The following is a 140,478-nucleotide window of genomic DNA, read 5'->3' as shown; positions in this document are numbered from 1 at the left end:
TCAAAGCCAATCAAAAATCCTGTTTTACAAAAAACAGTGGATGGCACCTGAAGAATGACATCCAAGGTTGTCCTCTGGTCTCCACACACAAGCTCACATGTGCAGGGCCACAGGACCAAACAAGCCTGTAAAAGGATTTTCATCGCTGCAGTAAGATAGCTCAATGGGTAAAGGTTCTTGCAGCCAAGTCTGATATAACCAGTTCAATACCTGGGGCCTCCATTGTTGCGGTTTGGTCTGTTGTATGTATTGTCCCAGAGACAAGAAAGTGCACAGGTAGATCCAAGTGAGGCTATGTGACCCTGTCTCCAAATTATTTCTGATTGGTGACTAGAGATGACAACAGTCAACAGCTGGGCAGAAGAAACCCATGCAGGCAGGGTTTAGCATTCCAGGACTTCCAGCATCAGAGAAGAAGCACAAGGGGGAAGACACCATGGGTTAGGTGAGTCGTAAAATAAAGACCATGAGGGTTGGCTACCTGTAAATAAGAGCTGTCCAAATGAAACATGGCACATTCTATCGTGGGAGGTCACATCTAGCTGATGCTTCTGATCCAACCCCATAGAGCACCCACCACCCCAGCACCCACTGCTCAGCTGCATGTCCCTCCCCATTGTGGGCAGTGATCCTGTGCTCACCATGTCTGGATTTCAGAGCTTCCCTGAGGCCCCTTCACAGCACACAACAGCAGAGCTCAGAGCAGGACAGAGAGAACCATTCAAGCTGCACAGCCACAGGGAACACCTCAGAAGGAGAAGGTGAGGGTGAGCGTGAAAGAGATCAATCAGCATAAATGTCTAGAAAACATTTCCAATAAAATCATAAATGAACCTTTCCTAAACTAAAGAAGGTGCCTGTTAGTTTAAAAGAAGCATCCAAAATACCAAACAGATTGGGGAAAAGTCCCTTTGCTGCACAATAATCAAACACTAAACATCTAAAGTAAAGCAATATAAAAAACTACAACAGAAAAAATTAACCAAACCAAAGGAAGAAAACCAATTTAGCCTGGGACCAGCTCCAACTTGATGATTTATGTTCCTTGGGAAAGCCCCAGCCCAGAGCTCTGTAAACTCTACCAGGTCGTTGTGGTTTCACAGCCTGGCCTGTGTTGTTAAGGAACAGGATTCAGTTTATTGGCCTGTGAATTCCCTACTTGTCTCAGCAGCTCACACGCAGAAGCGAGGGCCGGGCACACATCCCAGAGATCCATGGCGGCCAGGATCGGCTTCCCTTCCCACAGGAGGGTCGTGTCAGGAGGCCACTGTCCCCGCCCAGAGGAGCACAGAGAGGGTTTGCACTCCGCCCCGCTGCAAACTTTCCAGAGCAGGAAGCCCGTGCCTTGCCCGGCCTCTCCAAACTCCGGACCACATCTGTAGAGACAACAGGATAGCACAGAGTCACTCCAGAGCTCACAGACACCTGCAGCATGGAGCACTAGCTTCATCCGAATGCGCATGCGAATTCGGTCCTGTCCCTCCATTCCCTGCCAGGCCATTCCGTGCACGCCTGGGGAAGCTTGGTAATCCCAGCAGTCCCTAAAAAGTGCGCGCTCACCTTCCTCCCGCCTCTGCCCCTCCCCTGTCCCCACTTCCTGCCCGTCCAGTTCCAGACCTGACTCCAGGTCCAGGCCAACCAGAAAGCCTCGGGGCAGGGCTGAAAATTAACTGACAGGCCAGGGTGTAGCAAGTTAGTGATCCTGTCCACACTGAGGATTGACTGAGGCTCCCGCGATGGGTGTGACTTCACTTAGACCCAAACCCTTGACAAGGACACCCTATTGCTACCACGCGCCCCTCCGTTGCAGCACAGAGACCCTGCCCCTGTAAATAACATTATCCAGCCAATCAATTACACGCAGGCCACGCCTGTTTTGCACGCGACCCGGCGGCTCATTACCTTATGATGCCTCATTAGCATAGCAGTCCTTCCTGTTTGCGGACGCCCCGCCCCATCATTAGCATAGCAGTCTGCCCTGGAAAGCACACGCCCCGCCCCATCATTAGCATAGCAGCCATCCTGGATGTTCATGCCCCGCCCCGTCATTAGCATGAAATCAGCAACCAGGTTCCTCATTAGCATGTCCCCACCCTCCCCCCCCACCCCCAGCTTTCTGAATTACTGGCATTCAGAGTCCCTTCCTTGCTTGGCCCTTTTTCATTAGACAATGTTCTCCCTTTTTCGTTCCTTTGTCCCATTTTATTTTATTCTTATTTTCATATATTTTATTTCGTTCCATATCATTATTACTTCAGATGCCATTTCATCGGACATAGGTCCGATGAAAACAGAAATTCTTGTAAATCATACCTGAAAGCAAGGCTGTTAAATCATTTGATAACATACACAGGAACTTTAATGTTTTCTTTTTCATTCATCTGGTGGCCATTGTGTTTCTAGAAAATGATTTCTACATACACGATGGCATCTTCAACAACTTCATGGGATACATGCCAAGTATGGTGTCATCCCTCATTTCATAGAGCATTTTATATTATAAAAGCAATTAATATTGTTCTTTGGACATGGATATCAACTGGATTGGAATGGGGATGCAGTTCCATTCCCCTCTCATTATTGAGAGCCCATTTTTAATAGAACCACACACGTCCTGTGCATGCTGCCACAGTCTCTGTAATTTCACATGTGCATCTTTCTTTCTTGTTTTAGAAGTCCTGATTCCCATTCAGATCTTAGCCTGTGAGTCTTTCAAGAAGGAATTTATAATATTTTTAATAGTTTAGTATTAGACTGAGCCACATAAAATTAATGTTTTTCATGTGAAAGATCTGTATGACAAGAACTTCAAGACTATGAAGAAGGAAGTGGAAGAAGACCTCTAAATGGAAAAACCTCCCATACTCATGGATCGGCAGGATTAATATAGTTAAAATGGCCATTTTGCCAAAAGCAATATACAGATTCAACGCAATACCCATCAAAATCCCAACTCAATTCTTCACAGAGTTAGAAAGAGCAATCCTCAAATTCATCTGGAATACCAAAAAACCCAGGATAGCTAAAACTATTCTCAACAATAAAAGAAATTCTGGAGGTATCAGTATCCCTAACCTCAAGCAATACTACCGAGCAATAGTGTTAAAAACTGCATGGTATTGGTACAGTGACAGGCAGGCGGATCAATGGAACAGGATTGAAGATCCAGAAATGAACCCACACACCTATGGCCAATTGATCCTCAACAAAGGGGCGGAAAACATTCAATGGAAAAAAGATAGCCTTTTCAACAAACGGTGCTGGTTCAACTGGAGGTCAGCATGCAGAAGAATGGGAATTGATCCATCCTTGTCTACTTGTATTAAGCTCAACTCCAAATGGATCAAGGACCTCCACATAAAGCCAGACACTCTGAAGCTAATAGAAGAGAAACTGGGAAGACCCTTGAGGACATCGGTACAGGGAGAAAGTTTCTGAACAGAACACCAATAGCATATGCTCTAAGATCAAGAATTGACAAATGGGACCTCATAAAATTATAAAGTTTCTATAAGGCAAAGGACACCATCAAAAGGGCAAATCGGCAACCAATAAATTGGGAAAAGATCTTCACCAACCCTACATCAGATAGAGGGCTAATATCCAAGATATATAAAGAACTCAAGAAGTTACACTCCAGAAAACCAAATAACCCTATTAAAAAATGGAGTGCAGAGTTAAACAAAGAATTTTCACCTGAAGAACTTCGGATGGTGGAGAAGCATCTTAAAAAATGGTCAACTTCATTAGTCATTAGGGAAATGCAAATCAAAACAACCCTGAGATTTCACCTTACACCAGTCAGAATGGCTAAGATTAAAAATTCAGGAGACAGCAGATGTTGGTGAGGATGTGGAGAAAGAGGAACACTCCTCCACTGCTGGTGGGGTTGCAAATTGGTACAACCACTCTGGAGATCAATCTGGCAGTTCCTCAGAAAACTGGGCACCTCACTTCCAGAAGATCCTGCTATACCACTCCTGGGCATATACCCAGAAGATTCCCCAGCATGTAATAAGGATACATGTTCCACTATGTTCATAGCAGCCCTATTTATAATTGCCAGAAGCTGGAAAGAACCCAGGTATCCCTCAACAGAAGAGTGGATGCAAAAAATGTGGTATATATACATAATGGAGTACTATTCAGCCATTAGAAATAATGAATTCATGAAATTCTTAGGCAAATGGATGGAGCTGGAGAACATCATACTAAGTGAGGTAACCCAGACTCAAAAGATCAATCATGGTATGCACTCACTAATAAGTGGATATTAACCTAGAAAACTGGAATACCAAAAACATAATCCACACATCAAATGAGGTACAAGAAGAACAGAGGAGTGGCCCCTGGTTCTGGAAAGACTTAGTGAAGCAGTATAGGGCAAAACCAGAACCAGGAAGTGGGAAGGGTTGGGTGGAAAAACAGGGGGAGGGAAGGGGGCTGATGGGACTTTCGGGGAGTGGGGGTCTAGAAAAGGGGAAATCATTTGAAATGTAAATAGAAATATATTGAATAAAAAAATAATGTTTTTGAGACTTAATATGTGTAATGTATGGTTAATGCTATTACCAAAGTACAGGTAACATGATCTACATTGAACAGTTATTGCACACACAATGTTCTGTATAAAACTAAAGATGATCTCTCTCTCTCTCTCTGTCTTAGAGGAAGATTGGTCAATTAATTTACAAAAAGTGTGTTTTCAGATTATATTCTAGAAGAATATAAGTGATATAAAAATTTAAAAATAATATATACATACATGCATGCATACATACCTGACAGGAAAAGCCACACATAAAAAGACATTAGGAACTAACCTGGGGTAGCTTGTTACTACCCCATAGGTACTGAAAGCACACAGTTAGGTGAAGATGTTTTAAAATAACACAATTCACAACAGGAGTATAAAGGAACAGAAGAAGTATTCATTTGAAAAAAAGCTCTTTTTTCCCTCTCTTCTCTCAGCATACATACCCACCTCTCTCTCTCTCTCTCTCTCTCTCTCTCTCTCTCTCTCTCTCTCTCCCCACCCCACCCCCTTTCCCCATGGCAATTTCCTTGGCCTTGGTCCTTGGGGCCAGTGAACTAGCTCACCAGAAAGTATCTTCCTAATAAATCTGCCTTAAAAGAAAAAAAAATATATATATGTATTTGAAGAAGCAATTGCTGATAAATTTTAAAAATTAAGATTGATGCCAGCTATATAACTTAACATTCATAAAATATTAAAAAGATAAATGGATCTGGAAATTAAAAAATATAAAGCCCTACAAATCATAAATCCAACCAGCAATATCTGTAACCAAAATAATAAAGCTGTCAAAAACCTATACACATAGCTGTGCCATATTTGAATTTCTGAGAAGAAAACATTTTGAAGGCAACCAGAAAAATAATAGCAACATTAATGCAGAAAGTGAAAATAAGAATTATAGTCATTGTCATATCAGAACTTATAGTAGCTTGAAGGTATCTTTAACATGCCCACAGGAAGAAAGAAACTACTACTCCATAGTTGTACATACAAAATAAAGTAAGGAAAATAAAGACTTGGGCAGGCAAACAAATATTGAGTACATATCATCTGTGTACTCAATTCAATCAATGGATCTATTTCATGAAAAAAAAAATACTTTTCAGGCAGGAAAGACTATGACACCAGAGAGAAAGCTGGATCTATACTGAACAAACAAAACAAAACAAAAACTAAGAATCAAATAAATGAAAGTTTAAATAATTCTTTTAACTTTCTCTAAAAGTAAATTGGCAGTGGTAAAAATAGTATCAATAGTTTATATGTTTACAGAACATACAGAAGTGAAATATGTGCTAATGCTAATAACAGGACCACAAAGTTAGGAAGGAAAATTGAGAATTTATTATGCTAAGGTCTTCAAAATGCATAAAAGTATCCACTGTAAACACCAGAATAAACTACTAGTATTAAATATAATTGTGGGGCTCTTTCATATTGAATAAGATATGCCCTCCAGGTCAAGGAAAACCTGGCATTTTAGAATCATGTGGTCCTTTACTGCATGGACAAGCACTGGAGTCCCCTGGGAAGTCAGAGTAGAGTTGGCTGCATTACCTCAGGATCAAGTTTAGCAAATGTCACGTCATTTACTTTGAGCAAGTTAGTATAAGATAGATGTGGATAAATCAAGGAATTCATTAGGCAGGCAGACATGAGTAAATGCTGCAAAAATCAAGTCTGTTTCTGTTCCCATTTAATGTGGTGTAATCAGATGACTACACAGTTCTGAAAGAAAAAATTTCTCAGATGCACTATTATCATGAAGGACCACTGTTTTACACAGAGCTAAAGAAAGATTAAACTGGGTGTGAGGGTTTGATTGGCCCCAGGGAAGTGACACTATTAGGAGCAGTAGCCTTGTAAGGGTGGGTATGGCCTTGTTGGAGGAAGTATGTCACTGTAGAGGTAGGCCTTGATGTCTTGTGCTTAAGGTCCACCCAGTGATGAAGAAAGCCCTTCCTAGCTGTCTGCAGAAGACAGTCCTTTCCTGGTTGCCTTAGGATCAAGTTGTAGAACTCTCAGCTCTTTCTCCAGCACCATGTATGTCCGCAGACTGCCATGCTTCCTGCTAAGATGATCATGGACTGAACATTATATGGAACTGCAAGCCAGCCCCAATTAAATGTTTACCTTTATAAGAATTGCTTTGGTCATGGTATCTCCTCACAGCAATGAAACCCTAAGACAGTGGGTCTTGGTGGCTTGAAGACTAATGTAGGGAAATTCATTGAATGTTAACAAATGCTTTTCAAAGAGAATAACAAGGAATGTGTAATAATTCGACAGTAATTATGAAGTAAATAATAAAAATGTTCAATTTATAACTAGAAATGCCACATATTTTAATATTAAACACATAAAAAGTACATTAAACATGAATGGTTTAAACACACCAGTGAAAAGACAGAGAGTATTTAACTGGTTTTAAAAAAGCGATATTAAACTTTGTACTATCTACAAGAATATTTATGGTGCATACCTTAAGCAATAGAATTCTGAAATTGTTATACTAATGTTGGACCAAGTAGAACTCAGAAAAAAAATTATGAAGAATGATGTTGCTTAGGAGGAAAAGACTAATTACTAAGAATATATAGCAATCCAAAAAGTATATGCATGGAGTATGCGTCTCAAAAAGAGTCCAGGTGGTTGTGGTCTGTGTCTTTAATTCCAGAACTTGGGAGGCAGAATTCCAGGCAAGCCTGGTCTACAGAGAGAGTTCCAGGATAGCCAAGACTACATAGATAAACCCTATCTCAACAAACAAACAAATAAGCTCAACAAAGAAAACCAGAAGAAAAGGTGCAAAACCACAAATATATATTCAGGAGTCCATTTTTGAACTGTGTATGGTGGTTTTCATGACTGTAATCCCAGCATTCAGGAGTCAGAGGCAAAATGATTAGATGCTTGACCTGAGGAAACCCTCACCCCCAACTGTACAACCCCAGGCTTGTATGCAGCTGAGCCTTTCTGTTCTGACTAAGGTAGAAAATGGACACTTTTGGGTCTAAATGTTGATGGCCTGATACTACCAGGTGTTTGCTGAGATATTTATCCAAATTGAGTTTGTCTCAGACTTTGCACAGACAACTTCAGTCTGAGCTCGTGAGTCCAGGTATTTTGGAAACTGAACTCTCATTCCCACTTCTAAACAGCTTCAGTGGCTGAGCACATGTGGCCCCAGGTGCTGCCTAGCCCCACACTCCCTAATCCCCCTCCATCCCATCCACGCATCCACCAGTAGTGGGAACAGTGGCAGGGAGGGAGCAGCCTGGTTCTTTTAAATCACCCACTGCACCTGCTTCACTACACCCGGGCAGGTAGGAGGAATGGCATAAACAACACATGGCTGGCTGCTGTCTTGACTATGGGATAAAGAAGGAGGAGTCATAGCCTCCCCACTGTTTTAATTAAGGGCAGTCACATGGCTAGAAGCCACCTCTGTTATGTGTTGGAAAAAACAAAAATGAAAACAATGTTCCTTGCTTATTGACCCTAACAGCAAAACCTTGTAACATGATAGAAACCCACTTGATATTAATTTTGAAGGTTTTACATTGGTTTCACTTGTTAGAACTTAGTTTTTGTCTTCCAAAATTTATGGTTGTGCTCTATGTCTTTACTCTTTAAACGGCACTTTATTTTAAAATGCAGGTGCAGTTTAGAGCAGGTAACTAAAAACAGGCAAAGAATGTTTAACTCAGATATGCTTGGTGGGAACCAACCCTCAAACCTGTCAGAGAACCTGCTGAATATGGCATTTAAGATGCTTTAACTCACCATGACAGAGACTCCCAAATCCACCAGTGATCCCTTCAAGGTCTCCAAGAAGATGTGGGCATAACAACAAAGGACTCCACCTGGATCGTGGTACACTGATGACTGCTCATAACTGCCCCACTGCCAGGACCCTGTCCAAACTATGGACAAATTGCACACAGGACATGTAATGCTTAAAACAAAGCCACCACCTTATTTCTATTCTCTGGCCTTTTTAAAGACAGAAATTCTTAGAAAATCACCTCATAGATAAAGTGTTAGATAAAGGGGGAGTTACAAAAGGATACTGATATTAAGTTCAAATCAGTGTTCATTATGAGTTCAAAAGTTTCATTGCATTCCTTATAATCCAGCCTTTAGTACTATTTTGTGAGGAGTCTGTACATTCTATTCTTGATTCTAAATTTATTAGATCTTTCTGGCAAAACAATTAAAACCATTTCTTAAAACTTTCCTCCTAAAATTATTTGAATCAAGTCAGGAATTCTATAAGATAATTAATTCATCTGAACAGTATAAATTCATGACAGTTCATCTTTATGTTAATTTGCAGGAAGTCTGGTCAATGGGGTGAGCCAATGTCCAGGAACCCTTAGGCGATATAATAGTGTCAGGGAAGGTATATTGGCAGCAAGAAGCCATCCTGGGATGAACTCTCTCGGGACCTGGCCTCCCAAGTGACCTTGGGAATGCAGATATGTATGACAGTTCACCTATGTTACGCCATGCAAAAAGGCAGGTCACCTTCAGCAAAATCACCGCTGGCCGTAGCCTCTCCTACATGGCTCCTGACAGACACCTAGGCTCATTCTTTAGCCTAAAATCTTTTTCAAATAGGAATGCTTAGTAGTGACAATTTGATCATAATATGTGTCAATCTCTTTGGTTAATCTCTAAGCTATTTTATTGTCTGAATGTAATGTGTTACTAGTATAAAGTTTCAGGAACTATTTTTCTTTTATTTATTATTATTTTAAACAGTAGGAGTGTAGTGATGCATGCAATGGTGCAGATGAATACGTGCTTTTCTTCCCCTTTTGCATGGGTTCTAGGATTGAAACCTGACCATCAAGCTTGTACCTTCTGACAATGGCAGTTTCTACCTTTTGAGCCATTTCGCAGGCCGTTTCAGTGAATCAACAACAACTCTTAGAGATTAAATCTTTACTTTGTGAAGCTCAGAAGCGAGTCTGGTCTTGTTGTTGTTTTTATTTGTTTGTTTTGTTTTGTTTTTGAGTGTGTGCAGCTTTGGCTTTTGAGAAGATGACATTGTAGAAGCGGGGCCTCTTGAGGGTTACTAGACCTTAAATAAAATTCTCATCAGTGTGTGATGACAACACTCAGTAACAATCAATTCTTGAAGGAAATTTGTCATGTGAAGCTCTTCCAGAGGCACAGATGCAAGGCAGCGCTTCCCCTCCCGCCCCCCCCCCCCCCCCCCCCGCAGGGGACACTTTGACAATATCTAGAGAAGATTCTTACTTTCTCTCATGTGCATGTGTGATGTACGTGCATGTGTATTGGAGGCTCAAGGTTGGTGTTATGTGTCTTCTTTTCTTACCTTATTTGTTGAAGCAGTCTTTAAGTTGAATTCATAGCCTTCAGGTATGGCTAGTCTAGCTAGCCAGCTTTCCCAGGCAAGCCTTATCTGCCTTCCCTGCATTAGAAACATAGGCAGGCTGCCACACCTACCTGGCATTTATGTGGGTGATGGAGGTATGAACTATGGTTCTCATGCTTCTGTGTGTGGCAAGATCTTTAGCCATCAACCTGTTTTTCCAACCACAAGATACAGTTTTTGATTGTGTGGCAAAGGAGGGGGAAGTTGCTGACTCCAGTGGCTGGAGTCGTAGAAATGGGTTATGTTCTGCTCTTCCATTCCTGGCCCCATCCAGTGAAAAATCACTTGGTTCACAATGTCCTTAGTGCTGCTACTGAAATACTGGCACAAGACACAAGATGGCAGAAGACTACTGTTTTCCTCAGAGATTACACAGAACTTTTGTGTCAGGTTGGACACAGCCTCTTGAGGAAACATAAAAACTAGGACATAACTGAACAAGGGCTGAGTGTGAAGCATGGCCTTTCTAGTTCTTTCTCTAATGCAAGCCTCACTATAATTATTCTGAGCTTGAGTTTCATTAAAACTCAACTGTTTTCAGGTTCCTTCTAAAGGTGTGCGTGTGTGTGTGTGTGTGTGTGTGTGTGTGTGCGTGTGCGTGTGCGTGCGCGTGCGTGTGTGTGTGTGTGTGTGTGTGTGTGTGTGTGTGTGCGTGCGTGTGTTTGAAGCATTTGGGCTTCACATTTTTCCCTTTGGGCTGTCTACAAAACTTCCTTGTTTTCCCTTTTCAAAAACTGCTCCTGTAGTTTGACATTTGTGTATAGCAATGAAGAAAGAAAGTAGACTGAATGGTAGATCATTTCCAGGAAATCATTAACCAGAATAACTCATCAAAGAAAGCAACAACCGTTTAACAATTTGTATCCTAAAGAGCAAAGAGACCTGTGAAAATACTGCACTGTGTAAAGTGTTTCAGATCCTTATTTGCTAAGGAAACCATGTGCAACATCTTTTTTGCTGCACCAAGGCTTCTCTAAGTAGGAGCACACCAGATCCTCTCTGCCACATCCCCAGAGCTTCCTTTCTTCAATGGATGGCTTCACTGAAGGAACTCTACTTTCAGCCAGGAATTTCCTGACTTTGCCTCTTGCATTGACACCCTGCTAATGGCCTGTCCCAACTCCAGTTACTTTTTACAGAAGTCTCCTGTTCTCCTAGCAGGTCGATACCATGGGAAGGGCTGCCCTTCAGTTACTCTGATCTCTGAAGTCCTTTTCTTCCTACTTCTACGATGATCTACCACCATTTACAGTGCTGATAGAAATCCCAGGATAACTATTTTTGGAAATTACAAATAGATTTATAAAGTGTGTCAAAATAGTGAAGGGATTCTGATTTGATGAAGTCTGAGAAATAATACAGGTTCAAAAGATGATTTTGCCACCTGTTTAATTTAAAGAAAGAGGATTTCACAGCTTGCTTGAGGTCTAGCTAAAGTAGCTGTGCTGACCTGCCTGGCATCACCACTGGAAAAAGAGAATTCCTACTCTCAAGCTGACATATGCAAATTAAGACTCTACCTGATCTGAATAGAGAAAAGTATTCTTTTCTGAACTAACTTGCAAAACTCTCTGGGCCCCACAGTTCCCTTTTAGCCACACTGTTATCCCCACCCCGCCCCCACCCTTCATGTTTGTTGTGATTTCTCTTACCTGTAGATTGCTAATTAAGGACAAAGCTCCTTGCCTCTGTCCTGACTCTTAGCACAGTATATGAGACAGAGAAACCTCTTCAAGTGTTTTAGTCCTCTGTCTTGCCCTGTGTCCCCCTTGGGTGCAGCGGGTGAGAAGGCCTGGAGCTCAGACTCTGGGAGCAAGTGAGAATGGTGCGGCAAGCTCGTTTATTCTCGGGGAGCGCCCTTTTTGCCCTCCACTGGTGTTCCATCGGTCCCAAGCAACCATGTCCTCCAAGCGTAGCTCCCGACTGGTTGTCACTGTCTGTGGCACCAATCCCTAAGCTCTCAAGCAGGCTTCAGTTGGTCCCTCATATGGAAGTTACCTCCACAGCAGCGCGGCCCCACTCACTGTTTATGTGGAAGTGGCCACAGCCTTGTCAGTGAAGCCTGCTGTTTCTCCGACATTCAGGAGTGCTGGCCGGATGCCTGTTTTCTTCATAGGGTGGCTCAGATTATTTTGAAAAGCACGCATGTTTTTCCAGTTTGAAACTTAGGCATGTTGACATGCTTCCTCAGTGTAAAGCAAGAGCTCTGCATACCCACGTTAGTGAATTCAGGAGAAGAAACTGTGAATGATTTTTCTAAGAAATGCTGTTTGCAGCTTGCCATTACATATCAAACTTTCATCCAGCCTACACCCAAGTTAGTAATGTGCTTTGAGATCTTTATGATTGTTCTGCTTACTTACAGTGTAGTCAACCTATTCAGAATTAATTGTCCTTTAAGAAAAACAATGTATTCAATCTTACTATGCTTTGTCCTCCCTAATGTGTGATTTACTCTATTTCTCCTTAATGATTCATTGATTCCTCACTCAGAGCAATGTATTTGTGCAAAAGATGTAGGGGCTAGAACTATGACCATTTGCTGGAAGCAGAAAGGTTTGAACATTTCTCTCCAATGTTGAAAGCAGTATGTGGGCATACACTAATAATAATACCTGGTTTTTGTCCTTGGGTGGTATTCTGAGTCAATAGGGTCAGAGAAACAACTCTTTAAAAGGAAGTAAGTTTTATTCTGGCTGGTAGTTTTAGAGATTCAGCCTGTGGTGGGGTGTAGCATCATGGCTGAAGGCTGAGGCAGAATAAGGTCCCTGAAGGTCAGGAAGCAGAAAGTCAGCAAGCCCTAGAGACAGAATATACTTCCCAAAAGCCAGTCCGCAGTGAACTGCTTTCTCCTAGCAGCCCCACTTTCTGATATGCCCTGTGGGCTGTGTTGTTATCAATTACTCATTGATGAAGTCAGGGGTTTCATGAATCAATTATAAAAGCCCCTAAACAGGCATCCAAGATTTCAGCAAGTGGAAATTTGGAGACATTTCATATCTAAGCCGCAACAGTGGACTGGACTCATTTTCCTGTCTTCTGGTTTTTGTACTCCTGATGAGAAGACTATGTTCAATTTTGTTGCAATTTCCGGTGACCGGATGCCTTTTCTCTGGCTCTCTTGAGAAGCTCTCCTGTGTCCATTTCTTTTCATATTCACTCACTAGGTCTTTGTATATTTTTTACTAATTGTTATATAAATCCTACCTACTCTATAATCATAGTTAGTTTGAGAGTCTATTTAATGGTATCTTTTTCCAGACCAAAACAAATCTCATTTGCTTTTTTGGACAGTGCACTACTTAGTATGGTGGTAGACTGAGGTGATTGCAGCTTGCTCCCATGATGGGGTCCTCCCATTTCTGGCACTGCTGAGTTGTAGCTCTTCTGAGGTCTAAAATGGAAACATGACTATTTTCTAGATTTTTGATGATGGAAAATGGCTTCTGTTGTTTCCTTTCAGTCCCCTGGACTCTTGTGGTGCTATGCATTCTTTTCTGCTGCCACTGTTCACTCTGGCATGTGCTTCTCAGGGTCTGTGGTCTCATTGGCAAATATCTTCTGAAAAGAAATAAGATCAAATGGTGGGAACACTCCTGAGCCTCCCAATTCTTACAGCTATTTACTTAATATATATTTTATGTTTGTCTGGCATCTCTAGTTACATACAGTGAGAAAACTTACCTGAGGCAGTTTACAACACTGTCCAAGGTGAGCATCACACTGTTGGGCTGATGTGAATGAAGAACAGCTTTTCATATGTAGGCACAGCTGTTCTCTGAACTATGCACATGAGAAGACACAGAATCTCCCCAAGCTTCCTGCCATCCTAGTTTAGTACACTGTGTCCCTTTGAGAGGCTGGGCTAGCTGGACACAGGATGTTCTCACCCAGAATTACTGGGTTCCTCATGCACAGCAATAATCCCAGGAAACAGCTTCATCCAAAATCACAAGTACAGGTTTTTTGGCTGTTGCTTTTAATAATTTTATAAGCTTGAAACATTAGTCAGACCGACTGTTGAAATCAGAGGACAATTTTGTACTTTTATTTGCTTATTAGTACCAAGCCTTGAATCACAGAAAAAGATAAGATTTAAATTTCCTAATTTCAATTTCCTTTGTGGGTAACACAATCCTAAATAATAAATTATTACTCAGTTTAATTTATTCATAAAAAATAGAGACCAGTTGTTTCAAAGATGATGCATGATATATAGGCATAGTATGCTGCAATTTCTAAGAAATAAATTGGGGAATTTTGGATAATAGTAATCAAAAGAGATGGGAGATGTCTGGGCATATTTAATAGTAAAGTAAAATAGTAATGTTTACAAAAATAGAACCATGTAAAAAAAAAAGTACAGTTGGTCCCAGAGTGGCTGTGGCCCTGGGAGGTTTCTCAGAAAGGAGATAGATAGATGAATAGATAGACAGACAGACAGCAGACCCTGGCAAAGACAGAAAGCTACAGAAATGCAGCAGTATACTATATTCAAACAGTCATTTTAAGAGAAACAAGGTGTAGGAGGGAGGAGGCTAAAAGTGCACACAGCAGTGATGGGTATGGGAGAAGTTGAGGCCTCTCCTCTCAGGGACTGAGCATCAGCAAGACATCATTTTAAAAAGATCACTGATATGACAATAGTTCTCTCTCCCTCCCTCCCTCCCTTTCCTCCCATCCTCCTTCTCTCTCCCTCCCTCCCTGTCCTCTCCTTCCCTCTCTCCTTCCCTCCCTCCCTCCCTCCCTTCCTTCCTGCTTCTCTCTCTGTCTCTGTCTGTCTCTCTCTCTCTCTCCCTGCTCTCTCTCTCCTGTTATTCTCTCTTGCTCTCCTTCTCCCAATCACCCTGACATGCCAAATGCTTCATGAAGAGACAGGAGCAAGTATGAAGGCACTTCATGCTGGAGACTGGCCAGCAAGAGCCTCTAGAGCAGGGGTTCTCAAGCAGGGGTCATGACCCCTTTGTGCAGAGGTTCTCAATCTTCCTAACTTTGTGGCCCTTTAATACAGTTCCTCATGTTGCAGTGACCATGAACCATACAATGTATTTTGTTGCTAATTCATAAGTATAATTTTGCTACTCTTATGGAGCGTAATGTAAAACCTCTGTTTTCCAATGATCTTAGGGAACTCCTATGAAGAGATCATTGGACCCACAAAAGGGTCACAGCCACTGCCTTTGGGGTGTCCCCAGAGTCAAACTGGTCACCTATCTTTATCTTTCTCTGGCAAATCTTAAACGTCCATCAGGAAGAGATTCGTTTAAAATACCATTCTCTAGGTGAACAGAACCCAGACACCTCCAACAGCCTGATCGGTGAACGTTTGTGATTTCCTACAACCAGAACTATTTCCCTTTTCTTGATTCCTTTTCTTCCAATGAATATTTTTTCTGAGTGTTTGAAGTCTGAGAAAACAAGACATTGTTTTACATATTTGAAAGAAACATGAAAAAACAAAACCACACTGTATGTCGACAGACGCCATAGAGCTGCATGAAATAATTCTAAGACATTTCTTCTCTCTTGTTTCATATTAAATGTTTCAAACTTCTGTGCATATTTGCATTTATTGTAGGTTTAACATACTTTACAAATGTTTATCTTCTTAAATCATTTGCTTTTCCCAAGTAAGGCCATCTCTTCTTCTAATGAATTGATAGAGTAGTGTATATTAAGCCCTCTGGGTGTCTTAATTTCTGGTAACATCTTTCCTTGCCATTTTCTGAAACCTGTCTGCTATCATTCTGCTCTGTCCTTTGTGGTTTTCTTTAACCCAGTCAATACCACAGAAATAATGAAGTTTCATTAGTTCTGGTCTCCAGTCCACCCTCAGAGTACCAAGTACCAAAGTACCAAACTGGCAATGAAGTTCTGTTATTTTAATCTTTCCTTGGTGACAAAAAAACAAATTCCTGAATCAACCTCAATGCTAAGGAAGAGAACCTCACCTTCCAGAGTGGAACGTTTGAAGTTAGGGCCTCACTCTAATTATTTATTTCACTGTCACAGAGTAGAACTTGTAATACAGACAGCTCATGTGCATGTACAACATGGTCCCAGTGAGTAGTTTGAAATAAAATTGAGTAATTGTTGTGCCTGATAGTTGGTGTCCATCAGACAGAAAGTTTTTTTGGGGGGGGGTTGGTTTTGTTTTTGTCTGTCCTCCCACCTTTTAAAAATTCTTTGCACCAATGCTGAACTGTTTTTGCAAAACAGATTTGGTCTTCTTGAAAGTTTCTGTCTCTATTGCTGATTGATTTAGTTGTTTCCCTGTGCAATAGGTATCTATGGCTTTATTCATCGATTATTATCCCCAAATCTTTATTATCAACTGCTTCTCCTCTTTCTTAGAAGCAACTGAATTCATATAATCGTGTCTGTAGCTGTTTGGCCCACTGAATAGAATTGTCTTCTACTGCTTGTGGTCTTAAGCCCATCTAAGATATACTATTAAAAATAATATATTGTCTTTCCCCTTGAGAGGTGATTCATGAGAATGAAAATCCTGTAACCATGTAAAATTTAAAAATTAGTTAAGCTTAATTTATGTAAATGTGGTAAAAATCCTACAGGATACTTTTAAGAAATCATTTTCTTTCATTTATATATATAATTAAGATAGTAATGAGTTAAGGGTAATTTCCTCTGCTTTTAGGCAATGTATGTCATGTGTTGGAAGAGATCCCTGTGCATCCTTGTCTGCTGTGCCACACAGAGACTCCAGCCCACAGCACCCCAGGCTTGTCCATGCTCCGCATGGCCCACCCCAGCCAATGACCTCCTCAAGCTTAAGTGAAGAAAGTAGTGCATAACAAGTATAACAAGTGTGCTTTCAAGAACGATGAGTAGACTTCTTACATAATAACAGTATAGAAAAGTAATGATAAAGACCTCTATAGGATTTACAGTTGAATGAAAGGAGCTAATATGCTTTCTATGTAAATAACATCATAAGCCAAATACAATGACATGAAAATTGGATCTTAAACATGTACCTAATCCTCATACACCAAAGAGCTATGGTTTCCATGATTAAAAAATAGAATCATGTGACTTTAAGAATAGTGTATGACTTTAAAGGAAAGTCTTGCATCACTAGCTGAGTGGCTCTTCTGGCTTTTCTGTCTTTGGTGCTCTTATTTAAATATTTCAGAAATCTGTATAAGCTTGCATTTTTAAGTATAAGTTGTATTTACAAATTTTTTATTTTTAATATTTTTTATTTATTTTATTTTTTACAGTACTTATTTATTTTTTACAGTAATTATTATTACAGTTCACTGTAGCTGTCTTCAGACACACCAGAAGGGGGCATCGGATCACATTACAGATGGTTGTGAACCACCATATGGCTGCTGGGAATTGAACTCAGGACCTCTGGAAGCTCAATCAGTGCTCTTAAGTGCTCCAGCCTCGTATTTACAAATTTTTATCTTCTTGAATTCATGGGCTTTTTTATAAGACCATGTGCTCCTTACTTATCCATGAGGTTGTGTCTTCTGAGGCCTCTGGGCACCTAAATTTCATATTACAAGCTGAAAATGTCCTTTATCATTTGCTGAATCTTGCTGACCATTGTCCTGTTTCCATGCTGGTAAATAGCAGGTTGTGAGCTGCATTGAGACACTGATGTAGGGAAGGACTCCAGCCCTCTTTCAAAGCACTGACCTGCCTGTCCTTAACATGTGTCTCTTTCTGGAGAACACAGATTCATTTAATGACATTAGTATTCATACAGTAGCATTTTACTTATTTTATTGTACTGTGGAAAACCAGTAATGGTCATTATCTCATGTGGACATTAGATCATGTTATAATCTAACTTGGTGCAGATAGTCTACATAGATGCAAGACACTGTCATGAGGTGTAATCTAAAGTACAATTTAGACTTTGTTGTGTCTGCCAGTTGGTATCCCTTAAAAAAGATGGTCTTGTTTGTTTCTCTTCCCTTTTTAAAAGTGATTTGTTCCTACCCTGAGCTTTTTATTAGGCTATTTTCTTTCCAATTCTGTCTCCATGGTCATCTAACTTACAGCTTTCTATGTGGTCGTTTTCAGTGGCCGTTTTCCTCAACCATTTTCCAAGATTACTGCTGTTTCTTTTAGAAGAAGCAGAATCATTTTTATAGTTTATAGTTTGTTAATATCATTTAGCATTATGCCATATAATTATAAACTGCCCTATATAATGTGAAGTAAAATTAAGCATTTTTTTCTATTTGATCATGTTTAATAATTAAGTTTAATAATTAAGGTTCTCAATAATTTAGGTTTGCCTACTAGCTATTTACTGACAAACAAAACAAAAAAGGGCTTAAATGTAGTGTTTGGGCTAAAAATTTTTAGGTAGGGTAAGGTAATTTCTTTTGCATGAGGCATCCTTTCTGATGGACTTTTTATTATTATTTTTATTAATATGGGTACACTGCAACTGTCATCAGACACACCAGAAGAGGGTGTCATTACGGATGGCACCTTTACAGGTGAGCTACCATGTGCTTGCTGGGAATTGAACTCAGGACCTCTAGAAGAGCAATCAGTGCTCTTAACCACTGAGCCATCTCTCCAGCTCCATCCTTTGTAATATTAAAAGTCACATAATTCTCTCTCTTTTTTTTTAATTTAACAAATATATGGTGGTTGTAATCAGCACTGTAGCCAATACTAAGTTAAGGATGTTGGTTCACAATCTTCTACTCTAGACAAAAGTAAAATCTTTTCATTTCTTATCTACAGCTAATAATGGTGTAAGTAGCAGAGTATACATGAAGATATGTATTATTTTAATTGACAAATATTAAGTAGTTGTTCCTTTTTCTTCATCTGTATGTTGGAATATGTAAAGACAGAGTCAATTTGCAAACAAGCATTCCAAACATGAAACATTCCACATTCTCATCTTCAAAAATATCTAAAGAACAAAACTAAAGAAAAAGTATGACAGAAGTTCCTATACCCGGAGCAGCCTGCTGCCAAGACAGCGAAGGAAGTAGACCATGGACACAGTGGACCCAGAGCATGCTGTCTTAAGGAAATCATTAAAGATCACAAAGTGAGAATTTGTATAGTTCTTAGAAAACATGAAAACAATGTTAGTCCCAAGGAAGAACGACTACCTCATATCTCTAAGGGAAAATAAAGATTGAATGTAACTCCATTTTACAAAACAGTGTATTTTCTTTGAGAGCAAAGATGTGCTAGCCTATGTCTGCAGTGCTGTAGAGTGCCCAGATAAGGAGATCTTATCAGGACAGCTTTGTTCGTGTCCTGGGCCTCATACACAACCTCAGTCCAAACTGCATCCTTCTCTACTGACCATTAAAGATGTAAGTGAAAATAAACTACACTATGAATATAACAAACCAGAAATTAATAAGCCTTGTAAACAAATGAAAATTCTTATAAAATAAACAATAATTATAATAATAAAATGGGATCATGTTAAAAGACTAGCTACAGCTGAAATGAAAGGAACTAACTGCTTGTTATGCAAATGAGTACAACATAAAACACAACATAATTAACTATACATTTGATATTAGATGTGTGCCAATGTGTGGTAAATCATAAACGCAGTGGCTCCCATATACAAAGAAATCCTGTGACTATAAAACACCTTGTGATCATACTTGCCAGCATTGGATCCATGGGTCTTCTGCCTCTGATGTTTAAAATGAAATATCTCAGAATTGTGTAGGTTTGCATTTTAAAGTATGCCTGCAAAAATGTTCATATTCTTGAATCCATGTACTTTTCCTGGTAAGCCCACCTCCGACTACTCTATTTATTTTGGTCTGTCTTTCAAGTCCTGTAAATCCTCAGATTTCATATGAGAAACTGAAGAAAATGTCCTGACATGTGTCTGGCTATTATTTCACTCTGTCAGGAGTGGGGGACTAATTTTAGGAAAGATTCCTGCTATTTATATGTTTTTCCTGTTATCATTAAGCATTTATAATAATCAATAACTAATAGCACACCCCTTTGGAGCAGATCTCTGCAGATCCACGAAGTCTTATAATGATGCTATGTAGACAAATAGATGACTTTAGTTTTAATGATGATCCTATAAGAGTTCCTAAAATTATATCTGTGATTATTAAGCTCTTTAATAGTGGAACTTCTATTAGGTCCTTTTCTGATAGTTACAACTAAAATGAGAACTCTGCCAGTCTCCCAAGTGTCACCAGTTAATTGCTCTTAGATGGCAATCAGACTTTCTCCTACTCAGCACATTCCAAGAGGTTGTAAAACAGTAAACTTGCCTGCTGGTGATGGCGCACACATGCCTGAAATCCCAGCACTTGGGAGGCAGAGGCAGGCAGATTTCTGAGTTCGAGGCCAGCCTGGTCTACAGAGTGAGTCCAGTACAGCCAGGTATACACAGAGAAACCCTGTCTCGAAAAAACAAACAAAACAAAACAAAACAGTTAACCAAAGGTCATGAAAAGGGAAGTAGGGTATATAATAGGTGTTAGAAGATAAAATATTGAGTGGGTTTATCTATACAAAACTTCACTTATAATGTAGAGAAGACAAATAATAGATGTCTAGCTAGATAATTACTCCTAATGGATATGCATGTAAATATTCTCTGTTGTCAACTTCTATTTCAATTTATGACGGTATTTTGTGTGAACTTGTGATGAACTTTGTAACATGTGATCATGTATTCTGAAAGATGTTTAAGGGCTGAGGACAAGAGAAGTCAGGGCAGAAGAGTTGAGGAGAGGAACAGAGTTGAGAGAAGAACTGAACTAAGGAGAAGTTTTTAGTCAGAAGAGAACAAGATTAGGCGAATGCAGAGTGGAATAACTTAGAAACTATAGGTAACGTAAATAACTAAGAGAACAATGTATAGGATGCAGAGGGAAAGAGGAAAAAAGAAGATGTTGCAGAAAGCAGAAGGAACAGGCAGTCTTCTTACCGTGGGACAGGGCAGGTCCCATTAAGAGAAACAAAGCCTTTTTCTTACAAATATGGATTTGATTCATTTAGCATCGAAAGGTGGAAACTTTTTCTTTCTCGATGCAATAAATACTGGAGTCCATTTTTCATCCAGAATGAGTGAGTTCTTTCTGCACTGGTGCTGGTCTTTTGCTCCATATGCATATGTAAGTATGGATGTGTATGTAAGTATGTAATTGTGAGAATGTATGCACGTATGTGTATAAGTATGAATTGTGAGAATGCATGCAAGCTGGGCCCAGATTACTTCATGAAAATATGTATGAATTTATATGAGAATATGCATATTCACATATGTAGAAGTTTTTCTTTCTGCAAGTGTTATTCTCTTCTCCTGGTCCAAGGAAATTAATTGCTCCTAACTTCACCCTAGACTGACAAGCAAGAGGCATCTGGACAATGGCGAAAAGGCTCTAGCCACTAATCTTTTAATCTCCTGCTGTTTTTGGGTGAAGTGCTAAGTTCCTGAGACTGCAGTCTCTGGCTTCAGAGGAACACAAAAGGCAGATCTACATTAGCATAGTAACTTAGACTTAGATCAGTAAACTTTTTATTATACAGCAACTCTAAATTTTTGATGCTCTTCCCCCTTCCACTACCTCAAGAAAAACCAAGAAGAAAAAAACACCTCTGCTGGGACTGACTCCAGGCTCTCTCTCTCTCTCTCTCTCTCTCTCTCTCTCTCTCTCCTTACCTTCCAGATGCTTGATTGTTTGATCCCCTGTCTTGAGAGCCTGAGAAACCAAAATGACACTGGGTGGTGAGCAGGTGAGCAGAGAACCAGAGCCCTCCCCACTAGAGTAGCACACTCTCTCACAAACTCTAAGCTATTTGTTTATCTGACACTTCTAGACCCTTGCAATCATTTCAGGATCTCTCCTCCTCTTATTACTGCTCCCCTGCACATTGATCTCTCCAAGCCAGGAACAAAGGGTCTACAAGGGCAGAAAGAATGTATGTACTCCCATCACCAACAACATCCCAACTGTTCCTTTCACACCACTAGACTGTCTACCTGTTTGCTTTATTCCAAGGGGCCAGAGAGGCCTCAGTTGAGAATCTCCATGAGATTCCCAATTTTCTCTCTGACTGCATCTGATGCCTGGCTGACCCTTGGGAGGACCAAAGGAAGAAGGCTGGCTTGTGGATGATGGCATGAGCCTTTGAAGGCAGAGAAGACAAGGTCAGTCCCTCTAACCACTCTGATTATCATCATCACTTCTCTCTAGCTCCCTCTGCCCCCTTCCTCTCCCTCTCTCTCTCCAAGCCAGGCTACCCAGTATTGCCTTACCTTGTTTCTTTACTTGTTTCCTTAATTCAAGGTTAATTATATCTATTTATTTTTCTCGTCATTTCATTAGTTGAGGGTGCTTAGCCCTTGAGACCAGTACCTAGATCAGGCCTGCCTCCAGGTCATAGAGCTCTGCCTGTCTCCATCTACTGTGTCATGTGATTAAAGACACACAGCACCACACTTTCTTTCATTGTACACGTAGTTTAATTTCAAATTTTATTCATGAGAGAGAGAGAGAGAGAGAGAGAGAGAGAGAGAGAGAGAGAGAATGAGAATTATAGGTTACAGTTCAATTCTTCAGTAACTGTGTGACCACAGGCCATGTTTAACTTTCTGTAAGATAAAGCACAATGGTACTGATTATATAACACTGCGGACTTCCACTGAGCAAGCTGATTTTCACAACTCCTCTCTGTCCTTTAAAAATTCGACTTGACGACAACACCAGGGCTCCAAAGAGGTTTGTTTCTTTCATTTTCTTCTTCTTGATGTTCTCTTTTTGTTAGATGTCAGAGTCAAGGTAAAACAGGAAAAAAATGACACAAAGTGATTAATGTGTCACCCTCTGAGTTCTTTGTCCTTTCTTTTTTGTCTTTGCTGTTCTCTGTGCTTGCTATCCTCTAGATGATAGGGATGTAAATCCAATTTACATGTGGTGACTTGTAAGGAGGCTCTACTGATCTAGAGAGTAACCTTGAAATAAAATGAGAATCAAAACAAGAACTTGTAATAAAATATATAGACAAAATACAATTTCTATTATTAACCCCCCCCAAAAAAAACCAGCAACACTTTACTGACTAGACAAGTTCCTTTTCTGCATATCAATTATCTCCCCAATAGCTAGGTAGTGTGCAAGTCTGTCCTAGTTTGACTATCAAGGTTAAGAAAACTAGTTAGTCTTACATACATTAAAGGACAATGAGTTGTAAAACATTCACACTAAAATTGTGACTGATTTCATGTAGAAAACTGTCCACTGGAAAGACATAGCTCAGAATTTAAGAGCACTGGCTGCTCTTCCATTCCCAGGCCAACTGACACCCTTCTCATAGCCACTGTAGTCACCAAGATTTCTCAAATAGTTTGCAGACCAACAGACATGCAACCCCCCTCACACATACAGGGAGATGTAGTTAGGTGTGTGTGGCAGGTATAGGTGTTGAGGGAGACCTTAACTAGCTTGAACAAATATATAACTGGAAAGTTCATTCTTTAATTTACTTAATTTTATTGAGTGTACAATGCAAGAAGGAAAATGGGCTGCACCATATTTAGGGTACTACCTGTAGATCAGGAGGAAGGACCATCTTCTCTGAGATTGATCCATCCCTTGGGAAGAAGGATAGTCAGCCCAGATGTGCTGGTATGTATTCCTGGTTCTTTATCAAAAAGACTTGGACTCTGACCTTGCTTCTGATTCCCCAGAGCAGGTTAGGAATCGAGCACAAATAGAAAGGGAAACCACACCAAGGAAGCCAGCATGCAGGAAAAAACAAACCAGAAAACATGTTATGTTGGATGCAACAAAGCAAGCTCACATTCACAAATCTGTGAGCCTAAGACTCATCCCTGGCTGGAAGGAGAGAACTGAGTATAGCACACACACAGAGTTGGTCATCTCTGAGTCCATACTCACCCAGCCCCGTTGTTCACTTCACTAAGCCACAGGCTCTAACACCTCACTTTATTACAGATAATCATGGTGGCTCAAGCCTTTAATCTCAGCAATCAGATCTCCACTTTCTGGGTCAGCATGATCTCTGGAGTAAAAAAGAAACAGATGGAGAAAAAACTCAATATTTTTTTGTTAGAACAGTTATTATAAGTTTTAAGGAATATAATAGCTTGACATTCTAAGTCTCTGGTTCACTATTACCTTTCTCACATGTCTAAGCCAATGCTTCCTAATGAGTTCTTCCTTCTCCATGACTGCCCCCCATCCCTGGGTGTTGTGTAGTGAATGTCTGTGTGTGTGTGTGTGTGTGTGTGTGTGTGTGTGCGTGTATGCTCACACATGCACACAGGACTACCATCACTGGAGGATTAAACATAAACAAACAAGACAAGAAAGCTGGAGGAACGATAGAAATAGCCGAATATTTTCTTTTTTCTTTTCATAGGAAGAAAAAAGAAAAAGAGAGCTGCCACTGCAGCAACATCTGCCACCATCATCTTCACCACCACCACCAACAAAAGATACTTGTCAATCTCCTTTTATTATAATAATTAAAATTTAAAATTGTGTGTGCTTGTGGGTGATCTATAGCACAACCCTCACAGGAGGATTAAATAAAATTAACCAAGAGATCCAAGTCTACATAATAAAAACACTAAAACATAGCTGATAGACAAGACAGATAGACATATAAACAGAGACAGACAGAGACAGACAGATAAAGAAGAGAGGAAAAGGAGAGAGCATAAGAAGGCTAACAACGACTCATAATGGCCCCTCGAAAACAAGGAAGGCTGGAGAGAGTGGTCAACCTCCTTACGTTTATTAAGGCAAAATCAAAAGAAAAAGTGAAATGAAACAAAACAAACCTAGCCCAATATTTTATTTTTCTTCTGATATTAAAAATCTTTTTAAAAAGCACACAATCATCTAAAACGAAGAGAGAGAGAGACAGAGACAGAGAGACATAGTGAGAGAGAGATGAAAAGATCTATTTTTTTCCACTTTTTATTGTAATAAGAAAGTAACGACTTTAAAAATTAAAGCTGGCCCATCTTACTTTAACACTCATTAATACAATTTATCCTGTTGAGTAAGACAGGGATACCTGGTCAACACCCTCATAATTTAATAAAGAATTAAAAAAAAAAGAAAACAGCCAGTAAACTGCTTGAACTCATTATGGTTTTTATTATTAAATAAAGAAGGAACAAAATAAAGGTTAATGGTTGTATTTTCTAATTGTTAATAAATAATCATTAAATATTAAAAATCGGTCCACTTTTCTAAAAAAAAAAATTGGTCCATCTTATTATTCACTGTTGTATCTTGAGTATTGTACTAGAAACAAATTTTGGTTTTAATAAAAAGGACAACTTGTCAACTAGGAATCAAGGTGACATGGAGAACAGAATACTAACTTCACCATTGCCCTAATGCTAGAGACCAAGAGTGACATAGACAACAACCAGGCAACTAGTTGACAATCCTCTTAGGAAAAGAAAAGTTAAGGAAAATGGCTAACTTAAACCTCATTTAAATTAAGAAAAAAAAAGTCCAGATTTGATATCTGGTAGACCTGGGGTGGAGGAAATTATGATCTAGATGGGCAGAAATCTGATCAACATAGCAACATACAAGACAGAAGGAGGCAGGGGTGGGGGTAGGGAGACCGAGTGCCTCTCACTGCCTTTCCCCTACCCAACATGTCCCATATTGTCATCACGCTTTGAGAGAATATAGAGAGTGGAGAAAGTGCCTGCTGCCAGAGATCCGCACATCCCATCTAGATGGACACCAAGCCTAGGAAGCTAAGGTTCCCACAATTCTCCAGTGCCCCAGGATGAAATACGGAGATGGGTTGGGGCACAAGAAACACGAGGACCAGGTCCTTCCATGAGCAGACTAGCACCTCTGCCCACAAGACACTGTGTTATTCCCAGCTTGAAGGAACTAGCTATCCATCCCTCCAGGACAAAGAGAAACCTCAAGCGAGGTGTGAGGGCTGGACACCAGAGAGACATAGGTTTTTTCCCTCACCTTCTCCCTTGCCTGCACCTCTGAAAGGATGCTCTTGGTTATGGTAGGATAGGAGTGATAAACGACACTCAGCTCTACCTACAACTCCCCTACCACCGCTAAACTCAAACATGCTTGTACAAGACCAGTGGATAGCAGAAGTGGCAGCCACAGGAAACAGTCCACATGGTTCCTCTGAAGGAGGAGCAGGGGAAGCAGTATTGGTAGCTAGAGAAGACCAGAAAGGGAGACCCCATTGCCACTGCTTACCTGGTGATGTGGTATGATGATACTACACCACTGGGTTGGGATCAGAAAGGGCTACATGCTACCTGTCATCAACCATGAGCATCTATAGGAGCTCTCAGAAACAAAGCCTTGTACTGAGGGCTGAATTTCAATAGATCACAAGGGTGCTGCTCTGCTATGTATAAAATCCCAACCCAGAAGCAGGACAGCTATGAATAGCTTAGTGCCAGGTTCCACATGAATATGCATTAGCGTGACAGGCAGGAGGGTGGCCCTCCATTCTTGCTGCACCAGGTTTCTCAGGAACAATGTCTCTCTGCATCAGACCCCAATCTAGATGCAGGGCGGGGACCCTGTCTGACATGTGGGAGTGCAAAGAGACTGCTGGCCGGAACAGATGGGACAGCAGCTTGGCTCTCTGGGGCCAACAGAGGCTTCTTTAGCACTGCCGTATCTTTCTGCCTGGGTGGGAATCTGACTTGGAGGCATTCAGTCATAATCCCCCAGATGGTAGCTTTGCCCTATTAGCTCCTCAGCTATGCACACACACCAAATGTCTGAACTCAAGGTTCCTATAATACTTTGGTAACTTTTCTAACACATCCTGCTCAAAACCAGAAGCATCATGAGGCCCTGCTTTCACTGTATATGTATTAAAATAAAGATCAAGTAATTTTTAATGTATGGACAGATGAAATCTTGTTCATACATTTTCCATGTCACTAATTAGATGATGAGGCATTTGACTACATTAAGAGTGTCATACTCACTCTGGCCATTTTCCTGCACTTCAGTGAATTTCTTTATCTTGACATTTAGAGCACTGGGCAGTAATCACAGTGTCAATATCTGTCACAGGCCTGTGTGATGCTTTGTTTTAATTAATCAGATTCCTCTGGTTTTACCAGTTCTAAGTCACTGGCCAAGCAAGGTACCTTGGAGAAAAATATGGCAGGAAAAGGGGGAGAGAACCAATGGGGAAGACTGTCTCAGACCCTGACCCAACCCTTCCTCATGACTGTGATGGCAAAGGGAAAGAGAAAGGATGGGTTTGGAGGATCTTCTCCTGCCTGCCCCTAGGTTCCCCTTTGTGCCACGCAGCCCTTCACAATAATGGAAATATCCCTGATGTTCATGCCACGTTCTGTGGGATCAGTCGCTTTGCCACACTGGACACCTCACAATGTTCATCTCCACCACTCTGGGTTCAGGGATCTGAACGTGATTCCCTTTTGCTTGGCCAAGGGTAACAGAGGCCATTGCCCGTTCCTTCAGAACAGCTCTCACGCATCTTTCAGAACCCATGTGACCCATGTTTAACTGCTGTTCACATGGAGACTATCTTCAATTCGGCTTTTAAATTTCTCATATGAATATTTGCACCAGCATTGGCTCCACCCATGCCTGCACCCTATACTTCAAGGCTACCACAGCCAGAGGCTCATCAGAGCATTGCCTCCAACGGGAGGGCAGCAAAGCTCGGACCTTGGCAGACCCTGTCCCATTTCTGCTACAGGTAACTGCCAGGTATGCCTCTGACTCTTCAGGGCTAGGTGATTCGGCAGGTGAGTTGTTACACACTCCTTAGCAGATTCTGACTTCCATGGCCACCGTCCTGCTGCCTACATCAACCAACATCTTATCTGGGGTCTGATGAGCGTCGGCATCGGGCGCCTTAACCTGGCGTTCGGTTCATCCCGCAGCGCCAGTTCTGCTTACCAAAAGTGGCCCACTAGGCACTCGCATTCCACGCCCGGATCTTTGCCACTGAGCTGGGCTTCTTCCTTAAAGGTTTGAGAATAGGCTAACATAGTTTCAGACCCAAGTCCTCTAATCATTTGCTTTACAGGATAAAATGGTGGGCTTTTATTTTATTTATTTATTTATTTATTTATTTATTTATTTTGCCATTCAGAGAGTGATAGGTATAGTGAGGGAATCTTCATAGGGAACCAGCTACTAGATGGTTCAATTAGTTTTTAACCCCTACACTCCCGGTGGGACAATTGATTTTCGTGTCAAGACTGCTAAAGACCTCCACCAGAGTTTCCTCTGGCTTTGCCCTTCTAGGCATACTTAGCCATCATTCAGGTCCTAATGCAAGTGCTTGTGCTCTACCTCCCTAGCGAAGCAGGAGAAATGGGCTACTGCTGTCCCTCTGTGGACTGGTGACAACTCAGGCTCCCACCTGGCCTCCCCACCTCCAACCTCTGCACTCTGCACAAGGCTTTTTACCGTCACTGCATCATAGTAGTTTGCACACCGATTAGTAGGCAGTCCAACACAAGCCCCATCCCTGGCTAAGCTTGTTCACCTTTGCCACCTGGTCAGTGCCTGCCTCCAGAGTGCCTGCCGACCACCAGAGGTGGCAGAGGCGCAGGTGGAGGAGTCTAGAGGGAGAGCAGGAAAGTACAGCCATGACAGCTTTTGGACTACCTGGTCTCATGCTGGTATTTTGCCTTAGATGGTCTTCGCCAGTGCTTTTCACTCCATTTTCAAGCAATTCGATGTCTGAAAGACCTGGTCCCAGCACATCAGTGCACTCATACAATCCACTAGCTGTGTCTTGATCAGAAAGATTCGGGCCCCCCTTAAACGGCAACAGGGATTGGGTCTTCTGTATGGAACATTTCCCAAGCCCTGTGGCGGCGATTTGTTGCTGGGCTCTTCCCTGTTTACTCATCTTTACTGAGGGAATGCTGGTTAGTTTCTTTTCTTCTACTGATTAATATGCTTAAATTCAGCATGTTGTCACATATGATCAGAAGCTCCAAGTAACAAAGGCACAATTCACATATCAAATGACTCCCAAGAAGATGGAAGGAGAGTTCCCTGGTCCTGGAAAGGCTTGATCCAGGATTGTAAGGGAATACCAAGACAGAAGTAGGAGGGGGTAGATCAGAGAACAGGCAGAGGGAAGAGGGCTTATGGGACTTTTGGGGAGGGGGGAACTGGGAAAGGGAAAATCATTTGGAATGTAAACAAAGAATATAGAAAATAAAAAAAACCCAATATGAATCATATGACCCCCCCAAAAGAAAGAAAGATAGAAAGAAAGAAAGAAAGGAAGGAAGGAAGGAAGGAAGGAAGGAAGGAAGGAAGGAAGAAAGAAAGAAAGAAAGAAAGAAAGAAGAAAGAAAGAAAGGAAGAAAGAAAGAAAGAAAGAAAGAAAGAAAGAAAGAAAGAAAGAAAGAAAGAAAGAAAGAAAGAAAGAAAGAAAGAAAGAAAGAGAGACTAATACGCCTCTGGGTAGAAACTGTTCCAAAATAGTCGTATTGGTCTCCAAATATGAATTCCTATAACAGGTCTTAGTGACCAGAATGTGTGTTAACAGAATCAATGCATTTATTGTTCCATTACATTGCAAAGTGAACTCTCTAATGGTAGATGAGAGAGGGTTTATACCAGGGACAGAGTAGTCATGGCACCAAGGGAGGAAAGTAAGATCTTTTGTCTGAGAAGATGCAGGGGAACTGTAAAAGGAAACCTTTTGATGAGATTCTATATCCTTTGTTGACTTTCTGACATTCTCCTGCTTTGCCTATCACTTATACCCCAGAATCTATTTCTATAACTTCCCTCTGCTGCTAAAGCCTTTCTCTAGAGGAATGTCACCTATTACAAAGCTTTAAATGGCACCCAAATGGTGACAACTCTCAAACTTCCATCTCTAATTCAGTCTTTTCAGAGCTTCCTACTGTATAGCACTCCTTACCTACCAGCCTCTTCCTTTATATGTCCTATCCGCTGATTAAGCTCAGAAACCTAAGTCACACTCTTTAGTTCAACAATTTCTTTTTTTTTAAGATTTATTTTTTAAAGATTTATTTATTTATTATATGTAAGTACACTGTAGCTGTCTTCAGACACCCCAGAAGAGAGCACCAGATCTCATTACGGATGGTTGTGAGCCACCATGTGGTTGCTGGGATTTGAACTCAGGACCTTCGGAAGAGCAGTCAGTGCTCTTAACCGCTGAGCCATCTCTCCAGCCCAGTTCAACAATTTCTATCTTGAGGAAGCACATCAATACCTTTCCCTATCAGTTGTCAAAGCCAGAAACCTAGTCACTATCTGTGACTGCCCTGTCATGTCTGCCATTGCCACATTCAACAATAGCTTCCTGTTCTAAAGATAACTTAAAGAGCTCTGTCTCTTTTGAAAACTATCTTCTTGTTTATTTTTTTGAAATTGATTCTTCCCAATTCTCTTTACACTTTAGAGGATTTCCAGAAACCTATTAGTGTCTCCCTTATTCTTTGGTTTCTTTAAAGCCCAGTGAAGGAAGAGAGTCCAACACTTTCATAATATCAGTGGCCTGTGTCATGTCTACTCTGTAACATTAATCTTTTAAAACCTTATTTTTACTGATGGTTTTTAAATGCTTTAAAACTCACCACTCAGCAGAGGTAATAGAAAAGAAAGGGTAAGGAAGAAGTGGACTTGTTTAGAATAGTTTTGATTTTTTTTAACAACTCACATCTGTCCTGGCTGGAAATCGGCACTTTAGTTCACAGGTTTTCATTCAGCAGCAGTTTGATACACTCGCAAACACTTCATGGATACACCAGCAGTCAACTTCAGTAGCAACATCAGTGACATGACCTTGCAGAGACAGTCAGACCTCAGCCTTGGCTTGTGTCAGCAGGGTTGATCAGCAGGAACAAAAGGAGTTCTCAGCTATGCCTCTCTCAGGGAAATATAGATCAGCAAGGAGGCAAGACCCACAAGGGTTGCGCAGCTAGCTCTTTAAGCAAACCTAGTTCAGCATCCATCTATCACTCCACTGACTCCTATTTGTACACTCAACCTACTACGTTTCCTCCAAGTGTCTTGCCACACCATATGTCTTGTCTTAGCACATGTATACAATAAGTGTGAGTCCAGGGAGTCCTGACAAATGCAGCTCAACCATGCAATATAAGGCAAATCAACACATAGTGTTAGTAGTAAATAATCTTTTGTCATGGGTCTTTTTATGTTTTTGGTTTAGTAGAACATCTTTTCTCTTGTGTCTGCTTTAGTGAAGTGTTCCTTCACGACTCTGCCTTAGTCTTTCAACTGTACCAATTCAGGAAAACACCTCTTCGTGTGTTTGCTAGATGGGCTGCTTTTATCCATGCATCCAGGACTCACCAGCCCTCTAGCATCTGCATGATGCCCCAGTATGTCTCCACTGGCTATACATTTATATTAGTTGTGAGAGATCCCAACTCAATATTTTTAGACGCCCTAGCAACTAGCCTAGCACAGAGCAACTTGTTTTTCTACTCTCCGCCTGAGAAACCTTTAACCTGTTCCAGGAACTAGCTCACCACATTCTTGAGACATCTGGCACCTTGCTCAATGTTTAACTATACAATGCCCCAAGAATGTTTGCTCAAGATAACCTGTAACCTTCCACTGAGTCATAAATTACCACCTTACCTCCCCATTCCTTGTGACTTGAATCATTGCCTAACCTCCCCTTTCTTTATGTTTTTTCCTTTAAAAACTCCTGACTACAGCTGCTCAGGATCGAACTCCTCTGCCCTTGCCAGGGATATGAGCTCGGCCCCAGTACACTGGTTCCCTGAATAAACCTCATGTGCTTGCATCAACAATAGTCTCTTATGAATTTCTGGGGTGTTGCTTTACCCGGAGACTTGAGTGAGGTCTCAATTTGGGAGTAAATTGACTCCCCAGTTCGGGGTTCTTTCAGTTGTTGAATTTTTTGGGGGGACACCAGTACAAATTGTTCAGTAACATAGCCCCATCACCCAATGGGCATCTCGTCATCTTTGACCATACCTCCAGATTCCCCTCTGGGATGTCTCTTGGGAAATTTCAAATATTTAAAGCTGTCACCCGACTTGAGGGCATTGAAGCTTGTACACCGTGCAATAAGATCTGGATTCAGGATCTCCAAGCAGTGCAGGAAACCAGCTATATACCCAGCAGCCAGCTAGGAAGAGGCAGCCTGCACAGGTGAATCCAGCCCTGTAGAGCAGAGGATCTTCATGTACAGCCTGTATCCAGAGCTGATTGGGGCCACAAAGTTACATATCCAAATACAATGACAAGAGAGTGGGTCTTGGCTGTCATCTTTGCTTCTGTGACTGTGGAAGAGATTGATAGACAGGTTCTCCCAGAGTAGAGAATCACTTGGGACACACCATACCAGGACTCTACCTGCACCCAGGCACTCTGCAGCAACACAGCAATTTGTGCCAGGAAAAAGCAGCTCACCCAAGGTTGCTGAGATAGGCCTACAGGCACACACACAGGAGGGGTAAGCTCCTGCCAGTGACAGCAGGCCCACCTAATGCCAGAGATAACCTGATGGCAAAAGGCAAATGTGCGAACGTTACTAACAGAAATCAAGGCAATATGGCACCATCCGAACCCAATTCTCCCACAACAGCAAGTCCTGGATAATCCAACACACCAGGAAAGCAAGATATGGATTTAAAATCACAGGTCATGATGCTGATGGAGGGCATCATGGAGGGCTTCAAGAAGGACATAAATAACTCCCTTAAAGAAATACAAGAGAACACATGTAAACAGCGAGAAGCCCTTGAAGAATGAAGGGAAAACACAACAAAACAGGTGAAGGAATTAAACAAAGTCATCCAGGATTTAAAGAAGGAGGTAGAAGCAATAACGAAATCACAATGGGAAACAACTAGGGACATAGAAAGCCTGGGAAAGAAGTCAGGAGTAATGGATACAAGCATCAACAACAGAATACAAGAGATGGAAGAGAGAATCTCAGATGCAGAAGATACCATAGAAAGTATTGATACAATAGTCAAAGAAAATGAAAAATGCAAAATGCTCCTGACCTAAAATATCCAGCAAATCCAGGACAAAATGAGAAGACCAAGCAGACTAGGTGCACAGAAGGCTGTAGCAGCACAGCACAGCTCCTAGGTACAGGTGGGGCCCTGGGGGGCCATGTCCCAAACAATCTTATACTCAGGTGGTCTCTGCGTACATGTCTGTACATGTCTGCTCAGTCCAGAGCCTAACTTCTAAACTGACTCTTAGTACATTTAATTTTGATGCTATGTCTAATATTGACCCAGAGAATGGAATATCGTGAAAAGTAAAAGAAAGGCATTGGAAGACAATTTCTCGACAGGGTTGGCTGCAAACTTAATAAAAGAGTATCTAGTTGTTTTATGAATAGCAAATATTTTCACAAGTGCCAAAGGGGTCAAAGTGCTTAAGATACAAAAATGTACATCATGACGTTAAAACAAGAATATATTATCAAGTTATTATAGCCACTTTTTCTAAGGAGAGGAAAATCTCCTTTCATCAATTTTCAATAGCAAGTGGAACTTAAACATTTCCTCTAATATTTGGCTTCTGGTCATCTGCTCAGATTTAGAAATGAAGGAGATTTAAGTATAAAAGGTTGTTAAATATTATAAAATCCAGTGGCTGAAAAGAGGCAAAGAACAGACAGTGATGGAAAGCAAGACAAAAGAAGATCGGCTCCTTGCTACTTTCAAAGAACAAGTGCCTACCAAGGCCAAAATCTCGATGCAGACTGTTTAAACAATCAGCCAACTCAGACTCACCCACCAGACTGAGCAACAAAGGACCTTAGACACTATTAAATATATACATCTGAGGGTTTTCTCATTTGGACAGATGTTCAGGAAGTATTTACTTAGTGTTCAACATGCCACTAGTACTGTGTACTTCCTTCAGCTACACATTTCTTGCTTTCTAGAACTCAAGTTTTTATCTTTTTAAAATACCATGTAGAGGGGCTGGAGAGATGGCTCAGTGGTTAAGAGCACCAACTGCTCTTTCAGAGGTCCTGAGTTCAAATCCCAGCAACCACGTGGTGGCTCACTACCATCTGCAATGTTATCAAATGTCCTTTTCTGGTGTGTCTGAAGACAGCTACAATGTACTCGTATACATAAATAAATAAATCTTTTTTAAAAAACAATACCATGTAAAAAAAATCCAGAAAGAAAAAGCAACGTTGTACAAAGGTGTGCTTAAGAAACTAACTATAAACAATGAAGCAAGGCCTAAACAAGTTCAGGAAGTTGCCCCATGATCTACTGACAAAAATCACTAAATCTCAAAATTTTCTGAAAACAGATAACAGCTAATAAAAGCCTTAGAAAGCTTGAAAAACTCATATATGTGTGTGTGTGTGTGTATATATATATATATATATATATATATAAAGTATAAATGTGTGTCTACAATTATGCTTCCCAATATACGGTGTAAGCATATGATTACAATCAAGAAAGACTAATTCCAGAAAAGAAATCCAGATGCCCAGACTCTGTTTTGCCTCATCTGGGTCTTTTATAAAATAATCCCAGTGTTTTATATCTAACAAAACAGGGAACCAAAGTAACTTGGATAAAACCAAACTCTAGATCCTTTCTACTGTGCTATATATCTGTCTTCTGGTAAATGCTTCTCTAAAAGAAGGATTTTTTTTTTTTAAGATTTGTGGTTTTAACAATTTATTCCACAAGGAAACCAATGAGAAAGAATTCCCAATTTCTTTCAAATTGTAATGCACGGTACTAGAAACACATAAAGGTCTTATGAATGTAAAGAGACTAGTTTTCTAAGACAGCTATGAAAATATTTCTTCTAAAAAACAAGTTCACTCAAATGAGGCATTTAGATTCTGGTTCCAAAAGAGGTTGTGTCCTTTCTTGAATCAGGGTTTCCCTACTCTGTAGCCTTCCCTTGAAAATACTGTTCTCCTGGTGCTATCTCCCAAAGGCTGGGATTAGGTACCACTGTGTCTACCTTTAAATTCTTAAAAATACTGAAGAACACAAACTTCAGTGTCTTCACTGTGACATAAGCCAAATGGCTAATAACTTATCTAGTTAATACAAAAAAAAATTCATACCATGCTTTTCATTCCCAATCTAAATTTATACACTGGGTTTCAGGAAAACACCATCATCCAATTCCAGAAAACCTAACTATGCACTGGTCATCTGCTCAGATTTAGATTTTGTTGTGATTCAAGTTGTCACTTGTAGAAGTTTGGACCTAGGTCTTCTTCCCAGCCCCATGCTCCCAGAAATAAAACTCAGACTCAAAATATGTATACTTACAAATATCTTGGCCTTATAGCTAGTCTTCTCTGACTAGGCCATAGTGTATTATAACCCACTTACTCAAATCTACTTTCTGACACATGACTACTTACCTGGGCTCAGGTACCATGTGTCAGTCTCGTCACATTTTCTAGCATTCTTTAATTAAGAAGACTCAGGACTTGAGGGAAGGCTCAATGGTTAAGGATTAGTGCTTTTATGGAGGATTAACATTCAGTTTCTAGCACGCATACTGAGTGGTTCACAACCCCTATAACTCTGTTTTCCACAGGCACATGAAAGCACAGGCACAAACCCACACTAAGACACACATGCATACAATTAGAAGCAAGAATAAAATATTTTTTAAAAAGAATCCACTTTGCTAGGCAGTAGTGGTACATGCCTTTATTCCCAGTAGCGGGAGGCAGAGGTCAGTAGATGTTTGTGAATTTGAGTCCAACGTTGTTTACAGATCGAGTTCCAGGACAACCACAGTTATACAGAAAAATTCTGTCTTGAAAAAATAAACAACCAGCAGTGCTACCAGCTAGGGACCAAGTGTTCAAACACATAAGCCTAAAAGGCACATTTCACACTCCAACAATAGGAACAGCTAGAGATCTTTATAAATAAATAAACAAACAAATAGCATGCTGGATCTATCTGTAGCAGTGGTTCTCAACCTGTGCATTGTGATCCCTTTGGCAAACCTCTGTCTCCAAAACCATTTACATTATGAGTGTCAGGAGAGAGGATGGGGAGAGGGAGCTCTACTGGTGATGGTCAGTCACTAATGAGTTCCTACACAGTCACAAACTACCACATCTAGGAGCGTAGTAGGTGCATAGTGGTGTTTTGGAAAGTACAGTGTGTAGCAACTAGAAGTAAGCAGTAACTACCAGAGAAAGGGTGAAACGCAGCTTGGCATTCAGAGTAAGGCTTGGCCGCTGATCTCAGCAGTGAAGACACCACATTACTGACAAGCATTATTTCTACAAGGGACTGGCATTAATTTGTTGTTGACATTTTTATTTACCAATCAGAAATAACTTGGGAACAAGATCACATAGGGTCAACAAGATCACTTGGGTCTATGTACAGACTCCAAAACTTGGGGACCCACACTTAGCATTACAATACACAACAAGACCAAACCTCAACACCTATTAAGGGCTCTCCTTACTGAGTAAGTTGAGCAGTTCTCAACCTGTGGGTCAAGACCCCTTTGTGGTTGAATGAGCTTTTCAACAGGGTTGTCTAAGACTATCGGAAAACGCAGATATTTACATTAGAATTCATAATTGTACCATATTCACATTTATGAAGTAGCATTGAAATATAATCTTATAAGTTGGGGGTCACCACGACAGGAGGAGTTATATTAAAGTATTGGAGCATTAGGAAAGTTGAAAATTACTGTATTTCTCAGTCACAAGTGTAACACATTGCTTTTCTGCTTTCTCTGATTTTCACTGAGCTTTCATGTCCCAGGGGTCCACTAGAATTCTTATAAATTGTCATAGTGCTCACAAGGACTGAAACACTCACCAGTTGTCAAACATGGCAGCGAGGACCATTGCCATGACTATCAAATATGTGCCCTGCTCATAGACAAAACTCTTTTGTCCTCCTGTATTTCACTTACAAGTTTAAAGAGTGTTAAGAATTTCAAAATAGAGCCTGGAGAGATGGCTCAGTGATTAAGAGCACTGACTGCTCTTCCAGAGGTCCTGAGTTCAATTCCCAGCAACCACATGGTGACTCACAACCATCTATAATGAAATCTGATCCTTCTTCTGTTGTGTCTGAAGATAGCTACAGTGTACTCACATTAATTAATTAATTAATTAAAAAAAAGAATGTCAAAATAATGATGATGGAGCCCATAAGCAAGTGTTAGGGACCCTCTGGGTGAGGAACCCAGCCCAGCATCTGGACACATATGTCAACAGTGCTGAGGCTGAGACGTCCTGCTCCCTGAGTTGTCTCTCTTCTAGTTTTGGTTTTGTGCATGTCTAGCTGGTAATCAGTGCCCCAAATTTTTTTCTGATGAGGATCATATTTACTTAGGTCTTGGATTTTTATCATATTTTCAACCCATGATCATATTATGTTATTGTCAAAGGAAGTTTTGAAGATGTGATTAAAAATAATAGTGACTTGATGTTGAGATAATCCAAAGGGAGGTCATGCAATTGGGCTCAGTCTCTTTAAATTCCTTTAAAAGCAGAGAGTTCTTTATGGCTGGTGACAGATGGAGAGAGGTCAGAGAAATTTGAAGCTTGGGACTGATTTAGACTGCCCTTGCTGACTTTGAAGATGATGAGTTGCGAAGAAGGGCTTGAGAGAAGGCTTTTCATGCTGAGTGTGAGCTCTGATCAACAGTCAGCAAGGCTTCTGCCCTATAGCTGCATGAAAAAGTTCACTCACTGTCTACAACCAGAAACAAGTTAGAAGTGGCTTTCTCCCCAGCCCTCCCATACTGGCACTAGATTTCAGATCATAAGTAGAGAACCCACTCATCTGTATGGACTTCTGACTCACAGAACCATAAGATGATACAGGGGTGCTATTTTTAACCCTTCTGCTTATAGTAATTCTTTGGCTAAAATCAACAAACTAATATAGCCCATTGAAGTGTCAGCTATTAACTCCTTAAGTGTTTCTTAATTATGAACTCTGGAAGTGGATGATCCCAAACATGAAAATATATGCATGTATGTGAGGAATCTATCTGGTGTAGAAGAAAATGACTTGGCTTAGAGGATATGGTTAGCACCGCTTTCTGACAGTTTCAGGAGAGATGTGATACCTCTTATACATACATACATACATACATACATACATACATACATACATACATACATACAAAAAAATCCAGGGACTTTTTAAAAAAATGTTATGATCTCTGTTGAGGTTTTAGAAGATCATCTTTACCCTTTTCTTTTTGTTTTATGTTTCAAGTTCTAGCAATTCTCCACACTCAATTTGAAACATGAAAAAATTCAAAAGCTGTAAAGGGTTTTGTTAAGAGGCATCCATAATTCTCATCTGTAAAGGGGCTTGTATATGAGAAAGATGCAGAAAGATGTAAATTAAAAAATTGTCCTGAGCTACCTAATGAGCCTGTAAGTGAGAAAACACTACACTAGAAGCTGCGTAAACTCAATCTGAAATTCATATTTCAATAGAGGCATCTGAAAATGTTAACACTATCAACCAACAAGGAAATGAAACATGGACTGTGAGCTGACGTTACCTTGGCCAATAACTGTTCTGCTACAATTCAAGAACATTTAGAAAACAGCTGTGATAGTATAGGATGGTACATTCATTCACAATGCCCCATAAATGAGTCTGTCTTCAGGCAAGAACAACAATACTATTATCTTCATGGTCTGAGGCAATACTACAAGGGGAAAGAGAAGAAGAAAGAGAGAAGAGAAGGGATCATGGGGTAGGAATCTTGAAAACATGGCCATGAGGCCTGGCCAGTTGGAGTAAGAGCAGCCTAGATGAATATGACAAGTCATATTGTGGGATTATTGGCAGGGAAGTCGATGTAACAGCAGCGAGAGTAGATATCTGCCCAGCTCTAGTGCTCACTAAGCCTTTTTATTAATATGAAATTTTTATGTCTCTTATCTGGGAACTGAATGACCAAAGAAGGTGTAGAAAGCTTTAGCTGAGGAGCCCTGGGAACTACTGTCATTATGAACCACTTCAACAGTGGCTCTGAGGCTCCCAACACCTCATAAACTGCCACATCACAATCTGTGATCTAAAGGGAGAAATCAGCGGTGCTGCTCAACCTAATACACACCCTCACTCACGGGATTGGCTAGTGGTGGCATTCTGAAGTACCAAATGTGGGCATGCTACCCATCCTGAAAGGCTCCAGGACAAGAGGGAGTGCTCCTCTTTGTAAGTCTGTGTGAGGGGAGCAGTGAGTTTACTGAGGTGAGCAATGGAGGGTAAGCAATGGGAAAGTCATGTGGCCTCACACCTGTACCTGAACCCCAAGCCATCCCACCTGCTGTGGTCCCTCCCTCCCATGCTGCTACCGGGGTCCCAGCACTCAAGTGGATTTTTCCTAAGTTTTATTTTGTCCTTTGACCCCAAACTCTGGCAAAATAAAGGCAAATTTCATTATGCTTTGGGTCCATTTTACACTTAAACACTCTCAGTAGTTTTTCTAGGATGCTTTTGCAGTACTTAAGCAGGCCTTGAGGGACTACCAAAGGAATGTTTCATTGTATTCTTTTCCCAGCCCACAGGAGTAGCCTTCCTGCCAAGAATAAACAAGTCCTAACTCTGTAGACTCCTACCCAACTAGGTAGGAATCTATTACTGAATTGCACTTTCTGCTTCACCAAAATTATGTCAAAGAACAGGAACAAGTGTAGAGCAAAGGGAGGGGAAGCCAGAGGGGAAGCTTCTCAGATGCCAGGATCCCCAGCAAGCTTCCTCAGGCACGGCTAGGGAAGATGGAGCAGGCTGCAGTCTATGGGCACCAGCGTTCCATTCCTGTGCACAGCCAGTCAACAGTTCCTCACACATAAACACAAACAACCCCCCCCCCCAGAGAAAAAAGAAAAAAATATCATCTTAACAAGGAATGAACACTAATCTCAATATGAGCAGAAGAGTCCAGAGTAACTACAACTGAGCTGGGACCTCCCAGAGATGACACAGACCAAAGGTAAATTTGATGAGAGAGAGAGAGAGAGAGAGAGAGAGAGAGAGAGAGAGAGAGAGAGAGAGAGAGAGAGAGAGAGAGAGAGAGAGGCCCTAAGAGCTCCCTGGCTAAGGTTACATTGACATTGGCAACCTCACTGCCAGGCTGGAAAGCAGCAGGATACAAAGACTGGGTAGGACCAGTCCTTGCAGGCTTCAGCATGTGCACCAGGCTCTCCTTCCTGCCCTTCCTGACTGAGGTAGGAAAGTTCCGAGGCCTCCCCTAGTTGTTCTTAGCTCCCTTTCACTTTTTGGCTGAGGTCAAAGTCCCTGGCCCCTGTGATCAGCACCCAAGGCAAAGTTGTCCCAGGGAGATCTTTCAGGAACTGAGGTAGCTGAAGTCAATAATAGGTCTCAAGGCCCTGTTCTGAGTCCACTTGGTTCCTCAGTCATTATCATGTGAGTCGGGGGAAGATCGGAGAAGAGTCTAAGGTGGTGCTAAGCTGCAAGAGCCACTCTAGCTCTGGCAGAGAGAACTGAGGTTACTGAAGTTACTCCCTCCATCCAGTGCCCCAATTCTTGGTTTCACTGGCCTCAAGAGAGCATTCAGCCCAGGAGTGGGGATCAGCCAGGCACAAGAGGAGAGGAGGCCCTCGTCTTTGCTTCTTAGTCCTAAGCAGGCTAAACTACTAGTTAGATAAAAGGGGCTTCTTAATGGTTTGGGGTGATAGAGATGGGCCCAGAGCCATGAGGGTATTAAAAAACGATCAATTCTGAGACTGCATACCTCAAATCCAATGCAATCTACTCTTTTGGGGTGGGGGGAACTTAGAAAAATTTAGATTACTTTAATCCCTGCCAGGATTAAATTCAGGTCATCAGACTTGGTGACAAGTGCCTAATTTACCAGCTGAACTACCTTGTCAGCTCCTCCAACAGTTTTGAAATTTAACAATAATACAGAAATTTTTAAAAAAATATCAATTTTTCCTCCCAGTCCCTGCTTCCCCATATATGACTCTGAAACTAATCATTTATTAATAAATTCCTAGGCTGTAAGCTTTGGTTCATTTCCTTACTAACTCATAACTTACGCAACCCATTCAAACTATTCTTTCTACCACAGTTACTTACCCATCCTCAGCTTCATGTGCTGGTACCAAGCCTGGTGCTGACCTTCTTTATTCTAGCCTGAGTTCAGCCACCTACAAGTTTATGTACATCTCCTCACTGTTTCCAGGGAATATCTCCTTTTATTATATTCTGAGTTCATCTGTGTAGCTGGCAACCTCTGCTCAGATCTCATGCTTTGGGCCTCCTTAGTGTTCCCTGGCGAATCTCCCTTTATCCTGAATTCATCTACCTGCTGGTTAGTTACAGCTCTTTCAGTCCCTGACTGCTTCTTCCTTACTGTCTTCCTTCAGCATCTCTCCCAGTGTGTCTCTCGAATCTCTCTTTATTCTCTCACTATTTCCCAGAATCCTCTCTTCTCCTGCCTGTGCCCCACCTTCGATTTCCTACCTCAGCTCATTGGCCATAGGCTTTTTTATTGTCAGGTGATGCTTATAAGAAATTTTCTCTCTACAGAAAAACCTTACTTGGAACTTAAATAAAAATGGAAAAACAAAAGAAATTCTTCAAGAAAAAAGTGTTTTATGACTAGCAAGGCTTGGCAGGGAAAAGCATTCCAAAGCAGGCCAGAGAATGTGTTTGGCCCTGGAATCCCACAAGGTAGCTGGATGGAACAGACTCCCTACAACTTGACATCTTAACTCCTCATGTGTGCCTCTCCCCATTCCACATACTACAAATAAATAAACTAAGTTATATTAAATAACTGTGTGTGTGTGTGTGTGTATGTGTGTGTGTGTGTTTGTTGTAAGACAGGGTCTCAGTGTGTAGCCCTGAGTAGTTTAAACTTCAGTGTGTGAACTTGACTGACATGAGATCTACCTGACTCTTCCTCCTGAATGCTACAAGTAAAGGTGTGCACCAGCAAACAAACAAACAACAACAAAACCCAAATAAATGTAAATTGTGTGTGTGTGTGTGTGTGTGCCTGTGAGTGTCCATGTGTGTGTTTGATAATCACATTTAAAGAAGACTAGTCCCTTTGAGGCGGGTATAGTAGAAGCTGAAGGGAGGAAAGGATAATAAGAAAGGAATGCAATGATAGTTTAATTTTTAAATATACTGTCAACCTTAATATAACAAGAATAGACTGGATGTGGCCCTGCCCCTGCTCTGTACTCAGTATTACATACACAGCAGATAAATATAATTCATGAGCTATACACTTACATAACCTTAGCTATTTACTGAAATAAATCTAATCCAGCATTACATCTCAAATAAGTCATTTTCCTATCTTCTTTCCTTTCTAGTTATGCTGCATATCATCTTATGCTATAGTAACACCTTTATTGGTCTGGAAAGGCAATTCTGTGTCTAAAGAGCTTGCTAATCTACCATGACAACTAGAATTCTGTTTCTAGCACCCAGGTAACAAGTTGGGTATCTTGAAATTGCCTGTAACTCCAGCTCTGAGGGATCTCATATTATTTTCTGGCCTCTCTCTCTCTCTCTCTCTCTCTCTCTCTCTCTCTCTCTCTCTCTCTCTCACACACACACACACACACACACACACACACACCAATTTTATAGTAATATTTTGGCTATTGAACTCTGACCAACATCATTAGATAAATCATATTTTTATATTGTATAGTAGTTGTGTTTTACATTCTTTCACTCACAAGTGTTTCAGCTATACTACACACATTTCTAGGTTAGCCTGGGCTATAGGGTAAGACCTTGTATATTAAAAAAAAGAAAATTAAAGATTTTAAATTAAAGTACAAGGCAAGACAATAAATATATAAAAATACCATTATGAAATAATTCTTTGACACTTACTATAGCAGAAATCTGAGGTTTGCTGGAAGGTGTTTGTAGTCATAGGCACTTCTCCACAAGATACTTACTAGTTACAAATAGAAAAGTTGTTACTTTGCTAGGAGAAACTTGAGAGACAGCATTTCAAAATAGATAAGGTTAATGTCACCAAAAGCAGAAAAATTCATTATCATGCACCTTCTGACATGAAGCCTAATAATTCTATAAAAATTCATAGTTTGGATCTAATCATGAAGAAGAATTAGGGACATCTAAACTGAGTACATTTTCTTGGTTCCTTGCTGTTTGAAACTGTAAACATCAAGAAATGCTAAGGAGAGTGAAGAGACACGACAAAAGCAATGCACGACTCAGGACTCCTGCGCACAGACATTACTGAGATAACTGTGGGAGAATGGGGTATGGATAGCAAAGCACTCAGGGGTAAAGGCTGTCATGACTTCAATCAGTTCTGAGTGGCCCTCAGAATGAGAGAGATAGGAAAACACAGGGATGGATGACAAAGCAGACAGGGAGCTAGAAGTGTAGACTTTTGGCAAGTAGCATCAGCAGAGAGTCCACAAGTAGAAGGCACCAGGGGACTGCACTGATCCTCGCTCGCTCGAGCACAGCAGCGGAGATGAAGGAACTCTGCCAGGAGCCATCCTCACTAAGAACTCAATGCCAAGAACTCTCCATACCAGGAGCCATCCCCACCTGGCTCTCAATGCCAGGAGACCTCGATACCAGGAGTCATTCTCGCTTAGATTTCCATGCCAGGAACTATTCCTACGTAAATCTCAAAACCCCCTCCTTTTAAAGTTCATCTGTAGATAGGTTACTATTGCAACCCCTTTCTACTTCACTGCCTCTTGACCCCCCTTTTTATCATGCCAACATTCCAACAGCAATAACTAGCTTTACCAGAAATTATGAAAAACTGTTTCTTAGAAATGATGCCAACCCCCTGAGATTGTTCCCCCCTTTACCCCTCCCAAACCTTGTATGCTTCCCTTTATATTGACTTGTCTGGAAATTAAAGTTTGACAGCTTGATCAGAACTAGACAGGCGGTCCGGCCTCTCTCTCTTGTCTTGTCGCCCCATCGCCTTTCCTCTAGGTGGCCTAAGGAACCCTGTTGACTGTCCTGCGGGTCGGGACAGAACGCAGAGACTAACCTTTTCACTCTGGCGCAAGAAAGCTGTCTGGGCAGGGTGCTTACCACTTCTATAGGGGGTATGTTGTGGTTGAGATATTAGGAAAATATGAATTTCCAAAATTTTACAATAGCCTCATCTACAGCCAAATTTCGTAAAAACTCTTTAAATCCCAAGTACATTGTAAGAGTACTTGAAACTACCAAGTTCTCTAAATCTTTACATTAGATATTATTTATTCAAAACTCCATTATTTACTACATTTATTTTGAGGTAGATTTGAAGCATATAAAACCTTGTGGTTTGATGACACACACATCCTCCCTTGAAGGAGGCATAATTTACCAGAAATTAATATAGCAGAAAAGGTGCTATTGGCATCACTTACATATATCGCAAAATAAGTATTTAATCAGTGGTAGATTATTTTCTGAAAACTAGTCACACCCCCTAACCAAGAGTCAGATACAATCATTATCAACCCATTTGCTATTTCTGTTGTGGTTTCTTTCTGTGAACATTGTATATTGAGGAGCATACACTGTATTTGGGCTTTTGTATTTTCTTTCCAATAATCATAATTAGAGGTTCATTTAGTGATCAATTTTACTGCATATTATTTGTAGGTATGCTCATGCCTATGTAACATATTCTTATATATTTAATTTTAAATATCTCACATTTGAAGAACTTATGCCAGCCTCCAGTCTGAAAATATTGCAAATAACAGTTGTTAAAAGAATCTATGTATATGTAACACAAAAATCATTAGTTTATTTTTTAAATGATGTTCCACTGAGTATAGAGACCAATAGAAAAACTACATATTTCATTCACACATTTCAAAAGGACTAAAAAATCTAGAGAAAATATCTTAAATGAAAATGGATAGTGATAACTGTGAAATCATCACTCTCAGGATTGATTTCAACCCATCTATCTGTGGCATGCATGGTTATATAAGAGGAAGGTTCTCCTCGAATCACCATGGGTGTGTGTTCTTTGTATTTGTTCTTTAGATTACTAACTTAAGTTGTGTCCACCCTTTCTAAAGCACTGTCTCACAAGATACCTCAGATAATCCTCCTTCTAGCTTTGCACTGTTACTCTGTAACAGTTTCCTCTGAGACTGAAGCTTTCTAGTCCACAGGAACTCTCTTTTTCAGCAGGAAGAGAAACTCCAAAGAGCATCAAGAGTCCCTGAAAGTAACCAGATTTTCTAGGGTTTTTCTTCCAAAGAATAAACAAGGCAAGCTGCTTGTGTGAATCACTCTCAAACAAGCCAAGCTGCAAAGACTCAAAACCCAACCTAGCTATGGGAAATAGATATAGATCATCTGCATCCCTTGGGAAGTGCTCTCTGTCCAACATGTTGAGCTTCCTGAAAGGAGTGTTCCTGGTTCCCAAAATGTTCATGCTGTTGCCAGTCATGGGGTGGGCTTTGATGATCCAACTGTTTTTGAATCATTTGTTCTCCTGTGAGTAAGCTCTCACCAGTATTTCTGTAAATAACTCCAATAAAACTCACTGTTTTATTAACTGTACTTGTGTGGTATACATACTTTGGTCTGTTTTGGGCTCTGTATCTGGGGTGAGAAGCAGAAGTTTTGTAACACAAGTATTTACTGAGTTTACTTAAAAGTTTATCAACCATTAACATGTAAGGCAAATAATCGTAACTTTCAAGTTCTTTGTAAAGTGCATATTTTACAGACTCAGGACTAAGTTGGTGCAATAATTATAGCTTTCAAAGGTCCCAGAGACACCCCTCAAACATCTGAGGCTATAGCCATGAGTAATAATTATAATCTCCAAAGGTCCCATAGACACCCCTGCTAGGAGCCATTCTCACATAGATCTCAAAACCCCCTCCTCTCAGCCATTTCTAGCCTGCTTTTTCTAGCTTGCTTTTATAAGGAAATGTACTAGCTTAAAAATTAGCCAAGTGAGCTAGATGGTCAGTATATGCAGGGCTCACCCGAGTGGGCTAGAACAAACGAAGCTTACCTCTGGTTAGGTTACCATAGCAACTCCTTTCCACTTCACCTCCTCATGATCAATTTGTTGTGCTAAGTTCCTGCAGCAATCGCCAGCTTTTCCACGAGATTCTGAGAGACAATTCTGAGAAACTGTTCCTGAGAAATGATGCTAGCCCCCCTGAGATTGTTCCCCCGAATACAATGACTTTCCCCCCTTTACCCCTCCCTACACCTTGCTTGCTTCCCTTTAAATTGCCTTGTGTAAAAAGCAAAATTTGACAGCATGATCAGAATACTGTCTTGCTGTCTGTCTCTCGCATCTCTTGTCTCTTGCCTTCTCCGAGGTGGACCGGAGACCCTGTTGACTGTCTTGTGGGTTGGGACATACCCCTCTCCTCAAACACCTGAGGCTATAGCCAAGAGTGGTAGCTTCTCTTGTGGGTCTGGGTCTGTTCAGAGATTCACCAATCTAACTAAAGTTTTGTTTTTAGAAACAATAGAGGCTTTTTATTTTTTAAAAAATAAATTGGCAGGAACAAACCAGAAAGAGTTCTACGGGTAAGGCCTATAGTCATCTGTGGACACTTCAAGGATTAGGAAGACAAAAGCACAAAGGTATAATTTCAGGTAGCCAATTTAACTCATTTCTTGTCTGGGTGCAGGTAAGAATTGATTATGTAGCAGACACCCAGTAGGTGTCTCAGCCATCCAAGCAAACAATCATTTCATGTAAAAGTGGAACTTGGCAGTTAGCCTGTTCAAACTTGTGACTCATTACCCATTCTTTGTAAGAAAAGCTGGAGCAGTGAAATATTTTACAACAATCAACAGCATTTAATAATAGCCTAACTGCATAGGGAGGTTGTCTTTCTTAGGCAAGTTAGCTGACAGGGTACATTCAAGATAGGAGCAACATCTTCATGGCTTCTACAAGCTAAAAGCAATTTTGTTTTCACAAGCCTTTACAGTCCAGTAAATCATCATTTAAACAGAATGTCCACCATCATACTGCTCATAACTGATGGTGAATCCTTGTTGTTGAAGACACCAATAGTATAGTCAATGTGAAGAGACACAAGGAGCCTGCCTCTGCACTTCCTGCTGCGCAGGGGTAGAGAAGCTAAATCTCCTTCCCTCCCCCTTATAGGCACCTCTGTCCTTTGGAGAGGACCAGGACCTGGGAATAGATAGGTCTTTAATCTTTTGAAAGCACACTGCTCTTATTCTGTTAAAGGAACATAACAATAAGATGACGCCTAATGACATATTGTTCTACCCATAGATTGGTTCTTTGATCAATTCACATCAGAGAAGCTTCTTGTAGAAGATGTTAACTGACAAAGAGATCCACAGCTAGTAATGTGCAGGGAGTGATGCAGCCCTCAAGGCTCAGGGTTCTACAAGACAGACGAGGTAAAAACATTGTAAGAACCAGTGTTGACTGTTGACTCTAAGGAAAGAGTGTCTTCCATACACAATAGAAACTGATGCACATATGAAATCAGAGTGACTGTGGAGTCATGCACATGACCCACACAGGCACCCCAACACTGAGAGGGTTATGGTCAGACTAGGTAGCTTTCAGGTAGTTAAAATAGCTAGAACCTAGATTCCTGGGAAACTCTATCACCATGTCTGAGTCTGAACTGGTCACAGACATGGGTCACATGCGATAACTAAGAAACTATCTGCCATTGACATAAGCTGGCATAGGGAAAATCAGTTTTCTCCAATAGAGTGTCACTTAGTATATCATCTATATTTAGGGCAGGCTTGCTGCACAGAATTAGAAAACCAGAGAACATAGGATTCATGAATCTGTGGGAACACTTTCCTTCACTTTTTTAGACATTGTTTATATTATTGGTTTTTGTTTGTTTTGATTTTCATGTGTGTTATCTTTCTTTCAGGGTCCCTTGTAAAAAAGAGTTCATAGTTTTTCCACCCCCATCAGGGAGTGCCAGCCCCAGTGATGTAAGCTTTGTTTTCTCATAAAAAAAAGTCTGTGGAGTAATTTCTCTAACTGTTGGCTGCCTTTACCAGCACATCTGTAGGTATCTGGATCCTCCCCGTCAGCAGCTCTAAGCACTGGCTTGCAATGGCTGCCTGCCTCAGTTTGCCTACCATATGGATGCCAAAGCTGGTCTTTGGCAAGTTAGTACACAAATTTCCTAATGGTGATCTCAATATTAGTTCTTATTAGAGTAGGTAACTGAAGAGATATCAGAGTTAACTCTTATGTTTCTTTAATGTGATAGATGTTCCTTGTATTTTTCTAAATTTAGAAAAGATTCTGATGATTGTGAAATGTAAATTATTGATTTTCATTCATGTATTTGTTTTAACTTTTGCAATTTACTTTTGATTCATAGGAGGGCTCTGTCAGTGGTCACATTCAACACATAGGGAAACAGAAGTGTCCTATTGTTGCTACTGCTTCTGGCTAAAGGTAGTTAGGTACTTGTGCTGAAGAAATGAGGATATGGCTACCAAGTATGGGGCGCCACCTTGTGGAAGTAAGAAGTTAGTGCACCTGAGCTATGTCTTTTTTTTAATATAGTAATTTTTTATTCGATATATTTTTATTTACATTTCAAATGATTTCCCCTTTTCTAGCCCCCCACTCCCCGAAAGTCCCATAAGCCCCCTTTTCTCCCCCTGTACTCCCACCCACCCCTTCCCACTTCCCCATTCTGGTTTTGCCGAATACTGCTTCACTGAGTCTTATGTCTTCTAACACAGCTGCCTCCAAAAGTTGGAGGAGACCTGAATTGCCCTCATCACAAGCACTCTTCTCTCAAAAGAAACCCAGCCTTAGTTTTAAAGGAGACAGACACTTGATTTCCAGTGAGAATTGTGCGCATCCCTCAATCTGACAAAAGTCCGATGGATTTTCAGACTCATGAAAATGCTAGGTAACCCTGGGCACTGAACACCTTTACTTCAGGCTTCTTCTGTTTATTCCAATGTAACAAAGTCTCGAAATACCCTGCTAAAAGTTCTTGATCTACAAGTCATGTTAGATGTCGTGAATCACCTAAGCTAATAGCATAATTATAAAACACCCTAGTAGGCAAGAAGAAAGTGAATGTCATGGTGAGTTCAAGCGCTCAAGCAGGAGAGCAGAGGCAGGTGGATATCAGGGAGTAGAACATCCTAGGTTGCATATACAGTTCCAGGCTAAATACAAACAGAAACAAACCTTTGATTACCAAGTACAATTTTCAGTAAGTGACACGCAAAATGAACATGTCATTGCAGATGTGTATTCCTTCCAAGTGCACAGTGTAAGATCAAACTATATCTTGCCGAGAGATCATTCATGAGAAAATAAACTGGAAACACAAGGCAGATTAGAAATGGTTCTGGAGAGATGGCTCTGCTTTTAAGAGTACTGGTTGCTGCTGTTCCATTGGTCAATTCCCAGCAACCACATGGTGGTTCATCTATGGCGAGATCTGGCGCCCTCTTCTGGTCTATAAGCATGCATGCAGGCAGAATGCTGTATACATCCAGGGTTCTACAGTGTCCTTCTAAATCTGATAGTCTACCACTTCAATATGTGAAGCCAGTGTCACTACAGCTAAGAGATGTATGTACCATTGCCACTTAGGGAATTTATAGAGATTTTTAATGAGTTTGTAGCATCTGGAAAGAAGTACTCTTTATTTTCCTTACTTTACTTTTTTTTAGTAGTAGGAGAGGTGGTCCTATGGTTAAAACTGCTCTTCCAATGGTCCTGAGTTAACTATCCAGCAACAACATGGTTGCTCACAGCTATCAGGTGTTTGGGTGGTAATGTTCCACATCAAAATACCCAGCTGTGAAGAGTCCTTTTATGGTTGTGGTGAGCAACTTTGCTTATCATTTCCCATCAGTCAATTCTTTCTATGTAAATGAGAACATTTCTGTGGTATCTGGTTGCAGGTAATTATGATTGGCTATGTGATTCTGACACTTTTGTGGCTCCAGCTGAATAAAGAGGGACCCATGATTTTCTATGCATCTGAGTGTTTTGCCTGTTGTATGGGTGGGTAGATTGCAAGGGTGTCCAGAAGACAGCTTTGCCTATCCAGGTGGGTGTATGGGAACCAAATCCAGATCCTGTAGAAGAACATCAATTGATTTCAACTGCTGTGATATCTTTCCAGCCTCTTATTCTATATTTAGAGTCTCTCTGACTCCCACCATAACAAAATGTCTTCCATGGTTACAGCATCTATTTTTAAAAAATGAAACAAACCAACCAACCAACCAATCAACATAAGTAAATCACTAACCAACTAACTAACTAACCAAAAATAAAAAACAAAAAACAAAAAATAAACAAACACACACACACACACACAAAACAAAACCCAAGGAATATCCCTGTAAACTTGGCACCTGGCTTCCTCCAGAAATTACCATGGCTGTACACCCATACCATTTCTTTGGACTTCTTTAAAGGACAGGAGGGAGGCAAATGGAAGAAATGGAGCTATGTCACTGGTAAGCATACAGCTATGAATCTTTCTAAATTTTTTTAAAATTATCAGTGATAGTTGACAAATGACTGTCCTTCTGAGAACCACATTTATTCATTAAAAATGCATAAAGACCAAATTGCTAGAAGATGTCCCCAAACATTTTGTTTAGATTTCAGTCCTTGAACTGGGATTTTTGCTTGTTTTCTCCTGTTTGTTTTGTCAAGGCATGGTATCTTTAAGTAATTGTCCTTGAACTGACCTTGTAAACCAGGCTGGCCTTAAATTCCAAGATCTGCCTGCCTTTCACCTTCAGAGGGTGGGCCGCAAAAATCTGGTTTTGGGAGTGGCTAAAGAATCACAATGATAATTTCTTCCCTTTTTTGGTTAATGTTATCTACAGAAATCTCTTGGAGTTAGTCATTTGGAAGAGGTATTCTACAGCATTTGGTTCTATCTGGCCCTCCCAAGTTGGATGAACCTGAAGGAGTAAGCAGTGCTCTCCGGGAGCACAGGGAATACTTTCACCAGAGATAAATTCACGCATGGACAATCTGTAAGGTAAGACAGAATTTTTTTTGGCCTATCTACCTATTGTGAAACCCTAGCTGTACATGATACATTCATAAACCAGAGAAAGGTGACATATCTTCAGGAATCAGAGTTATAGATGGTATTGAGCTGCTTGTTGTACTAGTACTAAGAGATTGTCTCTGATTAACAACTTCTGGAGTTTTGGTTTTGTTTTGATTTTGGTTGTTCTCATCAAAAAAAATTGTTTGGGTATAGACTGAGATTGTGAATTTCTTGTGCTCTTGGTCCATGGCCACTGTTGTTATATTTAGCAGCAAGAACAGAGTAAGACTCTCTAATGTTTCTATTTATATCTTCAGTGAAATACAATATAGTAAATATTCCTAGTCACTGACTCTCCTTGTTTCGGTAGTATCCACTGCTGTAGCTTTTTTCAATCTTTATAGTCAGACTACAGAGTCATGCATGGAAGTCTGTTGAAATTGTTTTAAATTTCCTTGGGTTGTCTGAGGGAAGAAATTGTTTCAAATTTTCATGTGTCTCCGTGTGAGAATATGGTAAACATGCAGTAAAGTAACAGAAAAAGAAATTGAAAACAGAGAACAAAACAAAATAAAAAAAAAACCTTTCCTGGGTTAATGAAATAAAACCATGTGTGGCCATACATGCCTTTCATCCCATCACTCAGGAAGGAAGGAAACAAAGGCAGGTGGAATCCAGGCTTTTTGAAAAATAATTAACCATTTTACCTTAGATGATGCTTGGAAAAAAGCCAAAGTTCAGTGGATACCAGTCCTTCTGTCTCCTGATGAGTTGTTTCTAGTTTTTCTCAATTTAGGTTCTTTTGAAATGCTGGCATTAAAGTTGTACAACAATATGACCAAGTAATATTCTCATGTTATTATTTTTTTCTTTTTTGTTTTGCTTTTTTTTTTTTTTTTTTTTTCATGACAGGGTTTCTCTGCGTAGCCCTGGCTGTCCTGGAACTCACTCTGTAGACCAGGCTGGCCTCAAATTCAGAAACCCTGTCTATGCCTCCCAAGTACTGGGAATAAAGGCGTGTGCCACCACTGCCTGGCTCTGTAATTCTGATTCTAGATTTTTCTAGGCATTTGTCATAGGAGATGTCTGTGGATCTCTGTAAATTTGAGGCTAGCCTACTCTATAGACGAACTTACAGGAGAGATAAGGCTAAACAAAGAGGCGCCCTATCTAGAAACGAAACAGTCACAAAATATTTTAGTGTGTTTTTAATAGAGGTGTTTGTGGAGTGTTCTTTATGTTACACAGTTGGAAACATAGACTGAGATGGTGATATAAATTTTATAAATTGATATAAATTTTAACCTATTTTGACTGGCTACCTACCTACTTACCTATCTACCTATCTACCTACCTACCTACCTAAGTCTGCCTGGCATGCAGAAGGAGTTCCAGGGTGACTGATTATATTTATCTTTGGTTTTTGAAGACAGGGTTTCTCTGCGTAGCCATGGCTATCCTGGAACTTACTCTGTAGACCAGCTGTCTTAAGTGCTGGTATTAAAGGTGTGGGCAACCACTACACATGCTTCAGTGTTTTTTAATGGATGATATTTATGTTGATTTAAATCTTGACCCATTTTGACTGTCTATCTATCTATCTATCTATCTATCTATCTATCTATCTATCTATCTATCTATCTATCTATCTATCTATCTAAGTCTGCTGGCATACTAAAGGAGTTCCAGATGACAGGACCCAATTATATTTATAAAGGAGTGACTGATTATATTTATCTTTTATTATGAATACGATGGTGAAAAATCTCTCTGTATTTTTTATTGTTTATGTTGTTGCTGTATAGACTGACTTAGTAGTGTGGGAAGTACACATATCTGCAACCAGGCCTGACTAGAAAGTTTCTTGGAGTTCCAGGACAATGAATCATATTTATGCTGGCATACGATTTAACCTATTTCCAGGATGACTGATTATATTTATCTTTTATTATGCATTTTAGTAAAAAAAAAAATTTAAAAGGTTCGATTCATCTGACACTTAAAAGTAATAGACAAAAAGCAGGAGAAAAACAGGTGGCTGTGGCTTCTTTCTGGTGGTTTTTCAGTGCCTCCTCACCATTCTACACTGGTTTAGCTGCAGTTCTGGTCCCCTAGCGGCTGGGAAAGAAAGGGAAAGGTAGGTCACACGTGGCCGGCACCCTCCATCTTGGTGAGGTCAGTAAGCCGGCAGCCATCTTGGCTGCCATCCACAGGTCACCTTCCATCTTGGTGAGGTCAATGAGCAATCACACCTTCGGGGGAAACACACACACACACACACACACACACACACACACACATTGAATTTGAACTAAACATACAGTAAAGAAAAGAAAAAGAAATCTAAAACAGAGAGCAAAACAAAGCAATATCCAAAATAACCTTTCCTGGGGTTAATGAAATAACTGAACCGGGTGTGGCCATACATGCCTTTCATCCCATCACTCAGGAAGGAAGGAAACAGAGGCAATGCTGTGAATTGGAGGCAGGTCTGATCTAGATAGTGATTTCCAGGGCTATGTAGAGAATCCCCTGCCTGCCCCAACTAAGTCAATGAACAGGAAAAATATAACTATAATTATTAACCTGGGATAAAACAAACAATCAAGGGAAGGTGGTGCTGGGTGCCTGGTTTATGGTCTCTCTGTCTGTCTGTCTCTCCTCTCTCTCCTTTCTCTCTCTCTCTCTCTCTCTCTCTGTGTGTGTGTGTGTGTCACTCTCTGTCTCTGTCTTTCCTCTCTCCTTCCTCTCTCTCTCTCTGTCTCTCCCCTCTCTCTCTGTCTCTCCTTCCTCTCTCTCCTTCCTCTCTTTCCTTCCTCTCTCTCTTTCCCCCTCTTTCCTCTCTCTCTTTCTGTCTCTCTCTCCTCTCTCTCTCTGTCTCTGTCTCTCTCTCCAGTCTGTTTCTTTCTCTCTGTCTCTCTCTTTCTCTCTGTCTCTCTCTTTCTCTCTTTGTCTCTGTCTCTGTCTCTGTCTCTGTCTCTCTCTCTGACCCCAGGGGTGTACCTTCCTGCCTTGCTGAACACTGTATTATGTAATAAACTCAGTAGTTTTAGAAGTCAGGAGCTGGAAATATGCAGATAAGATGGTGGGGTGCACTGGGCAGTGGTAAGCAGAGGCAGGCGAATTTCTGAATTCGAGGCCAGCCTGGTCTACAGAGTGAGTTCCAGGACAGCCAGGGCTACACAGAGAAACCCTGTCTCTAACGCCCCCCCCCCCCCCAAAAGAAACCTGAACTGCCGGCTGGGCTGTGGTCCTGACAGTGAGCAAAAGCAAGAGAGGACACGACGGGGTGGAGTCCAAAAAGCCTATAGCAGCTGGTCTCCCATCCAAGTACTAACCAGGCCCGACCCTGCTTAGCTTCCAAGATCAGAAGAGATCAGGCATGTTCAGGGTGGTATGGCCTTAGACGACCGCCGCCTCTCAGGAAAGCCCCAAGAGCCTGCTGCCGGGGCCCACCCGCCGCCACTGTCAACACTGCCCGCCTGCCCGCCTGCCTGCCCGCCCAACGGCGAGCCCACGCGAGCCCAGGGCCCCACAGACACATGCACTGTACCGATCCTGCTATACCACTCCTGGGCATATATCCAGAGGATTCCCCACCATGTAATAAGGATACATGCTCTACTATGTTCATAGCAGCCCTATTTATAATTGCCAGATGCTGGAAAGAACCCAGGTATCCCTCAACAGAAGAGTGGATGCAAAAAATGTGGTATATCTACACAATGGAGTACTTACTATTCAGCCATTAGAAACAATGAATTCATGAAATTCTTAGGCAAATGGATGGAGCTAGAGAACATCATACTAAGTGAGGTAACCCAGACTCAAAAGGTGAATCATGGTATGCACTCACTAATAAGTGGTTATTAACCTAGAAAACTGGAATACCCAAAACATAATCCACACATCAAATGAGATACAAGAAGAAAGGAGGAGTGGCCCCTGGTTCTGGAAAGACTCAGTGAAACAGTATTCGGCAAAACCAGAACGGGGAAGTGGGAAGGGGCGGGAGGGAGGACAGGGGAAGAGAAGGGGGCTTACGGGACTATCGGGGAGTGGGGGGGCTAGAAAAGGGGAAATCATTTGAAATGTAAATAAATTATATCGAATAAAAAAAAAAAAAAAAGAACCACACGCACGCACGCACGCACGCACGCACGGCCCTCAGCCCGGCCAGAGCCCCACATACATGCGCCAGCCCACACTGCCAGCCTACAACCTCCCCGAACCCCTTCAGTCCTCCTCTGGCCGCCCCGGTGGAGCAAGGGCCCAGACAGTGAGTGCCAGCCTTGGCCCCACAGAGATCTCTCCTTCTCCTGCTCCTCCCCTCCCCTCCTTTCCCCTCCCCAGAAGGTTCTTGGACCAGCGTCCTCACCCACCCACCCACCCACCTACCCACCCGTGACTTCCTCTTGCCCTGGACTCACGATGAGGACTAGGAGGACGGTCCAGCTTCTGGAATCTGGAATTATCATTGCACTGTCCCTGTCTGTCCCTCTGTCCCTCCGTCCATCCCCGTGCCCCGGACTGGGACCCTCAGCCTGGACACTCACGGGAATTCGACCGACTGTGGATGGCTGGCATCCCATCCCACCCAGCATCCGCACAGCCACACCCAGCGGCACAGGCTAGCCCAGGAGCCAGGCACTCTCCCTGCCCTCCCTTTGGAGCGAGAATGCGAATTGATCCATCCTTGTCTCCTTATACTAAGCTCAAATCCAAATGGATCAAGGACCTCCACATAAAGCCAGACACTCTGAAGCTAATAGAAAAGAAACTGGGGAAGACCCTTGAGGACATCGGTACAGGGGGAAAGTTTCTGAACAGAACACCAATAGCGTATGCTCTAAGAGCAAGAATTGACAAATGGGACCTCATAAAATTACAAAGTTTCTGTAAGGCAAAGGACACCATCAAGAGGAGAAATCGGCAACCAACAAATTGGGAAAAGATCTTCACCAATCCTACATCAGATAGAGGGCTAATATCCAATATATATAAAGAACTCAAGAAGTTAGACCCCAGGGAACCAAACAACCCTATTAAAAAATGGGGTACAGAGTTAAACAAAGAATTCTCACCTGAAGAACTTCGGATGGCGGAGAAGCATCTTAAAAAATGCTCAACTTCATTAGTAATTAGGGAAATGCAAATTAAAACAACCCTGAGATTTCACCTTACACCAGTCAGAATGGCTAAGATTAAAAATTCAGGAGACAGCAGGTGTTGGAGAGGGTGTGGAGAAAGAGGAACACTCCTCCACTGCTGGTGGGGTTGCAAATTGGTACAACCACTCTGGAAATCAGTCTGGCGGTTCCTCCGAAAACTGGGCACCTCACTTCCAGAAGATCCTGCTATACCACTCCTGGGCATATACCCAGAGGATTCCCCACCATGTAATAAGGATACATGCTCTACTATGTTCATAGCAGCCCTATTTATAATTGCCAGATGCTGGAAAGAATCCAGGTATCCCTCAACAGAAGAGTGGATGCAAAAAATGTGGTATATCTACACAATGGAGTACTATTCAGCCATTAGAAACAATGAATTCATGAAATTCTTAGGCAAATGGATGGACCTAGAGAACATCATACTAAGTGAGGTAACCCAGACTCAAAAGGTGAATCTTGGTATGCACTCACTAATAAGTGGATATTAACCTAGAAACCTGGAATCCCCAAATCATAATCCACACATCAAATGAGATACAAGAAGAAAGGAGGAGTGGCCCCCTGTTCTGGAAAGACTCAGTGAAGCAGTATTCAGCAAAACCAGAATGGGGAAGTGGGAAGGGGTGGGTGGGAGGACAGGGGGAGAGAAGGGGGCTTATGGGACTTTCTGGGAGTGGGTGGGCTAGGAAAGGGGAAATCATTTGAAATGTAAATAAAAAATATATCAAATAAAAAAAAATTACTCGCTTCATGACGTGGCCTGGATCCTGAAGGTAGGGAAAGTCCTTGGCTCATTCACCCTCAGGATTCTTCTGAGTCTACATAAGTAGTTTCCTGCATCATGCATTCCCTTGTGTGATAGTAGCTCTCTAGAAGACAAATCTGGAACTGAGACTTTCCTGTGCTATTCATGACATAAGGCATAGGGACGCAAAATCCAGTCAGAATGCGCAATAATGAAAGGTAACTATGTACATTTCATTTGATTTTTTTCATGTGGCCATGTGGAGGGTGACTTCATACATGCATATCAGTGTCACCTAGTATGAATGCCTAGTCAGATACATTTGACTAACAGTGTGCTTCATTCTCTGTCACACTATCCTTTTATTCCCTCAGAGGCAGATTTCTCTTCCCCAGTACTGAGTATGTGACTCCTTCAAGTATCTCTTTGCTACATAGACCAAGTAGTATCTCAGGATCACGAAATCTACCATACCTTCAGCACCACAAAATGACAATTTTTCTTTTACTATTAAAATTAAAATTCAATTACCTCATTTCACTCCTTCCTTTCCCTTGTTCTGAATTTGTTTCCTGTCAATCTCCCACTTCTAGGAAAACACATGATCAGTTTTCATTGATTCTTATTATATAGACAATAATGACTCTGTAAATATGTTCAACCAACCTAATAAGTCCATTATCTTTGCTAGTATATGAACTATTTCTATGAAGTTTGTCTTCACAAGATTTACTCATTGCCAGTTAGTGTTAATAAGATGGATGATATTTTGATCAGAAATTGTTGTGGCAAGCATCACTGTTGGACTTTCAATTTTGAAGCCTCCCCAACATGTCTAAGAGGCCCAGTCTAAAAGGAGATTACCTGATCCTCTATTGTACAATATTTCTAATTCTTAAATCTAATATTTGGGCCCAAGTCTCAGGAGTTTGTATGTAATATGTACGCAGGGGGCTTGGAGCCACAGGATATTTTGTTCTCTGTACCTTGAATACCTGTGCTTTTCTGTAATAGTCTCCATTCATTGCTGAGAGAACCTTCATTGTTTTATGGGTAAAGTCTACATCATCTTTAAAAATTAGCTTAAATATTTAGAACAGAGTTGAGAATAATGCTTCTTTAGAGAAACATGAAAGGACCTTCTCTAAGAGCCATGACCTCATGGGATCCCATGCTTCCAGTAAGAGACATGATTTTCTGCACTTCAGAAATTAGATAATAACCAAATATGGTTTTCTTTGTTGTAGTTACCATAACTGTATATCTCATTTAAAAATGGTATTTGTCCTGAGGTATTGATCTCTTACATATGCTAGTTTGTTAAGATGTTCAGTACAGGCACTTGATCTAAGAAGAGATTTTTTGGCAATCCAAGACATTCTGAAAATCTACTCTTCGTTTTCCAATTTTGATGGACAAAACTTAATGGCCCTACCTTTCAGTCAACATTCTACCTGGGGAAAGTTGGGGAGCTGTGAAGAAAGTTGGAACTAAACTAAATTTTAGAGTTGGGTGTTTTGTGTAATCTCCATAGTTTATTTTTTCTACAAAATATTTTTCTCTCTTCATAAGGAGTTTCTACGACGTATCAAAGGCAGTCTAATGACTGCCCAGTTATATGACAAGTGGCTTGCAGTTCCACAAAAGGCCAACCACAAAGAAAAACTGACAGCAGTGCGGAGGTAATGCCTGGTGAAACGTTTGAAAAACTTCAACAAAATAAATGTTATATTTGCTTATAAACATTAGAGATTCTATATTCCAGAAATTTTCACTAAATATCCTGACAGATTGAAAAGCATTTCAATTGCTCACAAGCATGGAAGACATTTCATACAGAAGTGTGACTGTGAGTCACAGTGGATCATGCTTATGATTGTCAGCTTTTTATTCCAGTTAAAATTGTATTCCCACTGCACCGAATGTATCTGGGGAAACATTCCATGCAATAATTGAACTATACATTTTTACTTTCATTTTATTCAGGGATGTCCGTACAAAAGATACAATTACTTTGTCCCCTTTCTACATAGTTTCAAATCGACTTAACATTTTGAAAATAACTGTCTCTTTCTTCAGTCTCCTAGACAATCTTCCAGTGCCAAATGCTGCTCTTTTGGGCCAACTCTTTAGGATTTTACACAAAATTTCAAAAAATGCTTCTTTTAATCTAATGTCAGCTCAAAATCTCTCGGCTGATATAGCTCCCTACATTTTATGGATGCCTACCTACCACAATAAGGTCCTGGCAAATTATATCACTGAAAAGGTAATTAGACTTGAATTCTATGCCTAGCTTTGATAAGACATTACACTAAGGCAGGAATGCAAGATATTCCGAGAGTCTGGTTATTCTGTTGTTGATGATAATTGTTTTGCATTTGATTTTGTTTTATTTTGTAAAATAAGTACACTTTTGAATGGTTTTCTTCTGTAGAGGAAGAATCATTGGTGTACTTTATGTAAGTAGATATAAATGAATATTTGAGCTCAATAACTCAGTCTTCTGTCATTTGTGATTTAGAATAACCTTAAACTAACCCAGTGTGCCAACTTGCTGTGAAATGATAGAAAAACTATCATGTGTACAAGGTGCAGCAATCAAGACTGACATACTTAGTGTCAAATGAGTGAAATTCTACTTCTTTTCAATATTTTTACCTCAACAAAGGCAATATATGTTGGATTTTTTATCAGATATGGTTTTCATGACTTTTGGTTAGTGTAATTAAATGTAACCTTGGCCTCTTGTTCCTGGTTATGATTGGTTTAGAGAAAGTGTAGAGTCCACATTTACATTGGACCTGACTTTCTAAACTATAATAAAATATCAGTATTTCTACAGTATTTGGATCATATATTTATTTTGACTTTCAGTTCTTGAGTCTCTGAATCATTATTAATTGACCAACTGACCTTGGACCTGAAAGGTTTATATTCTAAGACAGCCTAACTGTGCAAAATATTGTTCACATTATATAGGATCAAATATCAGTAGGGAAAATATAGGGTTCCAAAGAACCTACCATTGGAGATCCATTATTTTCCAACTTCTTCCATATAGGCAGTATTTTATTACCTCCCCAAATAATAAACCTGAGGAGCACACTGTTACCCTGTCATCTTCACTGAGCCACCAGAGACATGTGAAAGCTACTGCTCAGTTGGGTTTGCCTGCCTCTTGCTTTTTAGTTAGCCCATGGGAACATTGAGTAGGATGGTACCCTACTCAAATGACCACATCCAGATGTCTTCTTCCCTCCTTAGTTGTGCCTTTCTTTAAGTATCCTTCCAAATATGCACAGCTATGAATGTGCCAAAGACAAGGACAGTTAATCATGCGGACAATATCTACATCATTCTGGCCATCTCAGGGAGAAAACTGGAAATCGTCTTCTTATATAATATTGGACTGTAAGGATCATACTTGAATATCTTATCTCACAATCATCTTTTAAATGTCTAACAAGAATCCAGCTCCTATATTGTATTAAAACTAACGTTTGCTCAGAACTTTGAAGTAAATAATTGTAGCCTCCAATTTTAGACTCTTTAGTAAAATGTAATTTGTAACCATGCAAAATGACAGAAACCCTCTTTGTTTGCCATGTTTTATTGCAGATTTCTCTCGTAACACTTTTGATATCAAATTCTCCCCAACTTTTTGGACTTGATGTTGTTGCAGTGTGTTATGAAACATTGTTTTTTAGTCCAACTTGCACAAATACCTCATGTGCCCATATTTCTCCATCTATTATCAACAAAGGAAAGGAAACAGAACATGGAATCAACACCTGCCCCAGTGGGAGAACATACAGCCCAGGCCATGGGGCACCAGCAATAACTCCATTGGTTCCTCCTCTTCATGAGGGCAATATAGGTGTGTATACATGTTCTACTACCATAAGATAAAGGTTAGAGTCATTTAGCACCAAAACTGTGAATTATAACAAAAAACAATGAAGAATTTGATAAACCATATGAAGGGACAATTAAACTGTGTGTTGTAATTTAATATTGTTAGAAATTGTCTCCAAATTTTGTACCTCTTTCCACTGGTCCTGAATTTATGTAAGAGGTAAATATTCCAGAAATGAGATTATATAATTGATTTAGGATTTCGCACTTACTTTGATATATAGAATATTAATTTAGATGTGTATAATATATAAAACAGAAATTCAATACCAAATTGGGTTTTCTCTACATTAAATACCTCATGTGCCCATATTTCTCCATCTATTATCAACCAAGGAAAGGAAACAGAACATGGAAACAACACCTGCCCCAGTGGGAGAACATACAGCCCAGGCCATGACACACCAGCAATAACTCCAGTGGCTCCTCCTCTTCATAAGGACAATATAGGTGTGTATACATGTTCTACTGTGTTTTCTCTACATTAAAGTCTGACTATCCTCTAACTTCCTTTGCAGACCAGGCTGACCTCAAACTCACAGAAAACCTCTTGGCTCAGCTTCTGAGATCTGGGTATAAAGGCATGTGCCACTATGGTTTTCTCTTATGCAAGTCTTAAATATAGCCCAATATACCCATATGGGAGGCATAGACACTGTGATCTCAGATTAGAGGTCTCAGTTCGGGGAAGGTATAGGCCAGGACCAGTAATAGAAATGCAGTCAGGCAAGTTGTGTTCTGAAGTGCAGATACTGCTCTTAATTTATAGTCGCCCATGGTAGTTCAGTGAGAAAGTCACAGAGGTGTACCAAAAAATTGGTACAATTTCATTGCTTAACTCTATTACTTATATGCATAGCATTCAAGGCAAATGCAGAAATTTCTTTCTATATCAGAAGTATGGACCACATGAACCAAGATATCTGATGCTTTGTGAAGCAGTTCCATTATTATAAATATTATAATACTGATTAGTTATTTTCTGTTTTTTTTTGTGGTGATGCATAAGGCATACAGGCTATGAAATTGAGGGGCATGCAAGGGCTCAGTGAGATAAATTACAACAATAATGATTTTCCTTCTTTTTTGATTCAGAGAAAGGAGAAGGCAATGTAGATACAACCCGGCAAGCAATTTGTAAAACTGCTCCTGCACCAATAAAAAAACAAGGATTTCGCTCTTTTCCACCAATTTCTTGCCTGGACAGGATGCTGCCATCTCCTAAACTTGTGAGTTTCACTTTGGGTTTGTACAGCAGTCCTTTGTCACATAATTCCTGGGAACCTTTGTTTTAAGTAAATTATTTCATCAAACTGATGAACATGTAGATAACCTATTCCTGAGGATAAGATTATTTTAAAACAGATATAAATCCCACTGAAGTTTGAGTTTTCTTATTTAAAGAACAGAACAATGAAAGGTAAGAGAAAAGATAGTATTCCCATGATTTTCACAGATTTCAGAAAAGACCCAAAGCCATCAGCTTGTTGGATGAAATAGATACTTGGAAGTGCCTTCCTGATTTCCAACTATCAACATTTGCATCTGCCTTTATGATTCTATAGTACTCTAGCGTCTACCTTAATATCATTGCCTCTGAGTCTACTCAATCTTATGACAAATATTGTCAATAGACCTTTATTTGATATTATCAATGTATTAGATATACACATTTTCCTTTCTATATATTGATCTTTTTATTCTACTAAACTCTATTAAATAGCCACCTAATATGGTGTATCCTATTTTAAATATGCTACTAGATTGCCTTTTGGAAATATTAACTCACTGTTCAGCATCTATTTTAGCACTGTGTGTGCCTGGAGTTTATTGTGCATGTGAACAAATCATCATGTTAAATACATGAGAATTACTGCCCATTCCTTAATTATTTTAGAGCATATTCTACTCTCAACAATGATTGTAATCATGTAATCAATTGAAACGTGAGAAAATGTACAGTAAATCTGTGTATGGTCATCATTTGTACAGAGTGAAACCATGAAAGAACAACTGAAATTTGCTTGGGTTCTTTGATGCGACAGCATCTATAGTAGGTAGTAGAATATAAGATCTCACAGATGAAGGAAATAAAAGTATCAGTATGATAGTGAAAAAAGGAAGCTTCCTTAGGAACACAGATATTATGATTCATAATAGAGGCTATGACAGACAGGAAGTAATATAGTGATTTGATCTATGAAAGAAAACTATCATCATAATAGCATAGCATGGCATTCTTGAGAAAGATATTCAAAGAAGAAAAGAAAAGGTAAGAGAGGAACATTTACCAAAATGCTTTGGTGAATAGAGGAGTGATTCAACATTGAGGATTATCTAAATACAGGATCGATGTTTTCAAATTTGGAATCATCGATTAGGGAATAAAATACATTTGAAAGCTAAAAAGAAAAATGTAAAATGTCTTCTTCCTTCCTTTCAGTTATAGCTATGCATCCTTAATTGCCATGACTCTGCTTTACCTTCAGAGACACATTTGTGCTTCAGCTGTTTGGATCTGTAATAATAGAAGCTTGTCCTTATTCCACACAGGATATGCTGTCTATCATTGAGAGAAGGGGCCAAAATACTGACCAAATATTCCGATACCTACCAGGAAAATCACATTGGTCCCTGAGAGATAAAATATATACTAATCAAGACATCAACTGGCATGAACAATCTGTTCTCACAATAGCTTCCGTTTTAAAGGTAAGGAAGTATTTTACATCATCAACCTTCAGCATCACTCTAGAGATGCATATGTGTTTTCTGTCCTCGAGATTACTTGATGATGACAGTTTTATTTGAACTATGGACACATGACCTCTAGATAATAATCATGGTAGGTAAATTCTCAAAAGCTCAAAGTTGAGTCCTGAAGACCCAGTTGAACACCTCCTGTTAGAAGTTAACTTCCTTATATATCAAAAGGGATGGGGTTTTTTTTTGGCATTACAAATGTTCTCACTGATTTTAACTCTATGACTGTACCATGTGAATTAATAGGAGGACAAGAAATAATAGTGGTAATACTGCATGTTACAAAATATATATCTTAAATCATACTTAAAAAACTATTCCTCTTAAATAACAATAGTCTAAATAGTCTACCATGCCCAACTTACCAGTGAGCAGCAGTAACTCTGGAGCAAATATCATTGTTTCACTTTTATTTGGGCCATGATTAGAGTCTTCCTCTCATTATACTGTGGAGCTTTGGTTCTAGATATCAAGAGAAAAGAGAATACTTTGTGAGTAGGCATGGTTAATAACATTAGGCAATGGTACCAAATGATCCCCCATTGTCACTCAAGATTGCCAAATGTGTCTGGCTCTCATTGCCAGAATCCTGGGACCATATCGTGGGTGAAAAGCAAAAAACAGTAACTGGAGGTGGCCATGCTTATTCATAGCAATTTAATGGTACAGGAACACCTGGGAATCTTCCATTTTGCTGATTTTCTATCCTTGGTACAACATGAAAGTTAATTGTGAATAAAGAAAATTTTCTGTCCTCAATCAAGCTGCTGCTTACAAGTAATTTACATAGTTGAGCATTTCCATGGTTTAAGGAATAGAAGTAAAACTGTAAGACCTCACATGTTAAACAGGATGTTCAATTATAAAATTAACAACATTCAAGGTGAGCCTATACGCAGAGGTGTACATGTATATTACATCTTTAAACTCTGTGAACTGAAAAGACACATTGACCCCATTATACAAAAAGAATGAGGTATTTCCTGGCCCTGCCATTTTTTAATTGTTGCTTCTTTTCAGGAAGAGCACTTGGGATTTTGTTTATTTATTTTGTTGTTTTTTTAATATTTAGTCATTCTTTTTTCTTTTTTTTATTTTTTATTCGATATAATTTATTTACATTTCAAATGATTTCCCCTTTTATAGCCCCCCTCTCCCTGAAAGTCCCGTAAACCCCCTTCTCTTCCCCTGTCCTCCCACCCACCCCTTCCCACTTCCCCGTTCTGGTTTTGTCGAATACTGCTTCACTGAGTCTTTCCAGAACCTGGGGCCTCTCCTCTTTTCTCCTTGTACCTCATTTGATGTGTGGATTATGTTTTGGGTATTTCAGTTTTCTAGGTTAATATCCACTTATTAGTGAGTGCATACCATGATTCACCTTTTGAGTCTGGGTTACCTCACTTAGTATGATGTTCTCTAGGTCCATCCATTTGCCTAAGAATTTCATGAATTCATTGTTTCTAATGGCTGAATAGTACTCCATTGTGTAGATATACCACATTTTTTGCATCCACTCTTCTGTTGAGGGATACCTGGGTTCTTTCCAGAATCTGGCAATTATAAATAGGGCTGCTATGAACATAGTAGAGCATGTATCCTTATTACATGGTGGGGAATCCTCTGGGTATATGTCCAGGAGTGGTATAGCAGGATCTTCTGGAAGTGAGGTGCCCAGTTTTCAGAGGAACTGCCAGGCTGCTTTCCAGAGTGGTTGTTACAATTTGCAACCCCACCAGCAGTGGAGGAGTGTTCCTCTTTCTCCGCACCCTCTCCAACACCTGCTGTCTCCTGAATTTTTAATCTTAGCCATTCTGACTGGTGTAATTATTAGGATTATTATCTATCTATCTATTTATTTATTTATTTATATCTCCATTCATTTTAGAGTTTGAATGCTGCCCCCTACTTTGTCAACCTTCACAGTGTCTCTTCCTTTCTTCTCTAAGGGGGATAGCATCCCTTGGTTTATCCTTGCAAGCCTGTCAAATCAACTCTCTTCAGGATTGCCATATCTTCTCCTACTGAGCCCAACTGCTAAAGGGTTTCCACAGATTATCAAAAGCTTAAGAATAGCCTGTATTCCACATGTTGGGGCATACACATTGAGACTGAGATGCACATTTGCTACATATGTGCAATATGACCTGATGCAGCTTCTTTATGCTTTTTTGTTGGTGGTCAGTCCTTGATAGCTTCCAATGGGCCATGTTAGTTGTCTGTGTTGGTCTTCCTGTTGAGGCCTTATCTCCACCGGGGCCCTGAATCCTTTCCCCAACTCTTTCATAAGTGTTCCAGAGCTCCATCCAATGTTTACCTGTGGGTTTCTTTATCTGTTTTATTCAGCTGGTGGGTGAAGTCTTTCAGAGAGCAGTTATGATAGGCTCTTGTGTGAATCTTCCACAGACCAGCTTGCCTCCTTTGAGGCAGACAGAACTTCAGCCTATGAGTTGGAGTGCTTATCTCTGATTGCATGTAGTAGTGTTCACTGGAAGCCAGGAATGGCATTTAGAACAGACAGTAGGGTTATTATTTCACTGATACTGCAGCCAGATAATGCTGCATCTTTGATTCTAGCCTTAGCTAAGAACACATAGGCTCCTGCCTGTAGTTTCTAGTTTGCAGCCAAATTTGTGGTAGGGGACAGGTTGGGAATCTCTTAAGGAATTAGGGTCTCGAGCAGTGATTTTCACCTTCATAGTTCTGTTTCATCATGCTGTGATAACCCATAACCATTACATCATTTTGCTGTTATTTCATACAAAATTTGGTATTGTTTTTACTTATAATGTGTATTGCATGTTATTTCTGATATGCAGGATATGTGACACTCAAAGGATTGTGACACAGAAGTTGAGAATTGCTAGAATAAACTATTTTTAAACTAAAATTTTCTCAAATAGTTTCTACAATGTTTAATCTACATTGGCCATTAATTTTCTTGTGTTTTTCATTAAAAAGATTTTCTTAGAAATATACAAGGAAGCTTGCTTTCTTCAGATTTATATGAAAATTGGCTTAGTAGAGACGAAAAATCTCTAATTGGAAAAATTTCGGCTATAAAAAGGTAACGATAGAGTAAACACTTGGGGAAATGCACAAAGTTAGAATGAATGCAATTTGAATGTTCATAGCTTTGTACACACAGGATTATAGACTGGCATGATTTCCCATGACAAGAGGTTTCCTTTGCTCAGACATGTATAGTTACGTTAAAAACAGGTGCATTTGCAAAAAAGAGATTTGTACTAGTTCTGTAATTCTACCACTTCAGAGTCTTCTAGATTATAACTGTCATGGTTTAGAAGACAGCCTGCTACACAGTTGTGTGCAGATCAGCCAAGAGTATTGCTTTGAGTTCCTGTGTGAGATAAAAGAAATATGTAAGTATAAAACATAGTATCTGTGGGTTATTTACATACTAATATTATAACAATGGCATTGTGAATATTACATGCGTTAAATATATGTCATTGAGTAGAACATGAAGTTCTAAGTTCATCTTTCTCAACTATAACTACCTAGAGCGGTCTGGGTCAAGTATAGCTTCGTCTTCTTTGAATCATTTTCCTACACGATAGTTCACAGAATGATTTCTTAGGTAACAGAACCATTGAGCTCCCATTTCTACCCATGTCTCCAGCATTATTGCATTACAAATATAAGAAGGTTTTATAGCTGCAATGCCTAGGGTCACTAGTATGCTTTCTGCTCCTTGTGTTCCAGAGTGTCACTATAGTGTTAAATGGATTCATTGTACCTGAGATATTAAATGTGTCCCCATGGTGCCTGGAAAGATGATTCACTCTTTAACAACACTATTTGAATACACAGAACACACATGACCTACAACAAGCTTCATTCATTCTATTTCCAAGGAGCCTGACACCTTCCTCTGAGTTTGATGGGTAGCAGTTATATGTGTAGAACAAAGAAACTCATACAGAATTTTAAAAGTTTCTCACAATTCTATAACGAAAATAAATTTGCAGAAAATATTTTAGGCAATACTTAAAGTGTATTTTCTTATTTCTTTGAATTCTTATTATAATATGAGCTGGTCTATAAATCTTTTATCCTGATATGTCTTTGTATTCAGAGTTTTGTAAGTAACATTATTTGTCAGACAATCAACAGTGAATTTATCCTTTTTCTATGTATAGTATTCTACTGGAGATGCCACAAGCAAACTATGACCTCTTTAAACAGGTCATCTGTGTGCTACTACAAATTAAAATGTCTACCAGGAATAACCTAGACAGCTACATGTTATCTGTCCGCATAGCCCTTCATGTACTGTGGGATCAGACTGGCAGGAACTCATTATTTGGAAGTGACCTCTCAAAGAAGCTAAGGGGATCTGATGTTTCCATTTGCGAACAAAATCTTAATAGTGATCCAGGAATTGGGAATACCTGACAAAGGTCACTGATGACACCCTATGATTGCATTCTTCTGGTGTTGGAGTGTATGTTATATAATATACTTTCTGATATTTTAGTACTAACTCCTACTTTGATATAAAAGAATAGTGCATGTTTGCATTATTTCAGGTACAGTCATATGTACCTTAGTCTTTTGCTTTCTGTAGCTCTTCATTTCACTATAAAGCTGTGTGCACTGATATTTTTCATTACTTTCATTATTTACTTTATATCCTGATTGCAGTACCCTCCTCTAAATCCAATCCTCACAACCCCTTGCAGCCTCACTTTAATTTTAATTAAAAACATGACTTAATTTGTTTTTTTTAAATTTTGGTTAGAAGTTTCCTGGAGAAAAATGGTAGTTATGGAAAAACTGGGAAATGAGTGTTACTGAATTCCATGAAGACAAATTCACAGAGAATGAACAAAGAACATACATACATTTTGAAATGGGAAACATGATAGAAAGCAAGTGTTCTTTTTATCAAGAAATACGGTCCAAAGGAAGGAAGTCATGGTGGGGTTACCCACAATGGTGTAGGAAAGGCCAGGGAATACCTTGTTCAATTTAGAAGGTGTCTTTATTTGCTACTATTGCTATGATAAAACACTGATGGAAAGCAACTTGTGGAGAACACGTTAGAATGCATGGTATACTTCTAGTTACCAGTTAACTACTGACAAATATCAGGGACCATAAGGAAGCAGGGAAGGAACCTAGAGGCAGGAACTGAAGCCCAGGCTGTGTAGGAGTGCTGCCTCCTGGGCTGCATGTCATATCTCTCTTTGTCTTAATAACAGCTCAAGGATGGCACCATCCTGGAGATCTCAGCCCTTCAAATTTCACTGTAAGGCAAGACAAATTCACAAAGACTTCCCAATCTGGTGGAGCCATTATTTTTTTTTTCAACTAAGATTCCTCTTCTCACCACCTTCTTCTCTTCGTAATTTTTCTATTGCTTTAATAAACCAGCAAGACTAAAACAACTTATAGTAGTAAATATTTCAGACTTAGATATCCAAAGAGGTTACAGTCCTTCAAAGTCATGACAGAGTAGCAGAGCTGCAGAAAGGTAGGATAACCGACTAGAAGCAGAGACCTAGTGGCTGTCATCTTTGGCAGCAAAAATGAAGCACAGAGAGTTCACTGCAAATGACACCTGGCTTCTGTAACCTTTAATTCTAACCAATGACATACTTCCACCAGGGAAGCCGAGCCACCTAATCCACCCAAAGATTGTATCATATATTGTGATGCCTGGAATTAGACAGTCACCCCATTCAAACCATCAAAACAGAACTCCACCTCTTCCCACACGCTGTGAAGAATCACCAATTCAAGAAACCTTTGAAGTCATTAATTTGTTCCATTCTCATATTCTGGCTGCATATCAGTTCTGAAATATTTTTATTGCTTTTGTAGTTACCCTATCCTTTGCAAAACCTATGAGAGTTTCAAAGAACTTTGTGCTTCCATTTCAGACAGAGACTTCATTTCACAGGCTTATGTCTCCTTGGACTAATATATTTTCCTCACCAATTTGGATTTCAATTTTTTATTGATTTCAATTTGGTATACTATGTGAAATGACATAGGATATTGTTTTTGCCTTGTGATGTTACAGATGTCTATTATACAAATCATGATTGACAACTATGTAGATATATTTGGAGATGAGGACCATATCATTTGTGACCATAATTAAAAGAGTTCAGATGACAAAAAGATGTCAATAAATACTGCTGATAAGTCCCCTGTTATAAAACAAACAAACAATCAATAGATAGCCACAGTGGGACACCCCAACTGCTAACACTGCAGAATTAAATATTTCCTCTGCTTCTCCCCAACCTGAAGTTCCTACAGGTCAAAAAGATTTTCATTCATTATCAAATGGATGAAAGGGTGACATCATTTCCTGATTTCATAAATTTGTAAATATCAGAGTACCATTGGAGCATATCATGATATTAAAACATTGTAAACATTTTTAAACAACACTTAATTGAATGGGATTATATGAATATATAAACATAGGTATACATATAGACACACATATGTACATTCTTACATAATTGTATGTATGACAAGGGAATTTTTTGGACCATGTAAGAATTCTAGAATATTACCTGCTATATTTCTTTCCTTTCCTCCCATGATCTGTAAGTCATGTATGATATCTTTGATATGAAATTATTTTTAAAATGTTCTCTTTAAATCAATTGTTTGATTTAAAATCCATTAAACCTACTATAATCTTAAACTCTGTGCCAACAAGGTGTGCTATTCTTGTACAAAAATGATGTTTGAGAGATAACCTTTCAAAATGCTTAGCATTTGATGTAAATATTATGTTGCAATGGATCCACTACAACCCATTTGTGAAGAATCTTAACATGCAATACCATTCCAAGTCAAATACAGTGTGAACTCAAGTAATCCTTTGTGTGGAGTTCAGAAAATATAGTGAAAACTTATTTTTATCTGAAGTGGGGTGAATCTATAACTGAGAATGTCTGTCTAATGATGACAATTTTATGTTTCCTTTAGCAGGGGACAATGAATCAACTTCAACATCTAACTTGCCACAAGTGAAACTTCCTCATGACTGAAGAAGGTGCCAGTCATTCTATTTCAATGTTCACTTCTACTTCCCTCTTAACCACAGCAGAAGAGAATATTACAAGAAATAACTTCAGCTTTATATTTAACCATATTGTTACAAATAACTTCACGCACTGTCTTTTTGTTATATATTACATATTCTTACCTATTATAATAAATGGTATCAAATTATGTAATTGCTTACACTCCAATGTGCCTGATTTATGATTCTCCATAGTGTTTGGAAAATGGCATTTTTAGTATTCTCCTCCACGTCTGTTACTTAGGCAGACCCACTATAATCACTTTAATTTTTCTTCAAACTTTTAAATTTTTTACTTTCAAATAATGGTATTCTAAGTACTGCTCAATAAATGAAAGTTGGGAATTTATCTGATCAGATTCTTCCAGATTATCACAACAAAACACTCCCCAAGAGTAAGAGTCAACTATTTAGTAGTACAATAAAATCAGACTCACTCCTGTGCATTATAGCAATATTTTTTAGAAAGAAATGTTTTCGTATTTCTGTGAAAAAGAACTGTAGAAAAAGATTTACATTATGGGCTCAAGATATCCTACAGAAGTTCTGATGTCATGAGTTTGTAGCTAGTGAAGTCATTCGCCAAGAAACAGAGGATGAGGAATGTTCATGTTCAATGACCTTCTTCCTTTTGAAACATACCAGAAACTATGAAAAGTGTAGCAGATACCATTTATATCATTGGTTTGCACATATCGGTTAGTTAAGTATAGACAGAAAATAGTGACATGAATTATAACCTCAGAGTCATGCCCAGAATCCTTTGTCAGAGATAGTCCTAAATAAAATTCCATTAATGATCAGCATTATTCATCACACATAATAAAATTAGAGGGTAATACAATTTTTAGAATAAATGAATATTCAAAGTCCTCAGTGATCAGAGAAAGGCATATCCAAATATCCCTGAGATTCCACCTTACACCAATCAGAATGAATAAGCTCAAAACCTCAGCTGACAACAAATGTTGGCAAGGATATGCAGAAAGAGGAACACTCCTGTATTGTTGGTGGGATGGCAAAGTGGTACAACCATTGTGGAAGTCATTCTAGAGATTCCTCAGAAAAATGGAAATAGATGTACATGAAGACCCTGCAATATCACTCTTGGGAATATATCCAAAAGATGCCCCACTACTGCATAGGGGCATGTATTCCTCTTAGCTCACAGCAGCCTTGATTATGATAGCCAGAAGCTGGAAACAACCAAGATGTCCCAGAATAGAAGAATGGAAACAGAATAGGTGGTTCATTTACACAATGGGATACTACTCCTCTGTTAACATGAGGATATCCTGAATTTGCAGGCAAATGGGCAGAGTTAGAAAATTTCTGAGTAAGGCAATTCAGACCTAAAAGGATATACATGGAATGTACTCACTTATAAGTGGATATTAGCAACCAAAAAGTTCGTAATACCCGATACAGTCCGCAGAACTCAAATAGGTCAACAACCTGAAGTGCACAAGTGAGGACACCTCAGTCCCACTTGGAAAGGAGAAAAAAATCACAAGTAGGGAGGATGGTGCACACCTGGGAGGGAAAGAGCAGAAGGTTGGAGGAGTAGGGGAAGAGGCTAACTTGATTTGCTATTGGGAGAGGAAAAAGGACTGAAGCCCTGAGGGCCAGCAGAAAGAATAGAAACAGGCAACCTTGGAAGATAGGAGGTTGGGGGGACCTGGAAGTGAGAGACTCTCGGGTCTCAAAGGAACCATCCTTAAATAAATTGCCCAACATTAGGGACAGGGAAAATATAGAGCCCACCTCCAGCGGAAAAAAAGACAGGGCATCAAATGTGGGAGAAGGGGTCAGGCATTGCCACAGTCACAACTCTGACCCATAATTGTTCCTGTCTGAAAGAATTGCCGGGATGGACATAGAGAGGAGGCTGAGGAAAAGAAGGTCCAGGGATAGGCCCTACATGGGATCTAGCACAAGGTGAGGCCCTAAGAGCTGACACTATTTCTGAGATTATGGAGAATTCACAATAAGGAATTTATCATGACAGCCCTCTGAAATATCCAAAAAGCACCTGAATGAGTCAGATACAGATATTTGCACCCAACTAATGGACAGAAGGAGCTGACCCCTGTTGTTGAATTAGGGAAGGATGAAAGCAGCTAAGGAAAGAGACCCTGCAGGAGGACCAGAATTCTCAATTAATCCAGACCCCTCAGAGCTCTCAATCATTGGACAATCAAACAAGCAGCACACACCAGCTGATATGAGGCCCCCGACACAAGTACAATAGAGGACTGTCAGGTCTGTGTTCATTCAGAGATGATGCACCTAAACCTCAAGAGATAGGAGGCTACACGGTGTTTAGAGGTCAGGTATGGTCAGGGATGAGGTCATCCACTTGCAGAAAGAAGGGTGGGGAGGAGGTATGGGATGTGGAAAAGTCTGAGAGTGGATGGGGTCAGGGGGATAAAATATGGAATGTAAAAAATACATAATTTAAAAAATTATCTAGACATCTACAGAAAGGAACGGAGATGATCTAGTAAATTAGTGTGATAAAATCTAATATCATACTAAGTGAGGTAACCCAGACTCAAAAGGTGAATCATGGTATGCACTCACTAATAAGTGGATATTAACCTAGAAAACTGGAATACCCAAAACATAATCCACACATCAAATGAGGTACAAGAAGAAAGGAGGAGTGGCCCCTGGTTCTGGAAAGACTCAGTGAAACAGTATTCAGCAAAACCAGAACGGGGAAGTGGGAAGGGGTGGGTGGGAGGACAGGGGAAGAGAAGGGGGTTTGCGGGACTTTCGGGGAGTGGGGGGGCTAGAAAAGGGGAAATCATTTGAAATGTAAATAAATTATATCGAATAAAAAAAAAATCTCAAGTATATGGCCTCACCAGCTCTATAAATCTGACTAAATTTCTATCCCTAACCATGATGTTGATCCTGTTGAGTGATACCCTTCCTATTGTTAAAGTATTTCACAAGATTTCCCCCAAAATACCAATATTTGAGGTAGCCCCTGGCTTTCTCTCAGTGATGAGGGATTGAGTGCTTGCTGACAAGGAAATCTGCCAGGGCTATCTGTGAATTCAACCAATTCTACTGGGATATGACTTAGAAGCCTCTACCTTGAAGATTAGCTTTTGGCACATAAAACAGTAGGTAAGTAGAAATGTTAGGGAAACAAGTGACAGTTGTACTCATTTGCAACAACTATGAATTATGACAATAACCAGTACAGTTAGGTATCACAATAGGTGCAGTAAGTGGTACTTACATGTCAGTAGTATCCAACAAGCCTTTAATTAGACTTAAATTTATTTTCATTACCTCACAATTGAACTTAGTTTGGGGTCTTTCATTTGGTTTCTCAGAAAAAAAAAGTTATTCTGTAGAGCATACACTAGCAGCTTAATGACACACCTGAAAGCTCTGGAACTAAAAGAAGCTATTTCACCCAGGAGGAGTAGAAGGCAGGAAATCATCAAACTCAGGGCAGAAATCAATCAAGTAGAAACAAAGAGAACCATACAAAGAATCAACTTAACCAGGAGCTGGTTCTTTGAGAAAATCAACAACATAGACAAACCCTTAGCCAGGCTAACCAAAGGGCACAGAGACAGTATCCAGATTAACAAAATTAGAAATGAAAAGGGAGATATAATAACAGACACTGAGGAAATTAAAAAAAACATCATTAGATCCTACTACAAAAGCCTATACTCAACACAACTGGAGAATCTGGAGTAAATGGACTGTTTCCTAGACAGATATCAGACACCTAAACCAAATCAGGATTAAATAGATCATCTAAACAGTCCCATAACACCTGAAGAAATAAAAAGGGTCACAGAAAGTCTCCCAACCAAAAAAAGCACGGGGCCAGATGGCTTCAGTGCAGAATTCTATCAGACTTTCATAGAAGACCTAACTCCAATACTCTTCAAACTATTCCACAAAATAGAAACAGAAGGAACTCTACCCAGCTGTTCTATGAAGCCACAATTACGCTGATACCAAAAGCACACAAAGATCCAAGAAAGAAAGAGAACTTCAGGCCAATTTCCCTTAAGAATATTGACGCAAAAATACTTAATAAAATTCTTGCCAACCAAATCCAAGAACACATCAAAACTATCAACCACCATGATCAAGTAGGCTTCATCCCAGAGATGCAGGGATGGTTCAATATAAGGAAATCCATCAATGCTATCCACTACATAAACAAACTCAAAGAAAAAAACCATATGATCATCTCATTAGATGCAGAAAAAGCATTTGACAAAATTCTACATCCTTTCATGCTAAAAGTCTTGGAAAGAACAGGAATTCAAGGCCCATACCTAAACATCTTTAAAGCAATATACATTAAACCAGTAGCCAACATCAAACTAAAAGGAGAGAAGTTTGAAGCAATCCCACTAAAATCAGGGACTAGACAAGGCTGTCCTCTCTCTCCATATCTTTTCAATATAGTACTTGAAGTTCTAGCTGGAGCAATTAGACAACATAAGGAGGTCAAGAGGATACAAATTGGAAAGGAAGAAGTCAAATTATCACTATTTGCAGATGACAAGATAGTCTACTTAAGTGACCTGAAAACCTCCACCACAGAACTACAGCTGATAAATAACTTCAGCAAAGTGGCTGGTTATAAAATCAACTCAAGCAAATCAGTTGGCTTCCTATACTCAAAGGATAAGCAGGATGAGAAAGAAGTTAGAGAAATGACACCCTTAACAATAGCCACAAACAATATAAAGTCTCTTGATGTGACTCTAACCAAAAAAGTGAAAGATCTGTTCAACAAGAACCTCAGGTCTCTGAAGAAGGAAGTCGAAGAAGACCTCAAAAAAAATGGAAAAATTTGCCATGCTCGAGGATTGGCAGGATTAAAATAGTTAAAATGGCCATCCGGTCAAAAGCAATCACAGATTCAGTGCAATCCCCATGAAAATCCCAACTCAATTCTTCATAGAGTTAGAAAGAGCAATTCTCAAATTCATCTGGAATAACAAAAAACCCAGGATAGCTAAAACTATTCTCAACAACTAAAGAAATTCTGGGGAAATCAGTATCCCTGACCTCAAGCAATATTACCAAGCAATAGTGTTAAAAACTGCATGGTATTGGTACAGTGACAGGCAGGCAGATCAACGGAACAGAATTGAAGATCCAGAAATGAACCCACACACCTATGGCCACTTGATCCTTGACAAAGAGGCTGAAAACATCCAGTGGAAAAAAATAGCCTTTTCAACAAGTGGTGCTGGTTCAACTGGAGGTAAGCATGCAGAAGAATGGGAATTGATCCATCCTTGTCTCCTTGTACTAAGCTCAAATCCAAATGGATCAAGGACCTCCACATAAAGCCAGACACTCTGAAGCTAATAGAAAAGAAACTGGGGAAGACCCTTGAGGACATCGGTACAGGGAGAAAGTTTCTGAACAGAACACCAATAGCGTATGCTCTAAGAGCAAGAATTGACAAATGGGACCTCATAAAATTACAAAGTTTCTGTAAGGCAAAGGACACCATCAAGAGGACAAATCGGCAACCAACAAATTGGGAAAAGATCTTCACCAATCCTACATCAGATAGAGGGCTAATATCCAATATATATAAAGAACTCAAGAAGTTAGACTCCAGAAAACCAAACAACCCTATTAAAAAATGGGGTACAGAGTTAAACAAAGAATTCTCACCTGAAGAACTTCGGATGGCGGAGAAGCATCTTAAAAAATGCTCAACTTCATTAGTCATTAGGGAAATGCAAATCAAAACAACCCTAAGATTTCATCTTACACCAGTCAGAATGGCTAAGATTCAAAATTCAGGAGACAGCAGGTGTTGGAGAGGGTGTGGAGAAAGAGGAACACTTCTCCACTGCTGGTGGGGTTGCAAATTGGTACAACCACTCTGGAAATCAGTCTGGCGGTTCCTCCGAAAACTGGGCACCTTACTTCCAGAAGATCCTGCTATACCACTCCTGGGCATATACCCAGAAGACTCCCCACCATGTAATAAGGATACATGTTCTACTATGTTCATAGCAGCCCTATTTGTAATTGCCAGATGCTGGAAAGAACCCAGGTATCCCTCAACAGAAGAGTGGATGCAAAAAATGTGGTATATCTACACAATGGAGTACTATTCAGCCATTAGAAACAATGAATTCATGAAATTCTTAGGCAAATGGATGGAGCTAGAGAATATCATACTAAGTGAGGTAACCCAGACTCAAAAGGTGAATCATGGTATGCACTCACTAATAAGTGGATATTAACCTAGAAAACTGGAATACCCAAAACATAATCCACACATCAAATGAGGTACAAGAAGAAAGGAGGAGTGGCCCCTGGTTCTGGAAAGACTCAGTGAAACAGTATTCAGCAAAACCAGAACGGGGAAGTGGGAAGGGGTGGGTGGGAGGACAGGGGAAGAGAAGGGGGCTTGCAGGACTTTCGGGGAGGGGGGGGCTAGAAGAGGGGAAATCATTTGAAATGTAAATAAATTATATCGAATAATAAAAAAATAGTTAATCAGTAAAAAAAAAATGCTCAACTTCATTAGTCATTAGGGAAATGCAAATCAAAACAACCCTAAGATTTCATCTTACACCAGTCAGAATGGCTAAGATTCAAAATTCAGGAGACAGCAGGTGTTGGAGAGGGTGTGGAGAAAGAGGAACACTCCTCCACTGCTGGTGGGGTTGCAAATTGGTACAACCACTCTGGAAATCAGTCTGGCGGTTCCTCCGAAAACTGGGCACCTCACTTCCAGAAGATCCTGCTATACCACTCCTGGGCATATACCCAGAAGACTCCCCACCATGTAATAAGGATACATGTTCTACTATGTTCATAGCAGCCCTATTTATAATTGCCAGATGCTGGAAAGAACCCAGGTATCCCTCAACAGAAGAGTGGATGCAAAAAATGTGGTATATCTACACAATGGAGTGTACTATTCAGCCATTAGAAACAATGAATTCATGAAATTCTTAGGCAAATGGATGGAGCTAGAGAACATCATACTAAGTGAGGTAACCCAGACTCAAAAGATGAATCATGGTATGCACTCACTAATAAGTGGATATTAACCTAGAAAACTGGAATACCCAAAACATAATCCACACATCAAATGAGGTACAAGAAGAAAGGAGGAGTGGCCCCAGGTTCTGGAAAGACTCAGTGAAGCAGTATTCGATGTTCAAGGAGAGGAAGGCAAAATAAAAGTTTGGAGGTATTGTGGGGTGGATGTTGGAGGCATCTCACTCTTGGAGATGGGGCAAGGAGGAGGTATGGGATGTGGAACAGTCAGAGGTTGGAGCAGGAGGGAGATAAATCTGAACTCTAAAAAACATGATTAAAAAAAAAAAGACAAAAAAAAAACATGATTAAATAATGATGATGATGATGATGATGATGATGATATGAGGACTAACAAACTACAAGAAAGAATCAAAACACAACCATTCATTAAACTGACCAGTATGCCACAGATTAATAGATGACAATAAATAGCTTCATGGCAACTTGCTATTTTTAAGCAGAATATCTTCTTTATTGCCAGTTTCTTATTTTCTGCCTCATTTTTTTTAATTTTCTGTGATTATACATAGGCATTTTGCAACTCGAGATGATCACAAAAAGAAATACAAGGAAACAAACAAAAAGGAAAATTATGTGTATTTAATTAGTCATCATCAAGCAATTAAAATGATATATGCTAACTATAATGTAAAATGTTAAGCTCTGTGTGTGAGAGAGAGAGTGAGAGAGAACAAGGGAGACTAAGAGAGAGAAAGAGACAAAGAGAGAGGAAGAAAGAGGAAGAGAGAGGGAGGGAGGGAGGGGGGGATGCAGAAAGAGAGAGGGAGAGAGAGGGAGGAGAGAGAAGAAGAAGCAGAAGAAAGAAGCAGAAAGAAGCAGAAAGAAGAAGAAAGAAGAAAGACGAAGAAGAAGAAAGGAGAAGAAAAAAGAAGAAGAAAGAAGAAATAAGAAGAAAAAGAAGAAAAAGAAGGAGGAGGAGGAGGAGGAAGAGGAAGAAGAAGAAGAAGAAAACTGGAATACCCAAAACATAACCCACACATCAAATGAGGTACAAGAAGAAAGGAGGAGTGGCCCCTTGTTCTGGAAAGACTCGGTGAAGCAATATTCGGCAAAACCAGAACGGGGAAGTGGGAAGGGGTGGGTGGGAGGACAGGGGAAGAGAAAGGGTCTTATGGGACTTTTGGGGAGTGGGGGGCTAGAAAAGGGGAAATCATTTGAAATGTAAATAAAAAATTATATCGAATAAAAAAAATAAATTAAAAAAAAAACAAACAACTGCAGTCTACAGTTGGTATTTAGTACCTAGAAGGAAAGTGATAATTTCATATCCATTGATTGGTTGTCAATTCCAGGCTCCACTGTAAAGGTATGTATGTAATAACTAATTTGATTCTTATGATAGTCTAATAAAATCAGGAAGTGTTCTATCTTGATTCTCCAGATCCAGTAAACTAGCTCTTAGCTTGGCAGTGTCTTCATGGAAAGTTACTCAGTAACAATATTCAGTGCCAATTCCCTAACAAAACAAAGTTATGAAATAAGGAGAGCTATGCTTTGAGCTTCCAGGAGAATGCATTCTATAGGTCTTCAAAAAATACCTATCCTGAACATGGAACAGGAATATTTTCTAGACTAATTGTTTTTACCCACTTTTCTTGTAAACTGGTTAGACTTCAACCTAAAACCTATGAACTCTTTGGGTTTCCAGCAAATTGCTATTTTTTCCAAGATATGTTGTGATTATTTAAATGTAAAAATTTTAATGTTCATTCAAATAGAAAGGAATCATTTTCCTCATATGTTCATTTACTTTTAATATTTAGTATCATGAAACTGAATTGGTATCATTTTTGTAAAATTCCTTTACATTACTGTGTGATGTGTTATGAAAACCATTGGCTGCTGTTCTTCCTGACACCTCTAATCTCATGACTTTCTACATAAAAGCCAGTGTCTCTCTGCATATTCTTTAAAGATATATATTTTGGGCAACATGATAGTCACTTCACATATGTTTAAGTATTCAAGCTGTATGAACAGAGTAAAGAAACACCAGAAGAGTAGCTATCAATCTGTCTACTGATCTGTCACGTATCTGTCTCTATATTCTCTCCCTCACCTATATAACTTTCATGTACATATGTATGGTTGTGAAAATATGTGATTCCTTGCAAAGACATATGGTTCAACAACTGTTAGAAAAATGTTTTAAAGCCACTAAGTATACGGGAAGGACATGCATGTGCCCATTTGTCAGTTGGCAAGAGCCTTAGAATATCGACATCACAATGATTCTTCATCTTGACTACTACGGAATCCTCAGACTTCAGTAGCTTGTCTACCAACTGTAGTCTCCAGTTTGGTATTCAGAAGCAGGAAGGCAAAATTCAAGTTTATTCAAAGGTTCTCCCTTCCAGGCTCCACCGAAAAGGTATTTTTTTTATAAGTAGTTCCTTTCTCATGATAGTCTAATCATATCAGAAAGTTTTCTCTCTTTATTCCTCCAGATCATGTGAACTACTTCTCAACTCAGCAGTGGTTTCTTGAAAAGGTAGTCATGGTAGGCATAATCGGTACCAATCTTGTGTAGAAACAACATTATTATGTGAGGGGAGGTATGCTTTGTGCATACAGGAGAAAGATTTCTGTAAATTAAAAAAAATCTGTCAAAGATATGAGTGAGGATTATTTTATGTGCAACACAATTGTTTTAACCACCTTGTCTACAAAGATTTTTAAAAAGAATATGTAAAATTTTTTGTAGACCCTAAATCTAACAACTCCCTGGTTTTCTTCAAATTCTTACAGTTTACAACTCGTTTTATGTACTTTGGAATCTACTTCTGAATATTTGAACATTTATTCAGATTAGACAGGAAGTAGTTTACAGACATGTTAATTTTCTTTCCATTTGTTCATCATGAATTTGAGTTGCTATTATTTTGTAACACATCTTAACATTAGTATTTGAAATATGTGATGACAACCATCGGCTGCTGTTTTTCCTGACTTTGAATCTCATGGGTCTTAAATGCTTTCTACATAACGTTGGTGTGTCTCTACATAATCATTGTTAGATATGTCATATTTTTGAGCAGAGTTACATTCATTTAATATAGAATTTAATATTTGTATTATATAAAGAGTGTAGAGAAACCACCAAAAAATAGCCACTCCAATATTACAGGGAAGAAGGTGATTATGGGTTAGATAAAAATGTTCAGAGGAATCTAAAAAGGTTTACATCAGATTGAAGCTTGATTTTATCAGTGTTGTCTAAGAACAGAGAATATCAGGGTAGAAAATTGGAGATAGCTGGGGGAGTGAGAGAAACGTTGCCATCATAAAGAGAATGGGGCTCCTATAACAATTTGGGACTTAGCTTAGTCCAGAAGCTGATGGAGATGTTTGGGAAGAAACACAATCTAAGGGAAATGTATAAAAATTACTTTTACTTCCTGTTCAGGTAAAATTAATGGCCAGTGTGGCTATTGACAATCCTCATAGGAGTCACAAGGCAAGGGATTGCCAGTTTGTTTTCCCAGAGGCAAGGGAAATGACGCTTTTCTCTGAACAAGATTAATTTTTCACTAATTATTTTATAAATACTAATTTTGGTGTGGAGCTTTATGTTTGTTTCTAAACACCAGGAATCCATCTGTGATCTATCCTGAGCTGGAACTATCTTGGCATTTTAGAATATATAGACTCCCTGAGACACAACTAGATTTAATCATTAGGAAAACCTGGCTGTTTCCTTGACCTCAACATATATTAGCTACATGAAGTTTATTGAATCCTAATAAGTATGTGTCTTCTTCTATACATTTCAAAGATTACTGTGATTTTTGCATTTACTAGACTCTAAGGTTCACAATATTAATGAAGTCTACATGTGGTCCTTTTCACATTCATTCTGAATAGGTTTAAAGATTAGGAATTGAGAAACTTTGGATATATATATATATATATATAAAATATATATAAAATATTTTATACAAATATTTCACATATTGTTGTACATATATTATTATTGTGGTTATCTATCTGTCTGTCTGTCTATCTATCTATCTATCTCTGAGGTTTTAAGAAATTATTTCTTACAATATTTCAGTTACAGAAAATTATTTTTGAAGCCATAAGTATAAGAGAAGGCAATGTGTGTGTGTCACTATGTCAGAGGACCCAGAGTCTTAGACTATTAACATTACAACAGACTATCAGCCTGTCCACTAAAGAGGCCTCACACCTCAGTAGTATGTTTTCAAACTGTAGTCAGCAATTTGATGTTCAAGGAGAGGAAGGCAAAATAAAATTTCAATTCCATTGAAAGTTTCTTCCTTCCAGGCTCCAGGGAAAAGGTATTTTTATATACAGTTTTAATCTCATGATACACAAAGCACATCAGGAATTATCTCTTTTTTCCTCCACAAAATTGAATTGGAATTATCTCTAATGTGTCTTTTCATTATTGATAGACATGTGTGATGACAACTATTGGCAGCTGTATCTCTTTGACAGTTTGATTCACAGGGATCCTAAATGCTTTCTAATAAAAGATATAGTGTGTCTGTTCACATACTTTGAAAAAAGTAATATGATTTGGGCAAAATCATATTCCCATAAGGAAAGTATATATCATAACTATTCCTTTGTATGAGCACATTACAGTAAAGAAACCAACAGAAGATTTGCCCATTATTACAGGGAAGAATTTCATTAGGAATTAGAAAGGAAAGATGTTCAGAGGCAGCTGGAAGAGTTCAGAGAGAAAAGAGAAACAGATTTGATATGGTCAAGGCTGGGTAATAAAGAAGGAAGAATATCCAGGAGAGAAAAAAGGGAATAATTTGAGTAGGAGAAGCATTACCTTCATAGAGATGGAGAGGGGGTTCTATCTTTAGCATAGCACAGGAGATGGAGAGTTTGGAGAGGTCCAGGAATCTAGGTATCACTTTTAAAATGTACAGTTATTTTTACTTCCCAGAATCAATGTTGATATTTATATAGGAGCCACAGGCAGACAACAAGAGAAATGACCCTTTTTCTGGACTAGACAAACTTAACAAATATTTTTTTGAATGCTGGAGGATTTGGGTTTTTTTTGTTTGTTTGTATATTTGTTTGTTTTTCTGATTTGACAGTAATCTAGTTTATTATAAGAGCTTTGACAGCTCAGCTGAACATCAGAAATAAGTAAGCATAAGTGTTGGTCCTGAGTTATTTATATCAATACAATTACACCTTGAGAAGACAATACACACCAGCTACTCATATGTAAGTTTTTGACGTTCAAGATAGTTGGAGGAAGGAACAATCACATTACAAGGAAATTTCTGAAGGATACAGACATATAGGCCAATATATAAGAAAGGCCAGAATGTTTACAAGTATCAAAAACAATCTAAAATTTTTAACTCTGGTTCATTTTTTAAGTTCTTACTATCTTTCCCAATAGAATATCATTTATGTTATGAGTTACCATTATCTTTTAATATTATATACTTATTTATTTGTGAATTTCATTCATGTGTACAGTATATTAACTTATCATTATAAATGTTGTAATCATATTCCTCAGATCTTGCCTTTAATCTTTATTTAGTGTGTTTTTATATCATGAAATTAAAATTCAGTATGAACATTGGCCTTACAACTTATTCCCTGAGTTCTTGTTCCGTTAGGTGGAGACCTGTACAAGGAGTACCTCGACTTTTCTATACGGAACCCCTTGTGAAGGCAGACATGGGTGGATTAGAGCGAACCTTGCTGTGCCAAGGTCCCGTGGAACTCACAAGGGGCACGAAAACAAACAGACGACATCTGTCCTTATTTGATGACGTTTTAGTAGTATCTAGTAACCTGTGAGTATATGCAAATAGCATTCCTAACTATGATAGGCTACAGTTTAATTAGGACTTTTTGTATGAATATAAAATGTTCTTTTACTTCTATTTTAAAAAGAACATACATTCATTACTTCATGCTCACAACTTTTTTACTCTACAGTGGTTGAGGTTTGGTCGACAATCCCATAGGCACTTCTCAATTTGTTTTGTCCAAAGATTTAGACACATTTTCTTTAAAAGTTGAAATATTTAAGGTGCTCTCCTGCTATTTGAATCTGGGGAAAGAATAACGACAAACTTTAAAAGGAGGCAGATGGACAAGCACATGCCAGTCATAGTAACATTATAAAGCTGACTTATGAGTATTGAAACTTTGTGGGATTATGTGGACTATACAGAGAGACATATTCTCAAAATAAAATATTTAAAATATGAGAAGCTGGTGTCTTCTTACGTGTTGTTTCCAAATAGACTGAGACAAAAGAGAGAAGAATGCCTGATTATGATTCTTGTACACAAGTGGCAACCCATGTAAATGCCTCTTGACTTCATAGTTTCCATATAAAGAATCAAGGTGCAGCTACTATCCCTTCTAATAGCAGTTAGTAATCACAGGAAACTTCAGGCAGCGAGTTCTTCCTAGTTGGTGATTCCGCACATAATCAAGAAAAGCGCTGTGATTAAATGAAGATGTATATAAGGTTGCACTGAAACTTATGATCATGGAGGTGTCTCCCTGGACCACTTCCCATATAATCTCCACACTCCATGATCATAGCCTTCCTAATATTCTAGAAGGTATGAAGTTGATACTGATGCTATCAAGTAAATATTTTACGATATGTTCTCATAAGTTCATAAATGGTCTGGAGAACAGACATCAATAATATAGTTTATTCAGCTTGGTAGATAAAATTTCTGGCCATTCTTAGATAATATGCCAGAAGATACTTTTCAAAAATTGTGGAAAAATGAACTGTTCAGAAGAGAATAATGGGGTAAATTTGGCCTTCAACCACGATCAGTGTCTGTAAGCTCCCAGCATATAAAATGTTATTGTCTGGCTGATACAGGTTCAAAATAAGTGAATGTACAGTTTGTCTACCAGTCTCTCATCCTTCTCATCATTTCTACTCAACTCAACTTTAGTCCACACTTGGAAATACATTTTTTAAAAGACAGTAATTGACTCAATTGAATGAAAAATGTAGATACTGATCATGTACCTTTTATGTATAATTGGTGTAAGTGAAATTCACTTTAATTTTTGAGAGTAAAGGAAAGTAAAATAAATGTTTTTCTTGAAAGACCATATATTTGTCTTGCTTCTGCTGTGTAGTGATAAAAACTAAAATTATTTTGTGATGCCATTCATATTTTGTTAAGAGCATTATTAGTATCATAGGAGATGATTGTCATTATTTCCATTTGAAAGATAGGTTATCTCTTATCAGATATTTGAATTAGAGGCTTTAGTTTTATGCATTTCTTCTGAATTTTTGTTCATATACATGCATTTATATGTATATATATTTTTATTTATACATATATATGTATATATAAATATATATATAATTAGAAGTCCTGAAGTGGAAACAAAATATAAGTACAAATATTTCATTTGATTTTGACATTTTTTTGTATGTTTGTGTGTGTTCATGTGTATGCTATAGTAAATATTACAGAATTGTATTTTGGCTGTTAAATGGTACATTAGATAGTATGGGAAATTTTCTCTGTAGTATTTTGTGTAAAAAAACACCACATATTTTAAATTTATATACATATATATGATTTTTAAATCGGAGTTTATATTGACTCATATTGTCTCTTGAATCTGAAAGAGGCAGAGTAAGGATGTTTAGTTTTGTTCCAACGTATTAGCTCAACAGTGTCCAATACAGAGTTATGTACCCCAGTGCACACACTGAAACATAAACACACACACACACACAAACACACACACACACACACCAACACACACACATACACATGCAAAGAGTTAATATTCAGCCTATCATAATGTAATAGAAATGTCACATATCTGGGAAGGATTCTGTCCAAAGATAGAAGGGAAAGGAGAAAACAACAAAAATTAATTAGAAAATAGTATATATGTATTTGAAATTCTCAAAGGACAAACTGCATATAAAGGGAATGATGAAAGAAGGAAAGTAATACTTCCAAGGTTGCTTCTTATAAGCACTTTTGATAAGATCAGAATGCTTGATAGGAAGACATATTTCTAGATATTTGTTTAAATTGTAGGGATAAATAATCATATGTTGGCTACTTGTATGATGTGTCCTTTGTATGTTTACTAAAGGAGCCATTGTTGTGAGCTGATATGACTTCTTAATATACAAAGAAGGGCAAAGGAAAATGAATATTATTCAGTTAGATAATATTTTATATGATTTATTTGGGAAAGATTATTACATATAGTTAAGTAAAATACAAAATTTCAACTAATGTTTTATGGTATTTCATTATAAAAATAAAAGCAAAATGGTTACTAATGAACAAAATTTAAGGAAGAAATCTTGAAATACATACCTTTCTCAAAATGTCACAAATTCATATATATATATGTATATACATATATATGTATGTATATATATTCACACATATATTCTTGAAAAATGTGTTTTAAACCTTCTCCAATCATAAAAAAAATCAGGCTATGTATATTTTTGAGCATTGAGAAGCTCGTATCCAGTAACTTCCTTCCACATGCTTTGTTGAATTCCATGTTCCCGGGCTTGAACTGTGCCTGAGTGATAAACCGGAGTCCTCCTCTGCTCTGGGACAGGAGGAACTCGGTATTTCCATAAGCATTACCAACTACAATGCAAATCACACTAACAGAGACTCTTGATTCTCTTTCTAGGAATAAGAAAAAATTTAAAATAAAATATATCCTACCACTGAATAACCTGTGGGCTGTGGATAATGTGGAACTAGTCAGAAAAAATGAAACCTCTCCTTGCAAGAACCTTTTCCTGTTTTGGCCAGATGGCAATTTTTTGGCTTCCTTTCGGTAAGACCTATAGTTTGAACCTGTATTCATAGGAAGATAGCTATAAAAATTGGTGGGCAAATTAATGCTTCAAAATTCACAGGTTAAACCAATTAATCAGAATATTTGCAAAATTAAGTACAGTTTAGTCTGACTGTATACCGGATACCAACTGCAATTTTTATCTTCAATGGTGATACCAGTTTGTCTATAATTTCCACAACATACTTCTCACATGTAAGTATGTACCTTAGTTTTTTATCTGTGATGTTCATCAGAATTCCAGAAGATTCTTGGGAAAGAATGGAGGTGCACTGTCTACTAAAAAGGATGTGGACAAAACAAGGACTTACAAGGATGTAGCATATTCTCCACATGATTTTCCCCATAATGTCTAGAATTATCTAGGTTTTAAAAATTCACAAATTGATTTCTCTACAATAATACTGCATAAATTGGATCAACACTTCAAATATTACCCAGTTAATTTCAATAAAAATAGTATTTAATTGAACACATAAAAATAGTTACTCATAGAATACTCAAATATTAGAATGTCTATGTAGTAGAATATCACTGGTAGCTAATAAGCAATTGATAAGGATAAAGGTCAAAGGATAAAATACCATCAGATCTGCAAATGTTAGACACACAAATTACCTCATGTTGATATGACTTTGCTCAATATCCAGGCTCTTCTAAGCCTTCCTTCTTTTCTCCCCCAGGTCAACACTTCCTAATCTGTCCTTAACTTTGCTCAGTCACCTTAGTCCAAGCTCAGCACCCTAAGTCTACCCTCAGGTTAATTATGTTTCTAATCTCCTGCCTGATACCCCAGGCCACCTAGGGAAGAAACCAATGGCCAAAACAACTTAGATCTCACATGGCTGGTGTCTCTTTCTCCCTCTGTAGCATGGTGAATCCTTTCAACCTCCCCTGCATCTGCAAGACTTCCTCCCATAGTAAAACTGGAATTCCTTCCTATTCCACTCAGCTCATTGGCCATTAAGATCTTTATTGTTCGATGAAGAACCAATTAGGTAACAGGACCTTCAGTGTTCATATGCATTTCCTGATCAAAGTGTCAGAACCAACCACTTCATATAAACAAGTACCTACAAGGTTTACTGCTATGTCATTTTTTTATTTTAGTGATATGTGATGTGTTGTACGTGTGTATCTGTTTGTGTGTCTGCATGTGAGTATGTGTGTGTATATGTGTAGGTTGAGAGGCACAGACATAATCCACCCTTCTGATAAAAATGGTTGTAGGGAGAGACTAGAGTAGGTGAGCAGCTGAGTGTAGAATCATGAATATGTCAGTCTGTGAGCAAGAATCAGTTCATAAGTGCATAGGAAATCAGCTTGCATTATGGAAGTTGGAACCGTGGCAAAGTAGGGAAGAAAATTCAGTGAATGAAAGATCTTTGCAGCATGGATAATTATTTTTAGAAAGAGGAAGCAATGTATACTTTAGCTTACTTATAGAAAAGCTAAGCATTACATAGGGTTTTGAGCATAGACAAAAGGAATAGTGCGTTGGGTAAGGGTTGCTAATTGGATCAGGAAAACATTGAACCACAAGATAATTTTGATGACTTCAAGACACTGTGAATGTGTCAAAATCAATTAGGTTTAACACATTCAACCTAAAATTTTCAGTTATAGATGTTAGCATGTTAAAATCATATTGAATCTATCTTATATTAGAGTATTATAAGCTATAGTTGAATAGTGGTGGGCTTATTATTTGTACCAGGAGAGTTGACTGATGACTCACACAGATGATGCACTAGATTCTAGGACCTCCAGTCTTGTATGCCAATTCACTCAGGGAAACAAACAGTATTTTTTTTTCTAAAAGGTGTTCTCCCTGCATTGTGTTCTAAACAATGGTCATGTACCTAACCTGTAGTTTAGTGTGAATAATGATCCCTTTCAATGTGATATGACCTCACACTAAGAGGACACTGCCTTAACTATCCCCTTTTACATATGAAACTGAAGCTTAGCCCTGCCATAGTCACATAGCTCTTGCAACATAGTCAAGTCTTCATGTTCCCAACTAGCCTCCATACTATATTCAACCCCCTGTCATAAAAGTCTTCCACTGAAACATATCATGCTCATGGTCAGTCATGTGGAGACTATCATCTACACCGGCACCCTCAGGATAGCAATTGGCTTATACTAATTTCTCTGAACAATAATCTTAACAGGTTTAGTGCTGTCAAGACTCTAACCTTTTTGTCTTTTAATATTACAGTTCGATTGAACAGAAAGATCACTGGTATTATTTTCTCAGAAGGTATTTTACTTGTGATTATACTTTAATTTTGTTCTGATATGTGAATTGTAGATTGTGCTTCATTTCTTTTTTAAAAACATATTTGGTAGACTATCTCCAAATATGTTGCTGATTAGATGGTCACTGAATATTACTTTAGTTTCTCTTGTCTATTCATTTAATGTGGAAGAAGTGCACTCCTTGCCTCCTCTTTATATTGGAGTAAACAGTATTCTTCAGTATTACTTTAAATTCCACTCCATAGATGCTACTCTAGTTCAAACCATGTGTATTTCCTCCATTAAGGTCAAGCAGACTTTTGCCTTTTCCTTGTGTGTTAGTCATAGATCTTTCAATAGAGACACAGAACTTAAGGACTATCCTTGCATATTAAGGGAATTTATTGTATTGACTTGTCCTCTAAGTCAGCAATGGGTATCTATGAGGAGGAAGTCAAAAAATGTAGTAGTTCTTCAGTCTCTGAGGCCAGTTTGTTTCCCTGGTCTTCTGTATAAACTGGAATCCTGAAGAAGATGTGCTGGCAGTAAGAGCAAGCAGGCAAAAAAGAGTGAAACTTCCTTCTTCCAATGTCCTTATGTAGGCCTCCAGCAGAAGATGTGGCTCAGATTAATGGTGTGTACCAGCATGCCTAGGTTGGGACCGTGTTTTGTCCCAGGATGACCTTGAACTCAGATTCACCTCCCTCAGTCAGTAGAAATTAATAGTGGGTGTGTTCTACCTTGCCTAGGCCTAAGCATTTCATGGCCACTATGTCTCAAGATCTTTATGTCAAGGTCCAAGTCAAAGGCCTATGTCTTCTATCCTCAAGATCTGGATCACAGGGGTGCCCAAAATTTCTGGATTGTAGTTCATGTCAGATGTAGTCAATTTCACAACATTGCAACCAACAATTTCTGAGGACTGGCTGTGTTTCCTAAGTCAATGTGCTATTATGTGACAATATCTTTGCTTCTAAAATATTTTAAAATATTCCCTCATCCAATACTGCATATTGCCAAACTGATGGTCTTTTATTTAATTAACACTATGAGGTTACTTATAAACTATTAACAGTGATTAGTTTAAAATAATCTACTAGTGAATTAATTTTCCTCTATTGTTTGTTTTTAATTCATTTGAGCAGATCCATTGACGCAGCCAAGATGGATATGAAGAAGCCATTCTCACTTAAGATATTCACCGAAGACATCCCAACCTGTGACAATGTATGTTAATACAAAACAAAAACTGAAATTTCAACTTCTTGACTAGCAGTGAGACAATGTGTCTGTAGAGTAATGTAAGATGGAGACATAAGAGGATGGAGGGGAGAGATAGTAAGAATTTATGCATATGAAAAGTTATATTGGTATAGCATGCACACATGTTTTTTATGTGTGATATGTAGAAAGCAATATGAAGCAAGATTGATCCACATGCTAAAGCAAAAACAAATTTTTTTTCTACAATTACTGAAAATTACTTCAGGTAGTTGCAACAACATACATTTCCATGCCAAGTTTTATTATTAGAATTAAACAGCTTGTTTCATCATTTTTATTGGGATTATTACAATCTCCTTGTATCTCTTGAGGCCTGCTTTGTGAGCAAGAATGTGGTGAGTTTTGGAGAAAGTACCATGGGGTGCTGAGCAGAAGGAATATTCTTTTGTTTTAGGATAAAATGCTGTCTAGATATCTGTTGAATCCAAATGGTTCATAACTTCTGTTAGTTTCTTTTTAGTTTCTGTTGCCATGTTCAGTCTATTTATGAGAGTGGGGTGTTGAAGTCTCCCACTATTAATGTGTGAGGTGCAATATGTGCTTTGAGTTTTAATAAAGTTCCTTTTATAAATGTGAGTGTCCTTGCATTTGAAGCATAGATGTTCAGAAATGAGAGTTCTTCTTGGTAGATTTTTCCCTTGATGAGTATGAAGAGGCCTACCTTATCTTTTTGATAACTTTAGCTTGAAAATCAATTTTATTTGAAATTAGAATGGCTATTCCAGCTTCTTTCTTGGAATTGTTTCCTTGGAAAATTGTTTTCTTTGAGGTAGACAGATGTCTTTGTCACTGAGGTAGGTTTCCTGTATGCAGCAAACTGTTGGGTCTTTTTATGTATCTAGTCTGTTAGTCTATGTCTTTTTTTATTAGAGAATTCAGTCCATTGATGTTGAGAGATATTATATAAAAGAGATTGTTGCTTTCTGTTATTTTTTTTCAGTTTTTTTTTATTCGATATAATTTATTTACATTACATGCTTTGGAAGGTCAGCTCCATAATCATGGCTCTTTATCCTCATATTTATTTGAATGTTCTAGGCATAGGGATATCTTTTTATGTAACTTTTGTTTAAAAATCATTTCTTATTAACTTATCATTGGTGTGTGCTTGTGTGTGCGTATTTGTGTGTTTGTGAGTGTGTCTGTGTGTCTGTGTGTTCATAAGTATACAGTGCTTAGGCTACAACTCATAACTTCAAGCATAATATGTAGTAGTTTTATCACTTAGTTGTACACATAGCTATTAAATCATTGTCTATTTTGGGCTGGAGAGGCTGCTCAGCATTTAAGAGCACTAACTGCTCTTCCAGAGGTCCCGAGTTCAATTCCCAGTAACCACATGGTTGATCACAACCATCTATAATGGGATCCAATGGCCCCATCGGGTGCATCTGAAGGCAGCTACAATTTAATTACATAAAAAAATCTTTTAAAGTTGTCTATTTTTCTAATATTTTTATTATTGTTCCATTTTCACTATTGGATTTAGTGTGGATCTGAAATTTAACTGTTGTGTAGCATGCAGATTACTGAAGACCATTCTTCCTATAAGCAGAATAGAATGTAGCTCAGGGAATCACCTTCTCTCTGACTTTTATAAATGCTAATGTGTACAAAATGTATCAAGAGTTGTACATTTTCACGTCACTGTTGAAACTGCAACAAGGTGTGTATAATGATCACCACACTTTTTGATTTTAATATTTTCTAGGTTATACAAAACAGTAATTAAAGAGAAAGTGTAGTATAAAAGTAATTTCTAACCAGTGACGTCAATTAGGAAAATATTACCTTGTCTGGCAGAACCAGTTATGTCTTCAGGACAGAGAAGAAGGGAAGAGCAGATAGTTCTAGAGGGAACTGCTCTCTTGCCTCTGATGCTTGATCTCAGCTATGGCAAATGCTCAGTATTGTACATGAGCAATCTCGCGGATGCCTTTCAACACCATGGTGACTTAGATCCAATTCCTATAAAGTAAATATTTTTACTGAATTTTAACCAAGACTCTAGTGCTTTCATATATTACCTGCCATAATTATTAACAACCTTTTCTGTAGCTGAGAAGATTGGTAATAGGTACTTTTTAGCTTTTCTTCATATGATGGTGTGTTTATTTCTTTTTTGCCCTTGAAGAGTTGTTTTCAGAACATAAATACACTCTTCTAATTTAAATAAATATCCTCCACCACTTTTCATCCTCCACATTTTCTATTGATTATTTAGCAATGATCCTCCATATTTTTGACAATTCTTTGGTGGTTTTCTTTGATTTCCTATTTACAGTCAGGCCTTTCTCACATACTATACTTATTATTTATACTTATTACAATCATTACACTTAAGATAAATCTGTATTTTTCCTATGGATGAATGAGGAATATATTTTTGCTATTCCAATGTAAGGATTTCTTTTGCTCCCGGTTTTCCCCATTTTTCTTATCCTTAGGATTGAATTTATATTCCTCAGACTCTGGTTATATTTTAAAATACGAAAATGCAGATGATTTTAGAATCATTAATTTGATAATTTGTTATAAGTATAGAAATCTACTGCCAAGTCAGGTGCGTGAATCCCCAGCTATCCCCAAACCTCTCCCTAAGCTGCACATGTCTTCTCCTACTCTTGATTTCAAATACAAATATATAAAATATTGACTTTTTGACTTAATACTGTAGAGAGTACAAGTAAGTCACGAGTCAGTGCCTATGCCATGGCTGGAGGAGAGCATTTTGCTACCTGCCTAGATGACTTTATGTAATCTAATCTGAAATGCATACCTTGTTAGTGATAGGAACACCTCTAGTGATAGGAACACTAGATGTTTCGCATCAAGTTTACTGATATGTAATTTCAATATTCAAAGGGTTTGTATTTTTATCCTCTTAGGATGAAAAGGTATAGTTTTTTTTTTGTAAAATACACATTTTTATATATCGTTGAGCACTTATTAAAAGCCTATTTTTCCTCTAGTAGGAACATGTGATCTATTATAAGGTTAATCTTATTTCTGAGAATTACTTACATATCCCTGGTTCACAATGAGCCAAGAAATATATTACCATGTACAAAAAATCCCAATTGTCTTTTCATATTCATGCATTAAGAATATTAATTTTAGAACTATTTTGTTTAAAAATAGTTTGAAATGTGTCTGTTTTATACACAACATCACCATAAGGAAGAAATGCACACATCTTTGCTATCATTAGTTACATCTTAATATGTTTGAAATGCTCAGAGAACACAATATTTTATAATAAGGTCAATTAAAATACTATATTAATTATTTCTCTATGTCATGTGGATTTAATAATACATTGGTGTTTTTAAATTTAGAAATTTTCAGATATTCAACAGAATATCAGATTTACTTTTCTTTAAATTCATTGTGCTCACTCAGTATGGATATGTATGTGTGTGGATGTTTATGTATATGTGTGTACATGTGTGTGATTGGGGGCACGTGTATGTGTGTTCGTTTATGTAGTGTTTGAATGTGTCCTTCTTGAATCTATGATTTCTGAGCCATGAGCTATATTTTCATGCAGAGGTGACTAACTCTACATTATTTTCTAATGCACACATTGGTTCCTACCTATTTACATTATAACCACAAGAAGAGAGATGGTCTTACATTCTAAGATGTTTTTGCATAATTCTTAGTCTATAGAAAACAGGATGTTAAATCAGTTAGTGCAATGTGTTCTTGTACATAAAATTCATGTAGTCTGTCATGTTGTGATAGGGTCTTGTATGAAACTTTAGCAAATTCATATGCACAAATACATACACAGAGACACATTCACAAACATATATATTTTTTCAGGGTAATAGGTTATTTCCAGTGGATAGAAGACAATAAATACAAACCCTGTGAAAGAGATGGCTTATGAAGTGGTTTCCTTTGGTCTTGGGTCAAGGTTGTTTCTGGGTAGCGAGTGTTTCTTATTTAGGGGATTGTTTCCTAAACACTCACAGTACTTATAGTCTATGGAGCGTTATATGGTGAGAGTACTCACTCATCATTTTTTTTATTTTGTTTTTTAAATTTTCTTTTGTTTTTGTCTTGAGATTTCTTTTTCTAATAGCTGCTGCTATTAATCCTTAATTACCTAATACTGTGCACACGCTGTGCATGAAAGCAAGGGTGTGAAATGATGGAAGTCCAGATGGCAATGAAGCAAATGGATGTACTCTATTAAAACACCCTCCTTGCCTGTCTGCTGCCTTAAGGAAAAAAATATCAGGATGCTGAGTTCCTGCACCCATGGCTACTCAGTCTTCCTTTAGCATACAGAACCTGTTAGTTATGTTTGAATACCAAGTAATCCCACAGTTAATTTTGTGATAAATATGGTAGACGGACAGTCTTCTAGAGTTATATCGAGGGAAGAAAACCAGATGTTTACTGTATATTAGAATTGCCATTTAAAACTGAAGGTTACAAGTAATTACTAGATAATAACTAATTTTGTAATCATGAGCTTCAAAGTTATTTTATACCATTCTTCTCTATATTTTTCTCAGCATTTATATGTAACAGCAACAAAATTTGAAAAGGTGAATGATATCATGAAGAAGTTACTACCAATGATACGAATGCCTGTAAGTTATTTTCAAGTTACTTGGAGTTAAAATTGAGTCTGTTTTTGAGATTCACATATGTGAAAATGTGTATACATATAAACAGTACAGATGAAACTTAATCATGACAAATTTACAGTTTATATTTTTCAACCTTCTCTTTTTGGAAATAAAGGCATCTAAGATATAATAGTAGTCTACAGAGGGATTTTTGTTGTGAATTTCTTGTCTGTGTTTCCATAGAAATGAAACTCATAGCCCAATGGTATTGAATTATACTTCTACTATCACTACACAATAAAGATGCATTGTAATAAAGTGAGCTTAATTGGTCATATGTGTGACCCTGATTTAACATATGCCAATCTTAAAGGCAACCAGATCTTTCTTTCCTTCTATCCTTTCGTCCTTCTATCTTCCTTCCTTCCTTCCTTCATTCTTTCCTCCCTTCCTTCATTCTGTCCTTCTTTCCTTCCTTCCACTTTTCTATCTATCTTTCTTTCTTTCTTTTTATCTATCTTTTTTCTGTCTACTAATTACAATTTTATTGTGCTTCCTTTATGGTATGTGATTCACCTCCTTTCTGATTCCTTCTTTTTGATCATTTTCTGTGCTTGGTGTTGTAATATTCTGTTATGCTTGTGTTGTTTTTTAAATCATTAATAAATGTGTTTGTGTACTTGTATGTTTCTTCTCTGTGCATACATATCTGTATACTTGTTCTTTCTGTTTTTAAATGTGTATCTCTGGTAATTCTTTCTATTTCTCTCTCTATCTTTCCTTCTATGTGTGTGTTTCTCTGTATGTGTATATATCGCTCTCTATCACTTCTGTGAGTTTGTATAATGAGTCTCTGCGTGCCAGTCTCTGTCTCTGTCTCTATAGCTCTTCCTCTGTCTCACTTTTTCCTCTCCTGGTATATTTAGGTGGGTGGATGCTTGAGTGTCCGATTGAATGGATCTTTGTCCCACAATGTAATAATTTAGAACACTTTGGGAAAATTCCTTGGTTTTATTCAAAAATCAACAATCTACCGTCCGGTTATTTGTGACACTTGGTTCTTTTGGCTCTCAGAACAGTGAAGATTTCGAACTATGGTTCTGCCCTGGCCATGAGGAAGCTCCTAGAGCACTGCACGGTAAGTCCCAGGGCAATGTGAGGAAGGACTAGAGGAGAGCAGGGGTCTAACCTGAACCCTGACTAATGAAATCTCAGGTTCTCATTTTTTACTCTTAAATATAAGTACACACTAAAACAAAACTAACAGTAGTTCATTCAATAAATTCATAACTAATAACTTCATTATAGCCTTCAGGCACATAATAATATCTCATTAAGAAAGAGTCTATGGTGTGACAAAAAATGGAACAGAAACTTCTGGGTTTTCCCCTAGAGAAACTTAAATTTCCTATAATGATAAACAAATCAAAACTTGGAACGTATTGCTCCTGAAGAAAATAACTGAAAAAAAAATCATTTGGTAATCATGACAGAAAATCCTACTAGCTAAAGGAATTTTTTTCATTGACTCCCAACACCTATGTGATAGCCCATAGGCAACCATTACTCCAGATTGAGCCATCAAATTCCCTGGTCCTGCCTGCTCAGGTGTCAGGCTTAATATTGTACAAAGGTGTACAGCAGAGCAAAACAGTTACAGAGACAAGTCTAAAATTAAAATGAAAACACATTCAAAGAACAGTTTAGTGTCTTCAAGTAAACTGTGGTCAAGATTTTTTTCTTTTGTGTCTAAGTGAAGATTTCTCAGAAGCAGCAAGAAATTAGAGCAAACATCTCATAAAGTTCTACAATATTGCTGATGACATTGACTGTACAATGATTTTTATGTTTTGTTTTGTTTTCAATAGTCATTCCAAGTATCCATGAAATACATGGTTTCAGGATGTCCCTCACCCTCCCAAAAGCTAGCCACACTCCTAACCAAGGCCATGCCCTGGGTCCACACTCGGGAAGTTGATAGCATTGCTTCTGTGTAAATTATGTACTGATATTTTTGAACCCTTTGTCCTTAATAATGATTCATAGTTTGTTTTTAACTTCTTACCAGCCATTGTGCCCCCTCCAGTTTCTTCCCACAACTTGATGTATGAAGGCTTTGTTCTTTCTGGGAGTGGGGTGAGTTGAGGCAGCTATCTTGTACTCTCTCTTGAGATCATTTTAATAACAGTGAACTCACAAAAACAAAAACAAACATGCTTTGTTTATTCTAAAGTATGAAGATTGTTTTGCTAATGACAATTGTAAATGTAACCATATCTCTGAGTCCAGAGACTCAGTGAGTCCAGAGACTGAGTGAAATATGCAGTTCATATCTCATTATGACCAGCAATTTAGCCACTAAATGAGGGATCATATTCAGATGATTGGATACTTCATGACTGAATCACCTGCTATTCCTTCTATTGCCTTTAAAATAATTCTCAGTAACTAAATTATTGTCAAATAAATAATAGTAATAAAATGATCAGAAGCATTTGGATAAGATTTAAACTTCTGAGATCATCAACTGCACTTGCAAGGGTGATTTTGTTAAAGCTAAGAAACAGGTGAGGGTCGAATGCAGAAAGTGACCTTCACACAAGTTACAGTAACAATGTCTTTTAGAGATCAGAGAACATGGTTATCCACAATTTTCTCAGGTATCATGAAAATACTCCATGGGGATATTTTGATTATTTTGGGAAAACAGAAACTGGACTACTAAATTGAAATGTTTATTTCAATATTTAATTTCAGGGTTTGAATACACTAGCTAATAAGCAGCAGAAACTCAACACACATATTTGATTTTATTTTCCTTTATGCAACAGAGTACTGCTATTGAGTCTAAGAATTCAGGAACTCTCAATCTTATGGTTTCAATCAAATGAGTGCTGAAAATACAGGCATGAGCCAATTTTGTCTTTTTATAAGGCTGACACAATAGCAGTTCTTGGTCAGAGAAAAGACAAATGTAGAGTGGCAGAATTTCAAATGAATGTGTGGAGTGAAATGTGTCAACTTGATAGTATTATAGTTTTAGCATTTGGAAGAGCTTTGTATGTTATGGATGTTCAAGAAAGTCCAAGAACTTAATTCTCTCGTTATTTTATTAGCCTAAATTTGAATGTGTATTTCAACATACAGGCCATACACATGTATCTGTCATACCTGGATTTTTTCAGATTAACTTTGGAAGGATCTGGAGTCTTTTCATCCAAGTGTTGCTATAAATCTTGCTCGGACTGTAGCACTTAAATTCTATCTGTGTCAGAAGAATAGGCAAATCAAGACTTTAATCACATTGGTGATTCATCAGAAAGGGATGAAGCCAAGGTTGTACACTTCATAGTAAACCACATGCACAACACAGCACATACTCTCTAAGATCTCTTTAGAGAAGAAATACCTGAAAACAAGGGAGAGCACATCAAGCACCTGGATTAAATTGTAATTTCGTGTTTGTTGTTCTGTCCCAGAGTTTGTTGGAATACTCTAAGAGTGTTGATGTGAGAAAGGAATTATTCTTACAGCTTGTCAGAAATCTTCACACACATTCAAGAAAGAAGTCATGAGACTGCAGTTTCCTAAAACACTGAATTGTTCATTGAATGTGTGTTGGTGCCTTCCCTAGGCGTAGCAGATAGGAGACAATTGACTTCAACTGTTGTGTTGTTCATATGCCTCCATGGAGAATGATGTTTTTTCTCATGCAGCTTTGAGATTGTACCCTTTGCTCTGGTGCCTCTTATTGACCCTCAGATTATAAATTATCTGAAGTGCTGCAAATGTTGTCTGCTTCATACAGCTTCAAACTGCCTCATCATTAGTCTACATTCGCCCAGATCGATGTCCACAACTAGAGTATTAAATAGTTATTGTATGTCCAAAAGGGCTCATGTGTTTCTTACAGCATCAGCCTGAACATTGTTAAGGTGAACAGCAATGGGAGGAAGCTATGGGAGGCCATTACACTTCACTGTCCTCATACTGTGAAGAGAAAAGGACTATATAAGTGTGCTCATAATCATGAGAAAAAATATTTGACAGAGAAGCAATTGACATGCCTAATAGAATTACTTAGAGAGTGCTACACAACAAACCATATTTTACATACATATATATATGCATACAAATATATATATATAGATATATATACATATATATACAGGGAAAATTTTTAAATGATTGACAAACTAGACATGTAACGGGCATTTTTTATGATGTAAAAAACGTATTTATATTAGAATCAAACAGACATGTCTTAATACTGTTAAAGTAGAACACAGGAAAAGTCTTCCATGCAAAGTTCTTCAATGGGTATAAATAATATGTTAAGTTGAAATTTTTCTCCTTGATTTTAGAGTTCTCAGCTTACACAACCTTACCTTATCATAATATCCATGTAAGTCTCCTAATGCTTAAGATGTACATTCTACATTGTCCTGAAAAAGAATGAGACATAAAATAGAGATATACATGCTGAATTATATTTGAATGTTTGATCAAAATCATTAGTGTCAATTCACATTCTCATTTACTTCTCATAGGCTATGAGTGTCCACATAAAGTTTTAATGAATCACCTTCAAATTAACTTGGGTAGATGGAAGTCAAAAATTTCCACAGCTTTTCCCATCTTGCCTGGGTTATTTGTGAAAGACTTCAACATGGATGAGGAGGGCCAATTTATATTAAAGCCCCGAAACCCAGCTAGAATCCAGCAGCAAAGTGAGTCTTCCATCTTGCTTCAAATACCATCTCAGTTCTTACTTCATGTTGGCATAAAACATCAGTGCTTCTTCTCATTTTCTTGCTTGGGGAGGGGCAGTGCAGAAAGCAAACCAAATCAAAACAATGACCCAGTTCCAGCTTGATATCTCTATATTCTCATATCAAGACTAATCTTGCTTTATTCCAAAGTAATAGAATGTATACATTCTGATGAAGGGAAAATACTGCTGATGAGAATAATTTAAAAATGATTCTTCTAAGAGCTCAACAAAAAATCTAAGAATGAAAAGAGCTCCACTATGACATTTGAAGACAATAGAAAACTGATTGATGTGAATAAAATTGAGGGTGACTGAAAAAGAGATATGACTTGTTAAGCGCTTGCTTGTACATGGTTAAGAGAACTTGTTCAATTAGATAACATTTATGTTAGGATTCAGTGCAACTTACCATCATCTTATAAGAATCCCCATTGGATCACGTCATAGAGAACACTAGATCATGTCTTAGAGATATCTCAGAAATTAGTAACAGTACAGAGTATAGGGAAGAAGAATATGCAGGCACTACAGGATGCCTAAGCCATTACATCAGGGATATTATGCAATAGAAATTTGGCTTTTGAAAAGAGCCATATAAATTACACTATTCTAGGTAATGATGTCATCTTGTCCTTAGATGAAAAGGAAAGACCTCGTAAGACATCTTGTTTCCACAGGGCCTCTGTGCCCCAACGGGACCAAATGTGTACTGACCCAGAAGTTAAAAAGACAGGACAACTATTTGGCAAACAACTGAGTTACATTTGTCCCAATGGAAAATGGCCCCAAGCAATTCTGGTAGGTCTCACATGGTTCATTTCTGGCTCTCCTAAGAAAATCTGATAAGAAGTAAGTCTTGCCTCATCTTTCAGAGTTAACATTAGGGTGGGATTTGTACAAGTAAATATTGAGAGTCAAAACCAGATTGTAGTCCTCCTTGTCCGTGCCAGCCTTTGCACTGCACATGTGCACACCATTGGTCTGCTTCTCATGAGCAAACAGTGCTCTGTGCTGCACGATGAGTGTCTGATATTTCCCTTTCTTCCTCTCAGGACATACTGTACCGATTAAGAGAAAAAGGCCCCACCACACGAGGCATCTTTGCTAAATCTCCCAATGAGACATCGTGTAAAACTCTAAAAGACAAATTGGATAATGGTGAAGTGGTAGATATAAAAAATTACTCGCTTCATGACGTGGCCTGGATCCTGAAGGTAGGGAAAGTCCTTGGCTCATTCACCCTCAGGATTCTTCTGAGTCTACATAAGTAGTTTCCTGCATCATGCATTCCCTTGTGTGATAGTAGCTCTCTAGAAGACAAATCTGGAACTGAAACTTTCCTGTGCTATTCATGACATAAGGAATAGGGACACATAATCCAGTCAGAATGCGCAATAATGAAAGGTAACTATGTACATTTCATTTGATTTTTTTCATGTGGCCATGTGGAGGGTGACTTCATACATGCATATCAGTGTCACCTAGTATGAATGCCTAGTCAGATACATTTGACTAACAGTGTGCCTCATTCTCTGTCACACTATCCTATTATTCCCTCAGAGGCAGATTTCTCTTCCCCAGTATTGAGTATTTGACTCCTTCAAGTATCTCTTTGCTACATAGACCAAGTAGTATCTCAGGATTACGAAATCTACCATACCTTCAGCACCACAAAATGACAATTTTTCTTTTACTATTAAAATTAAAATTCAATTACCTCATTTCACTCCTTCCTTTCCCTTGTTCTGAATTTGTTTTCTGTCAATCTCCCACTTCTAGGAAAACACATGATCATTTTTCATTGATTCTTATTATATAGACAATAATGACTCTGTAAATATGTTCAACCAACCTGATAAGTCCATTATCTTTGCTAGTATATTAACTATTTCTGTGAAGTTTGTCTTCACAAGATTTACTCATTGCCAGTTAGTGTTAATAAGATGGATGATATTTTGATCAGAAATTGTTGTGGCAAGCATCACTGTTGGACTTTCAATTTTGAAGCCTCCCCAACATGTCTAGGAGGCCCAGTCTAAAAGCAGATTACCTGATCCTCTATCGTACAATATTTCTAATTCTTAAATCTAATATTTGGGCCCAAGTCTCAGGAGTTTTTATGTAATATGTACTCAGGGGGCTTGGGGCCACAGGATATTTTGTTCTCTGTACCTTGAATACCTGTGCTTTTATATAATAGTCTCCATTCATTGCTGAGAGAACCTTCATTGTTTTATGGGTAAAGTCTACATCATCTTTTAAAATTAGCTTAAATATTTAGAACAGAGTTGAGAATAATGCTTCTTTAGAGAAAGTTGAAAGGACCTTCTCTAAGAGCCATGACCTCATGGGATCCAATGCTTCCAGTAATAGACATGATTTTCTGCACTTCAGAAATTAGATAAAAACCAATATGGTTTTCTTTGTTTTAGTTACCATAACTGTATATCTCATTTAAAAATGGTATTTGTCCTGAGGTATTGATCTCTTAGATATGCTAGTTTGTTAAGATGTTCAGTACAGGCACTTGATCTAAGAAGAGATTTTTTGGCAATCCAAGACATTCTGAAAATCTACTCTTCGTTTTCCAATTTTGATGGACAAAACTTAATGACCCTACTTTTCAGTCAACATTCTACCTGGGGAAAGTTGGGGAGCTGTGAAGAAAGTTGGAACTAAGCTAAATTTTAGAGTTGAGTGTTTTGTGTAATCTCCATAGTTTATTTTTTCTACAAAATATTTTTCTCTCTTCATAAGGAGTTTCTACGACGTATTAAAGGCACTCTAATGACTGCCCAGTTATATGACAAGTGGCTTGCAGTTCCACAAAAGGCCAACCACAAAGAAAAACTGACAGCAGTGCGGAGGTAATGCCTGGTGAAACGTTTGAAAAACTTCAACAAAATAAATGTGATATTTGCTTATAAACATTAGAGATTCTATATTCCAGAAATTTTCGCTAAATATCCTGACAGATTGAAAAGCATTTCAATTGCTCACAAGCATGGAAGACATTTCATACAGAAGTGTGACTGTGAGTCACAGTGGATCATGCTTATGATTGTCAGCTTTTTATTCCAGTTAAAATTGTATTCCCACTGCACCGAATGTATCTGGGGAAACATTCCAAGCAATAATTGAAATATACATTTTTACTTTCATTTTATTCAGGGATGTCCATACATAAGATACAATTACTTTGTCCCCTTTCTACAGAGTTTCAAAATCGAGTTAACATTTTAAAAATAACTGTCTCTTTCTTCAGTCTCCTAGATGAACTTCCCGCGCCAAATGCTGCTCTTTTGGGCCAACTCTTTAGGATTTTACACAAAATTTCAAAAAATGCTTCTTTTAATCTAATGTCAGCTCAAAATCTCTCGGCTGAGATAGCTCCCTACATTTTATGGATGCCTACCTACCGCAATAAGGTTCTGGCAAATTATATCACTGAAAAGGTAATTAGACTTGAATTCTATGCCTAGCTTTGATAAGACATTACACTAAGGCAGGAATGCAGGATTATTCTGAGAGTCTGGTTATTCTGTTGTTGATGATGATTGTTTTGCATTTGGTTTTGTTTTATTTTGCAAAATAAGTACACCTTTGAATGGTTTTCTTCTGTAGAGGAAGAATCATTGGTGTACTTTATGTAAGTAGAATATAAATTAATATTTGAGCTCAATGACTCAGTCTTCTGTCGTTTGTGATTTAGAATAACCTTAAACTAACCCAGTGTGCCAACTTGCTGTGAAATGATAGAAAAAAATATCATGTGTACAAGGTGCAGCAATCAAGACTGACATACTTAGTGTAAAATGAGTGAAATTCTACTTCTTTTCAATATTTTTACCTCAACAAAGGCAATATATGTTGGATTTTTATCAGATATGGTTTTCATGACTTTTGGTTAGTGTAATTAAATGTAACCTTGGCCTCTTGTTCCTGGTAATGATTGGTTTAGAGTGTAGAGTCCACATTTACATTGGACCTGACTTTCTAAACTATAATAAAATATCAATAGTTCTACAGTATTGGGATCATATATTTATTTTGACTCTCAGTTCTTGAGTCTCTGAATCATTATTAATTGACCAACTGACCTTGGACCTGAAAGGTTTATATTCTAAGACAGCCTAACTGTTCAAAATATTGTTCACATTGTATAGGATCAAATATCAGTAAGGAAAATATAGGGTTCCAAAGAACCTGCCATTGGAGATCCATTATTCTCCAACTTCTTCCATATAGGCAGTATTTCATTACCTCCCCAAATAATAAACTTGAGGAGCACACTGTTACCCTATCATCTTCATTGAGCCACCAGAGACATGTGAAAGCTACTGCTCAGTTGGGTTTGCCTGTCTCTTGCTTTTTAGTTAGCCCATGGGAACATTGAGTAGGATGGTACCCTACTCAAATGACCACATCCAGATGTCTTCTTCCCTGCTTAGTTGTGCCTTTCTTTAAGCATCCTTCCAAATATGCACAGCTATGAATGTGCCAAAGTCAAGGACAGTTAATCATGTGGACAATATGTACAACATTCTGGCCATCTCAGGGAGAAAACTGGAAATCATCCTCTTATATAATATTGGACTGTAAGGATCACACTTGAATATCTGATCTCACAATCATCTTTTAAATGTCTAACAAGAATCCAGCTCCTATATTGTATTAAAACTAACGTTTGCTCAGAATTTTGAAGTAAATAATTGTAACCTCCAATTTTAGACTCTAGTAAAATTTAATTTGTAATCATGCAAAATGACAGAAACCCTCTTTGTTTGCTATGTTTTATTGCAGATTTCTCTCGTAACATTTTTGATATCAAATGCTCTCCAAATATTTGGACTTGATGTTGTTGCAGTGTGTTATGAAACATCGTTTTTTAGTCCAACTTGTACAAATACCTCATGTGCCCATATTTCTCCATCTATTATCAACAAAGGAAAGGAAACAGAACGTGGAATCAACACCTGCCCCAGTGAGAGAACATACAGCCCAGGCCATGGGGCACCAGCAATGACTCCATTGGTTCCTCCACTTCATGAGGGCAATATAGGTGTGTATACATGTTCTACTACCATAAGATAAAGGTTAGAATCATTTAGCACCAAAACTGTGAATTATAACAAAAAACAATGAAGAATTTGATAAACCATATGAAGGGACAATTAAACTGTGTGTTGTAATTTAATATTGTTAGAAATTGTCTCCAAATTTTGTACCTCTTTCCACTGGTCTTGAATTTATGTAAGAGGTAAATATTCCAGAAATGAGATTATATAATTGATTTAGGATTTCGCACTTACTTTGATATATAGAATATTAATTTAGATGTGTATAATACATAGAACAGAAATTCAATACCAAATTGGGTTTTCTCTACATTAAATACCTCATGTGCCCATATTTCTCCATCTATTATCAACCAAGGAAAGGAAACAGAACATGGAAACAACACCTTCCCCAGTGGGAGAACATACAGCCCAGGCCATGACACACCAGCAATAACTCCAGTGGCTCCTCCTCTTCATAAGGACAATATAGGTGTGTATACATGTTCTACTGTGTTTTCTCTACATTAAAGGTCTGACTATCCTCAAACTTCCTTTGTAGACCAGGCTGACCTCAAACTCACAGAAAACCTCTTGGCTCAGCTTCTGAGATCTGGGTATAAAGGCATGTGCCACTATGGTTTTCTCTTATGCAAGTCTTAAATATAGCCCAATATACCCATATGGGAGGCATAGACACTATGATCTCAGATTAGAGGTCTCAGTTCGGGGAAGGTATAGGCCAGGACCAGTAATAGAAATGCAGTCAGGCAAGTTGTGTTCTGAAGTGCAGATACTGCTCTTAATTTATAGTCGCCCATGGTTGTTCAGTGAGAAAGTCACAGAGGTGCACCAAAAAATTGGTACAATTTCATTGCTTAACTCTATTACTTATATGCATAGCTTTCAAGGCAAATGCAGAATTTTTTTTCTATATCAGAAATATGGGCCACATGCACCAAGATATCCAATGCCTTATGAAGCAATTACATTATTATAAATGTTATAATACCTATTAGTTATTTTCTGTTTTTTTGTGGTGATGCATAAGGCATACAGGCTATGAAATGTGAGGGGCATGCAAGGGCTCAGTGAGATAAATTACAACAAATAATGATTTCCCTTCTTTTTTGATTCAGAGAAAGGAGAAAGCAATGTAGATACAACCCAGCAAGCAATTTCTAAAACAGCTCCTGCACCAATAAAAAAACAAGGATTTCGCTCTTTTCCACCAATTTCTTGCCTGGACAGGATGCTGCCATCTCCTATCCTTGTGAGTTTCACTTTGGGTTTGTACAGCAGTCCTGTGTCACATAATTCCTGGGAACCTTTGTTTTAAGTAAATTATTTCATCAAATGGATGAACATGTAGATAACCTTTTCCTGAGGGTAAGATCCTTTTAATAGAGATATAAATCCCACTGAAGTTTGAGCTTTCTTATTTAAAGAACAGAACAATGAAAGGTAAGAGAAAAGATAGTATTCCCATGATTTTCACAGATTTCAAAAAAGACCCAAAGTCATCAGCTTGTTGGATGAAATAGATACTTGAAAGTGCCTTCCTGATTTCCAACTATCAACATTTGCAGCTGCCTTTATGATTCTATAGTACTCTAGCGTCTACCTTAATATCATTGCCTCTGAGTCTACTCAATCTTATGACAAATATTATCAATAGATCTTTATGTGATATTATATATACACATTTTCCTTTCTATATATTGATCTTTTTATTCTACTAAACTCTATTAAATAGCCACCTAATATGGTGTATCCTATTTTAAATATGCTACTAGATTGCCTTTTGGAAATATTAATTCACGGTTCAGCATCTATTTTAGCACTGTGTGTGCCTGGAGTTTATTGTGCATGTGAACAAATCATCATGTTAAATACATGAGAATTACTGCCCATTCCTTAATTATTTTAGAGCATATTCTACTCTCAACAATGACTGTAATCATGTAATCAATTGAAACGTGAGAAAATGTACAGTAAATCTGTGTATGGTCATCATTTGTACAGAGTGAAACCATGAAAGAACAACTGAAATTTGCTTGGGTTCTTTGATGTGACAGCATCTATAGTAGGGAGTAGAATATAAGATCTCACAGATGAAGGAAATAAAAGTATCAGTATGATAGTGAAAAAAGGAAGCTTCCTTAGGAACACAGATATTATGATTCATAATAGAGGCTATGACAGACAGGAAGTAATATAGTGATTTGATCTATGAAAGAAAACTATCATCATAATAACAGAGCATGGCATTCTTGAGAAAGATATTCAAAGAAGAAAAGAAAAGGTAAGAGAGGAACATTTACCAAAATGCTTTGGTGAATAGAGGAGTGATTCAACATTGAGGATTATCTAAATACAGGATCGATGTTTTCAAATTTGGAAACATCGATTAGGGAATAAAATAAATTTGAAAGCTAAAAAGAAAAATGTAAAATGTCTTCTTCCTTCCTTTCAGTTATAGCTATGCATCCTTAATTGCCATGACTCTGCTTTACCTTCAAAGACACATTTGTGCTTCAGCTGTTTGGATCTGTAATAATAGAAGCTTGTCCTTATTCCACACAGGATATGCTGTCTATCATTGAGAGAAGGGGCCAAAATACTGACCAAATATTCCGATACCTACCAGGAAAATCACATTGGTCCCTGAGAGATAAAATTTACACTAATCAAGACATCAACTGGCATGAACCATCTGTTCTCACAATAGCTTCCGTTTTAAAGGTAAGGAAGTATTTTATATCACCAATATTCAGCATCACTCTAGAGATGCATATGTGTTTTCTGTTCTTGAGATTACTTGATGATGACAGTTTTTTTTGAACTATGGACACATGACCTCTAGACAAGATTCATGGTAGGTAAATTCTCACAAGCTCAAAGTTGGGTCCTGAAGACCCAGGTGAACACCTCCTGTTAGAAGTTAACTTACTAATATATCAAAAGGGATGGGGTTTTTTTTTTGGCATTACAAATGTTCTCACTGATTTTAACTCTATGACTGTACCATGTGAATTAATAGGAGGACAAGAAATAATAGTGGTAATACTGCATGTTAGAAAATACATATCTTAAATCATACTTAACAAAAAACTATTCTTCATAAATAACTATAGTCTAAATAGTCTACCATGCCTAACTTGCCAGTGAGCAGCAGTAACTCTGGAGCAAATATCATTGTTTTGTTTTTATTTGGGACATGATCTAAGTATTCCTCTCAGTGTATTGTGGAGCTATCACCCTAGACATCAAGAGAAAATATAATGCTTTGCGAGTAGACATGATTCATAACATTAGGCAATGGTAGCAAATGACTCCCCCGTTGTCACTCGAGATTGCCAAATATATCTGGCTCTCATTGCCAGAATCCTGGGACCATATCATGAAAAACAGTAACTGGAGGTGGCCATGGGAATTTATAGCAATTTAAAGGTACAGCAACACCTGGGAATCTTCCATTTGTCTCCTTTTCTATTCTTGGTATAACATGAAAGTTAATTGTGGTTTTTCATGAGTAAAGAAAATTTTCTGTCCTCAATCAAGATGCTGCTTACAAGTAATTTACATAGTTGAGTATTTCCATGATTTAAGGAATAGAATTGAAACTATAAGACCTCACATGTTAAACAGGATGTTTAATTATAAAATTATCAACATTCAAGGTGAACCTGTACGCAGAGGTGTACATGTATATTACAATTTTAACTCTGTGAACTGAAAGGACACATTGACCCCATTATACAAAAAGAATGAGGTATTTCCTGGCCCTGCCATTTTTTACTTGTTGCTTCTTTTCAGGAAGAGCACTTGGGATTTTGTTTGTTTATTTTGTTGGTTTTTATAATATTTAGTCATTTTTTCTTTTCTTAACTATTATTAGTATTATTGCCTATTTATTTATTTATTCATTTTACAGTTTGAATGCTGCCCCCTACTTCTTCACCCTTCACAGTGTATGTTCCCTTCTTCTCTAAGGGGGTTAGGGTCCCCTGGTTTATCCACACGGCCTGTCAGATCAGCTATCTTCAGGATTGCCATATCTTCTCCTACTGAGAGCAGCTACTGAAGGGTTTCCACAGATCATCAAATGCTTACGAATAGCCCCTGTTCCACATGTTGGGGCACACACATTGAGACTGAGATGCACATTTGTTACATATGTGCAATATGTCCTGATGCCGCTTCTGTATGCTTTTTGGTTGGTGGTCAGTCATTGATAGCATCCAATGGGCCATGTTGGTTGTCCATATTGGTCTTCCTGTTGAGTCCTGATCTCCACCAGGGACCTGAATCCTTTTCCCCAACTCTTTCATAAGTGTTCCAGAGCGCCATCCAATGTTTGCCTGTGGGTTTCTTTATCTGTTTTAATCAGCTGGTGGGTGAAGTCTTTCAGAGAGCAGTTATGATAGGCTCTTGTGTGGATTTCCCACAGAGCAGCTGGCCCCCTTTGAGGCAGACAGAGCTTCAGCCTATGAGTTGGAGTGCTTATCTCTGATTGCATGTAGTAGTGTTCACTGGAAACCAGGAATGGCATTTAGGACAGACAGGAGGGTTATTTCACTGGTATTGCAGCCAGAATGCTGCATCTTTGATTCTTGCCTTAGGTAAGAACACATAGACTCCTGCCTGTAGTTTCTAGTTTGGAGCCATGTTTGTGGTTGGGATAGGCTGGGAATCTCTTAAGGAAGTAAGGTCTAGAACAGTGATTTCCAGCCTTCATAGTTCTCTTTCATCATGCTGTGCTAATCCATAATCATTATATCATTTTGCTGTTATTTCATACATAACATTTGCTATTGTTTTCACTTATAATGTGTATTACATGGAATTTCTGATATGCAAGATATGTGACACTCAAAGGATTGTGACACACAAGTTGAGAGTTACTGGACTCAACTATTTTTAATCAAAAATCTTTCTCAAATTTGTTCTACAATGTATAATCTACATTGACCATTAATTTTCTTGTGTTTTTCCATTAAAAAGTATTTTCTTAGAAATATACAAGGAAGCTTGCTTTCTTCAGATTTATATGAAAACTGGCTTAGTGTCCTTGATGAAACATCTCTGACTGGAAAAACTTCGGCTATACAAAGGTAATGATAGTGTAAACAGTTGGGGAAATGCACAACATTAGAATGAGTACATTTTGAATGTTCATAGGTCTGTACTTACAGGATTATAAACTGGCATGATGTCCCGTGACAAGAGGCTTCCTTTACTCAGATGTGCATAGTCACTTTATAAACTGGTGCAATTTTTCAAAACAGAGTTTTGTACTAGTTCTGTAATCCTACCATTTAAAAGTCTGCTATATTATAACTGTCATGGTTTGGAAGACAGCCTGCTACACAGTTGAGCACAGATCATCTAAGAGTATTGGTATGAATACCTGCTACACAGTTGTGTGCAGGTCAGTCAAGAGTATTGGTTTCAGTCCCTGTGTGAGGAAAAAGAAGTATGTAAGTATAAAACATAGTATCTGTGGGTTATTTGCATCCTAATATAATTATTATGGCATTGTGAATATTACATATATTAAATACATGTCATTGATTAGAACATGAAGTTATTACCAAGATTATCTTTCTCAACTACAACTACCTAGAGCAGTCTGGGTCAGGTATAGCTTCAACTTCTTTGAATCATTTTCCTGTACGATAGTCCACAGAATGATTTCTTAGGTAACAGAACCTTTGAGCTCCCATTTCTACCCATGTCGCCAGCATCTCTGTCTTACATATATAAAAGGCTTTTATACCTGCGTTGCCAAGAGTCACTAGGATACTTTCTGCTACTTGTGTTCAAGGGTGTCACAAGAGTGTTAAATAGATTCATTCTATATTAGATATTCAATGTGTCCCTATGGTGCCTGGAAAGATGATTCACTGTTTAACAACACTCTTTCCATACACAGAACACACATGACCTGCAACAAGCTTCATTCCTTCTATTTCCAAGGAACCTGACACCTTCTACTGGGTTTGATGGGTAGCAGTTATATGTGTAGAACACAGAAATACATACAGAATTTTAAAAATTTCCCACAATTTTATAAGGAAAATAGATTTGCAGAAAATATTTTAGGTAATACTTAAGGTGTATATTCTTATTTCTTTAGAATTCTGATTATACTATGAGCTGGTCTATAAAACATGTACCTTCATATGTCTTAGTATTCAGAGTTTTGTAAGTAACATTATTGTCAGATAATCAACAGTAAATTTATCCTTTTTCTATGTATAGTCTACTACGTAAGATGCCACAAGCAAACTACGTCCTCCTTAAACAACTCATCTCTGTGCTATTAAAAATTAAAATGTCTACCAGGAATAACCTAGACAGCTACATGTTATCTGTTCGCATAGCCCCTCATGTACTGTGGGATCAGACTGGCAGGAACTCATTATTTGGAAGTGACCTCTCAATGAAGGTAAGAGGATCTGATATTTCACTTTGGGAACAAAGTCTTCATTGTGATCCAGGAACTGAGCATACCTGATAAAGGTCACTGATGATACCCTATGATTGCATTCTTCTGGTGTTGGAGTGTATGTTATATAATATACTTTCTGATATTTTAGCACTAACTCCTACTTTGATATAAAAGAATAGTGCATGTTTGCATTTTTTCAGGTACAGTCATATGTACCTTAGTCATTTGCTTTCTGTAGCTCTTAATTTTACTATAAAGTGTGTGCACTGATATTTTTCATTACTTTCATTATTTACTTTATATCCTGATTACAGTACCCTCCTCTAAGTCCAATCCCCATAATCCCTTGCTACCTCACTTTAATTTTAATTAAAAACATTACTTAATTTTTTTTCCAATTTTGAGTAGAAGTTTCCAGAAGAAAAATGGTAGATATGGAAAAACTGGGAAATGAGTGTTACTGAAATCCATGAAGACAAATTCACAGAGAATGAACAAAGAACATACATTTTGAAATGGGAAACAAGATAGAAAGCAAGTGTTCTTTTTATCAAGAAATACAGTCCAAAGGAAGGAAGTCATGGTGGTGTTACTCACAATGGTGTAGGAAAGGCCAGGGAATACCTTGTTCAATTTAGAGGGTGTCATAATTTGCTGCTATTGCTATGATAAAACACTGATGAAAAACAACTTGTGGAGGACACGTTAGAATGCATGGTATACTTCTAGTTACCAGGTAACTACTTAGAAATATCAGGGACCACACTGAAGCAGGGCAGGAACCTAGAGGCAGGAACTGAAGCAGAAGCTGTGTGGGAGTGCTGCCTTCTGTCCTGCATGTCATATCTCTCTTTGTCTCAATAACAGCTCAAGGATGGCACCATCCTGGAGATCTCAGCCCTTCAAATTTCACTGTTAATCAAAACAACATCACGTAGTCTTCCCAATCTGGTGGAGGCATTGTTTTTCAACTTAAGGTTCCTCTTCTCACCACCTTCTTCTCTTAGTAATTTTTCTGTTGCTTTAATCAAGCAGTGAGACTAAAACAACTTATAGAAGTAAATATTTATTTGGGACTTAGATATCCAAACAGGTTACAGTCCTTCAAAGTAATGACAGAGTAGCATAGCTGCAGGAAGGTAGGTCAACCAACAGGAAGCAGACACCTAGTGTCTGTCATCTTAGGCAGCAAAAATGAAGCACAGAGAGTACACTGCAAATGGCACCTCTTCTTACACCCTGCAAAGAATCACCAATTCAAGACACCTTTGAAGGCATTCATTTGCTTCATTCTCATATTCTGGCAGTGTATCAGTTCTGAAAGTCTAGTAAGACCACACTTCTCATCTTCAGATGTTTTAGTTGAAAGAGGCTCTGACTGCAGGAGAAGGAATCCAAGTCTCTCTGAAATTTGGTAGTGAGTGGTGGACAGGGTCTCTAAGGGCATCATCAGGCCCACATCAACGTCTAAGCTTCTGAGGTACTGCTCTGGCAATCTTACTTCTGGCAACTATCTCTTAATCCTAAACTGGTGGTGTAAAGATCTTCCACACTGACATCACAGGTGCCTATTACTCAAACAGGTACATAATTTTCAGGTCAAAATATTTTTATGTGCAACCCTTTCTTAGAAAAAAATAGAATGAATGAAAGAAAGATGGAAAAATGGAATTGAACATAGCACCCTGGAAATCAGTATGGTAGTTATTCAGACAATTTCACATAGTACTACCTGAGGTCCCAGCTATACTTGGGCATACATCCAAAAGATGCTCCAACATGTAATAAGGACACATGTACCAGTATGTTCATAGCAGCCTCATTTAAAATAGGCAGAAACTGGAAAGGACCAGGTGTCCTTCAACAGCGGAATGGATACAGAAACTGTGGTACATTTACACAGCTATTAAAAATGGTGAATTTGTGAAATTCGTAAGCACATGGATTTAACTAGAAAGTATCATCCTGAGTGAGGTAACCCAATCCTAAAAGAGCACACGTGGTATGCACTCTCTGATAGGTAGATATTAGTCCCAAAGCTCCCAATACCCAAGATATAATTTACAGACCACATGAAGTTCAAGAAGGAAGACCAAAATGTGGGTGCTTCTTCTGAGAAGGGGAAGATAATACTCACAGGAGCAAATATGGAGTTAAAGTGTAGAGCAGAAACTGAAGGAAAGGCCATCCAGAGACTGTCCCATCTGGGGATCCATCCCATATACAGTCATCAAACCCCAGCACTATTATGGCTGCCAAGAAATGCTTGCTGAAAGGAGCCTCATATGGCTGTCTCCTGAGAGGCCATGCCAGAGCCTTACAAATACAGAGGCAGATTCTCACAGCCAACCTTTGGACTGAGCCTGGGGTCCCCAGTGTAGAAGTTAGAGAAAGGACTGAGGAGCTAAAGGGGTTTTCAACCTCATAGGAAGAACAACAATATCAACCAGTCAGAGCCATCAGAGCTCCCAGAAACTAAGCCATCAGCCAAGGAGTACACATGGCTCTAGCTGCATATCTTGCAGAGGAATGACTTGTCAGGCATCAGTGGGAGAGGTCACTGGTCCTTTTAAAGATCAAATGCTACCCCATGTAGGGGAATTGAAGGCAGGGAGGTGGGAGAAGGGTGAGTGGGAAAAAAAAAGAAATATCACATTGCTTTAGTAATTACCCCATTCTTTGCAATATGTATGATACTTGCATATTTTCATTGAAAAGAACTTTGTGTGTCCATTTCAGACAGAGAGTTGATTTCACAGGTTCATGTCTCCTTGGACTAATGGTATTTTCCTAACCAATTTGGATTTCAATTTTTTATTGATTTCAATTTGGTAAACTATGTGAAATGACATAGGAAGTTGTTTTTGCCTTGTATTTTACAGATATCTATTATACAAATCATGATTGACAACTATGTAAATATATTTGGAGAGGAGCACCATATCATTTGTGACCATAATCAAAAGAGTTCAGATGACAAAAAGATGTCAGTAAATACTGCTGGTAAGTCACCTTATAAAAAAAAAAAACAATCGATAGTCACAGTGGGACACCCCAACTGCTAATACTTCAGAATTAAAGATTTCCTCTGCTCCCCCCCCCCCAGCCTGAAGTTCCTACAGGTCAAGAGAGTTTTCATTCATTATCGAATGGATGGAAGAATGACATCATTCCCTGATTTCATAAATTTTTAAATATCGGAGCAGCACTGGTGCATATCATGATATTAAAACATTCCAAACATTTTTTAAAACAACACTTAATTGTATAGGATTATATGAATATGTACATAGGTATTCATACAGACACACATACGTACACAATCATATAATTGTATGTATGACAAGGGAATTTTTAAGACCCTGTAAGAATTCCAGAATATTACCTGCTATATTTCTTTCCTTTCCTCCCATGGTTCATAAGTCATGTATGATATCTTTCATATGAAATTATTATTAAGTTCTCTTTAAATCAATTATTTGATTTAAATTCCATTAAACATACTATAGGCTTAAACTATGTGCCCACAAGATGTGATATTCTTGTACAAAAATAATGATGTTTGAGAGATAAACTTTCAAAATGCTTAGCATTTGATGTAAATATTATGTTGCAATGGATCCACTATAACACGTTTGTGAAGAATCTTAACATGCAATACCATTCCAAATCAAATACAGTGTGAATTCAAGTAATTATTTGTGTAGAGTTCATAAAATATAGTTAAAAACTACTCTTATCTGAAGTGGGGTGAATCTATAACTGAGAATGTCTGTCTAATGATGACCTTTTTATGTTTCCTTTAGCAGGGGACAATGAAACAACTTCAACAACTAACTTTCCACAAGGGAAACTTCCTCATGACTGAAGAAGGTGCCAGTCATTCTATTTCAAGGTTCTCTTCTACTTCCCTCTTAACCATAGCAGAAGAGATAATTACAAAAAAAACTTCAGATTTATATTTGACCATATTGTTACAAATAGTTTCACTCACTGTCTTTTTGTTATGTATTACATATTCTTACCTATTATAATAAATAGCATTAAATTATGTTATTGCTTACACTCCAATGTGCCTGATTTATGCTTCTCCATAGTTTTTGGAAAATGGCATTTTCAGTATTTTCCTCCAGGTCTGTTACTTAGGCACCTGTATACATGTGACAGACCCACTATAATCACTTTATTAATTTTTTCTCCAAACCTACCAAAAGTGGTTGTCTTAGTCAGGGTTTCTATTCCTGCATAAACATCATGGCCAAGAAGCAAGTTGGGGAGGAAAGGGTTTATTGAACTTACACTTCCATGTTGCAGTTCATCACTAAAGGAAGTCAGGACTGGAACTCAAGCAGGTCAGGAAACAGGAGCTAATGCAGAGGCCACGGAGGGATGTTTCTTACTGGCTTGCTTCCCCTGGCTTGCTCAGCCTGCTCTCTTTTAGAACCAAAGAGCACCAGCCCAAATGTGGTACCACCCACCAGGGGCCCTCCCCACTTGATCACTAATTGAGAAAATGTCCCACAGCTGGATCTCATGGAGGCATTTCCCCAACCGAAGCTCCTTTCTTTGTGATAACTCCAGCCTGTGTCAAGTTGACACACAAAACCAGCCAGAACAATTGACCCCTTGTCAACTTGACACACAAACATCACTATTAAGTCTCAACCATTACTTTCTTATTCATCCCCAAGATCTAAATTACTTTAAAAGTCCCACAGTCTTTACATATTAAAAGTTCAATCACTTTGAAATGTCCAGTATCTTTAAAATTCAAAGTCTTTTAAAAATTCAAAGTCTCTTAACTGTGGGCTCCACTAAAATACTTTCTTCCTTCAAGAGGGAAACATCAGGACACAGTCACAACCAAAAGCAAAACTCAAACCCCAATGGTTCAATGTCTGGGATCCTACTCACGATCTTCCGGGCTCCTCCAAGGGTGTGGGTCACTTCTCCAGCTCTGCCCTTTGTAGCACACAGCTTGTCTTCTAGGCTCCAGCTGCCTGTACTCCACAGCTGCTGCTGTTCTTGGTGGTCATTGCATGATGCTGACATCTCCAAAACACTGTTGATTTCTACTGTAATTAGGCTTCACCAATAGCCTCTCATAGGCTCTCTTCATGGTGACAAGCCTCTGCTCCTATACATGACCCCTTCAAATCCTGGGCCATCAATTGCAACTGAGGCTGCACCTTCACCAATGGCCTTCCATGGCCTCTCACTGTGCCAAGAGCCTCAGCTACTCTTCATGACCCCTTCATGCCTTCAAAACCAGTACCATCTGGGTGACTCTTACCCAGTGCCAAGTCCAGTCACAGCACAAAATACAACTGTGGCTATCTCTGGAACACACTCTCTGTGCTCTCAGAAAACACTTCCAAGAAGATTTCGTCTCAGTGATGCTGGTCTCTTCTTAATCACCGCTAATTTCTTAGCTCCAGCTAACCAGCATCAATAGTCCCAGTAACACAAAGGGTTGCTTTAGTGGTTCTGGTATCTTGTTACTCACAGCTGATTCTTCAGCCCCAGCTAACCAAAACCACAGAATCTTCACAATCAAAACATGGCCACTATAAGAGACTTTAATCTTCCCTCTGAAATTTCACAAGCCAGGCCTCCATCTTTTGCACTGTTCTTAACATTGTCTTCCAAGCTCCTACAAAACTTTCCACTGAGCTCTTAATATTCTAATGGCTGTTCTAGCTCAAAGCTCCAAAGTCTTTCCACAGTCCTCCCCAATGCATGGTCAGGTTGTCACAGGAATACCCCACTACGCTGGTACCAATTTGTCTTAGGGTTTCTATTCCTACACAAATATCATGACCATGAATCAAGTTGGGGAGGAAAGGGTTTATTGAGCTTACACTTCCATGTTGCAGTTCATCACTAAAGGAAGTCAGGACTGGAACTCAAGCAGGTCAGGAAGCAGGAGCTAATGCAGAGAGGCCATGGAGGGATGTTTATACTGGCTTGCTTCCCCTGGCTTGCTCAGCCTGCTCTCTTATAGAACCCAAGATTACCAGCCCAGGGATGGTACCACTCACAAGGGGCCCTCCCTCTTGATCACTAATTGAGAAAATGCCCCACAGCTGGATCTCATGGAGGCATTTCCCCATCTGAAGCTCCTTTCTTTGTGATAGCTCCAACCTGTGTCAAGTTGACACACAAAACCAGCCAGTACAGTGGTATTCTAAGTACTGCTCAATAAAGTTGCGAATTTATCTGACCAAATTCTTCCAGATTATCACCATAAAACACTCCCCAAAGCTAAGATTCAACTACTAAGTAGTACAATAAAATCAGACTCGCTCCTGTGCATTGTAGCAACACTTTTTAGAATGTAATATTTTCCTATTTCTGAGAAAAGGAACTCTAGAAAATGATTTACATTAGGAAAAAATAGCTCATTATTTGAGGGCTCAAGATATCATACAGAAGTTCTGATGTCATGAATTTGTCGCTAGTGAAGTCATTCACCAAGTTGAGAAACAGAGGATGAAGAATGTTCATGTTCAATGGGCTTTTTCCTTTTTAAACATGCCAAGAACTATGAAACGTGCAGCAGATCCCATTTATATCATTGGTTTGCCCAAATCGGGTAGTTAAGTATAGACAGAAAATAGTGACATGAATTACAACCTCAGAGTGAGTCATGCCCAAAATCCTTTGTCAGAAATAGTTCTAAATAAAATTCCATTAGTGATCAGCATTAATCATCACACATAATAATATTAGAGGGTAATACAATTTTTAGAATAAATGAATATTCAAAGTCCTCAGTGATCAGAGAAAGGCATATCCAAATATCCCTGAGATTCCACCTTACACCAATCAGAATGAATAAGCTCAAAACCTCAGCTGACAACAAATGTTGGCAAGGATATGCAGAAAGAGGAGCACTCCTGTATTGTTGGTGGGATGGCAAAGTGGAACAACCATTGTGGAAGTTGTTCTGGAGATTCCTCAGAAAAATGGAAATAGATGTACATGAAGACCCTGCAATATCACTCTTGGGAATATATCCAAAAGATGCCCCACTACTGCATATGGGGCATGTATTCCTCTTAGCTCACAGCAGCCTTGATTATGATAACCAGAAGCTGGAAACAACCAAGATGTCCCAGAATAGAAGAATGGAAACAGAATAGGTGGTTCATTTATACAATGGGATACTACTCATCTGTTAACATGAGCATATCCTGAATTTGCAGGCAAATGGGCAGAGTTAGAAAATTTCTGAGTGAGGCAATTCAGTCTAAAAAGGATATACATGGAATGTACTCACTTATAAGTGGATATTAGCAACCAAAAAGTTCGTAATACCCGATACAGTCCACAGAACTCAAAAATGTCAACAACCTGAAGTGCACAAGTGAGGACACCTCAGTCCCACTTGGGAGGGAGAAGATATCAATCATAAGTAGGGAGGATGGTGCACACCTTGGAGGGAAAGAGGAGAGGGATAGGGGGAGTCAGGGAAGAAGCAAACCTGATTTGCTATTGGGAGAGGAGAAAGGACTGAAGCCCTGAGGGCCAGCAGAAAGAATGGAAACAGGCAACCTTGGAAGACAGGAGGTTAGGAGGATCCTTCAGAATGTATCAGAGACTTGGGAAGTCAGAGACTCTCAGTTCTCAAAGGAACCATCCATAAATAAAATGCCCAACAGGAGGGACAGGGAAATATAGAGCCCACCTCCAGCAGGAAGAAAGACAGGGCATCAAATGCGGGAGAAGGGGTCAGGCATCCCCACAGTCACAACTCTGACCCATAACTGTTCCTGTCTGAAAGAATCGCAGGGATCGACATGGAGAGGAGGCTGAGGAACAGAAGGTCCAGGGATAGGTCCTACGTGGGATCTACCTCAAGGGGAGGCCCTAAGGTTGGGCACTATTACTGAGGCTATGGAGAGTTCACAATAAGTAACCTATCATGACTAACCTCTGAAATATCCAACAAGCACCTGAAAGAGTCAGATATAGATATTTGCACCCAAATAATGGACAGAAGGAGCTGACCCCTGTTGTTGAATTAGGGAAGGCTGAAAGCACCTAAGGAGAGAGACCCTGCAGGAGGACCAGAATTCTCAATTAATCTGGACCTTTCAGATCTCTCAAACACTGGACCACCAAACAAGCAGCACACACCAGCTGATATGGAGCCCCCAACACAACTACAATAGAGGACTGCCAGGTCTGTGCTCATTCAGAGGTGATGCACCTAAACCTCAAGAGACTTGATGCCCTAGGGAGTTTAGAGGTCAGGTGTGGTCAGGGACGAGGACATCCACTTGGAGTCAGAAGCGTGGAGAGGAGGTGTGGCTATGTTGAAAAGTCTGAGAGTGGACGGGGTCAGAGGGATAATATATGGAATATAAAAATAAATACATAATTTAAAATACTATCTAGACATCTACAGAAAGGAATGGAGCTGATCTAGTAAATTAGTGTGATAAATTTTCAAGGACATGGCCTCACTAGCTCCATAAATCTGACTAAATTTCTATCCCTAGCGAAGATGTCGATCCTGTTCAGTTAAAGTATTTCACAAGACTTTCCCTAAAACACCAATATTTGAGATAGCCCATGGCTTTCTCTCAGTGATGACAGATTGAGTGCTTGCTGCCAAGGAAATCTTCCAGGGATGTCTCCAAATTCAACCAATTCTACCGGGATATGACTTAGAAGCCTCTACCTTGAAGATTAGTTTCTGGCACATAAAACAGTAGGCAAGTCGAAATGTTAGGGAAGCAATTGACAGTTGTACTCATTTGGAATAGCTATGAAGTATGACAATAACCAGTACAGCTAGGTATCAGAATAGGTGCAGTAAGTGGTACTTACATGTCAGTAGTATCCAAGAAGACTTTTTTTAGACTAAAATTTATTTTCTTTACCTCACAATTGAACTTAGTTTAGGGTCTTTCATTTGGTTTTTCAGAAAAAAAGTTATTCTGTACAACCTTCTCAAGTTCAACCATTTATGCCTTGTTATTTATCTCTCGGATTATCCCATGCAGGTCCCTTGACTTGACCAAGTCACACATTTTCACTCAGACAAATGTATTTTCCTAAAATAATATAAAACAAAGGTAATGTAAATAAAATATATAATTTCTTTTCAGCTACTTTGATTTTCTACTTTCCATGTTTTAATTAGCCTTAATCAACTATAGTCTTTAATGTGAAGAGCTGAAATTCTTAATAATAAAAATGGGTTTACCTATTAAATGGCATTCCATACTGAGTTAAGTAAAAAAATTGTTTAACAGTTTCTACAATAGAAAAAGGCTTTCCGTGTTTCTACAATATTGATTATCATTGCACCACCCAGCATTTCCTTCCAGTATCCACTGTCCATCATCTCGTTCCTTCTACTCTTTTATGGTAACAAATGATGACTGTGCTCATCTTTGATCATACTCAAGAGACTCTTGTTTTAAACAGCACTTGCCAACTTTCAAGCTTAATATTACAATTGAAGGAGACCAAGGGGTTACAAATTGGAAATGAGGAAGTCAAGTTATCTTTTATTGAAGATTAGTAAATATAAATGAGCCTAAAAATGCCAAAATAAATCTCATATAGCTTATAAACTCAACAAATAGAAGCATATAGAATTAACACATAAATTAATATTCCTTCTGTGTAAAAATTACAAACTTACTGATGAGGGAAATACCACCATTCACAATAACCTTAAAAATTATAAAAATATCTTCCGGCATAACCCTAGTCAAGAAGTGAAAGACATATATGATTAAAAATTATCATAGAAGAAAGAATCTCAAATGCTGAAGATACCATAGAAACCATGGACTCAACAGTTAAAGAAAATACAAAATGCAAAAAGCTTGTAACCCAAAACATCCAGGAAATTCAAGACACAATGAGAAGACCAAACCTAAGGATTATAGGTATAGATGAGAGTAAAGATTACAACTGAAAGGGCCAGCAAATATCTTCAACAAAATTATGAAAGAAAACTTTCCCCACTTAAAGAGAGAGATGCCTATGAATATACAAGAAGCCTACAGAACTCCAAACAGACTGGACCAGAACAGAAATACCTCCCGTCACATAATAATCAAAACCCCAAATGTACTAAACAAAGAAAGAATATTAAAGGCAGTAAGAGAAAAAGGCCAAGTAACATATAAAGGAAGAACTATTAGAATCACACCAGACTTCAGACCTGAGACTATAAAAGCTAAAAGATCCTGGGAAGATCTCATGCAGACTCTAAGAGAACACAAATGCCAGCCAAAACTACTATACCCAGCAAAACTCTCAATCACCATAGATGGAGAAACAAAGATATTCCCTGACAAAACCAAGTTTACCCAATATCTATCCACAAACCCAGCCTTACAAAGGATAATAGAAGGAAAACACCAGTACAAGGAGGGAAACTTCACCCTGGAAAAAGCAAGATAGTAACCTTCTTTCATCAAACCCAAAAGAAGATAACCAATCAAATTTAAAAAATAACATCAAAAATGACAGGAAGTAATAAACACTATTCCTTAATAGCTCTTAACATCAATGGGCTCAATGCCCCAATAAAGACATAGACTAAGAAGATTCAGAAGCGTTGGGAGGAGGTGTGGGCATGTTGAAAAGTCTGAGAGTGGACGGGATCAGGGGGATAATATATGGAATATAAAAATAAATACATAATTTAAAATACTATCTAGACATCTACAGAAAGGAATGGAGCTGATCTAATAAATTAGTGTGATAAATTTTCAATGACATGGCCTCACTAGCTCCATAAACCTGCTAAATTTCTATCCCTAGCGAAGATGTCGATCCTGTTCAAAGTATTTCACAAGACTTTCCCTAAAACACCAATATTTGAGATAGCCCATGGCTTTCTCTCAGTGATGACGGATTGAGTGCTTGCTGCCAAGGAAATCTTCCAGGGATGTCTCCGAATTCAACCAGTTCTACTGGGATATGACTTAGAAGCCTCTACCTTGAAGATTAGTTTCTGGCACATAAAACAGTAGTTAAGTCGAAATGTTAGGGAAGCAATTGACAGTTGTACTCATTTGGAATAGCTATGAAGTATGACAATAACCAGTACAGCTAGGTATCAGAATAGGTGCAGTAAGTGGTACTTACATGTCAGTAGTATCCAAGAAGACTTTTTTTAGACTAAAATTTATTTTCTTTACCTCACAATTGAACTTAGTTTAGGGTCTTTCATTTGGTTTTTCAGAAAAAAAGTTATTCTGTACAACCTTCTCAAGTTCAACCATTTATGCCTTGTTATTTATCTCTCGGATTATCCCATGCAGGTCCCTTGACTTGACCAAGTCACACATTTTCACTCAGACAAATGTATTTTCCTAAAATAATATAAAACAAAGGTAATGTAAATAAAATATATAATTCCTTTTCAGCTACTTTGATTTTCTACTTTCCATGTTTTAATTAGCTTTAATCAACTATAGTCTTAAGTGTGAAGAGCTGAAATTCTTAATAATAAAAACAGGTTTACCTATTAAATGGCATTCCATACTGAGTTAAGTAAAAAATTGTTTAACAGTTTCTACAATAGAAACAGGTTTGCAGTGTTTCTACAATGGTGATTATCATTGCACCACCCAGCATTTCCTTCCAGTATCCACTGTCCATCATCTCGTTCCTTCTACTCTTTTATGGTAACAAATGATGGCTGTGCTCATCTTTGATCATACTCAAGAGACTCTTGTTTTAAACAGCACTTGCCAACTTTCAAGCTTAATATTACAATTGAAGGAGACCAAGGGGTTACAAATTGGAAATGAGGAAGTCAAGTTATCTTTTATTGAAGGTTAGTAAATATAAATGAGCCTAAAAATGCCAAAAGAAATCTCATATACCTTATAAACTCAACAAATAGAAGCATATAGAATTAACACATAAATTAATATTCCTTCTGTGTAAAAACTACAAACTTACTGATGAGCAAATCAGGGAAATACCACCATTCACAATAACCTTAAAAATTATAAAAATATCTTCCGGCATAACCCTAGTCAAGAAGTGAAAGACATATATGATTAAAAATTATCATAGAAGAAAGAATCTCAAATGCTGAAGATACCATAGAAACCATGGACTCAACAGTTAAAGAAAATGCAAAATGCAAAAAGCTTGTAACCCAAAACATCCAGAAAATCCAAGACACAATGAGAAGACCAAACCTAAGGATTATAGGTATAGATGAGAGTAAAGATTACAACTTAAAGGGCCAGCAAATATCTTCAACAAAATTATGAAAGAAAACTTTCCCCACTTAAAGAGAGAGATGCCTATGAATATACAAGAAGCCTACAGAACTCCAAACAGACTGGACCAGAACAGAAATACCTCCTGTCACATAATAATCAAAACCCCAAATGTACTAAACAAAGAAAGAATATTAAAGGCAGTAAGAGAAAAAGGCCAAGTAACATATAAAGGAAGAACTATTAGAATCACACCAGACTTCAGACCTGAGACTATAAAAGCTAAAAGATCCTGGGCAGATCTCATGGAGACTCTAAGAGAACACAAATACCAGCCGAAACTACTATACCCAGCAAAACTCTCAATCACCATAGATGGAGAAACTAAGATATTCCCTGACAAAACCAAGTTTACCCAATATCTATCCACAAACTCAGCCTTACAAAGGATAATAGGAGGAAAACACCAATATAAGGAGGGAAACTTCACGCTGGAAAAAGCAAGATAGTAACCTTCTTTCATCAAACCCAAAAGAAGATAACCAATCAAATTTAAAAAATAACATCAAAAATGACAGGAAGTAATAATCACTATTCCTTAATATCTCTTAACATCAATGGGCTCAATGCCCCAATAAAGACATAGACTAACCGACTGGATATGTAAACAGGATATGTAAACCCTACATTTTGCTGCATACAGGAAACACACCTCAGGGTCAAAGACAAACACTACCTTAGAGTAAAAGGCTGGAAGACAATTTTACAAGCAAATGGTCTCAGGAAACAAGCTGAAGTAGCCATTCTACTATCAGATAAAATTGACTTTCAACCCAAAGTCATCAAAAGAGACTGTGAGGGACACTTCTGGCTGGTCAAAGGAAAAATACACCAAGAGGAATTCTCAATCCTGAACATCTATGCTCCAAATACAAGGGCACCCTCATTCATAAAAGAAACTTTACTAAAGCTCAAAGCACACATTGCACCTAACACAATAATTGTGGGTGACTTCAACACTGCACTTTCCTCAATGGACCGATCAGGAAAACAGAAACTGAACAGGGACACAGTGAAACTAATTGAAGCTTTGTACCAATTTAGTTTAACAGATATATATATAGAACATATTATCCTAAAGCAAAAGAATATACCTTAATATTCCATGAGGAGAAGAACCTCATGGTACCTTCTCCAAAATCTATCACAAGAGAGACCTCAACAAATATAAGAAGATCAAATAATCCCATGCCTCCTATCAGATCATTATGGAGTAAAATTGGTCTTCAATAGCAACAAAAACAACAGAAAACTCACATACATGTGAAAACTGAACAATATTCTACTCAATGATACCTTGGTCAAGGAAGAAATAAAGAAAGAAATTAAAGACTTTTTAGAATTTAATGAAAATGAAAGCACAACATACCCAAATCTATGGGACACAATGAAAGCAGTGCTAAGAGGAAAACTCATAGGCCTGAGTGCCTCCAAAAAGAAAATGGAGAGAGCATACACTAACAGCTTAGCAACACACTTGAAAGCCCTGGAACAAAAAGAAGCTATTTCATGCAGGAGGAGTAGAGGGCAGAAAATCATATAACTCAGGGCTGAAATCAATCAAGTAGAAACAAAGAGAACCATACATAGAATCAACAAAACCAGGAGCTGGTTCTTTGAGAAAATCAACAAGATAGATAAACCCTTAGCCAGACTAACAAAAGGCACAGAGACAGTATACAGATTAACAAACTTAGAAATGAAAAGGGAGATATAATAACAGAAACTGAGGAAATTCAAAAAATCATTAGATCCTACTACAAAAGCCTAAACTCAACACAACTGGAGAATCTGGAAAAATGGACAGTTTCCTAGACAGATATCAGACACCAAAACTAAATCAGGATCATATAGGTCATATAAACAATCCCATAACACCTGAAGAAATAAAAAGGGTCATAGAAAGTCTCCCAACCAAAAAAAGCACAGGACCAGATGGCTTCAGTGCAGAATTCTATCAGACCTTCATAGAAGACCTAACACTAATACTCTTCAAACTATTCCACAAAATAGAAACAGAAGGAACTCTACCCAACTTGTTCTATGAAGCCACAATTATGCTGATACCAAAACCACACAAAGATTCAACAAAGAAAGAGAACTTCAGGCCAATTTCCCTTATGAATATGGATGGAAAAATACTTAATAAAATTCTTGCCAACCGAATCCAAGAACACATCAAAACGATTATCCACCATGATCAAGTAGGCTTCATCCCAGGGATGCAGGGATGGTTCAATATAAGGAAACTCATCAGTGCAATCCACTACATAAACAAACTCAAAGAAAAAAAACCATATGATCATCTCATTAGATGTAGAAAAATCATTTGACAAAATTCAGCATCCTTTCATGCTAAAAGTCTTGGAGAGAAAAGGAATTCAAGTCCCATACCTAAACATCATTAAAGCAATATACAGCAAACCGGTTGCCAACATCAAACTAAATAGAGACCCATACAGGCTCCCTGATCTCTGTGAGCCCACTTGAGTCCCAGTCAGTTCTGTGAGCTGAGTCCTCCTGGTGTCCTTGACCCCTCCCACTGTCCCGCCCTGCAGAACTCTTCAAGCCCTGCCTAATATTTGTCTGTGGGAGTCTCCTTTGAACCCAGGCCTTAGTGTACTCCAGGCAAACATTCTACCTACTGAACTACGTCTCTAGCCCCACAGAAGGGCATTTTAAGTTGATGCAGAGGAGAGACTGCCAAGGCCTGGTGATTAGGAGACTCGAGCAAGGTAAGGTTGATGGTGTTCTGCTGAGCTTAGTGAATGACGCGGGGTGGAAGGAGACCCACAGAGTGGAGCCATGGAGCAGTGATGTGGGAAGGAAGTAGCTGAGGAGAGAAGGGTGGGAGTTGAGGTGGACACAGGAGGGGGCTAAGATGAGGTGGAGGAAGGTGAAGGCTTCTGTGTGTGCTTTTCCTCCTTCCTTCTCCAGAGAGTGCCGTGGAGCTGGAGGACCGGAAGGCAAGCCTCAGGGGACGCAGGGAGTTTTCTGGGTACTGCCTTGCACCTGCTGGAGCTTTGCGGCATCGGTTTACAATGTGTTCCCTGCAAGCACGGTCTGCTCCTCTTCCTCTTTGGTTCCATCTAGCTGTGCCTGCTCCTCTTCCTCTTTGGTTCCATCTAGCTGTGCGGGTGCAGGTGTGAAGTGGAGGCTTGGGGAGGGGGCTGTGGTAGATCAGCCAAGGGAGGAGAGAGAAATGTGGGGGAGGAGCTATGGATGATGACACCAGAAGGCTCATGAATTGGCAAAGGAGGGAGGGGGTGAGGACACAGGTCCTGACGACTATGAAACATAACGTGGACTCAGGAGGTTCGAGGTTCCTAAGGACTGTAGGGAGACTAAAGAGAGTGTCGCGGTGCTGGGAGGAGAATGAGGGGGAGTTTTGATCCAAGGGAGCGGGATGTGCTTTAAGTCACGAGTCTAAAGCTGGTGCTGCTGATGTGGGTGATCCTCGTGGGATTCCTAGGGATTACAAGAGGGCCCAGAGGTCCAGATGGTGGAAGGGCCATCTCTGTGGCTGGTGATATCACCTGAATGGTGACAGAAACAGGGAAGACAGAAAGAGACTAAGCTACTATCCAAATCCTGGGAGAACCGCGGATGACTAGGAAGCCCACAGGGAGCCAGGGGGAACTGTATGGCCGAGCCTGTTGCTGTGAACATCATAGAAATTAGAGGTGGATGTATTTTAATTAATATAATTTTAACATTTCTTTGAAAAAGTCACTTTTTGTTTTTGTTTTGTTTTTTTGGATTTGGTTTTTTCAAGACAGGGTTTCTCTGTGTAGTCCTGGCTGTCCTGGAACTCACTCTGTAGACCAGGCTGGCCTCGAACTCAGAAATCCGCTTGCCTCTGCCTCCCAGAGTGCTGGGATTAAAGGTGTGCACCACCACCTGGCTAAAGTTATGTATTTTTATTGATTATATTCACTCCTGGCTCCCTGCCACCAGTTTTCCTGAACTGCCTCCCATGTCTTCTCTTTTTAATAACTCATAGAGTATCCGTGTGTTCTTGGTTTTGGGACATTCACTGGAACACTGATAATCTCTCAGCGACCATACTACCTCCCAAAAATGACTCTCTCTTAGTAACTATCTACTGCCAACAGCTCTTTAACCCAGTGTGCTGGAATTTGATGGGCTAAACCTCCTGTCTGTGAATCCATAAATATAACAGCCGTGTGGTGTCTGAAGGACAGCACTTCACGGCCTCGCTCTTACATTCTTCACAGCCTCTCTTCTGAAGTTTTCTCGGAGCCTAGGAAACAGGGTAGGGGTCGATACAACCCACTTAGGGCCGAGTGCCTCGCAGTCACCTCTCAGCACTTGGACCAGTCATGAGTCTCTGATTTAGCCACTGCCCACCAACCAAGGTTGAGAGCAGCACATATTTATGAAGTAAACTGCTAATACGACTGAGCTGGAAGCTGAAGTTCTCAAATAGCGGTTCCAGGAGGAGCTGTGCTGGAGAGAGGTGAGTGGGAGCCTCGTGTCTCTGTGTTTCTGAGTCTAGAGCTTTAAAGGGCAAGGAAGCTGGGAACGGTGGTGCTTCCTTCTGCCTGCCTGCCTGCCTTCCTCCCTCCCACATTCCCTCCTTCCTTCCTTTGTCCTTCCCTCCTTTCCTCCTTCCTTCCTTCCCTTCCTCCCTTCTTTCTTTCTTATTACTTTTTTCTTTAAGATAGGGTCTCATTAGCTTTCTATGTAGACCAGGTTAGCCTCAGACTCCCAGATCCTTGCCAGCTTCAGCCTGTAAAACGCTGGGATTAAAGGTCTGCACGCTAATACTCAGCTTATCTATTTTTGAGACAGGGTCTCACTATGTAGTACTAAGCCTTACTGACACCATTAACCGTGTATCTTTTTTTAAATTTTAGACTTTATAAAATTTATTTTATGTGTAAGCGTTTTAGCTGCGTGTGTACATGTTTATCATATGCTGTTCATGTTTATCATATGATGGTGGCGAATCATCATGGGGGTGCCGGGAACTCGGAGAGTCCCGTGTAAGAGCAATGGGAGGCTCTTCTGTAGGCTCTCTTAACTGACATCTCTCCAGCTATCAGGAAAGAATGCTAGATTTTTAATTTTTTCCTTTCCTTTCCTTTCCTTTCCTTTCCTTTCCTTTCCTTTCCTTTCCTTTCCTTTCCTTTCTTTTCTTTTCTCTTCTCTTCTTTTCTTTTCCTTTCCTTTGTTTTCCTTTCCTTTCTTTTCATGGTTTAAGAAGCTGCAATTCTGGTGAAGGTCTGTAAGTATCCTTGTAGTTTACAAGATGGCCTTCTTTGGTAAATCAAACAGCTAGAAGGAGTACTGTATTCCTACAACTCAAATCCAGCCTAAATTCTTAATACTATTACATACTTCTAGACAAGATACAGTGTATAATCTCTCGCCCCCTCCCCCACCCTCCCAGGTAGACAGTCCACTCCCCTTTCAAGTTCAAATCACTGGCTTTCCCAGTCCCAAGACTCCAAGAAGAGACAAGACAGTATTAAACCTTTCCAATAGGTCAGTTTATTTATAAGCCCCGCCTGTTCACACACATATCAAAAACAATGGGAATGATACTATTACAGATCGAATAATTATACAACAGTGACATTTAAAAGGCCTTGGAAATTAAGCAAACCCCATGGCTTTCAGACTCTTCCAACCAGAGCCTCCAAGGGCTGAAGAGGACACAGAGCTTAGGAAGAGACTGCGCTGGGCACAGAACATCTTCAAAGATCAGACTTTCTCTTTCAGATTCATAAGATTTTTCCCACTGTACAATATAATCATTTATGACCTAACTTAATGCTTTGAAACATCCTCATAGGGCAACACAGGATCCCCTGGAAGCCATAAGCCGTGTTTTGGATCCTTGCACCTTTGAAGAACTCTGGGGAACTGCCACAAACCCCTCCAACCGAAACTGACCAATTTCAGAGAACATGTAGTGCAAACATCTCCTCTCCAACCCTGCCATTTTATAGGGAACCAATCAGGCCCAAGATGACTTAATGATGTCCCGAAGGCCACCTAGAGAGGACCAGAGCCAAAGCCGTGTCTATTCCAGTATCCTTCCCCCAACCTATTAAAATAAGAGAAGTAATAGACTCTGGCTAGAGTCTTCAGAACCTCATGTCCCAAAGCCTCCCAGCCTGTCCTAGACCACATATCTGCCTCCTCCAATGGGAAGACACCTTTTAAGCACAGCCTTATTCCAGGACAGATTTTTATGACCTCATCTCTTTAAGTATCTCTTTCCAAGGAACACAAAATTCTCTAACACGACCTCATCTAGGCCTTACAAGAATTTCCCCGGAATCCAGCAGAGTACAGCAGTTTTGACAGCTGATTGAATTTCTGTTTACCCTGTTTCTCTTCTAAATGGACCTGTGGGTATGACTTATCCACTGCACAGCTGGGAATTATACAGGGGGCGGGCTTTCTCGGCGCCAGGTCCTATCTTACTCTCTAAAGGGCTCCAGGTTTATCCCACCTGCCCTCTCTGGATTGACCCTCTCCTCTCACACAGCTGCCTCCACTAACTCACCAGAAGCGTGAGAAAGTGTGTCTGTGCTGAACTGGGCAGGAGCTGACCTGGCCTGGCTTGGGCTGGGACTGGGGATGGATAGGCAAAGGTTCAGAGTATGTCTTGCTGAGCTCAGGAGCTTGAAAGGCTTCTAAAAATACCAAGCACGTTTCTTTCAGGGGCTGGGGTGGCTGATTCAGCTGACCTTTCCTAAGGATGGACAATTAGCTGACTGCATGCTGAGGACCAATGGGCAGAAAAAACTCCTGTTTCACTCGTGGCTGACCTGAAGCAGATCTGGAATATTCTTTCAGTTGCAGAATCCTCCACTCACAAGGACCCAGTGAGAATGGAAAGAATCTGATACAGTCCAGGCAACTTCAAAGGCCAGGCAAGAACTCAGACTAGGGGACTAGGAGTGTAGCCCAGTGGTACAGTGCTTGCCTGACATGCAAGAGGCCCTGGGTTCAAGCGCCTGCATTACACAAATCAGACGTGGCGGTACATTACTATAAGCCCAGCACTCGGGAGATAGAGGCAGGAGGATTAAAACCTCAAGATCATCCTCGACTACATAGTTAGTTCAAGGCTAACTACGAGACCACGTCTCAAAAATCAGACTGTGCCTCTTCTGCCATGATCTCAGAGACCAGAAACCCAGGACCTTTAGCATGGTAGTGAGAGACTTATTGTCACTGTGAAGGGCCGAGGGGGATAGAAATGAGTGCTGACGGTTCCTCATCTGTGCCCTTGCTATCCTGCACGGGAGACACAGAAGCAATGTGAAAGGCTGGCAGCATCCAAAGAGGCCCAACAAGGAGCATCATGCCACTGAGATGCCCACCACCTTCTAGCAGACACTCCTGGCCTCCTCAACAGTCCCAGAGATGCTCCTCTCCCCGACAACTGAAACCTGGAGGGAGGAGGGACAACTCAGAGTGAGAACAGCTCCGCCCTGTGTGCAGAGCACTAAGCCACGCCCCCATTTCCTGTGTGGCCCCGCCCCCATTCCCTGTGTGGAGAGCTCGCCATGGCTGCCCTTCTTTCTAGAGGAACAAGATGCCCAGAGAGCTTAAGCTGCTTGCTGGAGGTTAAGACACAGCAAGAAGGGTCTGTGGGATCTCAGGGACACACCTCTAAAATACTGGCCTGGAAGCAGTGGGACCCAAAGGAGGCGAGGGGAGGAGAGAAGGACCTCCATTGTCAGCTCTAAAAAGCAGATGGAGGGCTGGCGAGATGCCCAGAAGAAAAGGTGTTTGTGATGCAAATGAGGGCCAAGAGCACAGGAGTTGTGCTGCTGGCCTTGCCTTGGTCTTGTCCAGAGGCCTAAGGGAATTGAGCTTAATTAGTAGTCAGACCTGGATTAAGAACTTAGCAGAGCACCATGGGGCCAATGGGAGAGGCTGGGCTCTAGGGCACTGACCTTTACAGCTGTTTGAATTTACAGCTAAGTGGCCCTGAGGAGGCTCCACCATACAGCAGGATGGAGATCTTGGTCTGTGAGACCTGAAAAGAGATGTGGGACTTCCAATCTGTCCTCTAGTCCCTTGCTGGACATGCTGGTCTCTGGGGAGCTCGCCTTCTCCAACCACACAGTATCTGCCAGTGCTCATCCCAACATGGGTGGAATCACCTCTCCAGGATTTTGAATTTGAGCAGATTGTGAATCTCCCGGTCCTGCTAGTTTCTCTTGGTGTTCCTTTCCAGCACATAGTGCCTTTTAAAGATGGCTCTGGAGCTGGGAGATAGCAATGAAGACTGGAAACAGACAGAGAAGGAACAAGGTAAAGGTTTCAACATGAGCTGTTGTTATTAAATAAATCCCAGAGAAGTTCCCCAAGAACTTCCCAAGACTGGGTGACCAGAGCTGCCCAGAGCACAGCTCTCACTCTGAGCTCCCCCTTCACTCATTTCTGTTTGTGGTCCTCACCTCCCACAGTTGAAGCACCGCGGCCTCTGCAGGGGCAGCTGTGAAGCCTCCCCTCCCTCCCACAGTCCGTGTTCTGACAGAACTTCAGTTTTATCCCAGCTCCCCCAAGCCTCACCCATTCACAGCTTCACTCTGACTCCGGGTGTTGAAGGATCGCACAAATTATCTGCCCCTTTCCCATTTCCCTTAGCCACAGTTCTGACTGACCTGCCCCCTTCCAGCCCTCAGTGAAACCAAGCACTCAGCAGAGTTTGAGTCTTGGCCCAGGAAAAACAACCAGCAAAGCCATTTCCATGTTTGTTCATGTGCCTACTTAGATAATATTCCCTTCTGTCTACACTGGCTATGTGCACTGAGACCGGCCACCCCAGGGCCCAACAGACAGACCCATCTTTCCATGTTCTCACTGGCCAACTCCAAAAGTCCATCCATTTTCCCAAGCTCTGCATGCCTAGGGAGCAAAGTCAATATCTACAAACTCCACAGACAGACAGACCTTTATTATTTGTTGGTCTGAGGAGGCATATTTGTAGACAGGAGATTTTGGAGTTTAGAAAGATGTACCAAATACTTGATGGATATTCATGATGCTCACACAGTGAAGAGAAGAACTCCCTTCAACAGGCAAGTGTGAACATCACAGCTACAGCTACGTGGGCCTCCAAGGTCCACCCTTCCCATTAGGCTGCTCCTGAAATCTCTATGCAGAGGAGCGGGCTCCAGTCCCAAATAGATCCAGAGGGTAAACCCAGGAGAAAAGTCTGAACAACACCATCCATAGACTCATTCACTCCATCATTCATTCACTTAGTGAAGCACACACTGTGTGCTAGGCACACACTATTCAGAAGCAGATGTAGAACGACCTGTAAGACCCATTCACTCTGCTGCTGAGGGCGGCTCCAGACCCAGTTGTCTATATTGCTGTCCTTCCTACCTGCCCAAAATGGGTAAAGTAAAGCTCGTTCTGAGCTCGCAAGGGAAGGGATCTTTACTCCTCCTCGGAAAGGCTAATGTTTTAGAAAGGAAAGAGGCAAATGTCTATTATCCAGTTGTTCCACTCTGCATGCGGTTTCCAACTCCTAAAGGGAGACCAGACTCTAAGAGCCGCAGGGCTTGGAGACAAGAAATAACAACATACTCATAGCACCTCCAGTGTCCTGAATCAGCCACTGAGTCTGGACTGTCAGAGCTTCTTCATGTCTGGCAGAGCCTCTTCCTATAAGACAGAACAGCAGGTAGCTCCTCCAAGGCCCCAGCTGGGCCTGGGCTAGCATCTAGCACCACATAGCGGCCACAAAAAGAAGAGCAGAGGCCGAGCGACCACCTTTCCCCAGGACTCCCTTGGGCCTTTGGTCAGGCCTGGCAGTTGCAGGCTCCTCAGAGCCTGGATCTTCCTTTCTCCACCTAGAGACAGACTGCAAACAAGGCTGCACCTTCTCAACCTCCCCAAATAGCATCACTAACTGAGAAGGAAGCACCGCCTAGTCAAGGGGACCCCCCCAAATACCACATAGTCAAAGGAACCTCAAAATCAATATGGTTTCAATTTACTTTCCTGGCTTCACATTTCTGACTGACCTCAGAACTTTGGACGACAGTCACTGGAGTTCATCATCATCCATGTTTGTGTTGTCTAGTCCTTGGCTCAGAAAACAAAATCTTATTGGCATAAAATTGGCCTTTAAAACTGACCTCATTTTCTTGAGTTGTCTACTAAAACTGGTGAAGCAGGTGGGTCTACCAAAGGACACAGCCATAGCCCCTTCCTGCGGGACCAGACAGTACCAGACCACCTAGTCTGACGAGTTACTTCTTGAACTGACCATCCCTAGGTTCTGTGTGGCTTGCCACTGCCTAGCCTTTGTCTCAGGGGTGAGGATTTTCCAATGCTTACTCAACATCTGAGGCTCACCCTCTAGCTCCAGACTTGCCCTCACCAAGCTTTAGTCCTGACTTTGAAAACAGATGAGCCATAAGAAGGAAGCGTAGTGTTTACTCCTGCTTCTCTCCATGACCAACCCAAAGAGAAAGGGAAAACCTGGTGCAAACATCGGGTATAAATGGACCAAGACTCTGCCTCCCTTCTTCACACAGGCTGGAGACCACCATACTCTGCCACCTGTCTGCACAGGAACACCTCTTGCCTTAGCCTGGAAGCTTAAGCCCTGAGCATACAACGTTGTAAACAATAAACATGGCATCTCACATTTCTCTCGAACTTAGATCATGTTTTCTGGGTCTCATATAAAGAGCTAAGCTTGCGTAGCAAGACTTCATCATCGTGGAGGATCTCCTGAGTCAATGGACAGGTCAGCTTTCCCCCCACTGATGTGAAGAACAAGAATACGGGTTAAAACTGCATTAAGGACCAGTGACCTCATTATCACCTCAAGTAAGCAGGCATGGCCCACCTAAGCGGGCATCTGAAAAATGACAGGAGAAGGAGAGTCGGCTGGACCTGGGCCCACATGCTGGACTGCATTTTGTTTTATTTTGATTTGATGTGGGTGCACCATTTGATTCCTTGCCACGTGCCCAGGCGATTTGAACTATCTCTGTGATTCTTACCACACAAATGTAATACATGTCCATTTAGAAATATTTTCAAATCATTTTGAAAGTAAGATAGTGTACATTAGATGTACATTGGATAATTTTAGTTATAAATCCATATACAGAACTCTTTATAACTAAAATGACTTCAAAGTACAAAACTAATGTAACAAAAATTAACTGTACCTAAATCTTTAACTGTAGTAAACTTTTGTCCAATTAGAGAAGCCAATTTGAAACTATGTAACTTCATGGTGGATCTTACAATTGCATTATAAATTATATTTTTGTGTATCTGTCCACTAAAACAAATGAAAACCCACAAGGATTTGGCACTAGAAAAATAATTAGCTTGCATGATTCATATTAATTCCTTATATTCAGTCCTTCCACATTACCTAATATTTGTTCTTTCTTGTTCTCCTTATTCATATGTGTGTGTGTGTGTGTGTGTGTGTATTTGTGTATGCATGCATATTAGGCTGTGATACACAATGAGGAAGAACATGCCTTTCTTTTTTCTTTCTTTATGACTCTTTATTTCTTTATTTCCCATTTGTCTTTCTTTCTGGGAATGTATACTCACTCAATATTATATATTATTATTCCACAAATCTCCTGCAAAATATTTTAGTAATATTTAGTGAAAGTATTTAGTAATTGAGGAAACACAGACGACACAGAGAACAGGTAAAGAAGAAGAGGGAAATTTGTGAGTTGAGCAGGAACCAAAGACAAGCCATTTCGTCACCTTGATACTCATTGAACAGATTAAAGTCCTAAGGCAAAGATTCCCCTCACATCTGAGCATCTCTATGTAAACGTTCAAAGTTCAGTTAAGAGATTCTGCTGTATCTGTGTGTGCTTGTGCCTGTATGGAAAGTTCACACAGCCTGTAAATTAGTCCTTCCCTTGTTCTGCAACAATACAACCACCAACACAAACAGAGACAGATGAAATAAGATTGTCTTTAATAATTTATCAAAATTGAGCCCAGAGAACACAGGGCACCATGAAGTTTTTAGTGACAGGTTGGTATGGTGACATTCTGGAATTTTTCTATGTGAAATCATCTTTAACGCAAAATTAATTTTTTGACATAAAGAAATAAGACTTATAAACTCCTTCTTAAAAATTGTGCTGTAGGCATGGAGGAAGATGTAGCAGCCTCTTCTCCGAACCACCCCTTTGCCTGCGGACTTCTCTGGGGTCAGCAGCCACCTGACCTGGGGCCCGGGGCCAGGGCTCAGTCGAAGACCATGGGCTCGGTGTCTAAGCAGCAGTTTGCAGGCAGCTGAGCCAAGGCAGTGAAGAAGGAGCCAGAGGCGGCACCGGCTTACAGGGCCTGAGCTGCAGAGGGGCCTCAGCTGCTGCACAGGGTTCAAGGTGAGCATGGGGTTCAGCTTCCCATTCATGACTGCGCGCCAGGGTCGCGCTAGACCCGCTGTGGACATCTTTGTGCACCAGAGCAGGCTGCACATGGAAGGTTCCTGAAGCCTCACTGAGGGCGATGCAGTGGAGTTCACCTTTAAGAAGTCTGTCAAGGGTCTGGAATCCATGCCTGTCACTGGCCCCGGTGGCCTGCTCTATATTGAGAGTGAGCAGAGGCCAAAGGGGAGGAGCCTGCAGAAGCGAAGGTCCAAAGGGGACAGGAGCTACAACTGTGGTGGGCTAGAACACCATGCCAAGGAATGCAGCTGCCACCCCAGCCCAAGAAGTGCCACTTTTGCCAAAGCATCAACCATAGGGTAGCCTCCTGTCCACTGAAGGCCAGGCAGGGTCCCAGTTCTCAGGGAAAGCCTGCCTACTTCCCGGAGGAAGAGGAAGAGATGCAGAGCCCTGCCCTGCTCTCAGAAGCCCAGAATTGAGGCCCAGGAGTCAGGTTATTCTCTGGCTAATGGGGAGTTTCAGGGAGGAGGCATCAATCTGCAGCGTGGAGAAAGTGGGGCTAAGGGGGGAGGGTTGCATGGGTAGCTTGCACTGCAGTGTCTCAGGCCTTGTCTCAGGCCGGGTTCCCAGTGTCACCCTGTCTTTCCTTGCAGGCAGGGAAGGGGTGAGGCAAAGGAACTCCTACCAGGCTCTATCTCAAAGCAAGTGAAGGCTTTTGTGGGGGAGCCACCCTAGAATCTGCATGCTTTATCTGAGGCTTGGTCAAGTGACTGGGATAGAGAAGTTCTTCTTTTGTAGAAGGCTGTGTGATATTTCCACGTGCCAGTTCTTCATAGAGTTAGAAAAAGCAACTCTCAAATTGATCTGGAATAACAAAAAACCCAGGATAGCTAAAACTATTCTCAACAACAAAAGAAATTCTGGGGTAATCAGTATCCCTGACTTCAAGCAATACTACAGAGCAATAGTGTTAAAAACTGCATGGTATTGGCACAGTGACAAACAAGTGGACCAATGGAATAGAATTGAAGATCCAGAAATGAATCCACACACCTATGGTCACTTGATCTTGGACAAACGAGCCAAAAACATCCAGTGGAAAAAAGATAGCCTTTTCAACAAATGGTTCTGGTTCAATTGGAGGTCAGCATGCAGAAGAATGCGAATTGATCCATTCTTATCTCCATGTACTAAACTCCACTCCAAGGACCTCCATGTAAAACCAGACACACTGAAACTAATAGAAAAGAAACTGGGGAAGACCCTTGAGGACATGGGCACAGGGGAAAAGTTCCTGAACAGATCACCAATATAGCTTATGCTCTAAGATAAAGAATTGACAAATGGGACCTCATAAAATTACAAAGTTTCTGTAAGGCAAAGGACACTGTTAAAAGGACAAAACGGCAACCATCAAATTGGGAAAGGATATTCACCAACCCTACATCTGATAGAGGGCTAATATCCAATATATACAAAGAACTCAAGAAGTTAGACCCCAGGGAACCAAATAACCCTATTAAAAAATGGGGTACAGATCTAAACAAAGAATTTTCACCTGATGAAATTTGGATGGCCAAGAGGCACCTTAAGAAGTGCTCAACATCATTAGTCATTAGGGAAATGCAAATCAAACAACCCTGAGATTTCACCTTACACCAGTCAGAATGGTGACATGGTCAAAAAACTCAGGAGACAGCAGGTGTTGGTGAGGATGTGGAGAAAGAACACTCCTCCACTGCTGGCGGGGCTGTAAGATGGTACAACCACTTTGGAAATCAGTCTGGCGGTTCCTCAGAAATCTGGACATGACACTTCCGGAGGACCCTGCTATACCTCTCCTGGGCATATACCCAAAGGATTCCCCAGCATGCAATAAAGACACATGCTCCATTATGTTCATAGCAGCCTTATTTATAATAGCCAGAAGCTGGAAAGAACCCAGATGTCCCTCAGTGGAGGAATGGATACAGAAAATGTGGTATATTTACACAATGGAATACTACTCAGCAATTAGAAACAATGAATTCACAAAATTTTTAGGCAAATGGTTTGATCTGGAAAATATCATCCTAAGTAAGGTAACACAATCACAAAAGAATACACATGGAATGCAATCTCTGATAAGTGGATATTAATTAGCCCAGAAGCTCTGAATACCCAAGGCACAAATAGCATAACAAATGACTCCCATTAAGAAGTATGGAGAGGGTCCAGATCCTGGAAAGGATTGATCTAGCATTGGAAGGGAATATAAGGACAGAGAAAAAGGAGGGAGGTGATTGGAGAATGGATGGAGAGAAGAAGGTTTAAGGGACATATGGGGAGAGGGGGGATCCAGGAAAGGGGAAATCATTTGGAATGTAAACAAAGAATATAGAAAATAAAAATATTAAAAAAAAAAAAGATGTGGTCCTGTTGGAGTAGGCGTGTCACTGCGGGTGTGGGTTATCAGTCTCTCATTCTGGCCACCAGGAAGCTAGTACTCTGCTAGCAGCCTTCGGGTGGAGATGTAGAACTCTCAGCTCCTCCTGCACCATGTCTGCCTGGATGCTGCCATGTTCCCACCGTGATGATAATGGACTGAACTTCTGACCCTGTAAGCCAGCTTCAGTTAAATGGTGTCCTTGTAAGAGTTTGCATGGTTATGGCATCTCTTCACAGTAGTAACACCCTAACTCAGACAACGTTGTCCCCCAACCATTGGCTCTCAGCCTGTGGGTTGCAACCACTCTGGGGAGGAGGAACAAATTTTCACAGGGCCCACCTATGACCACTACAAAACACAGATATTTCCAGTATGGTTTATAACAGTGGCAAAACTTTATGAAGTAGCAACTAAAACAATTTTAAAACTTTTGTTTTGAAGACAAGGCTTCTCTGTGTAGCCCCGGATGTTTTAGAACTCTGCACACAGGCTGGCTTTGAACTCAGAGACACCCTTGGCCCTCCTCCCCAAACTGGGTTTAACTGTGTGCCAACAAAAATGATTTTATGGTTGGGCTCAGCAGAAAATGGTGAACTGTGTTCTGCAGCATTAGGAAGGTTGGGAGCCACTGTTAAAACAGACTGGTGAGTCCGAATGCTACAACCCAATCCAAGGTGAGAGCTGTTGCTCCTGAGAAGCAGTTTCTTCTGCTTTGTTGGTAGCGTGAGCTAAGTCTTCTGATGTTGCCCCTACTGGCCCAGAAATTGAAATGCCCCTGCCTGGGTGTCCTACATTCGAGGATCACACCTAAGTATGTGACCCAGTCATTCCTAACCTTCCAGTTCCTGTGCAAACTGTATTTATGCTACCTGGGTCTGCTGTTCTTATGACTCCTTGAAGACAGATACACTACCTATGAGTGGGAAATACAGCTTGTGAGCTATGGGCAGTGCCCAGAAGAAACACTGTGGCGTATAAGCACCTTTATAATCATGGAAGACCTATGTAAGTCAACGGGATTGGACAGGAGGAGTGGCAGCTGGATTGGTGTCCAGGAAGTGCTGTCTGTGCAGCTGTAGAGTTTTATGGGAATGTCCATGGACGCGCGCTATAAAACACCTGCCAATGACAGCTGGAAAGCAGACTTTGGAAGAGTAAAGATGGGATAAACTGGCTCCAGTCTGAAGGTGGGGAGAACATGCAGCCTAGCACAGAGCTGAGAAAACCCAGTTTGGTACAAAAGGAACAAGTCAAAGAGAGGACCTCCTGGGGGGAACCCAGGGGGAACCGGGTGTGCATCCAGTTGAGCTTTCCAGAGGTAAACAAGGAGACTTAAGACTTAAGAGTCCATAGGTGGTGGTCAAATCCAGACACCCCGGGCTGCAAACGAGGATCAAGAGTGCACCCTGGGGATGGTACTAGGCCGTCCCTAGTCCCTAATAAAGGGGAAAGGAAACAGAGAAGCAGACAAGTGGTGGCACACACCTGTAATCCCAGCACTCTGGGAGGCAGAGGCAGGCAGATTTCTGAGTTCAAGGCTAGCCTGGTCTACAAAGTGAGTTCCAGGACAGCCAGGGCTACACAGAGAAACCCTGTCTTGAAGAAAAAAAAAAACCCAAAAAAAAGAAAAAGAAAAGAAAAATGTCAGTTTTTGATGCCATCTCCCTCTCCCCGGGTTATTTTACAGCTATTAAAAAACCAATCACCGGGGTTGGGGATTTAGCTCAGTGGTAGAGCGCTTGCCTAGCAAGCGCAAGGCCCTGGGTTCGGTCCTCAGCTCTGTTTAAGAAAAAAAAAAAAACCAAAAAAAACCAAAAAAAACCCCAATCACCCCCCCACCCCCACCCCTGCTTTTTTCAGTGCTGTATAGTACTCACAATGGCCTCTTCTACTCTCTTTAAAGCCATTGTTGCTGATAGACTCTCAAGGCTGTTTTACATGTAAAGCAGCTTTGGCCCTGCGGGGTAGATATTTGTGGTATGTGTCTGTGAGGTATATACCAAGACTGGGCTCTAGGATGAAACCTCCTGATTGGATACTTCCTGACGGATCCATCTGCGGTGTTGGCTGTTTCCGAGCTTCAGTTTTAGCCATTCTGGTGTTAGAGTGGTGTTTTCATGCCATTTCTACCAAGTAGATTGTTGGCTTGCTTTGTTAAGAACATATTTGCTAATATTTGTAAAGGCACCGTCCTGGGTGTGAGCTTTTATGTAGACAATTTCTAACGTACAAGTATTTGTGGAGCAAACTCCATGAACTTTTTTCTTTTTGAGACTGGTGATCCTCCTTCCTGAATCTCCTGAGTGCCAGGGTTTTGGGGCCTTACCTTCTGAAATCGTGATGTTCTCATGATAACGTTCTTAATGTGGTT

General features: G+C 39.4%; 1 protein-coding gene, 2 long non-coding RNA genes and 1 pseudogene across 3 annotated transcripts; 3 read left to right on the top strand and 1 right to left on the bottom strand.

Moving 5' to 3' along the window:
* Positions 1-22,410: 22,410 nt before the first annotated feature.
* LOC127682429 (uncharacterized) lies at positions 22,411-31,390 on the bottom strand. The gene is made up of 4 exons (XR_007977377.1): positions 30,639-31,390; positions 23,852-23,975; positions 23,499-23,628; positions 22,411-22,905 (listed from the first exon to the last, which is right to left on the bottom strand). It is a non-coding gene; the product is annotated as an uncharacterized LOC127682429 (long non-coding RNA).
* Positions 31,391-50,880: 19,490 nt separating this feature from the next.
* LOC127682428 (uncharacterized) lies at positions 50,881-63,539 on the top strand. Its single transcript, XR_007977376.1, has 5 exons — positions 50,881-50,978; positions 58,488-58,597; positions 61,170-61,283; positions 61,929-62,062; positions 63,387-63,539. It is a non-coding gene; the product is annotated as an uncharacterized LOC127682428 (long non-coding RNA).
* Positions 63,540-72,538: 8,999 nt separating this feature from the next.
* LOC127683765 (rho GTPase-activating protein 20-like) lies at positions 72,539-129,205 on the top strand. Its single transcript, XM_052180989.1, has 14 exons — positions 72,539-72,606; positions 83,385-83,564; positions 86,440-86,589; positions 88,835-88,876; positions 90,000-90,081; positions 95,799-95,862; positions 99,275-99,454; positions 100,112-100,296; positions 100,551-100,712; positions 102,256-102,365; positions 102,764-102,953; positions 104,302-104,560; positions 126,222-126,345; positions 129,106-129,205. Exons 1-14 carry the CDS (start codon positions 72,539-72,541, stop codon positions 129,203-129,205), a joined length of 1,896 nt encoding a protein of 631 aa, XP_052036949.1.
* A 6,344-nt stretch (positions 129,206-135,549) lies between these two features.
* LOC127682427 (protein lin-28 homolog A-like) lies at positions 135,550-136,158 on the top strand (annotated as a pseudogene).
* The last annotated feature ends 4,320 nt before the right edge of the window (positions 136,159-140,478 follow it).

The sequence above is a fragment of the Apodemus sylvaticus genome, chromosome 4 (genome assembly GCF_947179515.1).
Source record: "Apodemus sylvaticus chromosome 4, mApoSyl1.1, whole genome shotgun sequence".
In the NCBI taxonomy this organism is placed as follows: domain Eukaryota; kingdom Metazoa; phylum Chordata; class Mammalia; order Rodentia; family Muridae; genus Apodemus; species Apodemus sylvaticus.
This window is presented reverse-complemented; position numbering and strand designations above follow the sequence as displayed.

What these genes read in the sequence shown, in the direction of transcription:
- LOC127683765 (XM_052180989.1), top strand. Translation starts at nt 72,539, where the DNA reads ATGGACATAGAGAGGAGGCTGAGGAAAAGAAGGTCCAGGGATAGGCCC. An exon ending in TACATGGGATCTAGCACAAG is followed by an intron (nt 72,607 to 83,384) that starts GTGAGGCCCTAA and finishes TTGTTCCGTTAG; the next exon opens with GTGGAGACCTGTACAAGGAG. An exon ending in AGCTCCTAGAGCACTGCACG is followed by an intron (nt 95,863 to 99,274) that starts GTAAGTCCCAGG and finishes TACTTCTCATAG; the next exon opens with GCTATGAGTGTCCACATAAA.